Raw genomic sequence first — 144,179 nt, forward strand, 5'->3', positions numbered from 1 at the left:
CCAAGAACTGTCCGTAACTTGAAGTTTCCGTAAGTCGGAAATGCTGCCTGCTGAGATTGTAAAAGTTGCACTTGTCAATTAATTAGCTACAGATTAGTACAGATCTTAGTTCATTTTATATCTTGGTTAGATCTTAGTTAGAATTAGTTAATTAGCACAGATCCATACTACAGATCCAAAACATGCTGGACTACAGGTGCTGCTGGACCAGCAAGTTTCAACCTGTACTCTGCAAAGGATTGTTTTCGAACTAATAGGTTGCCAGTTTGATCTTTCTGATTTTTTTGACTTATTTTTTTGAACTACATCTTTTACATACACTTAAATTTGAGGAGGTGATGTTTTGCATTAATGAACAATTCTTATGCTGCATTATTGCAGCAACAGAGCAAGGTGAACAGGATCAGATTATTGCAGTAATACCTAAACTAGGAGTGTTTGTTGATTGGACATGCTAAAAGTGAATTGTTTTTATGCTGGAGATTGGCCTGTATTTTTGTAAGCATAAAACTCACTCATTTGAAAATGTTATCATGTTCTGTTGATATCACACATGACCAACCAACTGGACACTGATGTACTTAAATCTTTTTTTAAAAAAAACAAATCCATCAAACAGTACAAAAGGATGATTACCTTTGCACTGAAATAGAACTGGGTTTCAGGATTCCTGTCCTACCTCAATTCCCCATTTTTTTTTTGTTGGTTCCAGCTTACTTTACTGGAAGGTCTAAACACCTGTTTTCTGTTAAATAAAATTTATAAAGACGTTACTCTTTTCTGTTCTGCCATCGGTTATAACAAATATTCAGAATTCTTGTAAAAAAGTTACTTTACTCATTTTTGAATCATTATTTGTTATTGCAGAAGTATTTTAATCAAATTTGAGATTAATTTAAACCTATTAATTGCATAAGATCCATTGCTTACAATTAGTTTGAAGCTTAAAACAAATATCACTCATTGTTTGAAAGGCTGACCTTCACAGGCAGATTTGGGCGAGTCTATGGTGTGTGGACGTTGTCATTGATTGACATAAGATGAACCACAGCTGCTGTATATTACCTATAAGTAAATCATCCCCCTGATGAGGGACCAGCAAAAGCTAATATATTGAATTTAATTTCTCTGTACTACTTATCCCAACATTTTAATGTAAAGGCAGATACAGTGCTGGAATTTTACTAACATCTAAGAGGTGGTAGTTAAAAATAATAGTTTTGGTATAGGTTAGAGGGACAGCTCTCCGCACTTCGAAGTGCCCTTTCTTATTGAAAGCAGAAGATTTTCCTGTAATTTCCATTTATCTACATGTGCCCTCTAGAATGCTGTGTATTTGAAGTTCAGTGACCAGGCTGCAGCATAACTGAAGATTGTTCATCATTTATATTTTTGGATATTGAGGAATATGGGGTTAGTTAAGAAAAGTAGCCCTGGGGCAAAAGACCAGCCATGATTTATTCAATGGTGGAGCAGGTGCAAGGGGCCCAATGGCCTACTTCTGATTCTATTTATGTTCGTATCAGTGAATAAGATTGAATTATTTTTTGTTTTTTCTTGAATTGCACCAACAACTGTTTTTGGCTGTCTGTAGGGTACAGCAGTCAGGATTTTATTGCTGTTTTCTCCTGTGTATTAATACAACATTTTATTTATCAGTCAGCCATGTCCATTGCACCTATTGAGAGCAGCGAACATTGTAATAACTTATTACCAAGGATGCTTGATTTAGCAAGAACAGGTTTCATCAGGCTTTTCTGAACGTCAAGGCAGAGTCACGTCAGCCGGTTCGTCTGTTGAAACTCCTGCATTTTTCTTTAAATTGTTTTCAGCAGCCAGCTTTGTTGCATGATCCTATTACTGAAGGAAAGGCCACTGCTCTAATGAGGATCTTGTGTATCTAATTAATGCAGATGTGTGCAAAGTTTTTACTGATTTAGAAAATTGTGAAACCTAACCATGTATTTACATAAAATATGTTTTAAAAGATTCAATAGAATGACTTACTAAAATTTCAGATACTAAAAGATGTAGCACTTCTCTGGCTTTTCACCTGTCCCTTTGTTTTTTTTGTATGTGCCTGTCTCAATGCAGTGATCTTTATTCAGTGGTGCTCATGTGCACAGAGGTGATTAATAGACATTTGATAATTATTGCTCCAAAATAAACTCATATTAATCAGTTTGAAAGTAACATATGTTTTGCCTGAGGCTGGAAACCCTCCGGCTTCCCCGCTGAGAGAGAGGCTGCAAGGCAGCAAGGGTATTGCTCCTCTCATCACAGACACAGGACCAGCCAGCAGCTTTCATTGAGAATTTCATGACATTCAGAATATGATGGGGATCACGTTTTTAAAACAATGAGATTATTATATAAAACCTTTCTTGAAAATATGCAGCTGGAAGATGCTTAAAATACAGTGACTCAAAAGTGTAGATGAAGAATTAGTTCTTGTGGGTAAGATCATGCACCACAAGGGAGCATGATCTTACAATTAGGCTATTCGGGGGTTAAATCTGGATGCCTCCCTTTCTTCAAACAAAGGGTTGTGGAAAGCTAGAACTGTTGTCCAAAAGGCTGTGGGTCAACTGAATTTTCAAGGCCTGGGGTTAAGTTTTTGTTAGATAACAGTATCAAAGTGTATTAAAGCAGCTACATAGAGCTGAGGGACAGACCATTCATGATGTAATTGAATGTTAGAACTGAGACAGCAAAGGTGTTGCTGATTGGCCTTGTACTCCAAACACCTGTGTAGACCTCAAAGCCAAGCTTCAGAGTTTAATATTGCTGCTATCGATATTCACTTAATTTGTTTTCTTTACAACCAAAATATTTTGATCAGTTCTCAAAAATTAAATGCAAAATGTTAAATATTGTAATTAAATATGGCTGAATGTGTTGGTGTTACTGGTTCAGTGGGAGAAATTGTATTGAACCAATAACTAATTTGTAACAGCCCTGCCACAATTGTTTATGAATTTTAAAATAAAAACAGAAAATGCTGGAAATATTCAGCAGGTAAGGCAGCATCTGTGGAGAGTTAATGTTTTGGCTCTATTACCCTTTATCAGAATTGGAAAAGCAAGAAAACCAAGAATGTTCTGAGTTGCAGAGCTGGGAGAACAAAGGAATGTCTGATGAGATGGAGAACAAGGTTGTGCAGATGATACAATTGCTTTTGATGCTGTCTGAGGGGGAGCTGATCAGTTTGAAGTGTAAATTGAAGCAGATAAATGATGGAGGCAGAGAAAACAAAACAACATGCAAGTACTCGGAAGCAGAAGACAGTAGTTGCTGGAAATCTGAAGTAAGAGTGCTGAAGTTGCGCAACACATCAGGTTAGCATTTGTGGAGAGAGAAAAACTAAAACTATTATTACAGGTTGATGACTTTGCTTCAGAATAGGGCAGATCTGACACAAGCAGGAAAGGGTAATTATCTAAAATTTTGATTCCCCGAGGACTATGACATGGAAGTTGAGATGCTGTTTCTTGAGTTGACATGATGCTTTGTAAGAACTGGGTAGGAGGTCAAAGAGTACGCTGGAAAAGTAACGTGATAATGACTGGGTTCAGCCTTGCACACTGGAGATGTTCAATACAGCACAGTCATCCAGTCTGCATTTGGTTCCTCTGCAGAGGGGAACCATCTAATGAGCGCAAGATTCAATCTACTAAATTAGAAGTGAAAAGCTGTTTCACCTGGAAGGACTGTTTAGGTCCCTGGATGGTGGGAAAGGGCAAACTAAATTGGTAATTGTTGCATTTCTTGTGATTGTAAGGGAAAGTGCTATGAGGAGGGGAGCAATTGGTGGAGATAGTGAAGCAGGGAGTCACAGAGTGAACAGTCCCTTCAGGAAAGCTAGGAGGAGGAGACTGGCTGTGAAATCCTGTTGAAGGTGGTGGAAATTAGAGGCTGTTCCATTGGATGTGGAGACTAATGGGGTGGAAGGTGAGGGCAAGGGGAACCCTAGCCTTGTTCTGGGTGTGAGGATAGGGATGAAAGTAGTGCAGGAAATATCTGAAATATTGTTGAGGGTGCTGTCAATTATGGTAGAGGGGTATTTGAGGATAAGGGGAAAAGAAAGATGACTCATTCACTGAGTCTTGTTATCAAAATGGGTAAGATGGAGAAACTGGGAGACTAGAATGGTCCTTACAGGAAGCAGGGTGAGACGCGATGCAGTCAAGATAGTTATGGGAGTCTGTGGGTTCAATCATTTAAAAGTCCACTAGGTTGATGTAATCCTGGTTCCGATACTGTAATATAGGATATGTTTCTGTACACCTACTTTACTTTTTGGCTGCGTGTAGACAATGTTACTATTAGAGTGAGAACCAAAACTCTTCTGTACCATGCATGACCTTTGAGTATGTTGCTTTTTTGATGTACAGGTCCAGTGCTACTGGTTACAACTCAAAAGCAGGGCTTACCAGACTCGCCTGCGTGAAGAACCCCACCCAGCTTATCAAACTTGGTGGAATTCGATGTTGTGTTGTAATGTGCCATACAAGTTGTGTAGCTGGAGTCTTGCAAGTAAAAATAGAATGAAAAATGTGAATTGGAAGTGAAGGCTGGTGTTGTGGAGACCGGCTGTTATTTGTACCTTGCAAGCCATGAGATGCATGTCCAAAAGGTCAGATTCTAAATTTTGTTCTTGATGTGAATGTTTGCTGGTCCATAGTGTGGGGGAAAAAGATGAAGCAATATTTGTAAAGTGTATATGGGGTCTCATGGACTATGGGGTACTTAAACATTCTTTATGTTGATATAGAATTAAAACTCGTGCATGTTAACTTCCTGGTGGGATATCGCATCACCCATCCTGAGCAGAAGAGGATTTGAACCCAACACGGCTCCAGAATTATCCTGACACTTTGGGTCATGCACGCACGACCAGTATTCTCAATACAAAAACTGCAGTAATAATTGTAAGCTGATGTACAAACCTTTTCCCATGCATGCCTCAACTTACAATCCCAATAGTCATGAATGGTTTTTAAATCGTATCAGTTTTTTTAATACTATCTTCACGTTATTCTATGTGCTAAACATTGTTATTCTCCATAATATGCAACGTACTCAGCAAAACTAGGATACTAAAGAATGGACTTGCACATTTCTGCTAGTGTGTTTTTGTTAACTCCAATCTATTTATTACAATGTTATCCTGACTGGTCTTTCATTCTCCAGGCCTTCCTTGCATTATCCCTGACTTTTCTAAACTTTCTTTTGAACCTGATTATCTATCATTCTCACCAGTCTCTATTTCTATAACCACCTCAGTTCTTCAATCAGTCCTCCAAATGGTGGCAGTAATGGAAGTTGTAACTTCAGCCATCTCATTCCCATGTTTTAAAATTTACTCTGAATGAACCCTCATCCTAAAACCACTTTATGATCAAGCTCTTGGTCAACCTTTTTCTCCCCCAGATGCGGAATGTGGGGGTTGTTGTAGATGCTTCCTGATTTTCTGATTACAGAATATATTCATCTCTAATTTTGTGCTATGTGGGTGTTCATAGTGAAGCACAGAATTAGTTTGAGTTCATGTTGGGTACTGTAAAGTATGATTGAGTACTGAAAGCTACTACAAACATCTACTAGATTTCAGGTGAATAAATTGTTTGTCCACAGCCTTATCCATCAATAGATTTGCCTTATATTATTGATATTTTGATAACTCTTCATATTAGTGCCTTTTCACCATTTAGCTGTGCCACAGCATATTAAAATAAAATGCATTTGAATAAAACTCAGCCTTAACATGTTCCGTTCTATTATAAGAAGAAAAGTTGCATTCACAGTCTCTCCCAAAGCATCTATAAACAAGGATTTCTATTTACCCAGTCTTTAGAAAGTTGCTAAAGCATTTAAAATATTAATTTGACGTTAAATATGGACCAATTGTATAAGATATGTAATGTCACAAGGTACTCGTTAGAATTTGAGTTAGTGATTTATAATCAAAGTTGAGATCATTCTATTTGATAAGCATATTACCATTAAAGGATTTTTTTTACTGAATTCTTTAAAGATACAAAAAGATAAATGAACCTGAAAATTCATAGCCATCATCTCACTGAAATTTCACAACAGAAAATCTCATTCACAGAATTTATGCTAACTTTGGTTGACATTAAATGATATATATAAAGTTGTAATTCAGTCAGTTCCAGTGTACTCAAACCTTGTGTAACAGATTAAAATTCATGGTGATTTAAATAAAAAAGCAAATCTACAATAGGTCAATCAACAAATAACAATGACAGGTTAGTACTGAAAATGGAACAACTATTTACAGTCAGTACTCAATGATGAAAATTGTTTTTTTTAAATATTAAAGTTATGGTTGATTCTTGCTTTCATGGCCCATGGCATGATTTGGCAGGGTGGAAAGAACATCCTTTAAAAGTATAAGCAGTACATCCCACCACATGTACTACCCAGGCAAGCTTGGCCTGTTTCAAGCAAATATATGATGTCTTTAGCCAATTCTACTGCTACCAAAAAGAAACATGGTTATTGCAATATGTGTACTAATATTCCTGAGCCCTACTAAGTTTTCTTTCTGTGAGGGGTGCAAAAGCATTTGTACATTAAAGAACTTAAACAATGTACCAAATAAATAAATAAGCAGCTAAAGCTTTTAATATTGTGCCAATAGGATTCATAGTTTTCATTTATTTTGTGATGGAAAAGAGAAATTTCAGAAATATGTTTGTTCCTCAAAGTGTTAACCTTTCAAGGGTATTAGTAGCAATTGTGATCATTCTTTTAAAAGGCAATCATTGTTTTCCTTAGGTGTGTTGTATTTCTATACTTGAACTTTCCTGATTATTATCATTGCCATTTGTTTAATTCAGTAATTATTGCTACAAATTTTTATCAGCTATTTTGAATTAAAGTAGTGAAAACATGATGGTTAATTTTACAATCTATTTGCATAAAGTTCGTGATAGCCCGATTAATTCATAATCACTTTCTTAATTTTCTGCCAAATTTAATCCCTCAAATCATGAATTTAACAGAATCTGACAAGATTTTAAACCCAGAAAATTCAATCATTTTTATGCATTAATTGATAACCTATGGACTTTAGGCTGGATTTATGCAGCAGCAATGCTAGTGGATAAGCATTTTCACACTAATTTTCTGCATGCTATTTCAACTAATGTTACTCTTGTTCTTTTATCTATCTTCCAATGTCTCCAGTATTATCATCTTCAATATTTAACAAATTTCACACAAGTAAAATGTCCTCTATCACCATAATATCTTTTGCTTATTTATAACCTTATTAGGCTAAATGTCTGATTGACTTAAGAAAGCTCGTTACAACACTGTCGTTAGTTGATTCAACTTTACCACTCATGAATTGTCATACAGACTACAGTTTCCTTTAAAATCATTGAAACTTATTCAAGCAAGATGATGGATGATGCAAATAAAGAGGAGCTTTCAGTGCTGAAACAGAGTTACAGAGATTAGGATGGTACTTGATTTGGTTTCCAGTTGTATTAAGTTAGTTGATCTAGGCTAACCATTGACTTTAGTGTTAATGCTAATTGGTTTGCCCATTCCCCATGCTGCAGTCTCCATCCTCAGTCACATGAAAATAATGGCACAAGTCTCAACCTTCAAAGAATGCACATCTTTAGTTCTCCAAATAAGACTGTTTGGAAATGAAACCACTGGAAGTGGAGGCATTCACGGAGTTAGCAAAAATGTATTTGTCAAAATGAATTTAAACAAAAACAGATAGCAAAGGTGGAAACATCAAACTATTTTAGACAAGTTCACTCAATTTAATTACCCTTTCTGAAGAATAAATATAATTTGTACCTCCATGTATGTGAGTGGACATATGAACTTCTCTTACTCCAAGTAGACCACCTCGAGTTACCTTTTCAGCAGAATGCAGCTGCATTACCTGTTTTATTCTGGCGTCCTTTCCCATTTAAAGATGTTATTTTTTGCTGGGGTGCAGCTCTGCAGTGGTTGGCAGTCCCCTATTACCTCAATGAATGGCTAAAGAAGCTGGTTCTGTATAATTTTGTGTTTATTAGAATGGGATGGTCTTATTGAAACATATAAGATACTACAGGGAGCTTCACAAGGTTGACATTAAGATATTTGCACCAGTGGGAGAGTCTCGAATGAGGAGACATAGATACAAGATAAAGGAGTAGTCATTTAAAACCAAGGTTCATGGAAATTTATTCTTGCAGAGGCTGGAAGGTGGTTCTTTGGGGGTAATTAAATTGGAGATGGATAGATTTTTGAAAGATTGGAGAATGGAGGGCTATGTGGATCTGGCACAGAAGAGGTGGTGAGGCCTGGAGCAAAAAAGTCATTATTATATTGAATAGTAGGGCAGGCCTGAGAGGCCAGGTGGCCTTCTATTTTCTTCTGTTGTATGTGGGAGTCCAGATAGTACATGATAGTGATATGTGAAGGGTGTTACACATGAACTCAGCTGTGTCCTTGCCAGATTTCCATACGGATATCACCTGTGTGCAATGAAGAATAAGAACACTGTGTAGTTTTATTCCCCTTCCCACTGATGATAATTTTAGAACCTAAATTAAAGTCCGTTGATATCAGTTGAGTGAATGTGGCATTTCAAAGTATAGATATTCATTTGCTGCTAGTCGTGGTTAATTCATAGCTGCCAAACTTCTCTTTATTCTCTATTACATCCCTACTGACTAATGCATCACAAGTTATGTAAACTAATTTTCAGCAAACTTTGATATGCTTATTCAGCTTTCAAATTGCTAACATCTCAGCTTCACTATTTGTAAAGATAGTAACAGTAATGCTTGGCCTTTGCTGCCTACATTTTTCTTGCAAAAGGCGCCATATGTTTGATTCACAATTGATGAGGAAATCCAAGGTCAGGTTATTGGAGACCATGACCTGGTTTAAGAGAGTGCCAGGCCAAATGATTCAATAGCCAAACTAAACGCTCGTGTGACTGTCTTCTAATTCTGTTATAGTCATGAAATTCATTGGAACTCAAAGCATTAACCTCTTTTTGCTAAAAGCTGAAGTTTTCTCTTGGTTAAATAGCATTGTTGATGACAGATTAGGACACGATAGAGTCTGTATCTGTACGTATGTCTGTGTTTGGAAACAGCTGCAGCTATCAGCTGCCTGTCCCCATTGTCGAGGTCAGAGGTACTCGGTCATTGACAATACATCTATTATTACCAATTTAATGAAGCACAGAGTGACAGGGTAATCCTGGCCTGCCACAGCTCACTATTCACTGCACACTCTTGGCCACCCTCTCACATGGCCCTCCACCCACTCCCCCTGCTCCCCCCCCCCCCAACACATACGCAGATATTTATTTCTAAATGAAGGCTCCAAGTGAGCATTAGCCTTCAGAGAGATTAATTGCTAATAATCCCATATAAATGAAATAGGAACTAAGTGATCCCTGCATTTTATCAGCAATTTTATCTATGTAATGTGTAATAGTAGTCAAGCAAAACCAAGGTTCAATATTTTTAAGATGTGGGAATATTTAAGAGTCCTAGATATGTGAATTTCTCTGATTCTGCTTAATAACTGATAGTTTAAGATTTATAGGGAATTTACTGGAGATGGGAATGGGCATCAATCTTGGGTGCAGCCAAATGTTTCTAACTTCTTGAGTAACCTGCAGCACAAACAGAGTTGGGTAAAAGTAGTCACAGCCTCAAATCACTTGAAAATAATCTGTCACCTCTGAAACTTCAATAATTTTCCTAACCTTGACTACTAGGAAACTTAGCCATTAAATAATGGAACTTCTCAATTCATTAGTGATTTTGGTACATGTATACCTGTTCCATTTGTCTCTTGTTGGGTACTGTTTTCTGAGTACATCTCATTCTGATACAGAAGTTCAAGCCTGATTCTTATCCTTGCATGACGTTTTTATTTATTTTCATTATATTAAGTGGCCTCAAATATTTGCAACAGCCACTCTCTCCTTTTTCTCAGTCAGCTCCATATACTTCTAATTTGTTATGTGGGAGAGCATCCAGCTCCATCTTTTAAATTTAAGAGAAGTTAACAATTCCCTTTAAAGTGTGAGTTTCAAAATCCATCAGCTCTGCAGAGCTTGGATCTTTAGTGCTGTGAATTCTGTGCATCTACAGACAGAGCATTCCATCAATAAAGCCACCGTTATACTGGTACTTCAGGACACTAATACTCAAGATGAAACCTGCAATTGTCACTCTCCTTGACAAAGTCACCTCTACAAGGATAAGTAGTAAATGTTCTCCTAAAACTTGCTTCCAGATTCATAAAGTGATTAGTTGCAGCTAACATAACAAGATGTATGTCCATTGTCAATTTTGCAACATAGTTATTCGTTTTCCCTTTATGCACTGAAGTTTATCATCATATTGAAGACCAACATAGAAACTGCCTGAAGTCCACAAGTGAAGCTTCTGTTGGGCTGATACAGAAAGCATTCTCCACACAGATTTTCCCATTTTAACTTCTTGTTTTGTTATTTCTAGTTAGAAAACCTTGGATCCTCAAGTATGCACAGGGATCGTGTTGAAAATTTAGTGGACTAAATCCATCTGTCTTACTAGTAAGTACTCATGGATCTTCAGTTAGGAGCTCTTCCATGTGCTGCTCTTTCTCTTTTTAAAAAAAAACAAAAAATAACATTGTTTCATCTAGACGTGAAAAATATGTAATAATCTGTACCCCAGGATATTGACACAAATTAGTTTATAGGAGCTTTGTATATTGCGGAATTTGACAATAGGTGCATACACATTAAAGACTAATATCCCCCTTATTTATTTCTCTAAAATTATGTATCATTCTTTGTGCAATTAAAATGGTAATTATCATTTAAGTATATCCTATATACAAGCAAAATGTAGATTTCATTGTATAACAGAGCAGTTTCACTTGTTCTTAATGAGATCTCACTTTCTTAATGCCAATATTATTCCAACATTGGACTTAGCTGTGGAAAAAAAATCCCATTAAAGCAATTACAATTGTGAACCAGAATTATTGGTACAGGCAACCCCTGGGTTACATAAGGTTTCCATTCCTGAGAACTGTCCGTGAGCGAATCTCTCCATAAGTTAGAAACGTCTGTTTTTGATATCAGCTATCCATATCATACCACTCTACATGCACTTGCTATAGTTCTTTCATTTCATCGAAAAACCACCTATAGTTAAACTAATGGAATATACACTGTATGCAGTCATTAATGAATACAATGCAACTTATTATTATTATTACTAGCTTAAAAAATGCTTTAAAAATTTTTGGGAGAATTTGTGTATAGTTGGATTTTCATAACTTGAGTCATTTCATAAGCCAGGGAGCCCCTGTGCCAGATCACTAACATGGAAATCTCAAACCAACAATTTAGGAAGAAATTAATTTTAAAAATAACAGTTAATATAAGAAGTGTAGTCAGAGTAATGATTCTGCAATACAACCAAAACACAGTTATGAATTCAGTTTGACTGAGAGAAGATTAATGATTTGAGTTCTCACCCATTTCACTGTTAGTCCAGGCTTGCAAATCGATCACTACCTGATTTGGAAGGAGAGATGCCAACCAGTTGTGCAATGTGCATGTTGCAGCCCTCAGGAGTAAATATTGAATTCAACATTTTCGGGTAACCAGCCTTTCCCGTTTGTGGCAGAACTGGTTAGTACTGATGTGTGATTATCCATGTACAATGCACTCAATTTTCCTCACTCCATAGATGCTGCCTTGTCTGCTAGGTAGTCCCAACACACTTTTCTCTAAGGTTTCCAACAGCTGCTGTATTCTGCATCTCATGGTCCCAGCAAGGTACTCAGTTTGCATTCTTTCCCTCCAACTGCCTTTGTTAACTAGATGGCATTGTGTCTCCTGGACAACCTTGGGTGCCCATCCTATTATAGACATTCCTTTTGTTTTTTTTCAGATCCTCCTCCCTTAAAACACTTCTGTGTTCTCACTTTTGCAGTTCTGATGAAGGATCATTGTCTCTCAACAGCTGCTGCCTGATCCACTGAGTATTTCCAGCATTTTCTTTTCTTGTCAGTAATAAATATTGTTTGATTACAAGGAAGTAAACATTATATGTTGAAGCAAAGGTTAACAGACAGGTTCATTGTTGTCACATGGCTTTGTGGGCACCATGTTCATCTGGATGAAGATTTCTTAGGCCATTGGCACCAACATTATGAGTTTCGTCCACACACCCTACTCTGTCCCCCCATAATTCCTTCCATCCACAGGAAACCACCATGGCCCATTTCAACAAACACATAGGCAAATGCATAATGATATAATGCTGTGAAACATTTGCATATGACATTAGTAATAAGACATCATAATGCAGCGTGCTACATTTCAATGGAACAGATCTAGTAGGAGTTATATAGAGCTTTATTTATGTTATGAAAAGTTTTATCAGGGGCTCCATATTTGAGTGAGGTCCTAGCCACTGGCCAGGAAACCCAAGGGATAACCTACTTCTTGGTGCATCACATTCAAATAAAGCAGTAGTTTCAAACAGGAGCTGAAGACTTGAGATAACAATTGTTGAAAAAGCCAAGATTGGATTACCTTGTAAAATGGATATCAGAGTTGCCAAAGTTGAATCTGGAGTGGGAGGGTACTGCATTTTGTAATTCACTTGTGTTTGAATCCTTGAAATATTTAATATAAGAAATGATTGTTAGAGTGCTAGCAATTTTCCCAATTGCATGCCCCTTTAAACACTTTTAAATGGTATTCTTAGTAGAGACAACATGAAACAGTATGACATCTAGCTCCTTTATATGAAATGCTCAGATACATTGACCATGACGGCACAAAGAGAAAATGTGTTTAGCGTTAGTCTTTTTTCTTCATGAATTGCAAAAAGGTCATAATAACGAGAAGCATTGTCCATTTCTCTGTCATCTCTTTGTTCCAGGCCATACCTCAGATATTCCACATAACATGAAGTTCAGAGTTTGTTACTGGGGCACATATGGTGGAAAGCAGGTCAGTTCACCCCCAGGACTGGTAGGAAATGATTGACAGCTGTTTGCTAAGTTGATTTTGGATAATGTATTCTACTGCCACTATAGCAATAAATTAAAACTTATCAGGGCAACATGTGGAAAGGATATGTAGCCATCCTGTTAATAGAATTGTTCCAGCTAAGCTAAAACATCTGGGTCCTAGTGCCCACCAGATATTGAGATTAATGATCCTGGTGCACAAAAGCAATTGTGTCAGTACAGAAGTAAATCATGAAGACATCACTTGAGATGCAACTTGTTGGATGGTCCTAGTTTTCCTGAATCTTTGTGCTTTATCTTCAGAACAATTAGTTGCCTCTTTCGTCTGTGATCTACCACTTCCAAGTCCCCACTATCAATATTTTAGGAATCATCTCTCATGTTATGTTATTGTTGTGTTCTCATATCTACTCTAATTCAATGAGAGTATTCCTTTCTTAAAAAAACTGTGCTTAGGTTGTGAGAAGAAGCAATAGATTGCAAGGCAATAAAGGAGGAGGATTTTACCAAGTAATAAATTGTGTGTTTAATCATTAATATGGGAACTAAATTGTCAGAGTTTACATCATCCATAATCAGACGTTTAGTTTACCTGGGTCAACAATACCAACAAAATGATTACAAGAGTAGATTACTGTGTGATCTGTTTTCTCCTTCAGCCTCTATTCATCTCCAAGATCCAAGGAGTGTAATAACATACTCAGTACTCAGTGGGATGACTGCAACTGCAGCAAGTTGCAACGGGCAGGATAGAACAGTTTTCTGAACTGGAACCTGGCCACTGGTTCACTAACCAGCCCTTCTTACACCAGCACAATGTGGCTACAGTATTTCTAATCTGCCAGATGCATATCAGCAAGTTACTAAGGATATCTTGATAGCGGCAGTTTCCCCTGGGAACCTCACCAATGAGAAAGACGAGCAGTTAAGTTCATTTCCGACTCGCATGTTATCCTGACAGACTGTTCCTTCGCCATCTTGGAGCTAATAAGAACCTAAGAAAAAAGGAGCAAGAATAAACTGCTTGGCCCCTCAGGCCTCAACTCAATATGATCCAAGTCTGTTCTGTCCCAGGCCTCATTGTCTCTTTTATGCCAGTTCCTCATAGTCCTCAGTTCCCTGATCTTCTAAAAATGTATCTTACTTCTTTAAATATCGCATGGATTTAGCCACCACAACCTTCGGGGGTAGAGAATGCCAGAGATTCACCATCCTCTGTGTTTCCTTTGTATCTCAGCTATTAATGACTGCCTCCTAATCTTGTCATTAACCAGAATCCATTACTAAACATGACAATTGCAAAGACAATCCCAGCATCAAGAGAATATAGATGCTGGAAAGATTACGTTTTACATTTTCACCAGGAGTAACAGCCAGCTTCAATATAAAAGATAGCTGGATGGATTGTAAACTGGATGCCAATTCACTGTGGCCAAAATCGGATATCATACCTGATATTCTGTAAAGCTGGGTTTAGTCACTAAGCTGCATAGCCCAGGACGCAGCCACTGCTCAGACTCACTGCTTGCAGACCCCATCTACCTGGACTTGCTTTATCTGGATGCAGAGGACAAAACAAGCTGATGTATTGCACCCGAGAGGCATCCCATGACGCAGATTGGGTTCCAAGCTTGCCGCTGCCAAAGGCCTTTGAACAGATTACATACGTCTTTGATGGCAGAGACATTTAAAAACTATGCAGGTGCATTGGCGGGTTAAATGGACACTATAAACGCTGATGGGAGAATTAGGAATGTTAATAGGTTTATGTAAGAGGATAACTGACGGGGAAATAAGTGAGGGAATGGGTTTGAAAGAATTGCTCCGAGACCATGGGCTCAATGGGCCAAATGGCCTCCTTCAAATGAAATATAAATCTGATTAAGCATGAATTAATAGAGATAATTTATACTAATTTAAAACAGTACTTTATGTGATGTGTGTAAGGAATTGTGGAAGTGCTAGCTGCAATATCAAAATTATGTGGCAACACAGACAATGCCAGAGGACTAGAGAGTGGCAAACATGTCAGCCCTCTTCAGAACGTGACAAGAGTTAGCCAGTCATTCTTACTTCCCATGTTTGTTAACTACCACACCATTTGATAAAGGATGATGATTAAAGAAATAACACCACAATAATAAGATGGCTAGAACTCAGAATGAGTTAAAAGCTATTTCCCAGACTGGTGTGACATGGAGACAATGTTACACAGGGTCACTCTTCTCTACGTTGTATAAGAATTCTTGGGAGTTGCACCATAATGGTGTGGTATGGAGATGGTGAAGGAATGCAGGAGAACATCAATAGCCTGGCAGGGCAGAGAAAGATGGTAGACACAAGTCACAGGGACAATGTGTGGATCCTTGATGATGGAAATGAGAATTGGGAAGGAAGTTATGTTTTAAAGAGTAAAGTTTTAACTGGACTAGTAAGGCAAAATAGACTTGTTGTATAATTTGTTTAATGCATTTGCCCAGTCAGGGGAGCCCACCTTTCCTTTTTTTTTGCACGTCCACTAAGGTCTGAACCTGCCCTCATTGTCCCTTCGTTTTTCAAGGTTGCCCTGTTCCTTAAATACACATTTGAGACCCAGAAACAGGTTCCATTTTCTGAGCCAAAATCAGTGAGAGCTGACAGCTCTCAAATTATGGCTTGTTGGTGGCACCCAACCAAGAGAGATAGCTGTAATTAAACATCTAATTAAAAGGTTTTGAAGTGTAAATAAAATCTGTAGTGCATGATAACCTTACCTTCTCATATGTGACACAAAGCAGAGCAAAGCTCCTGATTGGTTCCAATCCAATATCCAGGCGTTTGATGGCACACTGCAACTCAAGTAGGATCAATTATGTCAAAAAGATTTTGTGAGCCTTTAGGAGGTGCCCTGCTGTTTGTTCATCTCTCACTTCAGAATATGAGGAGACCTTCAGAGCCTGAGAGTGTGCAGCAAATGAAGTAGTTAGTAGTTGACTGCAGCAGCTGGTAATAATAATGGAACAAGTGGCAGCTCAATAAAACAAGCAAAGCTTTGACAAATCAACCCAACTCCAAACCAATTCTTTCTCATTTCTGCAGGTACCAGAAAGGGTTTAAGTTTGTATTATACATTTATTTACCTTTCTCTCTGAAACAGTATGTAATCTTAAACATAAATAATGGTAAAACTCTGGCTGAACATGTAACCACCTTGTTGCATTCCCTGTTACATGCATTTTTGGTTCTGGTTAGTTCAGGTGCTGATTTTTATTTTCCATTCTACCTTGTTTTCATAGGTTTTATGTATGTTTATTATTAGAATCTCAAAAAAATAACATTTAAGTTTTATATATCCGTAAGTGGCACACACTCATACTTCTAAGAGTTGTTGGTTCAAGTCCCATTCCAGAGGCTTGAACACATAAAACTAGCCCGTCACTCCAGTGCAGTACTGCGGAGGTGCTACACTATCAGAGTTGCTGCTTTTGTTGGATGAGGTATGAAACAGAGCTGGGTGAAAGTGAAGGGTCTCATTGTGCTCTTGCCAACAAAAGCAGGAGAATTATTCAGACTATCAGAGAGATTCCTTTTCTCCCACCTTATCTGCAGCTTAAAACAAACTTTTCTCACTTTTCTATTTGACCAAGGGTTCTTCAACCTGGATTCAGCTCTATTTCTCTTTCCATTGATGCTGCCTGACCTGTTGAGTGTTTCCAGCATTCTGTTTTTTTTTCATGAGTAATTCCCAGGCTACTATGTGTTTATCAATGAACTTTTTATATAAAGATGAACTGGCCATTATCGTACTGCTGTTAGAAGAAGTTTCTTCTGTGCAAATTGGCTGCTGCATTTCTTAAGGTTCAACAGTGACTATGCTTAAAAGATATTTAAATGACTGCAAAGCACTTAGCTACATACTAAAATGGGCATGAAAGGTGTTATATAAACACCACTTTTGTTAAGTATTTGTAAGTCTCTATGTTTAATCTCAAATGTAATTTATGAATTTACTGACTCCACAGTGCCTGATAGAGGAATGCATAGACTGGACTAATGCCAACAGCAGGACTTTGAGGAGAATAAGAAGAACCATGTAAGCTTCAGTCTTCATTGTTTAAAGGATCAGCTAAAAATTGTTTTGTATCTTTGTCATGTCTAGGGGTAGATGTGGAACGGGTAGACATGGAAAAACATTTTGCCATGTGTGTGATCCTATTGGAAGCCAAGTTCTGGTAACTTACTTATTCTTAGGTCTGGGAACAGAGGAGGAAGAATTATTTATTTATTATTTTTATAAAACATGTATGCTTTATGCACACACATGAATAAATACCATGAGATGCATTAATTGGCCGGAAAGGTTTATCATGGCTTAAATTATTTCCTCATGAATCATCCCTATTTTATAATCTGTAATTAGCTAAATCTCCATATCACATGAATGCAATGTTTTTTTTACAGCTTCAAGTGGACTCCATCTGAAACATCACTGTAATTCACAAAGTAAATCCTGGTAATAATCTTGTTGTCAAAAAGTTAAAAGGACTCACTTTTAAGGCCTTAATGCTGACTGTATTCGACTTTAAAAGGTGTAATTGATAAATATATATAATATTTTAAATAACATCTGTAGTTCTTGCTTGGGACAATATTGCCCCTGGCAGGAAAAGTTTCCAGGATCCAATATATCATCCCATAAAGAGAGGAAATGAGGAAAGAGAACCATTGCTTGGATTCTCCTGCAAACCTGTTGGAGGAAAGTGTGTATGTATATGTATGAGTGTGTGTGTGTGTGTGTGTGTGTGTGTGTGTGTGTGTGTGCGTGTGAGAGACAGAGAGAGAGAGAAAGAAAGCAAATGAGGACCAGAATGATAAACGTTGCCTTCCTATCTCATTAGAGAATATTTGTGCCATGTAGAGAAGGGTTAAGACACTAAAAGAAACATCACATCCAAACATCAATATTTTGTCTTCTGAGGTAATCATGTCTGCACTGCCACACTCACTGAAGCCAGCATTTGATGGGAGAAATGGGCCCATTCACTGCCCGGACACATTCACCTGTCCAGATAGAGAGGGCAGATCTCACTGGCCCTCTCAGACTCGGGGGTGAAGCAATGGGTCTCAGCACTAATGTGGTCTCAGACTGCTGGGCCCTGTCCCTGAGATATCCTGACAGGTTATCACAGAAGGCACAGCTCCACCTTATGTCAAAATCTGTGATTAATTATTTTCTAATATTAATTAAAACATAGTAAAATACATAGAAAAGCATTAAACTGAAAAAATTAAAAACATTATACTAAAATAATTCTTAAAAAAAATTACTTACTTTCCCATTTGCTTCCCAGCTTCCTAATCTGTTCAGCTAGAATCCCCACTGAAACTGGGGTTTTTGATTCTACTCCAAGCCTGATGTGACGTTAAATTAGAAATCCCAACAGCACTTGAGTGCAGGGATGGGTGTGATTTGTCATTTAGTACATCCCAGTCCTTCAAAGGTCCCCATAAGCCCAGGTCACAGTTTTATTGGAACAGCGAATGCCATTAGTTTCTGCCATTGAATCTAGAACTTCAGGAGTTGCTGCCAGCAATTCCCTACTCCTGCATGGTGTGCACTGCTTTGAAGCCTTCTCTGATTTACCCAGAGTCAGTGATCTGACCCAAATCAGATAATTGAAAACTATTCTCAGTGCATAGAAGCCCTGAAAATTTTAAGTTGTGTTGCATGAGATATGACTGAGTTTTCAATGGTGTATTAAACCTTAATTGCTACTCACTGGTCCTAAAAAAAACTCATTTCCTTTGTGAGTGATATCTTTTCTTCTAACAAATATGATTTTTTTTAGAAATAATCTTTATGCTTGTTATGTTATTTCTCTTTTAATCTCATGTTTATTCCCCCATTTATATTTTGCACTATAAACTACTAAAAATTGAGCTTTACACTTTCTAATGTGCTGGGATTGTAAAATATTCAGAAAATTTACTCTCAGAAATTGACATTTTTGATTAAAAGAGAAATATAATTCTTTAATGTGATTGGTTGCTCAGCTTCTGATGTGGTCTTTTGTTAAGAACATAAGAAATGGCAGTGGGTGTAGACATACAGCCACTCAGATCTGCTCTGCCACCCAGTAGGATGATGACTAATCCACCACCAAGTTAATTTTCCCATCCAATCCCTCTGCCTCTTGATTCTGTTAGTTTTCAAAACCACTGAACTCAGCTGCACATATTCTCAAAGCCTGAACATTCTCAACCATCTGTGGTAGGAGGCTCTAAAGATTCACAGCCCTCAGAATGAAGAAACCTTGCCCGATCTAGTGACCCTTGAGACCGTCTTCTAATTCCAGCATTTCCAACAACATTTTCACAAAATATGCCTTGTTATTCCTTTAAAATCTTTTACATTTAATTGCAATCTCCTAGTTTCCATAAGTTTCTACTCACTAGAAACAATTAATTACAATTATAAAAGCAATGTAACCATAAAACATGGGGCAAAATCTGAGTTCCGTCTATTAGTATTCCAAGTTTGGGGGAGTGAGTGGAAAAGTCAATGTTTTGTCAACTGCAATGCCCAGGTCTTGCAGGAATCCAGTCCTTCAACTTGACGTTACTGGAAATGCCAGCACTGTTGTGCATTTTGTTAAACCCCTATCAAACTTATATCTAGAGTGTTGAACTTCGGTTGTACACCACAAAATGACCTTCTGCTGTCACTGTAGTTAGTTTTCAAAGTAAGGCAACTTTAAATCTGATGCAAACTTATTGGAGAATTTGACGTTTAAGCTACATTGAAGCTGAAAATTACTCCATATGTTCCACAGTGACAGAAAGCTGCTGTTTACATGTTGTGGTTTTACAGTAAGAGAATGAAAGTTGCAACATCCTCCTTTGATTAGGAAATTTAACAAGTTTCTTGATAGATGAAGACAGATTATATGATGCAAACTCATTATTGTACAGCCAAGTATCTGAGCATTTTGAGTAGCATACATGGCAAGTCTTTGCAAATGATTCAAGAAGTGTACAACAGCCACTGGTGTTACATGAGTACTTATAACATTGATTTTAATGGAGCACCTGGTTGAGCTTTCTGGAAAATATCTGGTTCCATTCCTGCCTCAAACAAAGTGCAGGGAATATTCTACTCAATGGAAAAATCAGCCAGTAAAGTTAATGCCAACCACCCGGCATTCTTCTAGGTCCTCCCGGAGTTATTTGGGAAACATTTTGAAATTTCACACATGAATGAAAAAGAAAATCTGATGGAGAGTAAAACTGACAGATTCACAACCATCCTACTGTACAAGACAAGTTCCTGTTCGACCTCACAACATCACATAATCAAATAGAGAAAAATGAACTTCCTACTGTAAGGTCGTGTGAAATTCAACCTCTGCCAGACATGGATCTCATTCCCTCCCAAACATGGACCTCAACCCCTGCCAAACCTGGACCACAAATGCCACCAATCCTGGACGTCAATCCCTACCAGTAATTGTCCTCCACCCCTGATAACCATTAATCTCAATCCCTGACAAAAATGGATCTGAACCTCTGCTAATGAATTCTTGAAGTCAAAGCAGCTCAGATTTCTCTGAGCTGAATTTTTTTTATTCACTTGTTTGCCCTATTTGAACTTAAAGGGTTTGAAGGTCTAATGGTTTGGGATGAACTGTGTCCCATCCTGGTGGATGAACTGTAATAAAAAAAAACAAGACGACATGAATTTAAGCTGCACATGTGGCCTCTGAGACTCCCTGGAGTCAAGAGGAAGAATGCCCCTGCCGTGCCTTGTTATTTAACATTTTGTACAACTACTAATCTTCTGCTCAATTGGAAACTTTTGAACTGGCCAATAAGAAAGATTTTCATATCCTAATTGACATTGATTTGAACTCAGATTTGAGCAGCAAAAATGTTGCAGTATATCGCTAGACAAATTATTTAAGAATGTAGGTTAATATTCTGAGAAAACCACTGAAGTGGAATGTCGTATAATAGTGAGAGAATTATATACCAACAGAGGAGGACACTTGGCCCATCACACTTTGCTCACTCCCTGAAGGAGATTTCCACTTAGTATCATTTATCCCTGTATCTTTTTAACCTTTTAATATATTTATCTATATGTTTTACAGTATTATAGATTCTGTTTTCACTATACACTCTAACAACTGTCTATATAAAGCATTTCTTTTGATCCCTATTTTTGCCCTTTAACTTACATTTATCCATTCTATTTACCAACTCATCAGCCATTTACTTAAGCAAGGCCAAACCATTTGATCCTCTTAACCTTCCCTGCTTTAAAAGAAAAAGCGCAGTTTCCCAAATTGATTCAAGTAAACTAAAGCTTCACTAAGAACATGGTATCTACCTTCACATCGTTCTACACAGACTACAACAAGATGGTTTTGCACTTGTATGCAATCAAGGTGAAGTTGGTAAGGAGCATCTGAAATATTTTAGCCAAGACCTAATAAATACAAGCCCCTTTGTGGTGTCCTCAGGAGGTGCATCAGAAGTCTGGTGCTGATATCCAGGTACAGTTACTTATCACCCATTTTACCTTTTCTACCCATGACCCAATGTTTGCTGACTTACCATTTTGACCAACAACAGGTCTTTGTTGGACCTGATAGAAGTTTATAAAATTATGAGATGGTAGATAATCAGAGTCTTTTTCCCAGGATAGAAATATCAAATACCAGAGGGCATAGCTTTAAGATGAGAGGGGAAAGTTTTTTTTACAAAAAGACTAGTAGGTGCCTGGAACTGGCTGCCAGGGGTGGTGGTGGAAGCAGACACGATAGTGGTGTTTATGAGGCACTTAGACACATGAACTTGAAGGGAAATGGAGGGACATGGATCATGGATGGAATTAGTTTCATTGGGCATTATGGGTCGGCGCAGACATCATGGGCCGAAGACCCTGGTCCTGTGCTGTACTGTTCTATGTTCTGTGTTCTTTGATCTTCATCCTCCAAGCCATTGCCCAGATTCAGGTTTTGGGTAACACTTGCATGGCCAATATTTATTGCCCATCCTTAATCGCCGTGGAGAAGGTGGTAGTGAACCGCTGCCTTTAACCACTGTAGTCCTTCTGGTGAAGGTGCTTCCACAGTGCTGTTGGGTAGGGAGTTCCAGGATTTAGAACCGGAAATGATGAAGGGTCATCAAATTATTTCCAAGTCAGGATAGTGCACAACATGAGGGGAACCTGCAGGTGGTGGTGTTCCCATGCTACTCTTGTGCTTCTTGGTGGCAGAGTTTGTGGGTTTGAGAAATGTGGGCGGAGTAGCCTGGGTGAGTACCTACAGTGCATTTGGTAGATGGTGTGAACTGCAGCCACTGTGCATCAGTAGTGGAGGGAACACTTGAGTGGGTGCCAGGCTGGTTTGTTTTGGTTGCATTTGATCTTCTTGAGAATTATTCTCCTTTGGGTAAGGCCAGAGGAGAATGTTTCACTGATCCCTTGACTTAAACTGCAGTGAGACCAAACCTGAAGGCTGATTACAATCAGGTCAGAGTTCTTAAACCATAAACCATATTCAAAAAAATTAATAATTGAAAATAAGCTAATTTATAGTGTTTTCAGGTTAACTGCTTTTCTGCTTTGCCTATAGGAAAGAATTGCATGGATTATAACCTATTCATTTTTATATCAAATTTTATTAGAGGAAAAAAATCAGGTCTAAATGAGTACATGTGTGTTTGTAATCTGTGATTTTGTACCTAATCCAGCAAAGGTAAATAGAGATTATCTCTAAAAGAAGTATTTATTTCAGTATTAAAAATCAAATTGATCAAGATCCAGCTATAAACAATTTAGCTGGAAATAGGCTTGTTAGTATATCCATTCTCTTATTGCCAGCACTAGAAATTAATTGTTGCCTCCAGTGGACTGTTCATTAGCCCCTCTACTGCACACCAAAAACCATTTTGGTCTTGGCCTGCAACATGGTAAACTGGTAGTGCCTGAGGCAACAGGCAACACTGGATGGGTCTTACATTAGGGAAGACCTTTCCTTCACCGTTATGTCAGACCAGGTCAGGGACATCCAGTCTTTGGAGGGTTAAGGTGGGGGTGTCTGAGCTATTGGTTCTGAATATGAAATAAGGTGTTGTACTTCAATATTACTGTCGTCTTGTTGTTCATTCACTATATAGGGCGCTCTTTCAATTGTGACCAGGACTGTCTTCTCCCTGCAGCTTAGGGCTGTTCACCCAAGCCCCATCAGCACCCCAGTTAGCTCCTGCTGACTTGTATCATGTGTCATCTTGACCTGCAAGAGAGTGAGTCATGTGTCAGTGAATAGTGCCAATCACATTTGGATAATTGGTTGTATTTATTGAATAGTTAGCAGTGTTTGCAAATTGCGATGTAAGTATGAAGACTGCAATAGTGCCAAGTACAGGATGCTTATGAATGTTAGACATGAATCCTAATTGAAAAAGATTGCAGGTGAAGGATGGGTGTGCGGTGAAATGAGCAGTGGCTGAGATTAGTGGTTGCATTTGCTGATATGTGATAGTTGAAAGTGCATTCTCTGTGTTCCGTGTTTAAGTCCATTGAACTCTTTCTGGTTATGTATCTAAGTCCTTGGGAATGTACTACCTGCAAAGATCTCTGTGGTCATCTACTACCACTGCCTTCTCATAAAAGATACCAGGGCATCTCTTTTCCTTTCCATCCCTTCCACTTCCACCTCCAATTCCACACTTGAAAACCTGGGTGCCAGCTCTCTCCCACGTTCCACAATTTTGCTCTGTTTCCTAGGAAAGATTCAGCTACAAAGAACCATTTGCACCTGCTCCAGCCACAATCCCCCTACCATCTAAGCAGTGCAGGTTAGCCTGTCATACTGTTAGCAAAGCACTATTTTGGGACCCCTGCTGACTCGTGCAGCATATCAACAGCACAGTTAGCACTGCCAACAGCCAGCAACCAGGAAAATGGCAGTACAAAAATCACATGCTGCGTGAATTACATGGAACAGGTGTACAACTGTTTTTAATCCTAACTTATTTAGCTGGATGTCTTTGTTGTAGAGTGCAAGATTCAAGTACACACTGAAGGTGAAGGTTCACAGAAGAGTTTGTATGTTCATTCTGAAATATGTTTATAATGATTGAGACTATTCACCAATAGAGTAGGAGAAGAATTTCTAAGTTACAGCACCTGTTCAGATATCTGAAGCCGCCTTCACTTGAAGCACTCCCTGCCAATTGTGCAAAGTGTGAATGGATATGAAATGTGCAACTTCAGACTAATTGGTGTTTAAAAAAAACAAACCCAGGGTACATCTGCAAACTCAAGAAATGAGTTAAAGGTCCCAAAAGTTAGTGGAAAATTATTGAACATTTTGTAATTACTCTGCTACAGTTTCAGATTCTCAGTGAGATCCCAACACACATTCTTGTCTTGAATGTCATTCACTACTTGTCTCTGTGCGATACCATTCTTGGCTTGGTCACCTAGGGCAGCTGTGGAGAATGAGGAAAGAATAAGCCTGAAAATTTATTAAGCAACTTAAGTAACCAAAGTGTGGTGTTAGCAGACTGAGCAATGGCATTTTCAGGATGCACTTTGGCAGCCAAGAAAAGTGTGCTTGGGAAGTTAACATACTGGAGATTTGGACGGAGGAAGGGAAAATTGCTCAAATATTTTAATAAAAGCAAATGGAAAAGTCAATTCTTTCTTATGTAATGCAGGAACCTTGCAACTACAGCAGAACATTTTTTGGATCCATAGAGAATTTGCCCAGTAATGTGGGTGGGAGCATATGCTCCAAAACACACAGCAGAATCATGATATTGTGGTGACCCATCTTCCACACAGGCGAACCGGCTCCGAAAACGGCGCGCACATTGGCAGAGAGGCCAGCCATAAAATGGTGCTGCGCCGCCTTCTCCACCAGCGAAGGGAGAAAGCCCGCGCGCAGGAAGAGGTTCTGGTGGTGCACCTCTGACGTCATCGCCGCCCAGAGAGGGTGGGAACTTAACTGTTTAAAAGCCAGTGCAGTGAGGTTCGCAAAAAAAGTCTCGAGTGCAACCTACAGACTACGTGTCATTATTTCTAGCTGAGTGCATAGCCCATCGCTACATTGGTGACCTCGACGGTCCAAACGGGATTTGGACCGAAGATGATCGACTCTTCATCCGTTCACACAGTTTCGCTGAAACTGCCACCCTTCTGGACACTGCGACCACGCCTATGATTTGACCAAGCAGAGGCCCAGTTCCAGATTCGGCAGATATCTTCTGATTCCGTGCATTACTTTTACATGGTGAGCTCCCTTAACCAGGAGGCAGCCGCCCGGGTTGAGGATTTCATACAGTCGCCCCCAGAGGAAGGCAAATATGCAGCATTTAAAGCGCTGCTCATAAGGACCTTCAGCCTCTCACAGCGGGAGTGAGGTGCCCGCTTGCTGCACCTCGACAGTTTGGGAGACAGGACGCCGTCAGCATTAATGAATGAGATGCTGGCCCTGGCTGACAGACACAAGCCCTGCCTCATGTTCGAGCAGGCATTCCTAGAGCAACTGCACGAGGACATACATCTGCTACTGGCCGACGCAGATTTTAGTGACCCCCGGAAGGTGGCGGCTCAGGCAGACGTGCTGTGGAAAGCCAAGAAGGAAAGCAGGGTGTCCGTCGGACAGATTACTAAGCCACATGCCCAACGGCAGGACAGACCAGGCCCGGCAACGGAGCGCACACAACCCAGAGGCAGGAGTGAGAAGGCCAATGCACAGTGGTGTTTCTACCACCAGCGGTGGGGTGCAGAAGCCCGCCGGTGTCACCTGCCTTGCGAGTTCTCACGAAACGCCAAGGCCAGCCGCCGCTAATGGCTACGGCGGCTGTCCACTAGGACAGCCTCTTGTACGTCTGGGACAAACAGTCGGGACACTGTTTCTTGGTCGACACCGGAGCGGAAATCAGCGCCTTACCCCCGACGGGGTATGACACCCGCAACAGGGAGCCGGGACCCACTCTGAAGGCCACAAACGGTAGCACGATACAAACCTACGGCATCCGCACAGTGCAGTTGCAGTTCGGCGCCAGCCGGTTCACGTGGAACTTCACACTGGCCGCCGTGGCCCAACCACTCCTGGGGGCGGACTTCTTGCGAGCTCACAGCCTACTGGTCGACTTGCATGGGAAAAGTCTGGTCCATGCCAAGACCTACCAGACGTTCTCCTTGGGTGAAGCCAAGTTGCCGGCCTCACACCTGGACTCCACCACGCTGTCGGACAACAAATTCACCAGAATCCTGGCGGACTTCCCATCGGTTCTGGCACCACAGTTCACGGCAGGCATCCCCAGACACAGAGTACAGCACCACATTCCGACCAAGGGACCACCACTCCACGCCCACGCACGACGTCTTCCCCCTGTCAAGCTCCGCCTGGCGAAGGAGGAGTTCAAGAGGATGGAGGAATTGGGGATCGTACGGAGGTCAGACAGCCCATGGGCTTCCCCCCTACACTTGGTGCCCAAAGCAGCCGAGGGCTGGAGACCATGCGGCGACTACCGTCGACTGAACGAGGCTACAACCCCAGACAGCTACTCCGTGCCGCACATACACAACTTTGCAGCAAACCTGCACAGGGCAAGTGTCTTTTCCAAAGTGAACCTCATCCGGGGATACCAGCAAATCCCGGTACACACTGAAGACATCCCCAAGACAGCACTCGTTACCCCGTTCGGCCTGTTTGAGTTCCTCCAAATGCCGTTTGGCCTGAAGAATGCTGCACAGACGTTCCAGCGGCTAATGGATGCGGTGGGATGCGACTATGGACTTCGCGTTCATCTATTTGGACGACACCCTCATAGCCAGCAGAAATTGTCAGGAGCATCTGTCCCACCTCTGCCAGCTCTGTTCCCGCCTGAGTGATTTTGGCCTCACGATCAACCTGGCCAAATGCCAGTTCGGACTCAACACCATCGACTTCCTGGGCCACAGGATTACCAAAGACGGGGCAACGCCCCTGCCCGCCAAGGTAGACGTGATCCGCCACTTCGCCCAGCCCAACACAGTCAAAGACTTGCAGGAGTTCATGGGTATGGTCAACTTCTACCGCCGTTTCCTCCCCTCAGCAGCCCATATCATGTGCCCTTTTTTCACCCTGATGTCGGGTAAAGGCAAAGACATTACTTGGGATGAAGAGGCCGCGGCCGCCTTTGTTCAAGCCAAGGAAGCCTTGGCAGATGCCACGATGCTGGTGCACCCCCGAATGGACGTTCCAACCGCCCTCACAGTGGACGTATCAAACACGGCAGTCAGTGGGGTGCTGGAGCAACTCATCGAGGGGTGCTGGCAACCCCTGGCGTTCTTCAGCAGGCATCTGCGGCAACCCGAACTCAAGTACAGTGTCTTCAACTGGGAGCTGTTGGCGCTATATCTGGAATCCGACATTTCAGGTGGTACTTAGAGGGCAGGCCTTTCACCGCGTTCACAGACCACAAACTGTTGACCTTTGCATTCACGAAGGTGTCCGATCCCTGGTCGGCCCACCAGCAATGACATCTGTCCTACATCTCCAAGTACACAACAGACATCCAGCATGTCTCGCGAAAGGACAACGTCATGGCAGATGCACTCTCCAGGCCAGCTATCCAGGCCCTGTCCCGGGGGTGGACTATGTAGCACTGGCGGAGGCGCAACAGACAGATGACGGGTTGCCCAGCTTCAGGACCGCAGTCTCAGGTTTGCAGCTGTAAGACTTCCTGGTAGGCCCAGGTGGGAGGACCCTCCTGTGCGATGTGGCTACCAGCCAACCTTGCCCCATTGTCCCGGCAGCCTGGCGGCGGCGAGTTTTCAACTCCATACACGGCTTGGCGCACCCATCTATCAGGACAACCGTCTGGATGGTCTCCAGCAGGTTCGGGTGGCACGGCCTTCACAAACAGGTCAGCGAATGGGCCAAAACATGCGTGCAGTGTCAAGCGGCCAAGGTGCAGCAGCACACCAAAGCCCCACCGCAGCAGTTCGAACCCACCCGCCAGAGGTTCGACCACATCCATGTGGATATCGTGGGGCCCCTGCCAGTGTCGAGGGGAGCGCAGTACCTATGGTCTATGGTAGACCGGTTCACGAGATGGCCGGAGGCGGCCCCGGTCACTGACACCACTGTCGATTCCTGCGCCCAAGCGCTGATTGCAACCTGGGTAGCACGCTTTGGGGTACCGGCCCACATTACCTCCGACAGAGGCGCCCAGTTCACCTCCAGCCTGTGGTCGGCTGTGGCCAGCCTGTTGGGAGCACGGTTACACCACACAACTGCCTACCACCCACAGTCAAATGGACTAGTGGAACGTTTCCACCGTCACTTGAAGTCGGCTCTCATGGCCCACCTGAAAGGGCCTGACTGGGTGGACGAGCTTCCCTGGGTCCTGCTTGGAACCTGCACAGCACCCAGAGAGAATCTGCACACCTTGTCGGCCGAGCTGGTGTATGGCGCACCCCTGGTCGTCCCAGGGGAGTTCATACCAGCCCCAAGGGGGCAAGAGGAAGAACCCACAGCAGTCCTGGACAGACTACGCGAGAGGCTCGGCAACCTGGCCCCCATACTGACTTCACGGCATGGACAGATCCCGACCTGTGTACCCAAAAACCTGCAGAACTGTAAGTTTGTATTTGTATGGAGGGGCGCACACAGGACACCGCTACAGCGGCCATTCCAGGTGCTCAGGAACAACGGGTCCACGTTCGTTCTAGACATTAGGGGGAAAGAGAAGGTTTTCACAGTGGACCGGCTTAAACTGGCCCATGTGGACTTGGCGCAGCCGGTTGAGGTTCAGGCCCTGCAGCGCAGACGCAGACCGCCCAAACAGTGACTGATCCAGTCTGTGGACTTCAGAGGGTGTATCGCCAGTTCTGGGGGGGCGGTTATGGGGCGACCCACCTTCCACGCAGGCGAACCGGCGCGCGTGTCGGCTGAGAGGCCAGCCACAAAATAGCGCTGGGCCACCTTCTCCACCAGCAAGGAGAGAAAGCCTGCGCGCGGCAAGAGGTTCTGGTGGTGCACCTCTGACGTCATCACTGCCCGGAGAGGGCGGGAACTTAACTGTCAAAAGCCAGCATGGCAAGGTTCGCAAAAAACCAGCCTCGAGCGCAACCTACCGACTGCATGTCATTATTTCTAGCTCAGTGCGTAGCCCATCGCTACAATATTATATCTCTGGCTCTGTAATAAAAATTTAACTAAATGATTTGAGGAAGAGGAGAACTATTACACTGGTTTGATTGTACACACATCCTTGCAAAGATCTTTAAAGATATTTAGAAGGATCAAGTGGCAGGTAAATCACACTGACATCCAGAGAAATAACATGCTATAATCTAGTGCCACAGAATGTTTGTACAGAACATTTGATTTCGCAGAATGTATATGTAGAATATGTACTATCATTGACTGTCTAAGGGGTCTAAGGGCTGAACTATCTATAACAACAAGCCCCCTGTGGATGAATGTCTTTCTCATGATCCTCTTTTGACTATTAATTTATTCTGTTCCTTAATTTTCTCACATGATTACTTTTCCAAAACTATTAGCCATTTGAATGTAAGGAATAAGACAGAATGGTTTTAGAGTTTTTACTTTTAAGATTTTAATTTTCTAAAATGTTTGTAGGGAGGATACGTTTCTAAGTTTCCCTTTCTGCAACCTAGCTTACCATTCCCAGTATAAAACTGCGCATTTGAATGCAATTAGGGTTTTGGAATATCATTCCATGCACTAACCCAGGGCACCACTTAAAGCAGTCTGATTTCACAGGGAGAAAACCTGGGATTTGGAAGCAAATTATTTGCATCAGGGCGTTTCCAGGAATGTGCCCACGTGGCTCTGCTCGTGTTGCTGGATTCCTCTAATGTGACTTTATTTACTTCAATGTTGATACTTCTATCAACGTGCTCCCTCCCAGATCATAATGATTGTAAAATATGTTTTCTTTATGAGACTCCAAGTCTGTCTCTGTGAATTAACCTACAGAAGAAGATTTTTTGTATCTTTACAGTTCAAAACCATTCAGAAGTCAACCTCCTTGAAGCATTGTGCAATGCTTGCGATTGTTCTTTCTCGTCTTTTTTTTAAACTGCAGTTTAACTTTAACCCATTCACCACCATCCACGTTCAGTTAGGGTTGAATAAAATGTCATTTAGGTCTTGAATGCATCAAATTCCTCTGTCGGTTATTATGACCAAGATGTTAATCAGTTCAGAATAAATGAGGTAAAAACACTTCTGCACAGCAGAAAAAGCAATCTGATACAAAAAGTTATTGTACAATAATAAGTCATATGAAACTTCCAAACTAAATTGTTCATGTTTTTCATGAGACATTTTGTTCCTAACTCTGAAATCACAAAAATCTTAATCTCTTTGTTTTTTCCAGTTTGGATCACCCTACTGTATATGGCCAGCATTTTCCCTTCTTATTATAAATTTGCAGTCTTCACTGTTCTTCTTGGTCCAATGTGAATTTCTACATGGCTGCACCATTTTCATTAAATTTTGCTTCTTTCCGAGACCTTTACTGTACTTACTATAAATTAACTTGCAAACTTGTACAGTTATGAACAAAAAGGAGATGGTGGGTTAATTCCTTCCCCACCTCAGCCCAAGTTCATCCAGTACACAGACTGTTCTGGACTCATTCTGATTGTTTTCATTACTATTGCTACTCCAAGCACATATTTCTCTGTTCCTTGACATATTGGAAATTGTTTCAATTCCACGTTGAGACACAAGAGACTGCCTGGATCCACCTATCACTTACCAGTTCTTTGCCTACCCCTCCCCCTCATCTCCTGATACTGGCAATGTTCCCTCTACTCTTTCTGTCCACATTGAAGGGTCTCAACCCAAAACATCGACTGTCCATTTCCCTCTACAGATGCTGCCTGACCTGCTGAGTTCCTCCACCAGTTTCTGTTTTGCTCTAATTCCCTGTCACAATTTCTTTGGGGAATGTATTTACTTTATTTCATGACTCCAAAAGTTAGTGAATCATTCTGTAGTTTACATTTATCTAGAAATTTTTTACCTATGCTTGATTGTTGGGGGTCCCATCTTTCAGTAGAAACAATAAAACTAAATCTTCTGCCTATGTCAGTGGTTCCAAAACTCCATTCACCAAAGCAGGTTGGCTGGTCATTTATATCTTTGGCTGTATGTGAGAATTGCCATGCACAACTTGGCAGCTTCAATCACCTACAGAATGCTATATTACAACCATGATTTATTCATGTGGAATGTCCTGTAGATATGAAAGGTAGTATATATTCAGGGCATATTCTTTCTATTTGCTCGGTTGTTCAATGGCCATTTCACTTGCTACTGTCATTTTCAACAATTAGACCATATATTCACCTCTCTTGGATTCAAGTTGTTAACTATTTGATGAAAATGTTAAAGACTATTTATAATTTTAATGCATATAGTTGAGAATAGTTAACTAACTTTAAATCCTGCATTCAGAGTTTTGCCTTTAGGAGAGACTAAGTTAATATTACAGCTAATCTCTATTGTATCAGCATCATGCTGTTGAACTTAGCTACTTCAAACACAATGATGGAACTTCCATTCAATACTAATTCTTCAGTCTCACTTTCATCAGCATATCCAGTAGTGATCAAGTAGAATCATTTTCTACTTGCATTCACATTGGAGCTGATGAACCATTGCTTCTGGAGTCAGAATTGTCGAATGGGCAAGGAGGGGAAGAGCACAGAGAATTACTGGCTGAAAATGCCCATTTTACCTTTCTGGGCCACAAGTGTACCTTAAACACTAAGGTGCAGGATTGATTGTTACAAAAGTGGGTTGTTTCATCTTGCATACTACAAAAGTCTTGTTTCTGTGAATGTGCAGTTTCTCCAACCATATGTTCTAATTGCGTTATTGGAAGTAAAGGAACCAGCTGTAATTTTATTTGTGAGGCCTTGCCATGTGTAAGTTGGTTGCTGCAATTCCCTACCATACATCAGTGAGTGCACTTCAAGAGCATTTCAATGGCAGTAAAGTGATTTCTGATGGCCTGAGGTTCTGAAGGGCATTATATCAATCCAAGTTATTTCCTCATTCCTCCCTTCCTTTTAACCACTTCCCAACCATGCCTTTAAGCATTTTTTGGCATTTAGATCAGAGAGCCCTCAAACAATTGTTTAACTTTTCACGCCTAACAACCAGAAACAGCTGTAGAAAATTTCCCCTTTGTCTTCTTTATTTAATATTACAGGCTTCCCTTCTGCAAAACCATGACAAAAATACCAGAGCACAGATATGCCATTTTGGCAGATGCATCCAACCCACTTCTTCCCAGTACTTTATTTCTAGCCACAATCTTCAGAAGGTAAGAATGGAATGACACTTGCAGCAATTTTCTTAAATCTACTGCAGCCCAGAATTAGAAGTTTACAGTTTAAATATTCCTAAACGAGAATGAGAGATATGTGCAAATTTGTGATCTCCTCCCCAATGTCCCTTCTCCATTTTGAGGACCAAGGATTCCCATGCATTTTCAAGGAACTTTTGAGACCATCACAATATATTACCTGGTGTCAGACATATGAACAATGTTGCCTGCCCATAGGAGCCAGCTGAGTGTAACTAAGGATCTTGGTCTGAGCGAGGATCCTGAGATTAGTTTACTTATCCTGCCAGCGAATTTGGAGGATTTTGTGGAGATAGCTTTGGTATCAACACCAAAGCAGCATCAGTTTTCCAAAAGGAATATATTCATTATCAACTAGTCAATCTAATGAGCATCTTAAAGAGCAAATACTTCCAACTTCAATGGCTTTTGCAATTGTATTGGGGAAAGAGGGATAGTTTGTAATTATTTTGTCAATTTTTAAGCTTGGAGCAGACTTCCACTGACTCAGCATCACAAATACCTGAGTTGATCCTCATGCGGTTCTTTTGGATTATTTGATTTTTAAGAATCAAGGAAGTTTCAATAGTGCTGGGATACATAAGCCCAGAAATGGTGTGAATTCCACATTCTTGATTCCAATTCTACAATGGAATGGGAGCAAAGCAGAAGCAGTATTCTTTAATGTGTATTTTTGTTTGATGGACTAGATGGTGTTTTACTTTCAAGTCATTTGCTCAAACACACAGGTCAGCTTTTGTAGCATGTATTTGTACTTTAAGGCAGCCCTTGATTGATTGCACTGCACTTTCTCTGTAGCTGTGACACCTTACTCTGTACTGTTACTGTTTTTACCTGTGCTACATCAATGCACTTTGTACTAACTCAATGTGGCTGCACTGTGTAATGAATTGACCTGTACAATCAGTTTGTAAGACAAGCTTTTCACTGTACCTCAGTACAAGTGACAATAATAAACCAATACCTTAAGTCTAATGGACACCACTGGAATGTTACAATCAACCCAAATATGAAATACAAGGGCTGCACTTTCCCAGATGTTAGGCAGTGAAGCAATAGTAAGGTGTAATAGCACAGTCATTTTGTGGTATTTATCTGATCGGCATAATTAAGCAATCTGTTATATTAGGTTAAAAAGGAATATCATTGGAGGAATGGGATGGGAAGGCGTGTTCTGCCCAGAATTAAAGTAGAAATTGCATGGGGAAACAATGTAACAGGACTTTCACAAATGGAAGGTCTCATGCTCTGTCCATTTTACAGCCCAGTGTTTTTGTTTGGCAAAATCATTTGACCCATCATTTTTGCTATCTTTTGTTCTTTAGTTAAGGAAAATCAATTACAAGGTAGAGAACCATGTTACCCTTTCCTTGTTATTCCATAAGGAACAGTGGTATATGTCCATTAGCTGCAAAGGGAAACTCCTGCCTTAAAGCTGATGGATTGCTCCTATCATAAGATACTGTCACATCTTGTAACATTGTTTGTACCACGTTCACAGTTCAATTGAAGACAACTGACTACAACAATTAAATGTTGTGTTTACTCGAAGCTCCATGTCTAAATGATTGAACATGTGACAGTGATGGTCAACTGTAGAGACCACTTTAGGAGAACCTACAAAATACTAACTGGCAACAAGGGCAAGATCTCTGGGCGTGCCTTCCTGCAGAAAGTAATACTGGGTGAGTTTGACCGACAATGAAGAATTTCTGCTGTATTGCGCTGTGTTTAATTGATATGACCGCTGTTACTGTCAGACTCTTTCAAAAAAAAAATGCTGTAAGTCCCATCAACTGATGGAAAATCCATGTCCTTTCCTTTCCAAAAAGCAGTGTTATTCAATCAAAGTGAGCATTGTAATTTTAGCACTGTTTAAATTATTTTCCTTTATTAACAAGACAGATTGTGAGGAAATTTAAAACACAAAAATGGGTTCAATTTAAATCTTTTTTTTGCAGGGTGTTTGGGGTGGGAGAGAATAGGTTACAAAATCTTACAAAGTCCTGATAACCAATTACATGAAAGAAACATATAATAGAATTGTTCTGTATAGCAGCACAATTTATTCAACAATTTATGAAACACTCTAGACAAACAAATTAAGAGATTTATAACCTCGTACCTCACACGCCACCGTTTCAAAATATGGTTCAGGAACACATTCACAAATATTCCTCTGTGCATCACTTCCACAAGAAAATACAATGACCTTTACACAGATACTGCCAATCTGCCCTTATCCTGTCCCTGAAACCTCAAGTTTAAAAAAAATCTAAAAGCAAAGTCTTCATCTCCTATCACTCACAGCAGAAAAACCAGGTCAGCAGATAAATAGCTTGCACGGGTCTATTTAAAGTTCCCATTTAATTACACATAAATAAATATATACATGTGGAACACTATTTGCTTGCTCTGCTGAGGCTGTTGCTCCAAGCTTGTGCTTTATTAATGTCTTGCCATATTAATGTTCCCAAATTCTGGATCAATTGTCCCAAGATAATTCAATGTGCGTGCCATTGATTGAGACAAGCCTGGGTTTAGGCCTTATTCGATCCCGATAAGACCAGGCTAACTCTTTACTCCTTTCTTGCCTCAATTAGAAAGTTGTCACTGCGCAGCCACCTCAACACAATCCTCCTGATGATTATTTTATTTGTCCTTTGTTATTAATTGCACGTTGAATGACTGTTTAATCTCTTTGATAATTAGAACAGTTTGGTCCGTGCCATCTGTCCCCGGTTATTTCCGATGTTTGGCCTCTTTGTCTGTGCTTTTAGTCCCGGATTCCCCCGAGGGATGGCTGTTGGATGAGCTCAGGAACATCTTATCCAGCCCCTTTATAGCCTCCACCAGGTAATTCTGGAAGGCAGTTAATGCAGCGATGATGGCAGGACTCCCGAAGCCATGTGTAATCAGGCTGAAGTGAGTCAAGCAGCTCTGGACTCCAGCTTCAAGGATTGCTGTGGGGCGGCTGTTTCCTAATGGTGACCGGTCCTGAGCTAATAAATCTGTGAACTCTTTACAGATCTGCCTGGAAAAGGAAGGAAATGGGAACAGTAAATATTGGGTGTTGGTCATATTTGGTTTGAACAAATTCTGCAAATGTAAAAACTTTAGAGCGTTTCAAATAATTCCTTGACTATTTTAAATAAGTCATTAAAATAAATAAATAAACACACATATATATGTGTGTGTGTTTATTTATTAAAGCGTGACTATACAGTTACATATATGTGTGTGTGTGTATGTATGTGTATGTGTGTGTGTGTATGTATGTGTGTGTGTGTGTGTGTGTGTGTGTGTACCTATATAGTCATGCTTTTCTCTACAGCATTAACATACAGGGCTAGTATCCAGAAGCCTGGACTAATGACTCCAAGACGTGAATTCAAATCATACCACAGCAGCTAGGGAATTCAAATTCAAGTCATTAAATAAATTTAGTATGGAACTCTTGTATTAGTAATGGTGACCTTGAAATTACTGGATCGTCATTAAAAACCCATCTGATTTACTGATATTCCTCAAAGATGAAGACCTGCCAACCTTATCCAGTCTGGCCTCTGTGTGACTCCAGGCCCACCATTGAGGTTGACTCCAAACAACTCCAAGAGTCTACTAAGCTACTCAGTTCAGGAGTCAAGTTAGGAGTGGTCAATGAATGCTGACTTTGCCAGTAACATCCACATCTTTTGAATGGATAAAAGAAAACAGGTACAGTTTTGTTTATTATATTCATTAAATATTGTAGGCTCCTTAGAAATCCTACGCCTCTATTCACTTCACTTTTCATTGTAGAAAGCATGTCACCCTTTAATTGTTACAATGAACTGTGATTGAAATGCAAGTTTGAAAACTACTTGCATTGAAGGAGAAATGTCTAGCGTCATTGAGGGACCTGAATCGACAACAGCCAGTGAATCCATTGTCTGACAATATTAAATCAGCACCAGAGTGGACCTTTATCCTTTCACCAATGGACCCATTGAGGCCAATTTTCCTCTTCTCAAACTTCCATGGTGTGCCAATTCCTGGGGTACTAATCAGGAAAAATCAACTCGTATGACTGTCTCCAGCCTTTTAGCCTTTCTATCTGCTTCCTGAAGAAGCTCATGGCTCCCAGCATAGAAAATTGTTTGTAAATGTTGATAAAGCTGTAGCATGTTGCTCCCCTTGTCATTTTCTATGAATTCCTTGAAGCAGCTCTCTGGATCTCCACCAGATACCACACAATCAGCCAACAGCCATATAGGCCTCTCTTTATGTCTAGGGTTGTTCTGAAGGATTGGAGACTATTTGGTTGCTGTTCTTCAGAGCTGTCACCAGATCAATAAAAGACACAGCAAATTCAGGCTGCAGAGTGCCTGTAAGGCCTAGGACATAACTTTTTTTCCAGTTAGACCAGTAGTTCTAATCTCTCACACATCAGGCTATTTAAGGGAGTTGATCTCAGAAATCTTAACTATCACTGAAACACACATTTATAGAAAGCACAGCAGTTGACTTTTGGCCGTAATATATACATCAACTCAGTGACTCCTTAGTCATAGGCCAAAGTAATTACTTTGGTACTCATTTTTAAAAGCTTATAAAATTTAACAAAAATAAGGAAAATGATGTAAAACTGCAGATGGCATGAAAATTGGTGGTGGTGTTGATAGTGAGAAGAGTAATCGATCTGGTAATTTGGGCAGAGCTGGTCATTTGGGCTAAGAAATGGCAGATGGAATTTAATCCCGGATAAGTGAGAGGTGATATGTTTAAGGGATCTAATAAGGTGGAACATATACTGTGTATGGTGGCATCATAAGGGGTGATGAGGAACAAAGGGCTGTTGTACAAGTCCAAAGATCCCTGAAGGTGGCAGCACAGGTAGATAGGATAGTGAAGAAGCCGTACAGGATGCTTGCCTTGATTAGCTGGGGCACAGAATACAAGTGCGGGGAGGTCTTGGTAAGGCTATAGCTGGAATATTGTGTGCAGTTCTGCTCGCAACACCACAGGAAGGATGTGAGAGGGGAAAGGAAATTCACCAGGATTTTGCCTGGGATGAAATGTTTTGGTTATGAGAGATTGGATAGGATGGATTTGCTTTCCTTGGAGTGGAGGAGGCTGAGGAAGAACCTCATAGAGGTGTACAAAATGCGTAGATAGAGTACATAGTAAGAAACCTTTCCGCCTTAGCATGATGTTTATGACCAGAGGACATAAGTATAAAGTGACGAGTAAAAAGTTTACAGGGGATCTGAGGAAGAATTTCTTTCACTCAGAGGGTAAGTGAAGTCTGGACAGAATGCCCGAGCAGATGGTGAAGGAAGGTACTCTCACAACATTTAAAAAGCATCTGGACAAGCACTTGAATCTGCAAGGCATAGTAGACTATGGACCAAGTGCTGGTAAGTGGGATAGGTAGGCACTTGATAGTAGGCAGTAACGTGGTGGGTCAAAATGCCTGTTATTTGTGCTGTATGACTCTATGACTATATGACTGTTCTATGCCTCTTCAAAGTTCTTTTGCTTTTAGATTTTTAATGACATATGGGAAAATTGAAAGGAGCCATCAGTCTTATGAGGTCCCATTTTATTCTTTTTTTACCCTTTTTTTTGCAAGGTCTTTCTAAAATTCCAGTTATATTTCTTGCAATCTCATGCCCAGTTAGAAGTTATTAATATAAGAAGCATTCACTTGTAGTCTAAGTAAATTATCAGATTTGTCTATGTTTGCAGTTACTGCCCTGGCAATCAAGTACTGCCCAGTTGTACCCTGTAGTAAGTCTTTCTATTCAAATTAATTCCCTTGGAGCTGACCCTTCTATGGATGGACAGCTCTATCAACTGCTTTGTTCCTGTTTACAATAAAAGAAAGTGAAGTCTTTCATTCCAAGGATGTAAATCACAATTTAACTTGTAGTCCTCTACGTTGTGTTACAGCATCAGTCTATTTGGACAAGTAAGCCTAAGTCTAACACTGGCTGGGTACCCAAAACTAGACATGGGTCTAGATGGTGCACCAAGCAAACAATAGTAGCTACTGCTCATCAAGGGAACAGATCAGAGGGGGATGGGTTGGGCTGTTCGAGCAGACAGCTGAACAAGGCCCTAAGCCTGGAAACAGCTGCCAGTTTGATGCCCTGAAGGTACTGTGTGCACTTGTGTCACACAGAAAAATAATGAAAAATTTTGGGAAGCAAATCAAAACAACCAAAAGAAAATGGCCAGGATAAAATATGGGCAAGCTTAGGATGGATTAGAACAGAAACAGTGTTCCTCTTGTAAAGTGCAGGGATCATCTGAACAAGCTTCTCTTTAAATGAGTTTTACCTGCTCACAATACCCATAGGATATGGAAACAAAATGTGAAATAATTATAGGCTACGTACTATAACAGATACAAATGTCTGGCAGTGAGTTACTAGGCAGTGATTCAATTAAGTTCTGATGTCACCATAAACCACGAGAGTAACGTGTATCATGAACCTCAGAAGAATCACAAGATTCAAGGGCTTTGTGACATTTAACACCAAACAATTGAAATATAATCTACAATTATTTCAGATTTGACATCTTAAGACACTGCTGTGGTCTCACTAAGCACAGTAAATGCAGAGTGACATTGATTAGGAAGTGATGAAGGTGGGAAGGATTGAAGATTTGAAAGCATGCAGTGACATGTGATACTGCATTGTTTGACTTCACAGCAGCAGATTGTAGGGACTACAGACCACACTAAAATACATACTATGAGATATTAATGTATTATGATTTACAACAATGCATATTTACTCATTGACCTCACATGAGGGTCATGGGTAATATGAGATCCAAAGCAATACTCATCTGCAAAGGCAAATCTGCCCATAAATCAAAAATAAAGACAGGAAGCTGGAAATATACAGCAGGTCTGGCAGCATCAAGTCAATGAGTTTTCTGACAGAAAGTTATCAATCTGAAATATTTCTCTCCACAGATACCAACTGACCAGCTGCGTATTCCCAGCATTCTCTATCTTCACTTTAGATTTCCAGCATCTGCAGTTTATTTTTGCTTTTTGACTACAGCCTATTTCCTTCAGGTCCCTATTCATATTGGGAGGGACGTCCATAGGCATGCACTGGAGTCATTTGGAAGTTAAATACTGGAAAAAGTTCTCCAGTGTAACAGCCACTACTTATAAATTTGTGGCTTCAACTCTAGCAGAGTCTAGATTATCAGAATCTGATAACTCAGCAGGAAGTGCATCATCTTCTTATTATTCTTCATTTGCATACCTTGGTGCAGCAGGAGAACTAAAACAACCAATATACAATCTGCAAATAGACTTTAAGCATACAAGGTTTAATTGTTAAGTAAACAAAGCCTCAGGCCAGTCAGCGAGTTAATTAGTGTTTGGTCAGCAATTCAGAATACAAAACTGAAGTGTAGGACCTATAAATCACCACCCTTTATCTACCTCTCTCTCTGCTGATCTCTTTAAATCAGAACAAAAGGCTGAATTATAATTTTGATACAAACCTCAAAACAAAGTTCCTTAATTTTTTTCAGAAGTATAAAAGAATATAGTCTGAGAAACTATGCAATTTAATATTTACACCGCCAAAATAAATATTTCTTTGAACAATGATTCATGATTTCTTAGCAGAAACCAAATGAAGCTCAGGTGGTGCATTCACTACATTTCACACTCTGAATTAAAAATGAAGCTGTTAAAATTCATTCTCCAGCTTCTTTTCCCTCAACATTCAAATAAACAAAGAAAACCAATTGCAGGATGAGGAAAGGCACACTTCCACTTGCACTAAGAATATCATATTAATGTTAGGAAATTCTTCACACTGTGCTAGGATTGTAGCATCATGGGAATCACAGACACAGATGTAGTTGGTTAACTCTGTTTGACTAATAGAGTGAGAGCTTGGGGAAAAATATCAGCAGCAAAGCCCTGATATTTAAAAGAGGCTGAAGTCCCTGAATTAAATCTGGAACTCTAAAGCACAAAAGACAATTTTATAGCTAACCTCGAGTATAATATTGGGAAATACATAATTTTAAAGAAAGGTTTTTAAAACACCAGAAACTATGAGCCTTGTAGCCTAAACAAGTTAAGAAATAATGGTGTAAAGAGTTGCTGCTTCATATTCTGAGAGGTTTGTATTTTACTATTTTTAATTAGAATCTTCTGACTTACTATTTAAACCTGGTTGGTTTCATAAATTCTGTATCACTGCATACTACGTATTGCTTAATCCAGATTAGTTTAAGTTTTGCTTTACTATATGCCAGGTAGTGGAGAGTGTTTTGGTTATTCAGAATATTGTGCTCTGGATTGAAAGAAGAGGGTTCCATCATGATCTCCCCACTGCAAGAGCTTCAGAAATTAATCAAGTCACAATTAAGTTTCTTCCACACAGGAAGGTTGGGGATTTGGCAGGCGGGGAACTCATGTCAGTGCATTGTACTCTATCTTCTAAATTGAAATAAAGAGAATGAATTTCAGGGACAGAGTATAATGCAGAAACCTGATTATACAGAACATTTAGCAATACTGACTGGGGATGAATTTCTAGCAGCTTCCACTAGTCTCATTCATTGTTATTTTTCTTTCTGACATCTTTATAGTTTTCAGTAGATTCATCATTCACTTATCTGAAAATATCACTCAGGAAGTCATTCTTGATTCCCACTTCCAGTCAGTCTTTCTAAATCCAACTCAATCACATGGATAGATAACATGTCAGATGAAGCTTAAATGCTCTTGGCTCCATCGAAACCAGTAATGGATCCCTGGGCAAAATTGCAGTACTCGCCATTGCCTGGAGTGGCAACTTCCTTTTCAATGGTTATGTTAAACAACCTAGAAAGCTTCACAGGGGAAAACATCACACTCCAGTGAAACCCAAATACTGTCATTTCTTGCCTAGTGCCTCTTACTAGCAGAGCTGTCAAATTGATGGTGACAGTAACAGGGATTCAATGCAACACCAACTGTATGAAATATTACAAAGGTTATTCTTCCAAGAAAATTTAATGATATCACAGTTCTAAGCCCTGTGGGTTCAAGGTTGTTGGCAGGTGTGCAAATTCCAGTTTAAACAAAATATACCCTGATGGCAATACTTGAAAAACATTACATCATGACCTATTAATTAACACCAGACAGGGAAATTTGCCAGTTATTCCCCCATAAACACAAGCACATCAGATACTGCACTGACGTATCACCAGGACAAAACATCACTAACCTAGAGCCAATCCTGTAGGCAAATAAAAACACACCAGGGGCTAAATGCAATAGCCCCTGAAAATCCACAAGGGAATTCAAGATGTGTAATCTACCTTTGCTCATTTAGTGTAATGCTGGCAACATGCAACATTGTATTAAGTGCTGCCCCTCAGCAACATCTTCCAGAAGCACAGAATCAATTCCCACATGAGCATTGATGACATCTGCCTCATCACTACTTGAACCCCTCCTTTGTCTCTAAACCGCCTATCACACATGCTTAATAGAACATAGAACAGCACGGGCCCTTCGGCCCACAATGTTGTGCCGACCCATGTAAACCTACTCTCTGATCAATCTAAACACTCCCTCCTACACAGCCCATAACCCTCTATTTTTCTTACATCCATGTCCTGATCTAAGTCTTTTAAATGTCTCTATTGTATAACCCTCTATTTTTCTTACATCCATGTCCTGATCTAAGTCTTTTAAATGTCTCTATTGTATCAGTCTGTACCACCACCCCCACAGCAGTGCATTCCAGGCACCCACCACTCTGTGTAAAAAAAAATCTACATCTCCCCTAAACTTTCCTTCTCTGACCTTAAACTGATGTCCTCTGGTATTGGCCATTGCCGCCCTGGGGAAAAGGTGCAGGATGTCCACACTATCTATGCCTCTCATAATCTTATACACCTCTATCGTCACCTCTCATCCTGCATCACTCCAAAGAGAAAAGCTCTAACTTGCTCAACCATTCCTCACAAGACATGTTCTCTAATCTAGGCATCATCCTGATAAATCTCTTCTGGACCCTCTCTAAATTTTCCACATCCTTCCTGAAGTGACCAGAACTGAACATAATCCTCTAAGTGTGGTCTAACTAGAGTTTTATAGAGCTGCAACATTAGCTCGCAGCTCTTGAACTCAATGCCCCAACTAATGAAGGCCAGCACGTCACACGCCTTCTTAACCACCCTATCAACTTTGAGGGATCTATAGACTTGGCCCCAAAGATCCCTCTGTTCCTCTGCTAAGAATCCTGCCGTTAACCTTGTACTCTGCCTTCAAGTTCTATCTTCCAAAGTGTATCACTTCATACTCTTCCAGATTGAACTCCATCTGCCACTTCTCAGCCCAGCTCTGCATCCTGTCTATATCCTGTTGTAACCTACGACAACCTTCTACACTATCCACAACACCACCAACCTTCGAGTCATCTGCAAACTTACTAACCCACCCCTCCACTTTTTCATCCAAGTCATTTATAAAAATCATAAAGAGCAGGGGTCCCAGAACAGATCCCTGCAGAACACCACTGGTCACCAACCTCCAGGCAGAATACTCTCCATCTACTATCACCCTTTGCCTTCTGTGGGCAAGCCAATTCCAAATCAATGAACAAAACTTCCTCCGATCAAATACTGAGAGGCCTGAAACCATCACAGGCCCACTCCCAAACCAATCACTTCATCTTTCCTGATAACTTTCTGAATCTGAACCAAACTCTGCACAATCTTGGCATCATACTTGACCCCCTGATTACCTTCAGGGCACATATTTTCTGAGTCTCACAGACTCTGTTCATATCTTAAAACCTACTAAGTCTGATTCAATTATCACCCTGTATTTTCTAACCCACATCAGCTCCCAATTAAGCAACACTGCACTTTTACAATTTGTTTGGCTGTTTTCACAACTCCTGTCTCTATCTCTGTAATTTCCCAAGTCCTATAAACTTTCTCTAGTTTCTGCCTCTTGGTTATTCACAAGTGTAATCACTATGTTGCTGCTGGCCATAGTTACAGCTTCCAAGCCCTAAGCTCTGGAATTCCTTCCCTAAACCTCTCTGCCTTTCCACCAGTTTTTCCTCCTTTTATAACATTCCTGAAACTTAGTTCTTACACCAAACCTTTGGTATCAACTCTAATATCTCCACATGTGGTTGCGTTAAATTTTTGATTGACAATGTTCTGATAAAATGCCTTGGGACATTTTACTATGTTAAAAGCACAATGGATATGGAAGTTATTGTTAGAAGGTTTATAACATCCTTTAGTGTTTCAATAGGGAACTATAGTGTGAGTGGCTGCCTCCACGTAAAGCCAGCCTGCACTGATTAAAGCCCTGTGAGGGTATGGGCTTCACTGTGTGGGATTGAGCTTGTTCTAATAATTACAAATTTATTTTTGCAAATTAAAGTTCACAAACTCCACATCAATGTTGTTTTACAGCTGGTGGGGTGGGTGTGTGGCCAGGTTCCTGAAGCTGATGAACAGTGAGCAGGTCAGGCAGGAAAGTCGCTGCATGTATTGTGAGCGGCCTGGCATTGCAGAGCAGAGCAAAGCAGACAGGACACTCTGTCAAAGGGCCAGGCCAGCTCAGATGGAGCCAGGATGGATCCTGTGGCCTCTTTTCCATTGTTGATGCCTCTGTTTTCATGCTATGGTCTCTGTCCTCTCCTGCAGAACCACACACATCCTTGTAAAAGGTATAATTAATAGTAGATTTAATACAAGGACAGAGTTTCACTCCAATTATGGCATTCCACTACTGGGAGTAGAAATGGAGTGATACTCCCAGTAGATGCAATCTCATTTAATTCATTCGCTCCTAAAATATTACACTGAATGAGCCCTCCGCAAATGCCTCCAGCCCATCACTCTTACCACCACTGCCACAGCCCCTGGCTCTCTGACGCTATCTCTGGCCCACCGACTGCCTGGATCTCTGCCAACACGGCTGGGAAGCCATTGGAGTCCTTCCCAGCTCTGAGGATTGTTGGACAAATGCCAGCCTTTATCTCCGACCCTGAATTCATTCCGCCCAGAGTGGGGACTTGTAAGTCAGGACTATCCCAACTAAACAGTGACAGCAATTCACCTTAACCACAGCACTGTCCTCAGCCTCATCAATTTACCATTCCCCCCCCCCCCACTCACCTACCAACTCTCCTTATCCAGCATCAAAATGCTCCACCTCACTGTCACACACTTAAACCTGCTGTAGGCCTCGTACCCTGCTAGTTAACTGCTGCAGCCACTTCACACAAACGTATTGGACAACAGTCACTGTTACATCCCTCTTTCTTTCTGGACAAGGAGGGAGGAGGAAGAAACTGGAGAAGGGAAGTCATTCGTCCAAGTCCTAATCCCCACAGGAAGGGACAGTGCTGGCCATCATCAGAACAGTCAATGTTGTGGTCCTGACCTAATGAGTGTCAAGGACCATCCACAATAACTATCTTCATTCTGAATTCTTGTGCTCAAAACCCACAGAATCTTCTGATTAAAGATCTGCAGACAATATAAGCAGCTCCTCTTCTCCCCCCCCAAACATCTCCCATTTCCTACCCTCCCACCACCCCCCCTAACCAACCCTCTCAGCCTTCCACACACAATTTTCATTTCAAATAGCTAAGAAGTGCAATCTGGCATGATAATGTGGGAAGAATAAGAGACATAAACAGATGCCATCGCATCATTTCACACTCACGGCCATGAGTTCAAACACTGACACTGATTGCCATTCAGATTGCATAAAGTCAGGATTTGCAAGTGACATGGGACTTGGAGGCTGTCCTTTCTGGTACATTGGCCAGCACGTTGGAGTAGTTGTTCCAGTATGTTGGAAATGAACTCTTGATCTCTCAATCTACTCGTCATGGTCCTTCCACTTTATTTGTCTACCTGCACTGCACTTTCTCTGTAACTGAAACACTAGATCCTGTATTCTGTTATCTTTTTCCCTTTTGTACTACCTCAATGTACTTATGTATGGAATGATCTGTCTGGATGGCATGCAAGCCAAAGCTTTTCACTGTATCTCAGCACATGTGACAATAATAAACCAATTACCAGCTCTGTCTGTGCACACTATGAACCCAATCCTGAGGGAACGTCTGATAGTCACAACTTCAGTGACAGCACAAGGAACTCAATGGCCGAGTGCAATAGTGGAAGCTGAAACTGCTGCCATCATGGTTGTGGACTAGAGTAAGCAGAGGGGTTGTGGAGTGTCACAGTAGTCCAGCAAACTGTCCTCCAATAGAGTGCTACAATTACTAAGAATCACCACAGAGCAAAGGCAGTGGCTCCATAGAGTTCCAACCCATTATATTCTTTCAGGAAGTCACTGTTTAATTCTTACCCAACCCATATACTGGTGTCTTTGCCCCTTGGAAATGGCACTGATAGTCAACTCGCCCAGACTGCTGTAGCCCAAGTCAAGACAGGCTTTCAAGGCCCAGAACTGTTTGCTCCTTCCATCAGCTCATGTTACCCTGTTTATGAGCACTACAACAGGTAAAGACACTTGAAATGCAGACACAAAGACAATGCTCAGAGGTGACTGACTTTTGCACAAATATGGCATGACTTAATTTATCATTTTGGTTTATTTTGTGGCAGCTTTTATTTTTGTGGGTGGTCGCGTCATGAGATTGTGTCGCATAAAACTGACCGTTCAAACCATGCCACCCACCTCACTGAGTGCTGCAGAGATCCTTCGGAGATCCCACACAACAGAAGTGCCTGTGGTCTATTCTATCACATTTGGTCTGGCACCATTATTGGTTTTCATCACATGCAAGTTGCCTGCATGTACAAGTACAAGCCTCATGAGCGAAGACATCAGAAGAAGTGCCTTGTCACCCAATATCCAAACTTTGGTTTGCCATGGAGGTTCAAATGCAGCCAGTACTGCAGACTGGCACAAAATGAAGGCAACGTGACCACAGCTAGGAAGTCAGCGATTCACTGCCAATGGCCACAAGCCCAGATGAACATTGGAAGAAGTGGAAATCTTTCATTTCGAGTAATAGGGCAAGATGGTTCCTACAAACAATTATGTATGTAGTCAGTGGTGGGCTCTAAGGAAAGCTGCATAGGGTGGGTCCCATTCAAGGCAATGCTGAGGTGGGTTTCAGGAGTGATGTGGCCTGTGGATGGCTGGCAAGTATTGCACACAACTGGATGCCACTGCCTATATCCATGGTTCTTTGAGCATTAGTACATCAAAAGCACAGGGAACTTAAGATGAAAAAAAAACACAATGTTGCATCTCACAAAAGTAAGATAACTTAGGTTTCCTGCATTCCAATCTAAATATTATTTGGTGGGAATATTAATTCTAATCAAGAAGAAAATTTCCACATACTCTTTTCTAATCCTTTTTCATTTCATTAAATCAAGAGATTATGGGAGAGAGTGTTGACTTCTTTCAAGTCGCATATTTTAGCTCTGTGTTATTTGTTTATATAACTGTTACTTAGGCCCTTCAAAGAGAGCTTTCCAGATTTGAATTTTGGAACATTACAAATTATTCTGTTCCAAAGAAACTATATTTTATCTATTGAAACTGCATTTCCAGATTGCTGCGTACCTTACCAGCACTATGTTTGCTTTGAATGCCTCGTTAAAGTATGTACTGGAATAAGAGACCTGAAAACAAAGCTTTTCAATGCTTAGAGCAGTACACTGCATTGTGAAAATACTGGCAGATTCCACAAGATTATTGTTAATAAACATAAAAACCATAAGTTACCATAGTAACTTTTCTGACTGCAGAACTCTTGGATACAATTCTGACTTAAGTAATATTGCACATCCTGAATATAATATTTAACAAGACTCAGTTAACAAGCAGTGCAAGAACATGCGTTGAAATTCTTTGCTTTTCTATAAATTTGCCTTGACAAAAGTCAGCTTTAGATGTCCAGAGGATGTTAGTTTTGAAGGGAATCAAGAGATAGACTAGGAAAATGGATTATAGAAGATAAGCTATTATTTTATTGAATGGCAAGGCAAACGGATAACTGAACGGGCTACTCCAGCACCTATTCCTTATGTTCAATTATCCTTGCTGAATTTTTACAATTATATATGATATTTGTGTTCAAAATGGTTCTTTCTGAACATCTGGAGTCCAGTTTAAGTAGACTATACATTCTGCTTGAATGAAGAAATATGACTATTGATGTCTGGTACTCACTTGGTAGCAAGCAGCATATTTTTTCGGGCATGGAGCTCAGCTGGGTCTGAATGTTGTCGGGTCAAGAACTCTGCCGCTGCCTTCGCAGGGAACTCAGTCTCACAAACATATCCAAAATCCCTGGCCAAGTGCACAGCCTCACCTACAGAAAGCAAAATAGAAACTAGAGTGAGTGAAGTTGTTTAGCATCAGAGGAGAGCAACCAAACGTAATAAGCATGAAATCAAAGAAATACAGCAACTAATTGCCTTCCCCAATGATCCACGCAGACTAGTAGGATATTGATTTGCTTTTCAAAGCACTCACCCTGTCCAATACTAAGACAGTGTACCTCACCTCACCTCATTACCACTGCTGCAAAGATTCAAATCTTTGACATTTCCAGGCACAAGTTCTGCAGCATTTTCTTACCAAGTATCTAGACCTTCACTCATTACTTCAGCTCTTTCAGGTCTACGTTTTGCCATTCACCAGTTGCTCTGCCTTTATTAACCTTCTCTGCCTCCTCCTCTCCTAACATGTCAATTTCAAAGACCTGATGCTTGTTGTCATGTTCCTTTGCCTTTCCCAAAAATCCTTTTTCCACATCTGTTTATCCCAGCTCATCCTTTCCACACTTCAGTGGTATTGTTCAACTCTTCTCCCAGATCTCTTCCCAAACACCGAGTCAGCTAAGGTTAGGATGAATCATTTTGTTTATAAGAAGTGCAAATATAATTTAAGATAATATATCAAAACATTTCAAGAGGACCAAAGGGAAGGAGGAAATAGGACTGAGGTGAAGCATTAAGGAAGATTACTGAAGACAATATTTATGATATGGATTTTAAGAACCTCCTCAAAATCTGTAACACTATGTTGATGTTGATGCAATACTATGTTGCCACAGATAAGCATTAGTCACTTAGAATTGCCCTCAAGTATGTAAACAGCCAAAAGCAATTCTGGGATTGCAACAAGGCTGCAGAGACTTAAGTCACAGGAGACAAAAAACAAGCTGGTTTATATTAAGAAAGAGGCAATGATATTTCTTATTAGCATTGAGCCTGTATATCAGTTCAGATATGTCTTACACAACCTGAAGGGCACCTCACTGTGAGGTTTTCCTTTAATCAATGGGACTAAAACTCATATGGAAATTTTGGAATTTTGAAAAGTCTTATTTGGTATCTGAGTGTACCAAAACTAGGGAAACTAGGAATTTTACACTCAGAAGAAACCTTAATAGCTGGGCACCATTCAATGAGTATTCATTTGCCTCCATTGGACCTTAAGGAAGAAAGGTTATTGAATATTGGTTGCTTTTCATATAGCAAGAGCAATTTATTCTCAACAAATTCACAAAACAAAAAGGTCTTCACCAAACTGTCTTCTTGAAAAGTTCATATTTTGCCTAAAAGCCTCATTACTACAACATTTAGAAATAATTGTAAATTTAGTAATAAAAGAGGGATTTATACTTATACTATCATTACACGTTTTCTCATGCAGACTATATTGTATACTTGATGCATGGTGTAAAGGAACCCAGGTCCCAGGAAGTGATTATGAGCCCTTCTGGAGTTTTGACCTATTGTGGCATTTGTCATTTTGATCACTCGGTTAGATGTGGAACACCCTCAGTTTGGAGAAGGTGCATTAGCGACAATGAAACCAAAACTGAGGAAAATGGGAATTTACACTCAAGGAAGGAAGCCTTGAGGGTGCACTTAGCAAGGCTTCAGGATTCTGAGAGTTAATATAATTGGTACTAATAAACCATTTCATATCTCTGTCCATTACAGAGAGAGAGGGCAATCAGATTGCTCTGGTTAACTAAATTCACTCAAAACACAGTGAATGTGAAGAAATGGCACACACAGAGCCAATGAAGGCAAAACATGCTGGAAAATTTATATTTTTTGACAGACAGATTGAGGGTGTAAGGTATAAAATTACATTTTCTGAACTTCAGGATGGCAAACAAACTTTACATTTTGATTTAAAACTATGCATTTTGATTTAAGGCTTAGTTCACATCCCTTAGTCCTATCTTTGAAGATATGAATTAGAAGCAGGAGTAAGCACCTTGGACCCTCAAGCCTGTTCCACCATTCAATTAGATCAGGGCTGATAAAATGCCTAAAACCAACTTTACTCAGAAAAGTCATTCTCTGACTTACCTTCATATAATTTGTAAGGTTAATTTGTTTAAGACAGGTAGCTGAACAAGTGACCAAATCATTTATATCAAACATCAACATTTTTGTGTTTTTACTGATAGTCTTTTTTCAAAATAAATAAGCAAGTATTTAAGTCTGCTGTCTTGGTCACACTTGAAAAGGCACTATACAAGTTTTCTCTTCAAATCCATCCCTAACCTTTTTCAGAAAGACAAGAAGGCCTTACATTTGTTATGGTAATAAAATGAAAACAATGTAGAGAAAAAAACTTTTATGTTGTAATTTTACTCAGTGTATATAAACCATTCATTATTCCAGTTACTCTGGGCAATTGTAAAGTTTAACCACCGCTTTAAAAATATATCATGTATTACTGGCATTATCTACATTTTGCTTTATTTCTAAATCAACATGTTTTGCAGTTAAACTCTAAGTCAAAGTCTCATTGTCTTACTCTGCCATCTTCTCAAGACAAAATTGATTATGTTTGAACAAGTAATAAAGCTAATGCCTGAAATTAACTGTTTACGGTTCTCCGCTCATTCTTTGGACACCCTTCATATTTAGTTCAAGTCTGGACAAATGAAACCATTGATACATAAAACTCACCTACAACAACAGTTTGAAAAGCAGACATCTGGAGATACAAAGAATAAAAACTGGCTGTGTCTGCCTGGGAAATGCTTTCAGTCCACATGGAACTGCTAGCTCTTCTCTATGTAAGTGAATCAGGTACAGGATTCCTTCATGATCGTGGAAGTCCTGAACTAGCCGGCTACTCTTTAACAGCTTTTCCTGACTCCACCTTGACTTTGGACTCCTCAGGTTAGACCACATGCAGAAGCAGTGAGTCCATTCTTTTCAGGGGAGAGGAATAGCTATGAGATACCATTATTATTATTATTATTAGGTAACTTATTTTTTAATTAATCAAGTTTATTTGAATGCTTAAAGTGTTTTTTTAATGTTTTAGCTATTTCTGAATTCCTGGATATTCAAAGACATTAAGAAATGTTGACTCATTTGACAGCCAGATAAGCTGAAATCATTGCTTAGCCAGCTATCAAAGTGTTTTCAGCTCTTTTGTAGATGGATCCCCACCACTGAGGATTGGGCCTATGCCAAGCAGCATGTTGACAGCAATAATATTCAAAAGACTTACTTCATAGTCCAAAGCCAAGTGTAGGCAACTGGATAGTAACTTCTAGCTCATTATGTTCTTATATTACTATTTTGTTTTTCTATTTTTCATTCTCTCTCTCCCCCCGAAATTGTCTCTCTCGCTCCCTCATTTTCTCTCTCTCTCACTCCCTCATTTTCTTTCTCTCTCTCTCCATCTTTTGCCTATCACTAGTTTCAGTTTGTATCCTCTTGGAACTGTCTACCCTAGCCTTTGTGCTAAGGAAGCAACATGTACCTGCTACTGAATCGAAAATAAATGCCAAGAGCAAATACAAAAATTAGCTCAAACAAAAAAAACACAGATGCTGGAAGTCTGAAATAAAAAAAAAGAAAATTCTGGAAATACTAAGCAGGTCAGGCAGCATTTGTGAAAAGAGAACCAGTCAGTGTTTCATGTCCAGGACCCTTCATCAGAACCAAAAATAGATCATTGGCTGAAACTCATTCAGTTAATGGTTCAATTGCCACGAGGCCCAGCCTATTGATTTGCAAACATAAGTTCAAATCCCACCTCGGCTGCTGGCAAATTTAAATGTAAATGAAAATCTTGGCACAAAAAACTGGGATCAGCAATGTTGAGCACAGAACTACCAGACCTGTAAAATTCTATCTGATTCTCTCATTCAGGCACAGAAATCTCCTGTCCTTACCAGTTCTGGCCTATATATAATTCCAGAGCCACCAATGTGGTTGACATTTAACTGCACTCTGAAATGACCTGGCAAGTCATTCAGTTCAAGATGAATTAAGGATCAACAGTAAAGGTGATGACCATATCTTGTGCACAAATATAGAAGATACTTGTGCATTTCTGTTAAGGTCTGCCTGAGTAAGCAACATCACTGTTCTGCCAAAGCCATTGGTTAGCAAAAGAAATCACTCTTAAGGCTATTGTTTTATAATAATCTCCTTCAAATTATCCTCCTTTCTGGATCAGAACGTTTGCCATTTATGACAACTTAAAATGTCCAGTAACTGTCCCTTTGCAACAGTTTTCAATTGAGCTCTAGAAAATCAATTTTGGAAAATAGTCGCTGAAAAATACATTGTAATCTCCCATAAGGCCTCTGCAGATTATTACACAGATATATCACCTCTTAGTGATAAAATAGTTGGTTGCATTTCCTAATTTTCCTGATGTCTGTAATAAATAGTCAAAAATAAATATTCAGCAAGTGAAATTTGCTGTCCAGGAAAAGGATAAACTGAATTGAAAGCACTTAATATGATCAATGACCAACCAGGAGACAACACTATTTCTCGGCTATTCACACACAAAATGATCCAAATGAAAATATCTACTGAATAAAACTGCCAAAAGAAGGACCCGCTGAAGCTATTGATTTGCATACAGGCTAATTTAAGGTGGATCAAAACAAACAGGGTCTACAGAATATCATAGTTAAAGATACTCGAACTGAAAGGAGAATGATTATAAATAAGATTAAGTACAAAGATGGGAAAATAATTTCAAACAAATATACTAGAAAAATTCAATATTTAAGATGATCTCAATTCAAGATTTTGTTATTCCTGAAGGTAGGTTCAAAAGACAGAAACAAGAGAAATAAAAGACAGAGGGTGCAGCACAAAGAAACAGGAGGGGCACCCGGAAGAGGTTACAATGAGAGAAAATGATAATGGAGAGGACGTAATGAAAGGCAGATGCTGGCTAAAGAAAACAATGGCAGACAAAGAAACAGGGAAATTATGTCAAAAAAAACTGAGAAGACAAGAAGAAAATTAATAGTTTACATTTATATCATGATCTTAAGCAGCAGACAATTCCCTGTTCTTTGCAATCACTTGGCTTACAGTGAAGAATCTTCAATGCAATATAGAAAGGCCAGTAGACTAATTTTCTTAAATATCTGCCATATTGAAAAACAGATCATACACAGTTGTTTATTATTTGTCAAATATTAGCAATTTCCTTTTAGAAACAGCATTTCATTTCCTTGAACAAACTCTGACTAATCAGCCAGATAATTAGATTTAGCCACAATAATGACATGATTTTTTTCTACCAGAACTATCGCCACAGCTTTACTTCTCCATCACATGAGCCATAAGACTGCATATTATTGAAGTCTAATATTCCTCCAGTACATGCACAATGTCTTTGGGAATAAAATAAACACTTCAAATGTTGTTCTAGAATCAAAAACAACGGTGCACTTGAAAAAAAGGAAAAATTATCTCCACTTTCCAACATAAACCTGGCAGTAGACCACCAAATTTTGTGCCATGACCTGCTCCAGTACTTTGCCAGAGGTGCACCAAATACCAGATTATTAATCACTCAAAATGCCCAAGTGAAACTGGCATTAGACTCTATAAATATGCCAGTTTGGAATTTAGGCAGGTTGCAGGACATAAGATGCACAATTCAGGTGCAATCAGATGATATAATTGCTCAATCAGTTGTCAGCCACAAACTAGTAATTCTGGTGGCAACTTGAAAAAAAATCTAAGCATGTACTCCTGAAGCCCACAAAATTTCTAGTCTGCTGCTTGGCATGCTGGAGTTAGGCTCTCTTCTCAAATGTAATGGCATTCAAAGAAAATGCACAAGCAATTTTACGCCCAGTTTAAACTTAAATTAAGTTTCTCGTCCATGGAATTTGAACAAAGTTCCCAAATATTTATCAGTACATAATTTACAAATAACATTCAGAGTTGATGGAGCAACAGCCAGAACCTGGCCCCAAACTAAGGCCTAGTAAACATGCCAGGGGACAGAAAGAACATAATTCAGAGTAGTGAATCCAACCTAGTCTCTCAGTATCACACTGAGGGTATCAGCACAATTATGTTCAGAAAGAAATAGGTTTTATATCTTTCTGAATGAGGGCAGAATTCAACAACAACCTTGCACAACGTCAGCAAGACCAAGGAATTGATTATGGACTTCAGTCGTCAGGAAGGGGAAGTCGGGAGAACACACACCAGTCCTCATTGAGAGGTCAGCAGTGGAAAGGGTGAGCAACTTCAAGTTCCTGGGCATCAACGTCTCAGAGGATCTATCTTGGGCCCAAAACATTGATGCAATCATGAAGAAGGCATGCCAGCAGCTCTATTTCATTATGAGTTTGAGGAGACTTGGATGTCACCAAAAACTCTTGCAAATTTCTACAGATGTACTGTGGAGAGCATTCTGACTGGCTGCATCACCGCCTGGTATGGAGGCTCCAATGCGCAGGATTGAAAGAGGCTGCAGAGGGTTGTAGACTTAGCCAGCTCCATCATGGGCACAAACCCTCCCTGCCATCGAAGACATCTTCAAGAGGCGGTCCCTTAAGAAGGCAGCATCCATCTTTAAGGACCCTCACCCTCACCATACAGGACATGCCCTCTTCATGTTACTACCATCAGGGAGGATATACAGGAGCCTGAAGACCCATACTCAACGTTTCAGGAACAGCTTCTTCCCCTCCGCCATCAGATTTCTGAACAGTCCATGAACACTACCTCATTATTCCTCTTTTGTACGATTTGTTTATTTTTGTAACTTATAGTAATTTATGTCTTGCACTGTCCTGCTGCCTCAAAACAACAAATTTCACGACATATATCAGTGATAATAAACCTGATTCTGGTTCTGATTTCCATTCATCATCATTCAGAATCTATAACTCCATACCACTTAATGCCTAGTATTAGGAAAAGTCAATTTTTTCAGATCACACATATCATTGAAGTTTAGAATGAACCATATGAGAGAAGATAATAAAGGTGAGGCCCAGATGTCCTGGTTCCACACAAAATTAAAAGTTCTTTTTTTGCTGAGATTATGAAGGAGATTGCAGAAAGACTTTACTCCAGCACGCCACAGTGATCATAAAAAGTTATAAATTCAGAAGCAGAAGCAGAAGGCAAAGAGAGACCAAAAAGACCAAGAGAGGTGAGAGTAAAGGATTTGTTGTGGATGTAATTTGGCACCTTCTTGAATCAATACTGCAACTCATTCATGTGCACTTCAACAGACCAACAAATTCAATCTAAGTTATTGAATACACAACATTTGAGTGAGCATGTAAGACAGCCACAAAGTTTTGGCAGTGTTATAAAATGTGAGGTCATGTGTCAGCAAAAGTTGGGAACAACAACATTAAATCCAAGGTGTATGACGTGAATGAGTTTGTGAGAAAAAGTTAGACAGGTGGGACAAACTGGGACCGATGTAATGGAGATCGCCCATCACAGTTTACAGCAGCAAAATACCTTAAATATAAAAAGAAAGAGCACATAACCTCAGTATGTAATGAAATACATGGGATGAGAAGCCCACAATAATGTGAACCAAGGAGCCAATCAATTAACCAATGAGAAGAAGAGAAAGACTGATGACAAAAAGCCATAAAGGAAAGACTTATATAACACTAAAGCTGGTGAACAGTCCAAACAACGACTTAACAGTTCATATGCTGCTATTGTCAGTAATGGAAAATACAGTGATGTCAAAATTAAGTTCAAAGTTAATGACCAATATAATGAAATGAACATCAATAGCTGTTGATTGTTCAGTCTTAGACAGAAATATATACATAAAAAGGTACAACAAAGCACCATTTGAAAAAAGCTGAATCTGACGACATATCCAGAAGAGACACTGAAAATGTGAGGTCAGATATGATGTATATTTTCTTACAATAGTCAAGAGTGAAATTAACAATTATGATAACTCACTCCACAAACAGGCCAATTCGATTAGAAAAGGCTGGCTTAAAGATAGCTTGGAAGAATGCATGAAGGATGAGCATTTCACAATCATGGTTAGATAAGCTTCTACAGCATTATGCAAATATATCCTCCGTATACTGGCATTAAGGACCACAAAGCTCACATGTGCATCAAGCCAAATACCAAGTCAATCCACTGCAGGTCTACCCTGGACCAAACACATTAGAGGCTCAAGCAGAGGAAGAATTGTACAAACTTAAATGACATGGTGCTTCAGTTGAAACCACACAGAGTAACATGGAGCTTGGTAGACTATCACTGACAGAGCTCACAGTCCTACAAGATGTTCTGCCAGATTGGATCTGTGCAGGTAGTGTGCAACCAACACAAGGGATAAACCTACGTGACTTCATTCTCACTAACCTACCAGTTGAAGATTCATATACCCATGATAGCATTAGTAGGACTGACCATTACACAGTCCTCATAGAGACAAAGTCCAGTCTTTATGCCAAGATCACCCTCCATCATATAGCATGCCATTACCATGGTGTCAAATAGAACAATTCAGAACTGATCTGATAGAAGTGCTATGGACCACCAACAGCAGGACAAATACATACCAACACAAACTGCAGCCTTGTGGTCTGGCACCTCCCTCATCCCACTGACAATATCAAGCCAGGGGATCAGACTTTGTTCAATGGGGAATGCAGAAGGGCATGGGGAATGCAGGAGGGCATGCAAAGTGCAGGCTTACCTAAAAATGAAGTCCCATTCTGTTAAAGCTGCCACACAAGGTAACGTGCATTTTTAACATCAAAACAGCATGCAATAGAAAGAACCAAGCCATTCTACAGCATACAGATCAGGTCAATATTCTGCAATCTTGCCACATTTAGTAATGAATAGTGGTAAACAGATAACAGGAGGAGGATCCAAAAACATCTCCATACTCAGTGCTGCTGGGACCCAGTATGTGAGTGCTGAAGACAAGGCCTAAACATTTGCAATCACATTCAGCCAGAAGTGCCAAATGGATGATCCACCTCAGTTTCCTCCTGAACTCCCCACCATCACAGAAGCCAATCATCAGACAAGTCAATTCATATATTGACATCAAGGTGCAGCTGAAAATCTTAGATACAGCAAGGGCTACAGAACCAGACAACATCCTAGCAGTAGTACTGAAGACTTGCATCCAGAACTAGTTACAGCTCTAGCCAAGCTGTTCCAGTACAACTACAAAACTATCCATATATGTCCTGTCCACAAAGATCAGGACAAATGCAATTACTGCCCAATTAGTCTGCTCTGAATTGGTAGCAAAATGATGGAAGAGTTTACGACAGTGTTGTCAAGTGGCACTTTACTCACCAATAACCTACTCACCCAGTGCAAGTCTGAGTTTCACCAGTCCACTCAGTTCCAGATCTCATCACATCACTGGTGCAAACAGGGACAAAAGAGCTAAATTCCAGAGATGAGGAGAGAGTGACTGCTTGACATCAAAGCAGTGGCAAAGAGCCAGTGATTGCACAATGTTCAATTCCATTTGTGAATCCTTAGAAAATAAAGCAGTCCATTCCTACATGCAGAAAGACATGGACAACATGCAGGCATGAGCTGATAGGTGATAAGTAACATTCACAGCACTAAAGTACCAAGCAATCTCTAACCAGAGAAAGTCCAACCATCTATGCATGACTTCAGTGGTGTTACCATAACAATTTCTCCCGTCATCAACATTCTGGTAATCACCACTAACCAGAAACTCCATTGGACCAGCCACAAAATGTCAGTAGCTACAAGAGCAGATTAGAGGATGGGTATCCTATGGCAAGTGACTCATCTCTTGTCACCTCAAATCCTTTCCAGCATTTACAAGGCACAAACAGGAGTGCAATGAGTTACTCTCCACTTGCCTAAATGAGTTTAATTGCAATAAAGATCAAAAAGCTCAACACCACAGAGGACAACACAGTTCACTTGATTAGCACCCAGTCAACAAGCCTAAACATTCATTCCCTCCAGCACTGGTGGCAGTGTGTGCCAACTATAAAATGCAATGCAGTTCCTCCCCTAAGCTACTCCAACTCCACCTCCCTAATTGTGACCTCCACCCCAAAAAGAGGACAAGGGCAGCAGAAGCACAGGAACATACCAGTTACCTGTTCCCCTTCAAGTCACCCAAAATCCTAACTTGGAACTATATCACCATTCCTTCATCACTGCTGGGTCTAGATCCTGAAACTCCCTATCCAAGGGCACAGTGGAAGTACCTTCACCAGAGAAACCACAACATACGAAGAAGATAGCTAACTGCCACCTGCTTCTCAATGGCAATTATGGATGGGCAATAAATGTTGGTCTTGCCAGTAATACCTGCATCATGAACAAGTTGGCACAACCTGCAGACCTATGCAGTGTCACTTAAAATTAGGTTTCATGATAAATAGCTACACTTAAAGACAAGTAAGGTTAAATACAACCAGTGAACTGTTTCACTGAAGATGTCCATGGAAGTACAAGTTTTGTACTTACCAGGAGATCATGAATTTAGTAGAGTCAATATTTTTATTTCATAACACTGAGACTTAATGGTAATCTTACCACATTGGACACTTAAAGACCTGTGTTCTATGGTCTACTTTGATTAATGTCAGGTATGCTTAAAATAATGCAGTTACAGCAGCATAAGGAACCATCTTCAGCTTTTGAAATCTCCATCTTGAAGGACTCCTTATAAGCTTGTAACAAACACAATTGCACAGATAGTAGAGCTGGTGCCTCACAGCTCCAACAACCCCGGTTCGATCCTGACATCCGGTGCTGTCTATGTGGAGTTTGCACATAGAGCTCCTCGAGGAAAACCATACAGTCTCCCTGAAACTGTATGGGTTTCCTCGAGGTGCCCTGGTTTCCTTCCACATCCCAAAGATGTATTCATAGGTTATCTGGTCACTGTAAATTATCCCTGGTCTGTGGGTAGAATCTGGGGGGAGTTGATACGAACATGGGGGAGAGAAAAGAGATGAGTGTAAAATGGGAGTTTGATGGTTGGTACGAAATGGATGGGCCAAAGATCTGTTTCCATGCTGTGTGACTCTGTGACTCCATGATATAATTGAAAATAAACTCAAGTAGTGCTTGCAGATATATCAAAGCATGACAACAAGTGGAATATGTTTCCAAACTATGAAGGGTAAAATCAGGATATATTTAATAATTCTTCATGCTCAGGATTATCAACAGTTAACTGTCAAGACTTTCCCCTGCCAACCTGTCACCTACATCTTCATTTAAGCTTTAGGATATCTCACTTTTACTTTGTTTCTCTCACTCATCTGTGAAGTGCACTGGGATGAATCCATATGTCAAAGATACAAATATAGAAGCAAGTTTCTGGAGTGGTAATAATCACAGTAATAAGTTACTGGGAAAGATGGTTGATACAAAAAGTCATTTTGAAAACAAAAGCTAGCTATAAATCTACTAACTATATAATAGATTTACCATTCTTAGATAATTAAATCCAATTGCTGAAGAACCTTCTCCATTCAAGGTATCTTGAGCTTTAATTTATATATTCAATGGATTAACCTACAAACAGGTGGGGTTCTTTAATTCTAGACCTATTCTGGATTTAAATACTAAAAAAGGAATCTGCTTTAGAATAATTTGGCAAAATAACACACAGAACATGTTCCCAACTGGAGGGTCACTGTAATATATACTCTGACAGCTCATAAGCTAATTTATATGTTGCTTTTCCTAGTTTAGATAGATGGAGGTGCAGAGTAGAATGTAGGTAGGCAGAAATGTGAAACTGAGATTATAATCAGATCAGTCATGATCACATTGAATGGCAGAGCAGGTTTAATGTACCTTCTGCTGCTCCTAGTTCACATGATCATGCATTTGTATGTCCCACTCCCAAAGGTCCTACGGAATCATAGACATTTCAACACTCGAGGCTCTAATTCATTTGGCGTATAATACCGCAGCACTCTCTTGTCCAAGAAGCCATTGTTTGTGTGCAACCTTAGACATTAAATGTTTGTAAGCTATTTGATTGTAAATAGTATCACATTAAATTTATTTGTATCCTTAGTCAATCTCCAGATGAGTGTATTTTCCAACAGGATTTACTAGGCAACAAAGGAATGGAATGCTGCAATTCACTACTGCACCTCTATTGCTAGACTGACGGAACAGTCTAACTTAATCTGGGATAGACCCGGTATTCTTTCTCATTGGCATGGTGCATTTTCAGAACGGAATGTGCTCAGACCAACTGAGCCCTGGTTTACTGGTTTCATGGAAGGACGTTGGTGATGGATAAGTCCTGCCTGTCCTCCATTCTTTTCCTCACAGATCCATATTTGTTTTCAGTTTCCCAATGTATTTAAATTAAGATCATTATCTTATTCCTTTAATCCACCCATAATTGCTTCAGTCTGAGATTTCCCAATACATTGCTTAAATCTGATCTTTTACATATCCACTCCTCTTTCTCTTCATTCCACTTTGAAAGCAGATATTTTATCAATCTTACTTTGTGGAACTGTATAAACACCTCCATCTGTCCACTTCGTGCTCCATTTTAAAAGCCTTCTCAAAATCCATTTTTTGCATTCAAGCTTTTAGTCATCTGCCCAACTCCCAAGCAGGCTACACATCCACACCTTTATTCCTTTCATCTATTCAGATGGAACCATTGTTTACATTGACAGCAATCGCATCCTTTTCTAAATAAGAGCATTGCAGAGTATTATACATTTAACGTTTGTCTCTCAGATACTCAGTGATCATCACATTATCAGAAGAACAGAAAACAAAACACTGATGACTCTAATCACCACTGCACTCTAGGACCCTGCACATCCATACTCAGCAGTGTGACTAACTACTCACACTGCTGGGAACTGCAGCTCCTTGAGGCCAGTTCCCAGTAAAGTTTCATTGTCAACATTTACTGTTTAAGCAGGGCAGTGCTCCATCCTGTATGCTGATGGCTAAGTTCACTGTTTAAGTAAAACAAATCAAAAACGCTAAACCAGTCAGAGCAAAAGATGTTACAATAAATTTTTGGCAAAATTGTTTTTCAAAAGGTTGTGACGTTGACTTTATAAATATTCGAATCAAAAGGATGTTGGTTAAATCCATTTCCATTTTTAATGTATTGACACAGTATTTATTTGTTGAGATGGGGGAGAGGTAGCATGGGTAATCTGTTTCTGGCTCTGTTTCAATCTCTCAGACTTATAATACTACACATAGCAATGGGAGAAATTCATCAGCATTTTTCTCTGATCTCATTGATGAAGTTTTAAAAAAAAACAACAGCTGGAAAATTTCTAGCCATCTTGTTCCTTAACAATAAAATAAACTGTTGGAACATCTTAGGTAACATCTTAATGTATTGTGGCCTGGCATCTCTGTATGCTTGTAACTTGCACTGGTGATAAATCCACCTGATTAAATTACTATTTCTTGCACTCACTTTCCTTTAGCCCCATCCTTGGTGGATGTGCCTTCAGCATTAAATCCCCTGGCTCTATAATTTCTTCCTTAAGCTACTATGTCTATTCACTCTCCCTGTCTAAGACCCCCTTTGAAACCCAACTTTTCAATTGATATGGCTGCCACCAACCTCTCTCCACACATAACCTTCACTTCTTGGGCTCAGTCTCCATATTTCTTTCTATCTTGCAGATCTTCTTGGATACTTTTCTACATTAAATGTACTATATTAATGGAAGTGCTTACTGTGAATTCAGTTTTCGATTTCTAAACAATTTGCATTTTCGTCAGCAGTTCTACAGAGGAAAAAAAATCCAGAATAGCAATAACAACCACAACCCGCAGGGGCACAGACCTGGTGATGGAAGGGGAATTAGATTGGGCCACTCATTTTCCACCGACATAATGGGCCAAAAGTGCTAAATTCTCAGATTCTATGACTCCGTGACTTTAATTTCAGTTTATCTGTATTGTCAGATATTTGTTTTTTTGGCATTAAATTCCAAATTTTCTTCATGTTTCTATTACTTATTTTGAGTGATAGAACCACTTGAATCTTTTTACTGCAAAAAAAAAGTTTTCCACCACAAAGAATAGATTCCTTTGAAGGAAGCAATCAAAAAGTCATGGGCAGGCAATAGAACCAAGTTTGTCTCCTTCCCATTGACCTGTGCAATGAGTTCAGTCAACTTCTATGAATCCTCATTTGCTTTAATATTACCAACTTTTAATACAAAACAAATTGTGACAGACCATTCACTATTTGTTGCATACCTTGGAAATTGATGTTGGACTTTTCAGAATCAAGCTGTGGTTTGAATCTCAAAACTAATTAGTTGATTTCTTATGTAGAACACATGAAGTCACAAGGCCATTAATACTTTCTGTGCCTTATCTGTCTGCCTGGACATGCAGATCCAAAAGATATAAGCATGTTTTTTCCAATAGTGTTGCCTTCAAGTGGCTGTTGAAAATTGCCCTACCTTCGACGAGTGAGGTGAGTAAGGTGACATTGGCTGCTTTGCGCCTTCCCGCAGGCAAATTCAGTCCAATCTTTTCCAACTTTTCTCTCAAGGATCTACCACCATTTTTTGACTTTGCCCTAAGGAAGACATACATGTGTTTAAATCCAGTGTACAGATGGAAAAGTAACAATTCCATTAACTTTTCATCTTTTTGCTCGGTATATCCATCAGCTTAGTTATATTTTATTAGATGTAAAATAGTCAGTAAGCTCATTGTTGCTTAGAAAATCTCAATTTCTATGTTTCTTGTACCATCTTCCTTTCAATCTCCATGTTTTTTTCCAATTTTATCCCTTTATCACCTTTGTTATTTCTCTTCCTTTTCATCTTTTAAGCTCAATGTCTCTCATTGTTATTTTTATCTCTGATATAGTGCAATTTATTTATCATTGTCAACTCTGTTCATTGACTTCAACCCCAGCTGTTGACTTCTCCACTAACATTCCCTCCTTCACTCACCTCCTCAGCACTCCTCCGAGTAGTGATGCATTCAGACACTCCGGTGGTGATAGACGCCTCTGAACCTCTCCCACGGTCACTTTGTACTTGGAAGTGGAGCTGAGCAGTGACAGGCGGCCTGGGACTGAGCAGAACACTTCATTTGGGTTTGTCACTCCTCCAACTGAGCCATCCTTTTGCATGTTCAAAGAAAGTGAACTGCCATTGGCTTTAATCGGCATTGGAACTGCAATGAAGCAAAAAAATGTCACTATAAAATGTACAGCATAAAACTTTGAAAGTACTCTCAGAGAAACAGTAGTTATCATTGAATGGGTGAAGCAATATAAGAAATGTTTGTCAAAAATCAATCAAGGAGTAAAATAATGTGTGGCATTTCCCTGTAGATTTTGGTCAGATATGTGGGACAATGGTAGGTTAGGGATGTTACTGAAGATGGACATTGAGTTAGACTTCTGCTTCATTTGTAAAATCACAAACTCATATGACAAGTCCCAAACTCATATCCTCAAACTCCCCAGTTATTAGCCACAGGCCATCCATTATTGTGTATACCAACCATGGTGTGGCTAATAGAAGTCCTTGAATAAATGCTTTTAAGCAGACATAGCATTTTGATTTTGCTCAGTGTTTCTGGCTGAGTCAGGACAAATGGACACCAGGATTTATATTTCAGTGACAGTTCCAGGAACATACACAAATGATTGCAATTTTCACTAGTCCTGCACAACGTTTTAAGGTATAGAATATTTTTTTAAAAATTAAAACTTCCCAAAATGGATGTTGGTTTCCAAGGTCCTGACATCTGCTTTTCCTGAAAGTATTAACCCTTTTGTTGATCTAGGGCATAACCAGTGTAATGTTTAGCATCCACAGTAATAGCTCCAGCTCCTACTGGCTGGCCTGATGTCTGCTGAGCATGAGGAAGGCCAACATAACATTAAAGAGCATTGTATCAAAGGCTACAGATAATGCCAGTTTTACATTGTCCCTGTTTGACATATAAGACCTACTCATACACCAGCAATAGCTTAAGAATTTATTTTATATTTTCCTGATAATTTTCTTACAAATACTAAACCCCCACTATCCTCCTCCCATTCCAACCACATCACACCCCCTCCCCTGCATAAACACACATACACAAACTCATATTGTATTTGATGCTTAGACTATGACTAGAAATTCTCTTTGGTCAGGAATTCTCATTAACAGCATAGAATGAGAACATCAGTGGTGGGAAAATAAGTAGTTAGACAGAAAAATTGGAGCTCCAATTCCAGTGCGCTTTCAATGTATGTATTGCCTTTCCAATGTTATGGTGTTTTATTCAGGATCATTTAGGGGTTGCAAGCTTTTTGAACTGATGATCAGCCTTTGGTGATTTTCTAAGGAAAAATGTGAGCTGTTGTGGAAATTATGGTTAACTTTTTCTTCCTAATCCAGTGGCAAATGAGATCAAGTATGGTGTTCCACAACTGGCCCATTAACTCAGAACTACAGGAGATTGGACCTGGCACTTTCCTGGTCAATTTGATACATCTATTTACTGGAAAATTCACTGAACCAAAGATCGGTTCCTTTATGTTGGAGGTTTATAATTAGTTATAGATGCAGAACATGGTGGTCTTTTCCACTAGACAATTGTCACAGCTAAATTATCAATTTTCAGTCAAATAATTTAGCCACCAAACACACAAACAATCCAGTACTAAACCAAACTGTAAGTTATAGTCTATGTGGCAACTGGGCTATCAGCATGTTGTTGAGTAGGGTAAATTGTGCATATTGAGGCCAATTAACAATATTAGTTTTAAATTACAATCCTGTTCCACATTTATTGAAACTTAAAATTATGTAAACTTGGATTAATTTGTTTAATATAATATTTACTTATTTGTTTCCTTCTGCTCACTCACTAAATAGAAACCATTTTTTCTTGTACTGGTTAGGTGGAAAATTAAACTTGCATGTAAACAAATTGTCACTTGAAGCATGAACATTTGCTTCATGCACAAGCTCTCTACCATCCACTGTACAAACAAGGTAATATTGAGCACTAGTATCTGTATACAACTGCAGTTAAGTCTTACTTTGTATGTACTAATTTATTAACAAGGTTTTACTGTATAGCTAAATATCCAAGACACAGTAGCAATTCTAACAAAAGTACATAAGGTACACTTGGAAATGGCTGTGTTGGCAGTACAGTATGTGCCCTGTGAAGCTGTGATGTGATATCCATCCTTATTCCTCATGGAATCTCGGTTGTATCGTCAAAAGGAAAAATTATGGAGTCAAGCAAAGGAGAAGAGAATCTAACTGGTGTTTAACAGTCTTTCTCAAATAATGCATGATGATTAATATAAGAATACCATTGGTCTGAAAGGTGCACATGCCTTATATTCATATTATGTGGTAAATGGCCCACAAAACGAGATGAGGGAAAAGCAACAGGGGTAAAGTTAGATTGTATGATATTCTTTAGCAAAAGAAATGTGGAAGAAAGATACATTATCCATATCAATGTCTAAAATATCTAAGAAAAATCTCAAATGGAAGAACTGAATAGGTAGATAGGAAGTAGCGTATACATAGTGTACACAATGCTGAGATATGCTGTTCATTTTGGTTCAGTAATTTTAACTATTTATGGAAAAAATGTCATTTACATATATTACACAGAATTAGATCAAATTCAAGGTCGGAGAAATAGGTCATTCAGCCTAATAGTTCAATGCTAGTGTCTGCTCCACATCAGCCTTCTCCCACCCAAGTTCAACATATCCTTCTGTACATTCCTCACTCATAGATGAATACAGTTTCCTTTTAAATACAGCTATGCTTTTCATTTCAATGATTCCCTGTCACATCAAGTTCCACATTCCAATCACACTGAGAGAAAAGAAGCTTCTGCTAAATTCCCATAGTTTGTTGGGTAATACCTTTCACAACTTTAGGACATTCCAAAGCACTCAACCTTCACTAAAGTACTTTCTTGAAGTGTAGTCGCCACTGTGATGCAGGAACTTTCACAAGGCAAGTTCTTGCAATGAGATAATGATTAGATAATCTGCTTTTTTGTTCTGTCTTTTCAGTGATAGATATTGCTCAGTGTTAAATATATCCCTTCTTTATATAATATTCATTTCCAGTATACGGGCATCATGGGCAAGTCCAGCATTTATTGCCCATCCCCCACTGCCCTTAAGTGCCTCTTGAACCACTGCAGGTTTGACGGAGTTACTTAACGCTATTGGACAGGGAGATCCAGGATTTAAATTTTTTTTTTTAATTTTATTTACAGCGTGGTAACGGTAGCATAGTGGTTAGCACAAAGCTATTACAGCGCCAGAGATCGGGGTTCAATTCCCGTTGCTGTCTGTAAGGAGTTTGTACGTTCTCCTGTGTCTGCGTGGGTTTCCTCTGGGTGCTCCGGTTTTCTCCCACATTCTAAAGACATACGGGTAGGTTAATTTGGGGTTTAAAATGGGCGGCGCGGACTCGTTGGGCCAGAAGGGCCTATTACCACGCTGTAAATAAAATTTTTTTTAAAGTTTAGAACCAGCAACGATGAAGGTCTGCCAATTATATTTCCAAGTCAGGATGATGCAGGACTTGGAGGCCTACCTGCAGGTAGTAATGTTCCCATACACCTGTTGCCCTTCTCTTTCGAGGTAGTATTGGTTGTGGGTTGGGAGATACTGTCAATGTAGCCTGAGAAAGCAACTGCAGTGCATTTTACAGAAGGTACACACTGCAGCCACTGTGCACTGGTCGTTTAATGAACAAATGTTTAGGGTGGTGAAGGAGGAGCCCATCAAGCAGACTAATTTATCCTGGATAGTATCAAATTTTTTGAGAGTTGTGGAAAATCCTTGGGGTGTTAGGAGGTGAGATGCTTGCTGCAGGATATGTAGCCTCTGACCTGCTTTTGTAGCCACAGTATATCTGTGGCTGGTCCAGCTGAGTTTCTGGTCAATGGTGGCCCCCAGGTTGTTGATGTTGGGGGACTCGGCAACGGTAATGCCATTGAATGACAAAGGTAGGTGACTGGATTCTCTCTTGTTGGAAATGGTCATTGCCTGGAACTTTGTGGTGTGAATTTTTTGACCGTTACCCAGAAACATCAAATATCAAAAGATAAACATCAAACAAAATGTACTACACAGAGTTGTCACAAATGACGTGCATGGTATTCAGAGTCGAACATGGAAAATTTGGTAAGTGTGGCACCAAAATTGTTAATGCCCATTTTTGGGGAGGGGCAAAATGCCCATCAAGCTTCAGAATAGCATCTGTGAGCTTGTTGGATGAGTCAAGCCAGATGTCATATTGCTGAGGTGATCAGTAAAACACACATGAATGCCTGGTGGCAACAGACAGAAGTGACAGATTATATTGATCATCAGGACTCTCATTTTGGAGTTCAATACCGCACCTAACACCCTTAATCTTATATAGCTGAGCATGTTTAGCAGCAGAATGGTCCACCAACTATTGGGATATAAAGGAATTATCAACTATTTCAGCTAAGTTGTAGTTGATTTCTGCTGGTTGTTGTTACAAAATTACAAGTATTTGACACCTTGCATGGTAATATAAAGTTGCAAAAGTAAACAAGGAGTGATGAAGGAATATTTTGCTGTTGTCAATATCTCTGCACAAACCAGATGTTCCTGAACATTGCCCTTGCAATATAGTCTGATGAGGATAATAAACAGAAGGCATACAGAGCAATAAAAACTGCTGGAGGATGGTGGGGGAATAGCTCTCAGCAGGAGGCTACAACCTTTCAGAAAGCAAAGCTCTTACCCAAACCTCTGCAAGCAATATATGAAACATCTACACTTCAATATGGACATCTTCACTAAAATCTTCCATACACTGCAAACACAACTGAAACCTTAAGGAATGTAACGCCAGTGGCTGCCAAGGTGATCATATCAACTATGTGCCAGGCTCCTTCTAGGTTGGTGTGGTGGCACTTTCAACAACCTGTGTTGTGCAAGGAAGGTCACAAACATTGTCTATTCAAAGAGAGTTAATTGCATTTCATTTGGTATTGTCGGAGATCTGCTAACAGAGAGGGAATAGAATTAGCTTTGAGACAATTGTGGGACTTCCAATAATTCAGGATGTCATTTGTTACATGAATAAGGCTTTGTGGGTGATACATGTTAAATCTGATATGTACCAGAAGCAGAAAGTCTTAACATCCAGTTGCTGTGTAATATGCTCAAGTCAATGCCCAGGTCCACTGGCAGCACCCAGGTAACCTTCATTCTGCAGTAGTCCACTGTCCCAGCCACATACCAAATTAAGAGTCCTTACTGAGTGTCAAGGACCATTAGCTGATGATGTGGCTGGTGGTTCCAGTACTGTCTTGGCTTTATGCCTACAATTCCTACTGCATCACTCTCTGTTATCCATTAAATTAAACGCAATGTCAGTATTTGATCTGGTGTCTTTAAGTATCAATTGATGGTGTATCATCATCATTATCATTGCCTTGTTGATATTTCTCTACTGCCTGCCCAATTGCAAGTATTGGGTATCTGAAAGGAAAAAAGACCAAGGGTCAGATTGTTATACAAGAGAAGTAAAGTAAGAGGTGGACACTTACACCATGTGTAGCCTGAGAAGTTGAAGGAAAGTAGGGTGAGAGGGCAGTGAGATGTGAGAAGGAGGAATATGAGTAGGGATACAATCGACTCTGGCTACTGGCAACAGCCTTTCCAATAATGGCTGTATCCCTTTTTTCCCACGGGTGTTAGGACATGCATGTATTTCTGGCCTCTGCTTGGGCACATTGTCCTACTGCAGAAAGGTATGTCTGGCAGTGAGTACATACTAAGTAAATGAGGGAAGTGGCTGTCATGGTTGAACAACTGGCATTGTGTGCAAGCTGTTATTAGTGAGTGTGAATTTTGTAACAATGCTAAGAATATGAAAATGAAGTGAGTATACGAACAGTAGGTATAATTTGTCAATAATAGAGATTGTTTATGGGTAATGTGGATGAAGTGAATTGATTAGTGCCTAAGGTTAATGGTGCAGACAGTGGCAACTGGAAATGAATCCAAAGATTTGACCACATGTGAGATCAATGAACTTCTCATCCTCTCTAGACAGCGGTCCTGGCATTGATCTTCATAGCTACTTCTTCCACTGCATCCTAAGACTGGAGGGTCTGCTTCCTACATCTGGAGGGTCTTGTAGCCCCTGAAAATACAGGATATCTTTCCTACATTGCTTAATTTCAGCCTTAAATGGTTGACCCCTAATTTTTAAACTGCAAGCCCTCGTTCTAGATTCTCCCACAAAAGGAAACATCTTCTCCATATCCATCCTCTCAAGGCGTGTCAGAAACTTATAAGTCCCCCCTCACTCTTGTAAAGTTTAATGGATACAAGCCTATCCTGCTCGACCTTTCTTCACTATTCAAACCACCCATTCCCTGTATCAATCTAATAAACCTTCTTTGAACTGCTTTCAGTAATAATAACATCCTTTTGTGAATGAGAGCAATACTATATACAGTAATCCAGATATGGTTTCACCAATGCTCTGTATAATAACGTAACAGCATAATCTATTCACTTTTGCATTCAATTCCTCAGCAGGCAATGAGCAAAGTCACAGGGACATGAAATAAAATGGACAGCACCTACAAAGGCAAGACATGGGCAAAATGCGCTGAATGGCCTCCTTGATGCTCAGAAGGGCTTGTCTGTCATACTTCATTTGCAGGGCAAAATCCCTCCCGCCTTGGCTCATGGTGTTGCACTCTCACCATATGGATATACTTTAGGACTGCAGCTCCATAATCCAGGCCAAAACTCCTAGATGCACTGCACTGTTGCTGGATATGCATATACTTTAGGACTGGAGCTTCATAATCCAGGCCAATACTCCCCATCACCAGTAATAAGGGATTGCAGCACCATCAGAGGGATATATAATCTGGGCTAGTGCAGTCTGGTGCAGATACAAACAGAAGATGTGGCTGAACAGATACTGTGAGAAAGAGGAGTTCAATTTCATGAGGTACTGGCACCAGTTTCTGGGACAGAAAGAAAATGTGCCATCAAATAGATTTCACCTTAATTGGATTGGGAGTAGAGTCCTAGCAGAGAGAGAACAGAGAAGGATTTTAATGACTACGTTGGAGTCGTGAATCGTCTATGTGAAAGCTGCTTTCAAGAGTTGGAAGATGTGAATGCAGAGTTTAGAGAGCATGCAGCAAAGGCAATGCACTTTTATGTGTAGGATTTTAACTTTCATATAGATTAGAGTAAGCAAGCTGGCGTATGTCACAAAAATAATAAATTTCTTGCTTGTGTTCAGTTTTCTGCAACAGTATGTACTGGAGCCAACCAGGGAGTAGTCCACATTAGATATAGCAATGAGTCATGAGTAAGATTTGTTAATAGCCTCAGGGAGCATGAACTAATAGCAATCATAACATGACTTAGTTCAAAACAGAGCTTGAAAGCAAAAAACTCAAACAACTACTAATATTCGAGATTTGGGCAAGGTTGACTTCAACAGAATAAGACAGAAACAACAACCGAGGCAAGTCTGTTGATAGGTAAAGCAAAAAATATGCCGTTGATGCTCAAAAAGTATTTAAAGTGATACAGAACCTGCTTATACCCCTAAAGGGCAAAGCTGCAGTTGCCAAAACAAAATCAGCTGTGTGGAGAAATGTGAAATTGCATTTGGGGAGGTGCAACAAATCAAGGGAATACTCAGTAATTGGTAGGACACTGAGAGGTATAGGTGAACAGAGGTGACTATGTCCACAGATCCTGAACGCTGATAGGACAGGTGGATTTAAAAAGGGATACAGGATGCTTTCCATTATTCACCAAAGAATATGAGAGCAGAGAGGGCAAGCCTCCCCCCCCCCCCCACCTGCCCCCACCCCCTGGTGCTCCAGTTTTCTTCCACATTCCAAAGACGTGTTGGTTTGTAAGTTAATTGGGTATTAAAATTACTCCTACTTCAGATCATAGCAGGAGAATTTCAGTGGAGTTGATGAGCATCTGAGACAGAGTGGGGGAATGGAATTGATGAGGTTGGGCTGCTTATACTCGATGAGCCCAATGGCCTCCAGTTTTGCCATAAGAAAATATGCAAAACAAAATATAATATATAAATATGAGTGACTGAAGAGGTACAGGACAATATAAAACTGAAAGAAACACCACAGAAAAATCCAAAAACAGCATAGATTTTGTTGTTTGGAGAGATACAAAGAACAACCAAAGTTAACAAACTGGAAATAAGCTACAGAAAGGGTGAATGAAAGCAAGTTTTCAAGGAATATCAAAATCAATACAAAATGTTTTACAATTATATTAAGAAAAGGAGAATTGCCAGGAGCATTTAGGGTCCCTTGAAAACTGATGTTGTAAATAATGAAATGGCAGATATGTTGAATGAATATTAATTGCGCACAAATACCTGGAATAACACATTACCAACAAAGACCTGCCTCCACGATGTGTGCATCCTCCTTGTACCGTTTTACTGTCTCTCTAAGCAGGACACTGGGTGCTGGCAACCACTAGTATCTGGGGCAGACACAGTTGTTTCAGTGGGCACATCACCATTTCTGAGGTTTATCATCAAACAGCATGAGATAGTCAGGACCAGGAGGCTCTGGCTTTTGGCACACAATCTCTGGTTGAGTCCCTAATAATTCACACCTGAATTCTGGTGACTGCCAAGCCCAGACAAACCATGGTTTTTGCAGACAATTGAGTCTGAACTCAAAAATCACAGTCCTGGCCTGAACTCCATGTGCCAGCAAGTGCAGAAAATGGTCATCTGGTAGCATCCTTGGGGACCATTACGTCCCAGCTGAGGGCAGGCAAACTCTAATCATGATGATAAATACGTTGACTATTTTGTGTTAATATTTGTAGAGAAAGAGAATACCACTGCAAGAAGACTGTAATGAAACATGGGTCAAGATTTGCCAGCATTGATATTAACTACTGTTAGCAAATCAGTAGGGTTGATGGTTAAGAATATAGTGATTCAACACCTTGACAATTTACAGCTGATCAGAGAACCCGGTGTAGATGTTTGAATGGTTGGTCATCCCTGTTGGAAACTCGACTGAATTTCTCATGAAGAGATGACCAATTAGTTGGCAAGAGGCTGTCAATGGGTGTTATTTATATGAACTTCCAGAAACCATTTGAGAGATTGTTAGCTAAAACTGAAGCTCATGGAACTGAAGACAAATTATTGACCTGGATAGGAAATTGGCTGAGTGACTGGAACTAGAGAGAGAGGGCAATGGGCATGTAATCTAATTGGCAGATTGGGACCAGTATGTCTTGCATGAGTGTGTTGAGACCTCTACTATACATTGCATTTACTAATGACTTTAATGATGGGCCATAGAGTCAAATATCCAAGTTTTCCAATGACATGACAACTGACAGCACTACCAGCTATTTTTCTTTACGTTGGGTGAAAACCAAGAGGCTCTCTCTGAGGAACTTGGGGGGAGAAAAGGATAGTGGCAGCCAAATAGGACATTCCTGCTCCCATAGGATGAATCTATCCCAAGTATCCAGCAAAGTCCACAGGCCAGGGTCCACCACACAGCCACGGCTGCTGGCACCTGGCAGGCAGCCCAAGCTTCAGTGAGGATTACCTGGAAGCAAGCCTGGGCGATGGGTAGGGCCTGGGCTAGACCACAGACCTCGGACAGTGCAGATGCAGGGGCCAGTGCTCCAGCAGCAGCCTCAGTGTGGTAAAATGGTGGCTCTTGGGCAGAGTGGGGGGTAGGGGATGACTTCACTTCAAGAGACAGGGTATGGCCAGTGGCTGGAGAATAGTGAGACTTAGGGGAATGGTGGGAGAGAGGGAACGTGAGAGGGATTAGGGAGGCAGAACAGGTGATTGGAAGGTGGGAAAAAGTGGTGGGTCTGAGTGGGAGGGTGTAAGAGAGAGAATGGAACAAAGGGAAGCAAAAAGGGGGTTTGGGAAGAGGAATAGAGGGTGGGAAACTGTTAGGGAATTGGACAACTGTGAGAGGCTTTAAGTGAGAGAAGGGAGAAGAAGAGGGTGTAGGTAAGAGCAAGTGAGTGTATGCCAGTTAGTGCATGTGTGGCCAGATTGTACCTGCCTGAACAAGAGTGTGAGCATCAGTCATTATGTCTGTGCAGTCCAATCAGCAGAACCTGGTCTCCAGTCATCTTGAATCTCGTCATTGGACAAAGACCTCATTCCATCAGGAGCATGTGGCAATGTGGTGTGCAACAGCCACACACGTTAAAAGAATCAATGCACACTCATTGTCCATTCCTCCTAAAGTTTATCACAACCCTCATGGACAACCAGAACAGTGGCAGATTTGACATTGCTCCATTGTCATGGCCTGGGAATTCAGTCACTTCCGCATTGGTGTCGTCGCTCTGAGTGAGACAAAATGAGCCACAGAAGGCCATCTCAAGAAACTAAGAATTGGGCACATATTCTTCCAGAAGAGCAAAACAGAATAATAATAATAGATTTGGCTCTCAAGATTGAAATAGTCTGGCATCTCAGTGACACCTCTGTCTCATGACCCTCCAGTTTGCTCTAACACAAATCAGCATGCTAAGGTCATCAGAGTGTACAACCCAACTCTGGAAGCCATGGATGAAGCCAAAGAGGAATTCCTGAACAATCCCTAACTGAGGATTTTCCTTGGCTACTTCAGTGCTAGGGTCAGAAAGGACATAAAACTCTGGAAGGGTGTAAATGGCAAGGAAGAAGTTGGGGAAAGCCAACTCGTCCTAACTAAATGCTTGGATCATGATCTTGTTATAACTAACAGAACAAATACAAGGTCTGATCCAACAGCCTTGATCAAGCCTCGGTATTTAATAGATAATATCATCATCCAAGTGAGGGATGCACAATGCCTAATCTATCACTTCAAATAACTTAAACCCTTAAGCACAGAAAAATAAGTGTCGAAGGACTCAAGAACCTGACAATTCCCAAGCACAGTGTCCAATGTCTGGACAACCCTGAAGTCTAGGATAAATAACAGCTATGAAGAGTCTTTCATCTTCTCTACCCAAAACAATGAGGTGGATTTAATGAAAATGAACCAGGAGATCCAGGAGCTTCATCATAAACAAAAGGAAACACTGTTATGTCTCATGATAAAAAAAAACATAACCACAGGCATCTGAAGGCCTAGGTCCAAAAAAATTTCATGACCTCAGTAGAAAGAACACAGGAGATCAGACAACTAGTTAATAACCAAAATAAATGAGGACTTCTCGGTGTTGTCAAGCCCATCTATAACATAAACACCCAAGGACTCATCTCACTGAGAGCCAGGAATGGAGGAAAGATGATATCCCCGATGAGATACTCAAACACAGCAGAGAAGTACTTCTGGGGTGAATTCATGACCTCATATTCCTCATTTGGCACAAGAAGAGCATGGTAGAGGATCCCAGAGAAAGAAGACAAGATTGGCCCCATAAATTATGGTGTCTGCCAAAGGGCAAGTCATTGGAAGGACCTTTTCAATCACTTCCTCCCAGTGGCTAGATGCTCCTCCCAGAGTCATGTGACAAATCCAGGGAATATGTGGAGCAACCTGACCACTCTACCTGGCATTTTTAACCTCATAAATGCATACATCAAGCAAAATGGATTATGGACAATCCACCTCAAATTTGGCAATCCTCAGAAATTCATCACCATTCTATATTTGTTGTGGGCTCCCCAGTGGAATGGAGTTAATGATAAACAGGAAACTAGTGAATCTTCATGACTGTATATTCAGAAAATGAGCCCCATTTTTATTGGGTTCTCCACTGAAGTGTATGAGAAGATGAGCCTTACACTAGACACCAGTAAAACGAAGAGCCTCTTACAACCTGACGACATGAGCTCTGACAGTCAGGATTCACAATGAGACCCTCAGCTACATGGATCACTTTACTTTTCTTGGAAGAAACCTCTCAGGCATCAATGACAAAATTCACAATAGCACTCTACTGACAGTAGAAAAGTGTTTGAAGACCAAGACCTCAAGCTCGACAGTTAACTACTGGTTTACCAAGCAGCAGTGATTTTCACGTTCCTGTTAATAGACAAGCTAGAGAAGGTACCACAAAGTACTCTAAAACTACCAGCAATGTTGTCTCCTCAAAATCCTCCAACTGCATTGGCAAGATAGGAAAACAAATGGCAGCATACTCTCCCAGGCCAACATTCCCACACTGAAGGTCTGATCATCAAGCAAAGTATACACAACATTTTCTGCATGCTTTTACACCAACCTCTTAAACATGCACTCTATTTCAAGCTCCATCATGGCACGAGAATTCCAGGTGAACAGAGGAACTGCTTCAACAGCATTCTTGAAGTCTCCCTCAGAAACTATTGCATCCTAACAGACTCGTGGCCCATGACTGTTCAGTGATGAAGAAGGTACTAAGCACCTGGAGTATCCATGAGGGGAACAAACAGTGGACAAAGCACACAACATGACAAACAACCCACCCACCTACCCTATCAAGCACTAATTGCCCCACTTGGGGTAAACCCTGTGAGTCCTGCAAAGGCTCTTCAACCAACTCAGAACCCATAGAAGTGAAATGTCAGCAAATCATCCTTGACCACCTGAGAAGAAGGGAGTATTCTAAGCAGTGTTGATGAAAGGAGTAAATTACAAAGAAACATTGGCCCAAATTCTGTGGAGAAATCCCAGCAACTCCCTGCATTAATGGTAACATCCATAATTCCCACACATAAGATGAACACATGAAAATCCCAGACTTGCAAGCAGTTCCATGTCAGCATTTTTCTATCTGTGCTTCATGGAGTCCAGTGAGCAGAGCTCAAAGTTGCAATAATTCCTCAACATTTAAAGTATTTTGTGGAGTCAACTCGAATAACCAGCTTGCCAGCCTGTCTGCTGAGCCTATGCTGCATTAAACATGGAGCAAGCACAAAGACACACACAAACATTCAAGAGCTCTGAATACAAACTGTTTTGACCCTGAGTCTAGAGGACAGAGACTCACCATCTGTAAAAGTGGTCCTGTGAATGCAGCAGGCCCTACACTGTAGTCAGCCATGCTAAAGTGGTGGATGCTGGGCTGCCAATGTCGTGCCATGTTGAAATGGGGCAAGGCTACCAGCGATTTCAGAGAAATGGAAGTTTTGCCCCAAAGTAATTGACACAAAATGTGCTTGACCAAGTTATGCATGCCAGCATAACCCTGATGTTTGACTGTAGCTTTTATGTCCTCTGCAGTATCTCCTTCTATGTGGAATGCCATCTGGCTACCAACCATGACATTTCAATTTCCCTTCGGAACTTGGATTACATTACAAAATGCCAATTAGGACAAATCTTGAATTATCCAATATTCTGCATTGAACTTCAAGTAGAGCTGGGCTGTACTGCCACCTGTGTACTTGAGTATATTTCTCCCACTAAAACATGATTGGAAAGTAACATTTCTAGTGTCACTATAAAGTGAATGCTGCATCTTATCAAAGCAGAAGCAGCAATAAAATTGAATCCTAACAGCAGATGTCCACAGTTAATTATTACCTTGACAAACTATTTTACATGCATTACTACTTTTCACTAAGAAAAGCATGAATCTCAAACCTTCCTAGTTAATTTTTTATAGGTAGAATATCTCTGAACATATTCAATGAATAAAAAGTAATCTTAAGTAATTACTTTATACTGTTTGACATGCTTGTAGAGTGCACCTTCCCAGAAACTGCTCTGATTAAAATTTCTCCTCTAACATCTCAAGCCATTAATGGCTTGTTCAGTCTGTGCAGAGTGACCTGCTGGCACAGGAAACTTTCAGACAAAATATACCTTAAATGGAAAGATTTTTTAACAGAGGACTAATGATGGTTAATACAAATGTCACTAAAACTGTGAATGAAAATAGAAAAGGCCATTGTGTGTTTTCTATATTGGATTTTGAAAAAAATGTGAATTTTCATAATGTCAATTGGCTCAAAGATGGGGATCAAATTGAGATACAAATCAGCCATGAACAAACTCAAGGTGCTAAGCACCCTCCATCCTGGTATGCCTGTTCCCATGTCTCTGAAGAATCCAGCAGGAATTCATAAAGATGATACCACAGAGGAGGTAGAAAGGACATGCATTTAAGATGAGAGGGCGAAAGTTTAAAGAAGATGTGTAGGGCAAGTTTTTTTTTTACACAGAGGGTGGTAGGTACCTGGAATGGGCTGCTGAGGGAGTGGCGGAAGCAGATAAGAGAGTGGCATTTAAGAGGCTGTTAGATAGATACATGACTATGCAGGGAATGGAGAGATATGGATCATGTGTAGGCAGAAGAGAGTTAGTTTAATTCGGCATCATGTTCGGCGCAAACATTGTGGGCCGAAGGTCCTGTTCCTGTGCTGTACTGTTCTATGTTCTAAAGACTTTAAAACAAATCAGATCTTGCTCTTTATTTGTGTTTGGTAATCTGTTTATAGAAATGCATGTATGAATAGCAGGTGAGGTCAGGATAAGATGTGACAGTGATTTCCCCAGCTCCCAAATTACAGTAGTCTGCTGATACTCACAAAGTACTAAATCATTTTGAGCACAAGCAGATAGTGAGTGAGTTGTATCACCGCATATTTTTGTGCTACTAATATTCAGTTCTATTGCTGTCATTGGAAATGAAGATCAGCCAGAATATACAATGGCCAGTCACTGCATTCCAATCTGCATACCAAAAAAGACAAATTTTTACCCCTCACTAATGTGATTTACAATTAGCATTGCCACTTAGATGAGATTTTAGAACCCTCAGCAATTCTGCAACCACTCCCAACATGAATCCCCATCTTTGAGTAAGGTGAAAAATAAAGAGAGTAAATGGCCACAATAGATTATAGTAGTCTTCCTGTATTATTTACTTCTTTTCCCTTCCCAAATATAACCCTTCATTTAGTAAATTTAACTAAATAACAAATTTTCTTGGAATGTGCTAATTTCTACTTATGTGCAACTATAAAGGGCTTTGTAAAGTATCTCACATAAAGCATTCCCATCAAATTTAATTTGCTTTGTTGCATTCTTAGACTAGTCAGCTTCTTTTCTCACTATAATTTTCCTGAAATTATATTACAAAAATACAAACAGGTCTTCAGCAGCATCAGTTCCAACTGCTGTGGTTTAACAAGCATTATGTTGCAGCAGAAGAAAAAAAACACCTGGTGCTCACTCTGAGAGCACACACCTGAAAAGCCAGCATGGGTGCAGTTACAAAACACAGTGCACATACATTGCTGATTTTGTGCACTAATTAATGAATTTTGCTCATTTGCACATTGTAGCGGAATGAGTCCCTCGGCCTGCAAATGAATTACTGCAGGCGATTCCTATTCTCTTGATGTAACCGGAAGAACAACATCTCTGTTTTCCAGATCACATGTGGCTTAGCAGTTCAAACCCAGAACATGCTCAGCCCTTGATGATTCATTTTAACAAGCATGTACTTTGTAGACTGATACACTTATTTTGATATCTATGCAGTTGTAAATTCCTTATTCCTCATGTTACTTATACAACTTGAACATGTGATGCTTAAATGTAATAAAAGATTGCTGTGTGCTGCGATCATGGTTATTGGTATACAGAAATCATTTCAAGGTATTTTTATGAAACAAAATAGTGATAAAGCAGGTTCATCCATCATCCACCAGACCAGTTTAACAAGAGATTCATTGTATTGGTATTTGTGACTGTTGAACTATGCATAAATTGGTAGTCAAATTTAACAATCCATAGTGAATACACTTTAAGAGTACTTTTGTCATGAGAACATGAAAGGTACCATAAGGTCAAGATCTTACACATATAAATGCTTCCAATAAAGACCAATCTATTTTCAATTAAAAACAGTCCTGCTTTCTAAAAATATCTAGCAAAGTAGAAACCCTAGCATTTACATTAAGGTTGGGATACTCTAAAATTTATTTCCATTGACTGTAAAGGAACTGTGGGATGAACATTGCTGACTGGAGTCACTAGTTGCAATTGGAATTGTGAGCATTCAGCTGTTTAAATCCTGACAGGTCTTAGCCTCATGCATGCAAGGCACAATGTTGAACTCCAAGACATTCTGAGTGAAAGATACCAGTGCTTCTGTCACTGCCCTCTTTTGCAGGATTCCACACCCTCCTGGGAATATGCAGTATTATACTGGGGAATTTGGCTCTCTGATCCTATATTAAGTCAGACCTGGCATAAAATGAGTTTCCATTCATCTGAAGCTGGATTCTTGGCCTGGACATAGGGGAATAGAGGCAAGTTATTTATCCATTACTTATTGTATAGTTTTTAGTTTTGTAGCATTTTCATTTTTTGTGAAAGCTTTAAGAATTTTTAAAATATGAGAAATTTTAAAATGTTAAAATATTTATTTTATCCTTGTTAGGAAGTGAAGATCAGCGCCCAGTTTTGTCTCTTACCAAAGGCTGTCAGGGTGTTCCAGGCCATGACCTCAAGATTACACCACCCGAGGCCTGCTCACTGCCCAAGGCCTCACAATGCCTTGCTGCCCAACTCTCAAGTGCAGAGCATCAGAGATATCACAGACCAAGTGAATGCTAGCAAAGGGAGTCTGGGCGCAGCAACTTTGTGTAGTGAGTAACGTCCAGCAAGATCTAGCCCAGAAAAATGGGTTTACTGCTATTTTGTTATGAATATAATGCTACTAACAAAAGATGAACTTCAACCACTTTTTCTCAATTCTTTCTGTTCTCCCTTTTCATCACAAAAACACTGAATTTATCTTTAGATAAGGATGTAGAAAAAATTCTCAGCAACTTTATCCCTCAATAATTAAGTTTCATTGTAGCCTCCTATCATCTCCTTAGCTAAGATCAGTTATATCAGTGCCAGGATCAAACCCTTAATTTTACTGACCTACAGGACTCAACATAATACTAAACTGTGTCTTTACCCATTGAATTAAATGAATTTTTACATTTTGTAGTTACTGTACTGATAGGAGGATCTATCTATTTAATACTTGGCATGGTTTCCACGACCACAAGATTCTGCCAATTGATGTCCTGCTGCTCGTAGACATTAAGTTACTGGTATGAATACAGAGAAGGCAAATTAACACACAACTCAAAAAGCTTGGACTTCATCACTGAAAATCTGTTCGCTGTGCTCCCTCACCCTATGAACTGCCATTGTCTGGAGTTCTGCTATCCTGCAGATAATATTACACCTTTTTTCATGCAAAGCTGAGATATTTTCCTACTGGCTGTTCTAGAAATAAAGGCTATTACCAACATTTGCACTCAAAGAATCAGAAAAGGGGCAATAAGCATCAATTTCAGATTTACAGCATCTATAGTATTCCATGTTTGGGTTCACCACCTAATCCTAATTGCTGCGGTCCATTTGATGGAGCTGCTCCTTCAAGGCTTTTGGGAAAGGAGATCCAGAACCAGTGATGATGAAGGATTGTTATTATCACAGCAGCGTACAGCTGGGAAATAACGGTGTTCCAAAGAACAGCTTGCCTTGTCTTGTCTTGTCTTTCCAATGGATGGATTTAGAAAGTGGGGTCAGAAAATCTGACATCTTGATGATGTGCATTCTACAGGTAGTTTACATTGCTGCTCTAGTTTGCCAGTGAATGGAGTTAAAATATATTTAAGGAGGTTAATGAGATGCTGATCAAGTAGATGGATAGTCCAGGCTGGTGTCAAATTCTTGACTGTTGTGCACGCCTTTACACTCACTAGGATTATTGCATCACACCCGTGACTTGTGCCTTGTAGTACTAGAGATGCTTTGGAAAGTTGGAAGAATGCCAATAAATATGCACCACTTATCAAGTAGCCCTTCCATTAGTGTGGTTAGCACTATTGTGTGTCTAATGAGCTGTGATCCCTCCCTTCCTCCAGCCATGATAATACATAGTGGGGCAATTGAACTGAAATCATTGTTCTGCTAGGAGTTAGCACAGACTCAATGGGCTAAAAGTCCTCCAACTGTGCGGTAACAATTCTGTGATTCTATTCTATCATTCAAATATCAATTTCCATGGCTTTGATAGGAATTCATTATTGAACTTATTGACAGAGAATTCTCCTTTAAGGTCAGTACCCCAGTTCCTGCCAGTGTGAATCTTTAGCTCCCTACTTTTGCAAAAGAGCAGTGTTTATTAAGGTATTTTTCACCTTATTGGGAAATGCAATTATGCCATAAGAATCATAGAGGTACAGCATTGAAAATAGGCTCATCAGTGAGTCTAAAGGTTGCAGACATGAATACATGTAGCAAATTTGACTACTCAATCCACGTGGACTGTGCCAACTGAGTCTGCGCCAACCATCAGATTCCCCTAATATCACATTAATCCCATTTTTTTTTATTCTCCCCACATTCTCATCAACTCCCCCCAGATACCAGAGAACAAAACATTAACTGGATTTAACCCTAAAGGATAAATCATTGTGAATTGTGGCCTAAGCAATGAAGAGACAAAAACCACTGTTGGTGATCGACTTGCTGCATTGGAATATACAGGAGTGGAACCATGTAACAACATTCCTCTGAAGCTAAAAGATGGTGGGGAAAATGGCACAAGAATAAGAGCCATGGGGAGTTGAAGGTATCAAGGTGGAATAAAGCACCAGTGTCACAGTTATAGAGTGTGTTATTACTGACTTTGATAGAAGGCTGGAGATGTGCAGGGATGGTGTTGGTGCAGTAAACATAGCCAACAAGACTAAAAGGAAACAGACCAGGATTTACGGGATAGATGGCCTTTGAACTAGAAAGTAAAACTACAGTCAATCTCCTAAAAGGTGGTTGTGAGGTTGGCAATAGGAGGTTAATGGGAAAAGACAGACAGATCAAAGATTCTCTGACTTAAAGGTGGGTGATGCCTGCAGTCTTGACTAAGACAAATGCCATGGCAAAGGTATGCAAACAGAGAGTCCAATGGAGAAGGAGCAAGAGGCAGCTTGCATTGTAGGAATGAATTTGAGCAGGTAAAAGCATGTTGATAGATGCAGAGTGACAGAGTATAGTAGGTAGTGGTGTTCTGTGATCAGCTGCATGGGAGAAGTAGGCATGGGCAACTGATTATTGATCCTACTCTCATGGTTTTGGAGATTAGGGTGAATGAAGTAACAAGAGGTTACATGTGGCCCTTTAACCCAGCATGGTCTTGGAATATTTGTAGTAATTGAATGTAGAAACAAACAAGAAACAATGCCTAGCACAGTCCAAGTGAATCTTGGAAGTGAATCTTCAGGAACTAAAGAAGAAAATAAAGGGACTAAAAGAGAGCAGCAGTGATAAGAGATTGTAAATGGCTGTGGTGGATGAGAACATTGAAAGCTGAATAAAGAGAAGCATTCACCAGGCCAACATTATCCACAGTCTTGCGGAAAGTTCATGCCAAAAGGAACTTTAACATCCAGTAGGCAGAGAGTTGGGTGGAGATCTTTTCCTAGGGAAAAGAACTGGAGTTAATGGGGTTGTAGGAAAGCATGGAGACTTGGATGTTAAGAGAAACAAGAAAGTAGTGGGAGGTACCTAATCAGTTCTAGCTGGCTATGGCTTAACACACCCTGCGTTGTTTTGGAAAATAAGCAGCTGGTGCTCACTGTAACAGCACACACCAGAAAAGCCTGCACCAGTGTTGTTCCCAGATTAAAGTGCACACAATGTCATGAGTTTGTGCAGTAATTAACAAATTTTATTCATTTGTGCATTGTAGCAGAATGAATCTCCAGGATTAAAAAATGACTTACTGCAGGCAATTCCTACTCTCTTTATATAACCGGATAAGCAAATTTGCTGTTTTCAAGCAGAGTTCAGCAATGTAAACAACCCAAAGATTCAGTTCAGCACTTGATTCAATCTTAAGAATATGTATTAGAATAATGCAGGAAAATTTTTTTTGTGAATCACCATATCAGGGCACATCTTCTGCTTGTCACCAGAACTTTTAACATACCCAAGTTTCTTCATAAAAGTCCCAGAGTCCAGAACTGGCATTAGCTTAAGCCAGCAGGAACATTTCCCACTGTGCCACCTGTACAGCCAGCTGCCCTTGCATTGCACATGTGGGCGCACTGGAGTCCAACAAACCAGTACACACTTCTCTGCATCCAGATTGGGAAATCTGCTCACTGAACTGTGACCACGTTAAATCTAATGTAGGTTCAGAAGCCTCATAGAAATCAGTGGGAAGGAGGAGCTGCTGGGCAAATGGTAAATAGATATTTTTATTTGACTTAATCCAGTTAGCATAAATGGATTTAATTAATTTTATTTTTTGATCACAGAAGTGGGAGGATTAGAAGGCCAGTTAGCACTTTGAGCCTGCTCCTCCATTCAATAAGATCATGAAAACTTGGCCTCAACAGCACTTTCCTCATACCCCACAGTTCCTTTGTACTTTAAGTGTGTGTCGATCTCTGTCTCGAAAATATTCAATGACTCTGTGTCCACAACTTTCTGGGATGGAGAATTGCAAAGGTTGGCAGTCTTCTGCGAGAAGGAACTGGACAAAGTGCTGGTAATTGGGATTGGTACAGATGGGCACTTGATGGTCAGCATGGATATGGTGGGCCAAAAGGTCTATTTTTGTGCTATATGACTCTATGATTCTAAAGCTGCACACAGTACTCTAGGTGCATTCTGGAGTTGCATCAAAAATTCCTTACTCTTACACACCATATCCCTTGTAATAAAGGTCAATTTTCCATTCACCTTCCCAAATACTCGCTTTATTTGCATGATAACTTTTTGTGTTTCATGCACTAGGATTCCGCAATTCCTTTGCACTTCAACATTTTGTGGTCCCTCTCCACTTGAATAATATAGTTTTTTATTCTTCTTTTCATAACTTCACATTTTCCCACATTAATTCACTGCACAATCTATTTGTGTGTGTTTTTAATGATTTATTTTTTTATACTGCTAAGGTGATTTGAATATTTGTAAATGTAAAAGCCTGAGCAAAAGATCTCAGCAGCTGCCAAAGCCCTTTGGTTAACCACATACATTGGGAGAGGCCCTGCACTATGTTTCACTGTGCTGGGCCACACTGATATTCCAAAGGCTCATCCAAGAGCACACTGGAAAGTAACAGTATGTTTCAAAGACAAGCAACTGGTGATCTTGGGAAAAGCAAAAGATTTAACTTTTAATATACTTGTTTGAAACTTCACTTGTTGTTCAACATAAATCTTTCCTTTGGAAAAACTATGAACCAAGCAGCAGATATCTCTGACATTGTTTTATAATATCATCCACTGCCTGTCTCTGCTATGGAACTGACTAGGATTAACACTGGATTATTTGTGTAAATGGAAAGTCCACAAAATTATATTCTCCACATTGTGATTCTGCCTACAGGTCTTCCCTGATTACAGGGAAAATTTCTACTGATCACAAGGGTTAGATTCATAATGCTTGTTTGTACAGGAAGTTAAGTGTTCATCTGCCCACAAAAAATTGGCAACTCAATTCTAAGCCAACACAATAGCAGACAATTACTCCAGAGAGAACCATTTTTTTTTCCAGAGGGAACAGTGTGACATAACTGGGGGATCAAGTGGTAGGCAAACTCCTTTTCCCGGGAGTCAGATAATAAGGCAAATTCAAGCATAATAATTGCTATGTCTTACATTTTACAATTTACCCTTTTAACCAGAGAAGATTCTGATCCACCACATTACCCTTGAGATTGCTGCAGTGAAATTGAGAACATTATCCTTCTTCTAGAATATACATTTGACAAGAAGGATTGGAAAGAGATGCAGTGGTCTTTGTTGAAGTTCATCATATGTAAGCTGTTCCTTAGGATGCACACTGAGACAAACATCAAATGCTGGAAGATCATGAACATGGTGAGAGACACATTTTGGTCTGTCTGAAGCTCCAATGCAATGATCTGTCCACAAATTAATGCTGCAGACGGGTACTTTCCAAGGTGTAGTACTACATGCTGTGGCTTGCAACAACTCTTGGTGTATCTGCTGCAAAAACTCTATGGAGAAAGGTCTTTGTTCAAGGAACTACGCCATTGCACATTGGGGGACTGAAGCCTGTGTGAAAACCTTGTGTACATTGTTTATGGGATGTATTTGGGGAAAAAAAAAGGTGTCATGCTGATGTATTGTAAATCTTGCAAGAAAATGGAATGATATGTCCTGTAACTGCAATGATATTATATATTTGCATATTTTCTGAATAAAGTAAACCAGACTTTGGGAGGTCAAATTCTGGTAGGATATACAGAGTAAATGGCAGGGACTTTAGGAGTGTTGGTTAACAGAGACCTTGGGGTGCAAATCCATAGCTCCCTGAAGTGCCAACATTTATAAAGGGGGATTAGATAGGCTGGGGTTATTCTCACTAGAGCATAGAAGACTGAGGAGTGACCTTATAGAGGTTTATAAAATTATGAAGGGCATAGAATCTTTTTTTCCCCCAGAAGCAGAGGAGTCTAGAACTACAGAGTGCAAGTTGAAAATGAGATGGGAAAAATTTAAAGGAGTTCTAAGGGGTACTTTCTCCCACATAGAAAGTGGTAAATATCTGGAACGAGCTGTCACTGGAGGTTGATGCAATTACAACATTTAAAAGATATTTAGACAGGTACTTGGATAGAAGAGGCATAGAGGAATACAGGCCTAATACAGGCAAATGGGATTAGCATAGATAGGCATCAAGGTTGACATGGACAAGGTGGGCTGAAAGGGCCTGTTTCTGTGCTGTATGCTACAAATCATATGATTCTATGGTTTGGTGAAGAAAAATCTACAATTCATCTTCTGAGCTTCACTCATAATATCTCCTAGACTGGCTGAGATTATGAAGTCAGCACTTCACTGTCTCAGGGCAAGACCGACATCCTATTAACCTTCTGGAAGATTCTAACATATCTGGAGGTGCTTTAGCTCTAAGGTTTGTACCTAGTACATCACAAACCATCGAAAAAAGTGACTATTTGAGCTACTTTAAATTCATTTAACAGGTTTCCAAATAGCAGAAACATCAAAGAATTAAGCAAGCATAAACTGTAAGCTATACACTAACATTCATCGATAAGAAAAATGTGCACCATGAATAGCCATTAAGTATTGCAAAACCATAAAATGAAGATCAAAGGTTCAAACAACCGTCACTGCTGTAAGCCGGACAAAACTCTAAAAATCTAAACCCTTATGATACTTTCTACAATAAAGGTTGAAACTGTAATTTTTTTTATATTCATGTTCTAAAATTGCTTGAAGCATTTAACACTTTATCTCATTCCGTTCCTTTTTACCCCATACACCCCATATACAAAAACTTTATGCTGAATTGTGATGTGCCACTGGCTGTTGAGACTTTCATTTGTACCTACCCTGCAAAAGTAGACATAGACAAATATAAATAAATATAAAACCTATCTAATACTTTAGTGTCATCTCAAGCATTTTAAGATCTATTGCTTTTGCTTTAAAAGCAGATACCTTTCTTATGTCCTGGACATTTGTAAATATTCTTAAAAATACTTTATAAGCCAAAGGAAACTTACCAAGGCAAAATAAAATCTAATTTCCAATGTCTAGTCCCCCCCACTACAAAATATAAATGAACACAGGGGCTGAACAATGGCCAAAAGTGAGTCAGTCAAACATAAAGACTGATAATATAACGTGATAATAATTATGCAATAGTGCTAAAAACATTTGACACCATACATCAGTGACAGTCTTATAGTGTGATATACTTTCAAGTTCATTGTCATTGTCATCATTGTTGGTTGTTTTAACTCTCTTCATGTACTTTCTATGGCATTCATCCCTTTTCCCACATAAAGGCTTAAAATGCCAAAACTTATAATTATAAAATTATAGGTTTCATATTATAAAGAATAACAAACAGCTGGCAGTGAGTTTTAAGCATTAATTCAAGCTTGGCGTTCTGTTGATGTTTCCAAGTCTGCTTAAGCTTCAGTCGTACCATTAATGGCGTCATCAGAACCACTTTATTGAATTACTGCTTTTGTAAATCACTGCTGGCCATCTGTTATCCTATATGTATGTGTCATGAAGTAACACTAGACATTGATAGTACCTTTACTTTTATTCAAAAGTTAAAAGAAAATCTAATGGAAATGAAAATAATGGCTACTCCATAAATATTAAAAAGAAATCACTCCTTGTGTTTTCCCTGCAATACCTGGCATTGATCAAGGAGTGTCTATGTGGGGTTAATAGGCTAAAAGAGCCATCGATATTCAAGTCGATCAATTCAATATTGCAAATGAAGCACTTAATCATTAAATGATTAATTTATCAAATCTGAACTTTACTGGAAACTGGTAGACAAACTAAGGAATCCCTGTCCGCAAACAAGAATTCTCCCAGGTCCAGCCCAGGTACTGAAGCTATTCACAATATTTATTTTTTTTGTTTTTAAGAGATAGGATTGTGGGTTTTTAAAATAAGTATGACAATACCATGCAATGCTTAGTAACCAGTATTTCATTTTATATGAGTTGGGAGACTCACTCTGATTGCAATTGTGAGAAATTGCCTGTCAATAACAAAAGATCACTTTCTCATGGGAGCATCAGAAAGAAGTTCAATTCCAAATGTTCATATCTTTATTACAAAACTTTGACAATTATTTTAATGAAGTAACACCAAGGAATACTTGAGTATTACTGTCTTAAGTAGGACAAGCAGTCAAAGTACACTTAAATCCTGACAAGAGTAATTCAGTTATATTAAAGAAAAAGCCTACTCCCAAGGACAGTGATCTGATGGAGGGTGACACCTTTATGCTGTCCTATGTGAAATGTCAGACTGGTTTATATAGGCATCCACCTCCTGAGTCTAAAGCCTTGAATATCTTCAGTAAAATCTTATTAACATAAAACAAAATGTCTAAACAATTTGCTTTAAGATAAGAAATCATCTCTCTTATCTAAAATTACATCATAGCTGATAACATGGGACATCTATTAAAACTGGATTTAAAAGCAATGAGGTAATCAGCGTTGAAAGAACATTAAAAGTAATAAGTTGGGACATCTTTTGAAACAACCCAATATGAAGACATTCTCTAATAGGTTCAGAAAGATTGTTCTGGCAGTTTGTATGATTTGTCTGCTTCCGTTTATAAAGGGACTAAAAATGTATTATGACATATAGTCTAATAATAATAATTAACTTAGCATGTAGCATTTGAATAAGATTTTCTGTAATTATTTCAAAAGGTTAACTTGTACACTGTTTAGTGAAAGCCTAGGTGATTTCTAAGATGCAGAAATCTTATTATCATGATCACTTCAGAAGAGAATGAACAAAACATGCAACATAATCTAACATGCTTTCTTCCCTGGAAATCGGTCCTTCCTTGCTGCATATTCCCTGGCTGCAGTTGTAACGTGACAGCAAGTGGTTATTAAACAGGTTTGCAAGTGAATTGGATTGAAGTTTACTGGAGTCTGGGGTGTGTAATATGCACACAGGAACAGGAGGCCAAACTGAACAGCTACAATTACATATCCTTTCTGAAAGGAGCTTTGGCTCCCTCGGAGACACTAACACTACTATTTTATGTTACAGGTTGAAAGAAATGTTTCACTAATATCAAGGGGAATTAAAAAAACTAGCAAAATTCTTTATTTAATTTTCAAATGAAATTTTTGCCCAAACCAAGATGAATTTATGTATAATATTTATGCATGTGTTAATTTCACAGCAAAGCAAGTGTTTGAATAAATTCCAACAAAAAAATGTTGCTTGTTTTCTTAATGAGAATAAAAGCCATCTGCTGCTGTTTGCCACGAATCAGTAATTATTGCAAACTGTACAGATCCCCAATACACCAATACAACATCCACTTAGCACTGCAGGCACGACACTGATCAAAAGCAGAGACTTTCAACATTTTAAATCCATAAAATCAAACAAAAGTATTGATTTATAGGCACTAATCATTTCATTGGATAAATGAAAATTTCTTACAGCATGTCAAATATGAATGCTCTGGAAAATTAAATATTCAATCCAATAAGAAACTATATTTTTAAAAGGAAGCATTATGAGCAACATTACTGATAAGTGCAGGAAAACTGGATGCCAACCCCATTTGTTCAAATTTGAAATGGAAAATTCAAAGACATACCTAGTATTTTTTCCAGTTCACTGAATGTTTGTAGCTGTACATTCTTGTTAACTAAATGGGGATGAAACTAAACCTGAAGATTTATTATGGAATAAACATTTCCATATTGCAATGTAAATTCCCTGGTAACTATTGCTAACATCTGTATGATATTTATGATATTTGTGGCAAACGACTTATGCACTGAATAAAAACCAACTGGATAATGATTTCCATCATTTTACTGTTAGATGGATTCAGTGGAAGACATTCAGCCCCAAAGGTACATTACTATCTCAATATTTATTACAATTCTTTTGACTTTAGTTTGATCATACAACCATTCTTATTTAATTTCAAGAGCTTCAAAAGCTCTTGAACCTAAAATGTTCTGCTCACAATACAATGTAAATAATTATATGCAACTCATTCTTTCTCTTAAATTAAAACATTTTCTGGGAAATATGTTAACACTGCAGATTTTTAAAACAAGAGAATTCAGTGTGACTTGTCATTTCATCCTATTTGTGAATTGGATTTAAATATCTATCCATTTTGTATTATTTTCAGGTCCTCTGCCCAGCACTCACTCTTTTCCAGTATAAAGGCTACTCAGTCTGGGAGTATGGAAATATACTCTACAACCAGTTGCTGGGATGTGTCACTGAACATTTTGAGGAGTCAAGAAGAAGCCCCTTCTGCATCCCTCTTTCTATCGTCAGGAAGACAGCAAACCTCAATGTTCAGACGGCCCAATTGAGATTGAAATGCAACTGGAAGAAGAATCACAACCTAAGCTTGCAATTTGCCATTCCATAATGCATGAACATTTATTTTTTCAAATCATACTTAACTTTATTGGCATTTTTTATTTAACATAGTTACTAATGAACTTGGTTCCGCTAATATAACTACAAATGAACTCTCCTCTCTACTATCTTAAAAAGTAGTGTGCATTGATTTTAAATTCAGAAATTTAAACAAGCAGTTATTTCCTGTTTCTCTCTGATACAACTGCAGCTAAATCTTTAAAATGATGAAAACTACATATAATTTTGTTTGCTTAATTTAGTTTCTTTATTTTGTTGGTGGAGCTCATCTGCTATGAATATTTTTGTACTGGAATGATGTGTCACTCCAGCACACCACTACAATCACTGATCAAAAAAAAAAACATTATGGAAAAGGTCACCTATTTTGTGGAATGAATTGTTATTTTTAATATAGATTTATTAACATAACTTGATAATTAAATGAATCTTTGTACTAAACAAATGAGTTCAAAGTTAGTGGAAAGTCTTACAGCTTCTTCCTTACTACATTTTCTTCATTTCCCCTTATGGAAGCTATTACCCTGAGCTCAATGGTTTTGACAGTCCTCTGTGAAAGGGCATCTTTGACTTATCTTTGACTTATGCCAATAAAATAAATAATTAACTAATGCAATTCATTGCACAATGGAGAGTTTAAGGGAATTCATGTAAATGCAGTACTTTAATTAAACATATGACTGAATTAATAGTTTATGTCCATAAATGCTTAACAAAAGCATATTTAATGTGAGATTAATTATAATGATGAATGTCTCCTAAAATGTTTGACACAACAAATTAATAGATGTCAAACAGATGGGAAGCCCTGGATAATATTTGCCAATGATAAAACTTTTTGTGAGTTTGACATCTCATGAAAAAGATATAATACTTATGCCAATATGTATTGAATATGTGATCTGGCCCTTCCAGCTTGGCTGCAATTGGACTTTCTGGCAAAAATTATGCCAAAAATGAAAGTAATTTTGAAGTGTTCCTTCTCCCCAGAGTTTCTGCTCAAATTATTTCACTTATTATCCAACATAAAATCTGTCATAAACTAGTGCAATTAGGCAACATATAAAACCATATTTTTTTTAGGAATTTTCCTTTTAAAATATTCTTTTTTATAGTTTAAGAGTGCTAACTTGTTTAAAATCTGATCTGATTAATACAACTGAAGTGGATTTATCACAAGAAGTAAGCATTTTTAATCACAGTGTCAATCCAGCAATTGTGAGTAACCAGATCTTAAATTACTGTAAATTATCTTTCAAAATATAAAAAACTAGTTTTAATTGGATTGAAATACAATAGTCAGCTTCACGGTGAATTAAGAAAAAAATTACACTCAAACCATTTAAAACATACCTATTAGTGTGTCCTTGAGCCCAAAAGATCCAGCTTAATTTTTAGAGTTTTCTAAAGGGCCTGCAAAAAAATGCAATTAGCAGAAACTCTCAACGGCAATTAATTCACTCTGGTGGTGTGACCAGCTTTGAGGACAGAGCCTGCAGCAAGCTCAATGTTTTTTTTAAAAATAGCACAAAAGATCATGGAAACTTGAGCTGCACTGAGCATAATTCATGCTTAAAAGTCCACACACTTTTGGGGAATTGTACAGAGAAAACAAGCACAGTCAAGTGGCCATAAGGTTGCACTGATATCATAGCATCAAGCTGGTCAAATAAACTAAACTGGATTTGTCCTGTTTGAAAAGGACAAGCCAATAAATAAAAGTAGATATATCACAAATGTATGTTCTTACCAGAGTTATTTGTTTAACATGCATTTAGACTACAGTTTCCAAGTTCTGGACTTGTATCTTTATTTGCATTTTTGTAAGTATCCAATGTGTATCACTTTAATTTGAAAAAGATTTGCTGAAATGAGCAATGCAGTAACCACCTGGGATGTTGCTTTAGAGGTGATCGTGTCAGACAAGCTGTAAACATAACTGAAAACGTGTCATCCAGGTTTAGCAAATATAAGCTTTCAATTAAAGTTGCCAGGAATCAATGCAATGATTGTCAATGGGAAGCAAAAGGATATTTGTTCCTCAGTGACTTAACACAATATTGGATGGTCCCTTAAGTGGAGCTGACAAAACTGTGTGAGTGTAACAGATGAACATTGCTTTGAAATTATTATTCCAAGCAGTTAGAGAGTCTATTATTTATACGTAGAAGGAATTTACCACAAAAGGTTTGATCCTTCTGGTTGTTACTGTGACTATTCTTTATCAGAATAATATTTTAGAGTTCACAGCAGCTTTTCCAGACCTCAGGTCTCTCTCGTCTACATTGATGGAGTGGCTGCAATAATGACAGTTGCTCAGTAAGCACTTTATCACCTGGAGAAGAGGCCGCTGGGATCAGCCATGCACGCCTGGGTCCTGTGAAATAGGCTCCTCTAGTCAAAGTTACCATCATTCCAGTGGACCGGCACACAGTGACTGATGTAGGGACAAATTGCTGATGGTGTGACATTAATTTTATCGTACAGCTTAGGGTCTGAAGTTTTAGTCAGGCATATTCAAACAATAAAAAACAAGATAAATTAATTCTAGACTGAAAGTTAATATTATATCAGAAAGTTGACTACAAAAATGTTTAGCTCATTACAATGGGATCTAGATTCACTGATGTGATTAGCATAGAGTATTTTGAGCACCAAGTGCATTAATTCTGCATTGGGCTCTATTTGAGGTGCTGGGCTTTATGCAGACAAATTGACTTTTGACTGCTTGGACATAAAATTCACATTTGTAATCAAAGAGAATTTCAGTTAATTCAGATTAACAATTAACCTCTATCTTATTTCTCATTTATATTATCTACCATGAAGGGTGTTTGGAAATAAAATTTGAGATTTCCACTGTTGGCTGCTTATTGTTGTGGTATAAATCAGCCAGTTTTGCATCACAGCATAGCTTTTATGGATTGGCAATTAACACATATGAAACACTGGCTTCAAACTCATACACAGATCTTTGAAATGTTGACATGGATGTGGAGGTCTGATGCACAAAATTTCCCTAAGCTTTCCTGGGATGAGAGGGTCATACTATTATGAGCAGCTAAAGATATTGGACCTATATTCTTTGGAATTTAGAAGAATGAGGGATGATCTTATTGAAACATGTACAATCCTGAGGGGACATGACAGGGCAGAGGGTGACGTGTTTCTACTAGTGGGAGAATCTCAAACCAGAGACAAGGACAAGGGGGCAGTGGGTGGATGGGGGGAGGTGGGGGGTAACTATTTAAAGTGACCTGCTCCTGCTGCTATTTTCTTATGTCTGAGCAAATCATTTCCAAAAGGTGGCCTAGTTTAATAAGTGTCCAGTGTTGCTCAGATGTAGCTTTGTTAGTGGGTAAAAGCCTTGGATTGATTAAACCTGCAATATTTTGGTCATTTTTCATGGTTACAATTTTTGTTTTTGTTGTTGGAACGTTATAGCACGTTCAATTTTATTTTGCCCTTCCAGTTCCCAACAAGATGTAGCTATCAGATTTGGTTAAAAGTAAAGTACAGGAATGCAAGTAAGTCTCTTGCTCCATACCAGTTCCATTTGCTGGTATACATAGAAGCCTGCACTGCAGGCAGAAGGGAACAAATCTCATTTTGCCAGTGGTGAGTAAATGGAGAAATTCCTAGTTCCACAGTGTGCTGGGACAACAGGTACCATGGTGCTTTTAAGATATATGAATGTGCAGCTAACTACAATGTTAGGCACCTCTTCAGAAACAGGCCAATCACTATTTGTCATACTGTTAGAGGGTGCATAATACAAGACGTACTTGTGTGTATCAACAGCCAGCAATACCTGGTTTGCCACATCCACCAAGATGCTGCAAAATTATTTGAAAACAGCATTGTAACTGTCTGGTAATGATGGCTACAAATCTAACTTCACAGATTCCAAGTCAGTACATACGTAGATGCAGTGCTATGCCTTTGCAGTGAATATGCAGGATACAGCTTGCTCAGTAACGTTCAGATGTGGTTTGAATGTCAGCTCTATCTCCTTGTGGACTAAGGAATGGCACAGGCGTTACCCTTCTAACAGCATTCTAACAGCACAAATAGCAGTGATGCTTCACTCCCCGATGAGCTCAATGCCCTTTATGCACTCCTTGAAAGGGAGAATAACACTACACCTGTGCAAATCCCCACAGTTTCTGGTGACCCTGTGATCTCTGGCTCAGAGGCCGACATCAGAACATCCTTCAAGAGAGTTAACCCTCGCAAGGTATCAGGCCCCCATGGTGTACCTGGCAGGGTACTGAAAATCTGTGCTGACCAACTGGCTGGAGTGTTCAAGGACATCTTCCACTTCTCACTGCTACAACTGGAGGTTCCCACCTGCTTCAAAAAGGCGTGAATCATACCAGTGCCCAAGAAGAGCAGGGTGAGCTGCCTCAACAACTATCGCCCAGTAACACTCACATCTACTGTGATGAAGTGCTTTGAGAGGTTGGTCGTGGCTAGAATTAACTCCTGCCTGAGCAAGGACCTAGACCCGCTGCAATTTGCCTGCTGCCACAACAGGTCTACAGTGGATGCAATCTCACTGCCTCTCCACTTGGCTTTGGAGCACCTAGACAACAGCAATACATACGTCAGGCTGCTGTTCATCCATACAGCTCAGCGTTCAATACCATCATCCCATCAGTATTAACCAACAAGCTTCAAAATCTGCGCCTCTGTACCTCCCTCTGCAATTGGATCCTTGACTTCCTTATGGAGAGACCACAGTCAGTGCGGATCGGTAATAATATCTCCTCCTTGCTGACTATCAACACAGGTGCACCCAAGCGTGCTTAGCCCACTGCTCTACTCTCTCTACACTCATGACTGTGTGGCTAGGCACACCTCAAACACCATCTATAAATTCACCAATGACACCACTGTTGTTGGCAGAATCTCAGATGATGACGAGGAGGTGTACAGGAATGAGATAGATCGGCTGGTTGCATGGTGTCACAACAACCACCTCGCACTTAACGTCAGCAAGATCAAGGAATTGATTGTGGACTTCAGGAAGAAGTCTGGAGAACACACACAAGTCCTCATTAAGGTGTCAGTGGTGGAAAGTGTGAGCAGCTTCAAGTTGCTGAGTGTCAACATCTCAGAGGATCTATCCTGGGCCCAACACATTGATGCAATCATGAAGAAGGCATGCCAGCAGCTCTACTTCATTAGGAGTTTGAGGAGATTTGGTATGTCACCAGAGACTCTTGCAAATTTCTATAGATGTACGGCGGAGAGCATTCTGAATGGTTGCATCACCGCCTGGTATGGAGGCTCCAATGTGCAGGATCAAAAGAGGCTGCAGAGGGTTGTAGATTCAGCCAGCTCCATCATGGACACAACCCTCCCCACCATTGAGGACATCTTCAAGAGGCGGTGCTTCAAGAAGGCAGCATCCATCATTAAGGACCCTCACCATCCAGGACATGCCCTCTTCTCACTATTACCATCGGGGAGGAGGTACAGGAGCCTGAAGACCCTCACTCAACGTTTCAGGAACAGCTTCTTCCCCTCCACCATCAGATTTCTAAATGGTCCATGAACCCATAAACTCTACCTCATTATTCCTCTTTTGCACTATTTTATTTATTTTTTGGTAACTTATAGTAATTTTTATGTCTTGCACTGTACTGCCGCTGCAAATTTCATTATATATGTCAGTGAAAATAAACCTGATTCTTCTGACAAACACCCATTAAAGAACAACATCTATTACGTGGCTTTCAAACAGTAGATCAAGTCTTCTCTCACCTTCCCATAAACTTGTGCCAACACCTTAGATCACAATTGCCTTCCTTTTTGAATGCAACTTTTCAGACACCTGTCCCTTCCAACATGGGGGTTAAGTGACTTTGAGGTTTACTAAAAATTATCAGAATGTTGTGACTTTAATACTCCTCTTTAATTGTCCACATTTCCTTTTTAAATGTCTCTTTAATGTGGTTTTACATTCCCATGAATCATGTTTCATCTGCATCTGTCCATATCTGCCACAGAAAATTAGGCCTGCATATAACATTGGAAAACCAGAGCTAGAGTGCTATAACTGACATATGGGCAACTTACCACTAAACCATTTACTTTTCCTTTGCCACTCTTTTCCACAAAGATGGACCAAACAACTTATTTCTCAATGTTCATTTATTGTTTTGATAAAAGATCATTAACCTGACCATTAAATCTCTTTTACTCACTATAGTGGCTGCCTGACCTATTGAGTATTTCCAGCATTTTCTGCTTTGTTTATACTCACCTCATTTTCATCAGGCCATTATTGCCATTCCCTTCCCTCCCACTGCTTGGTAGTTGAAGGACATGATACAGTTCACAGTGGATCCACAGTGAAGGCATTAAACTGTGGAGGGTGACAATCTTGAGTAAGAATCTTGATATCCCTTTATTGGGTTAGGATTTTGTAACTTTCTCTCATCAGTTGGCACCAAATATTTTCCTGGAAGGGCTTTGGTCTTGGCTCAGCCTTGTCAAAACTCTGAGTGACATTCGGGGCACTCTCTAATGCTTATATTTTTGTGCCCCTACACTAATGTACAGTCAGAATAAATCCCAGCTCCTGGAAATAGAGTGAGATCTTAAGGGGAGGAATCCTTAAACCATCATCAGGCTTCTCCAGTCACCTACTCCTTCCCACATGCCTGTCCTGAGCTTCCTCCACAATGTGTTTGACATTGGCAGAGTGTTCCATCCATTGTTCAGGCTGGTGATTGCTTTGTTTCAAATAATCCAAAGGTTTTCTGTCATACGTTATTTCCAACCCAATACTGTCCCATTTCTGTCTTGTTCTGCTGTCATGGCGCATATTGGGACAAAGAGTTTGAGTTAATTTGATCCAGCTCTGGTGGATCAGGTTCAGTAGCAGGTTGCTGAAGGCTCAAGTGAGAGTGGAGAGCTGGGAGCATCACTCATGACCTGCTGATTTAAGAGTTTTGAATGGCTATTATTTGCTGTGTCTGCTTTTGACTGCTACCATGCATATACCCACCAACCACAGCCCACCCACTCCGTTGCCTGTTACAGCTCAAGCCAGAGAACCCCCTTGTTTCCCAGCATCTCTCTGAGCCAGAGGCTTTCCAACATTCAGCAATCCACTGGCTCTCTCAAAAGTAGGTGGTAGCTAGCCATTGGTACAAAACCCAGGAGATACCAAGCTCCGTATCTGTGGAAATAGGAAAGTTGGCAATTCAGCAAACACTACCAACTCCTCAAGGCCAACCACCTTGCAACCTTAAATGCGATTAAGTTCCAGCTATCAAGGTCATATTGCAGGTCAACAGATCAGATCCAGCCCTGAGCTATACTGACCTGTCAAAAAGTATCCAAAAATATGAAAACTTTCCTAAATTTCATACTTGAAATATAAGATGTTAGATCAAAAATTCTGAAATTCTTAAAGGCCAAGTGATTTAAGATTTATTATAAATACTGAACATTTTCTCAGATAACTAGGACGTTGTTCTGCAGAAATTGCCTTTAATGAGAAATGGGACAAGCTTAGATGGGCATCTTGGCCAGCATGGACAAATTGAAGGGCCTGCTTCTGTGCCATATGACCCTCTGATTCTAAGCGTGTATGAGTATGCGTGCATGTTTCTCTATGTGTTCCTTGTTGAAACAAAACTTAAAAGCAATTTTTCACTTCCCATTGCCATATGTGGTGTTGATATCAACATGCAATTTATCAGATTAATATAGGAACATGCTTCACTTTGGTTCTTTTTTCTTTTCTTGGCAGTGTGCTTTGAGTGGCGTCCATGTGGTATTTGCATCACACACTACATTCCAAAGTGTATAAAACAATTCCAGTAACACAAGTGCTATCATTGAAGGTAAAGGAACACATTTCAATAGTCAGCTGGCATCAAAGCACAAGAAAAAAAATATTAGATCACAGATCTCAAAGCCAGATGAACCAAAGCTTACTGACTTCCATTTTGCTTGAATAAATTGTTTTTGGAATGCACTGCATTTAATTAAATGGTATGCTTACAAATATGGTAATATCTGGACAACTATTTGATTCTCTGATTGAGCTACAGTGCTTTCATTACAAATGAAGTTCCTGTCAGTCAATTTTCATTCATTCATAATGGAACAAAAATCTTCTCTGCATTTTACTATAGCCTCAGTTTTACTTAATTGAATCGTAGGAATTCTTGCCCCCCCCCCCCCCCCCGCCATATTTGGATAGGTGGTGGAAGCCAGATCATTAGATCTATTTGAGGAGGAGTTGGATAAATATTTGAAAGATCAACTCCATCAAACACCATGGGGAACTTGCACAGGAGTTGAGGCCAGTATTGATCAGCCATGTTCATAGTGAATGGTGAGGCTGCCTTGGTGGCCAAACCCAGCTCTTATTTTCTTGTGCATTTCAAAAAAGAATTGCTCCAATGATATAACCACGTAAATACAGAAACTTGATGTATTTTCCACTGAGATTTCAGTTAAACTTTTATTCCTGCCATCAAAGCAGATTAGCAGACACTGGATAGTTTTATAAATGGATATAAAATTGAAAAGAATGGAAACCATTTTCCAGGTCCAGCTTTATCACTAGATTTGCTTTTCTTGCATCACATTTCTTGGAGGAGCAGGTACTAAGACTATTTAACATTTATAGGGTATAAAAATAGAGATGAAGCTAAAGTTTCCATCCTGAGTGGTAGTTTGTTATGAGGCTACACCCTTTCTACTCTCTGCTTATGTCAATGGGCCGAGTCGGTGTGGCTACCGCCTGGAGTTAACTGCCTCCTGGATTTATGCGGCCCCCATGGAACATGATGAATGACAGATGTCGACACTACTCTCACTCTGCCTTACTGCTGGGCTCCACGTGGAGAAGCCTAAACGTACGGGGATTGTGGAAATGCTCGCATCCGTCATCCAGCGTGTTCCGGATTTATGGCGGGGCCTCATGACTCCAGGAGGGACTGGTTGGGTGGGCCCCAACGTTGTTGAATAGGGACTCCAATCCTGGAGGTTCGGACAGAAAAGATATGTTGATTTCCTTTTACGTTGTTATATTTTGGATTATTTATTATCACTTTGAAGTATTTTACAGGATTTTTAAAAATTATTCAAAGTTTAATGGCTTTTGAACATATCTTATAAAACTAAAAAAAAATCACTTACAAAGTCTCACAGGCGTTGACGGGAGGCGCACCTCCGCTCCCAGCCTTGCCTCTGACCAGGCCGTCCTGAGAGCGGGGACTCAGCTGCTTGCTGGCTGAGGCCGTGTCATTACTGAAGCCTCGCAGTGTCTTGGCGCCTGACTCCTGGATTGGGAGGGCCAGGACGATTGGGCTCAGATATCTGTGCAAGGTTATTAGAAGGGTGGGGAGCCGTGTCCGGGCGGTGGCTCAGTCAAACACCATTCGCCTAATATATCTAATGAGCAAAACATCCTTTGACAGTTTTATTTTCTTTTAAAGTTCCATTTATTTTGTTAGATGTTATAGGTTTTTTTAATTTCCCCCCTCCCAAATGAATGGAAGGAGATTAATAATGTAAAAACTAATTTCATAAAAGCTGTTTAAAGTTTTATTTTATAAAGGCCTCTTAGGTGAACCATGTGCAGAAACGTCATGTAAATGAAAAGTGAATCCTGGACTCCCTTTAAGGCATGAAGTTAATTAAAGGAAACAATTACATGGTTACAAATGTTTGTTAAATCTTAATCCAAATGACTTGGTATGTCTCAAAATACATTCACAAATTCAGATATACTTTATGAAAATGGTATATAATTTATGAAGTATTCAATGCAGTTCTATCTGATCATTGTAATTTATAATTTGTTTGAAGGTATATTTGTATCTATGGTAATGATGTATAAAACCTGATTTAAAGAACATAGTAGAGTAGTAGTTAAGTTGCTGTACCAGCATACAAAGAGTAGACTATCGATCAAGAAACGTGATTTCAAGTCCTATCATAACAGCTGGGCAATTTAAATTTTAATAATAAATAAAACTGTCATAAAAAGCTGCTTACAGTATTGGTGACCAGGAAACTGGCCTATGCAAAACCATTTGTCTCCATGTTGTCCTTCAGGAAAGGATACATCCCATTGCCATCCTTGCACAGTCTGGCTTGTACGTGACTCCAGACCGACAATGTGGTTAAATCTTAAAATTGCCAATTCACAGGTCACGTGGAGGTGGACAATAAACATTGCTTTGTCAATAATCTTAATATTATGGATGAGGAATAAAAATAAGAATTAACAATTGGTGCACTAAATGTGCTAGAATTGCTAAATGTTTTTAAACTGCTGTTTCTCAATCTTTTACAGTTGTACTAATGTGAAGTATTTGTCTAACACAGATTTAAAAGTCTTTGGAGGGAAATATGAATTCAAAATAATAACTTAATGTTAAAATGTATGTTTCTCCTTCTGCACTTGCAGCATTTAAAATTTTGTAGACTGTCTATACTTCAGGACTGTATGGAAAATTGGAATCTTCTTATTCAATTAATCTCGTCTTGACTGGCACCATATGCTTTATACATAATTGCATTCCTTGGTTCTCCATGTTCTTGTTCCAGATATTTTGTATTTCCCATTGTATGTCAGGCAGATGACTGGTTAAAAGGTCTATTCCAGTTTTTGAAATGCATTAAGTCTATGAATTATTTTGTATATGTGTTTTTGGTTTTGCAAGTATCACTATATTGAATGCTATAAAATCTACCTCTTTAAAAATTAATTAATAACTATTTTTCAATTGCACACCTCATGAATTTGTATAAATGTATAATGGCTTCTAATTATAAATTAATTCTGTTCAATTGAATGTAATTGTCTACAGTCTGTCCTTAGCCCCAAACTAAAGCTACCTGAGAATGTTTGCAAAGAAACTCCTGCAAGACTGCAACTGTTTTAAATGTGGGAACTATATATTTCAGTTCATCTGTTCAAGAAGGAGATCGGCAGCAATAATAAAAATAGAAAATTCTGAAAATACTGAGGAGGTTGGCCAGCATGTGTGGAGATAGACTTCAATTCTATGTTTCAGTTCTGAATAAAGGTCATTAAATCTGAAGTGTTAACCCTGCTTCTCTCTTCACAGATGCTGCCTGACCTGAGTATTTTTAACATTTTCTATTTTAATTTAAGATTTATAGCATCTGCAGTTTTGTTTTGATATTTTAATAGTCACAGCAGATCCAATCCATTGTTTGCTTAGTACTATGATTATGCTAGATTACTGCTAGATAACCTGTACAGAACCTGCATTTACTTAAACAATGATGATCAGTTGGTTTAGCAAAATGACTTGTTTTATTCTTGCTTATTGATGGTTTGTTACATTCCAGTATTTTTTGTGGAGTATCTTTATAATTCATTCAGATTTCTCTTTTCATTTCAAGATTGTTTTTTAATGTTATGTACTGGAATGCAATGTGCACATAGCTGTCTTCAACATCACTTTCTATATGCAACAAGTGACTTGGAGCTGCAGACCGTATGAATGTTCCTTTCCAACACAACCAGATCTTCCATTGCATAAATTTGCAGGTACTTCAGAGAATTGGCAGCAATGGTCATTTGAACAATAAATTGATTCCCTCCTTTCTCTTGTCTGACATGTTCTTCCTTTTCTGGTGCAGATAAACACAGAGCAAGACAAGCTTGTGTGAGATCCACAGCACCTCAATGAAAGCTGTGTAGAGTTTGTTAAATTGGTTGTGTAATTGCTTGTTTCTGGTGGGAATTCATGCTAAAAATGCACGAACCATTTTAGCGTCCTAAGTTTTGTTTTACTAGAAGTGGCTATTTGTGATCAAGCCGGACACGACGTGAAATAAAGGTATCCAGTTGCGCAGGACGATTATGTAAAAGTCTTGTGCACAGCTCGGGTGGACTGTTGAATTTATAGCCTTTTCAACCTCAAGTGGTAATCAGCATGCTTGGAAAGTGTGAAATAAACGTTGTAGCATCCTTACAGCGGGGGGACTTCCTGGTATACGCCACAATACATTTGTTTTCAGTAAATTGCACTCTGGCACCACTCAGCTTCGGCAGGAATTTGATCTTAGTTGTGAAATACTAAAATTAGAAACCTCCATTGTCCTATTTTGGGAGTTTGGTGTCACCCTCACTAATACAACACAGAAGGATCTCAGAATGACGAACGCACTAAGCATGGGGACCTCGGTCTCTGACAATACAACTACAAATCCAGGGCTGTTAACTCTTTCAGTGGAAGTGCTGGGGAAGTTCTGCCCTCCGTGCATGAAAGAAACTCATTCAGTTCTGTCTGAGAACCACCCCAGCCTGCACATCGGCCCTGAAATCAACCATTCGTTCAGAACATCTACTCCCCGTGTAACTATGAACTGTGGTTTAGTTATTGTGCTGAAATGTATGAAAATACACGGCTCTATTTTCGTTAATATAATTTGCATGTTGAAACATTCCACCGATAGTATTTAAAGAAGTGATTCAAATGATAAACAAAGATGCGGGTTCCCGGTGACGTACGACTTGCTGGCATTAGTAAGAGCTACTCTAAAAATGACCCATGTTCGTAACAGTCTGCCTTTGCTTCAGAACACTAATCGAAATGAACATAATTAATATTTAGTCGAGATTCGCTGCGTAATTGAATCAGAAACATTTTAAAATAAACAAGTCTTGAAAACAAATAATGCCTCGGTTAAGAACTGTCCTTGCAGTTGTTGTACTGGTAAAGTCTCCTTCCTCCCTCTATAGTGGATTCAGTACCTTCCATGCCCTTTTATAAACGGGAAATGGTGGCATGTAACAACATTTTGGCAATAATCTGTCGTAAAGGGAACGTTGATATAGCACTCAAACAATAACTCAACTATTAGGCTGGGTAAAAATCGAATCTGTTTTTATAATTATGTAATGATTGAACCTGTCCGGTTAGAAACGAGTATTTTCTAAAGTACAGGGGTAAAGGTAATCAAGCGCTCGGCCGGCCTGAGGGGAAAGCTCACCGGCGGGTTGATGTGTAAACGATAGAAACAGACGAACGCAGGGGATGAACCAGAACATACTCTGAGAGTGAGCACAGCACAGTATTTAAAAGGTTGTAATGTCCCAGGCGAGCTGAGATTCCTCGGTCCCGTGCGGCGGACGGCTGTCTAAGGCTGTAATAGCTCAGCAGGGGCTAATAGCAGAAATGAGAGCTAAACGAGCCCAGGAGAGGGTTAATGAACACCCATCTATCACCCGCCACCACTCTCCCCCCATTCATTACTGGTTTGCTGGCTTTTCACACTTATTTGTATTTTCATTTTGATGTGATTTTGTTTGCTCATTCCGTCCATTTCTGTGGCCGCTTGTTCTACGGATGACTGCGTTTAGCTTTTATTTGAATTACTTCATTTTTAATTTTCAGCTCCCTCTTCCCACCATCCCCTTCTCTGTCCGTCTCTCTCTATGCCTCTCTCTGACTGTGTGTGTGTGTGTGTGTGTGTGTGTGTGTGTGTGTCTGTCTGTCTGTCTGTCTCTGGCTCTGTGTGTGTGTGTGTGTGTGTGTGTGTGTGTGTGTGTGTGTGTGGTGTGTCTCTGTCTCGCTCTCTGGCTCTGTGTGTGTGTGTGTGTGTCTGTCTGTCTCTGGCTCAGTGTGTGTGTCTGTCTGTCCGTCTCTGTCTCGCTCTCTGTTGCTCTGTGTGTGTGTGTGTCGTTCTCTGTATGTGTGTCTCCCTCTCTCTATGTCTGTTTCTGACTTTGTCTGTCTCTGTCTCGCTCTCTGTTGCTCTCTGACTCTGTGTGTGTGTGTGTGTGTGTGTTTCTCACTCTCTCTGTCATTTTTACTAAGAGCATGTGTTGGGGCGCGTTATAGCTGGTCGTAACCGAAAGCCATACAAACCCCAGGGGAATTTAAGAGGTAGGTGGGCGGAGATGAGCCAACTATTCTGCCAAGGTGGCTTTCAGAGTGGAAAAAAAAGAGACCCCAGCGGCATCTGCTGGAAACCTGACTGGCAGACTAGTAATATTCGTTTAATATTTATTTACACGACTTTGCTAATCATATGCAAAGATTCTGCCGATATTTTTTAAAACGTTCTAAATGTATTTTTTAGAATCATATGACACGAGGCAAAGCGCGGATACTGAACCAACGAGAACTCCGTGAGGAAAGCCTGCTCCGAAACCGTCACGAAATTTTATTTTGGGATTAAAAGATCTGTTCGGAAAAGAAAAGGAACGAATCATACGTCGATATGAAATCGATTAAGCTCCGTTGCGTTTAAAAGTCAGCCAAAACTTTGACCGGCCAGTGTTGGACTTCAGACTGCCTTACTGTCTCTAGTTTAACTTCGTTTCAGTTGCGGGCACTTTAAGTAAAATAGTAACCTCCAGACACCCATGCTATTCTCTCCTCCAGCTAACTTCAGCTGGTTCCGTCGGTACTGAAGACGTTAACCACGCAGTTATGTGCTTGGGATTTAAGCGGAATCTATACCACTGACTCCTTCTGCAACATGGTCAGAAATGAAAGTCATTTCTTCTGGTGCAGACTCGATACTTCGAATATGGACTGGGCTGCGCTGATTTTAAAAGAAAACATTAATCACGTGCATTGAAACTCCACTCATTTCCACATCTATGAGGAGAAATTAATTTGAATAACACCTTTTCTTCGCTGTCTGGTGTCCATTAAACCTCCTCAGCATCTTTGGAAACAAATTTATAAGACTGGCTGAAGTTGTACACTTTTAAACAAAACTGAAGAAAGAAATTGATTATATCGAAGTTGCCAAACCTAACGAGTTTATCTCCTTTTCAAAAATAATTTCTAGTTGAGAAGGCATATTACTGAGCCCCTCGCTACATTTCTCTTTAAACTTGACCTGTGAAGTATAAGTTTTGAAGTGGGGAGCTTCTTAGATAATCAGCTATTCCAATTTCACTCATAATGACTTGGTCACAGGTCAATCTCTAATTCGCTCTCGCCATTTCCAGGAAAACACTGGTTGTATCAAAGTTCTCACTCTTCCTCATAACGGCCTATTTCCTTACACAGTTTTATTCCTGAATTCCCGATTGTTTCGAATAAATGTATTCAGATTGTGGGGACAATTTTGGTTTTCGACTGTGTGGATCAGTTGTCGCCTACGCCAAACGTTCCAATTTCCAAATAAAAAGGAAAATATTGGCAAAAAATGATGTAGAAAGCGCGACGATGAAGAATATATTTGGCGCCAAAAAACACGAACACAATAAACACGAATGAAGCACTATCGGTTAAGAGACACCAAAAACGTGGAAGGCCGGGGGGCGGGGGTATGGCGGAGAGAATACAAAGACATTGGGGGGAAGAGAAACAATTAGGAAGGCAGTAATCAACTATGAAACTCAATTATCAAGGGAATAAAATAATAGGTAAAAACAGGGGGAGACGGGCTTTGGATATGGGCAGCAAGTATGGGCATGACAAATTCAGGCAGCAAGAGGGAAATGGAAGAAATGTGAAGTAATTACTTTGTGTCAGATTTACCAGGGAGACAAATCAACTGAGATTAGAAATGCCACATGTAACCGCATTTTAAAGAGAGGTTTGTAAAATAATGAAACTCAGAGGATAAAATCTCTTTTCCGGATTTCACCAGCATATTTTGAAAGAACTTAGGGAAGTGATCCCAAAGGCACTCTAATAATTTGTTACAGAGTTTTAATGCAAGGGAAGTAGTGAAAAGGTAGCATAACGCCGATGTTTAAATTGGAAGATAAAAAATATCCAAGGAACTATTAAAGTCACGTAATATTAGAGGCAGAAAATGGAAGCTCCACTGAAAGAGAAAATAGGAAAAAAATCAAATCAAAAATGTTTTAAAAATACATAGAATAGAATCCAGAAGAAAAAGATTTGCTTGACCATTCTCATTGATCTAATTGACAGAACGACAGAGAGAGTCAACTAGGGGAATGTAGTAGATATAATTTATCTAGATTTCTAAATGACCGTTGATAAGACGCCACATAATAGATTCACCAATGAAGGCAAAATCAGGGAACAAATAACGGTTAGCTCACGAGTGAAGAGGTGGGAGAAAGCTAAAAGCGTGATTCTACAAGAGGTCACTACTGTTCACGGTGTCCATTAAATATTTAGACTTTGAAATCAAGACCAAGTTTTAAATTTGCAAATAAACCAAAGTTGGGTGCAGGGAACAGTCAATACGATGGAGGACTGAAGCAAAGTGAGACACCAATGAACTGCCACAATGGATAAATAATCGGGAAATCTGTAGGCAGATAGGTGCGAAGCATTCCAATTTGTTGAGAAGAATAAATAGAACAAGTATTGCTTCGAAAATAAGAATCTAAATGCATTAGAGGAACAAGGAATCTCAAGTGCAAATATACAAATTGCTTTAAATATCAACTTAGGTTATGTCATAAAACAGAACCAGTGCTAGGGTTTATTTCCAGACCGGCGGGATTGAAAAGTAAACTGGTTGCAGTGTTCTGTTAGACCATAATTGCGGGCTGTATACCGTTCTGGGCAGATTATGGTAAATGAATATAGAAGCAAAAGATAGGGTGCAAAAAAAATCACAAACATAGTACCACAAGAGAGAAGTTTTACTTTTTAGGAAACCTTAGGTATGGCTTTCCTTGAATAAGGCCCAGAAATGACCGATTAGAAATCGATAACATATAAAATGTTTTTTATAGACTATGTACAAGGGAAGTGTAAAACTAAAAGCCGTCAGTACAAATTTGACGTGAAGAGTGGAGAATTTGGTAGATAGCTTTGGAAGATTCGGAAACTGAGAAGAAGGAGAAATTTACCACCTCACGGAGAATGTTGCGTTTAAGGAGGAGCTAGGTAAGTAAAGCAGGGCGAAAAGTTACGATCAACAGGCGGAAAAAGGTTCGAATATAGATTAAGGACCAGTTTAGCCTGATTAGGACAAGTAGTCTGTTTCTGCCATGCATGTTCTATGTAATTCTGTGTAAATCCCCTTCTTGTATTATTCGAACCACAGACATAATCCAAGTCTCGCTCACAAACATTGGAGACTACTTTTAAAAACGCGCTTCTTTATTATGAAAGTTTCTCTGGCAGGTTTAGTTAGGATATAAGTCAATATTTTATATAAATAAATAGAATACCAATCCAAGCCTGTTGTTGGCAAGTAATTGCCAGTATTGGAAATAATTTCTGATCAGTCTTCAGGATTGTATAAAATATAAAATAATTGGTGCTTGTGGAATGTGACTCATTGTCCGCATATTCCCACGTACAAAACATTGAAAAACATCGATATGTTTATCCTTCACCTTTCACGAACTTCCAGCAAGGAAAATAGAAACATGATTCCATTGATTCTTGTTTACTGAATATGCTTAGGTGCAAATCTCTTTCAAATATATTGAACCAGATTCATCTCAAATATTTTCATACTCTGTCATAGCGTGGTCGAGTTACGATAAAATAACCAATGCAGCTAACACTGACAAAAAGCAGCATTAAGTGAGTGTAAATCGATTTCTGATCATGCATATTTTTTGGCAGACGATGTGTCCATGAGTGTAAATTCTCACTCAGTAATATGGTGAAAAACTTAATATATTTCCAATGTAACAGATTTCCATTTGTAAGAATATTTAATAATCCCATAAGGCAGGTTTCGTACATGAACAATCAGTTCCACTTATTTTAGTTTAAACAGAACAGGCGAAGTCGTTTACCTTTTTTGATTACAGACTGGTCCAATAAATTCATCCCAGGGCTTCCGTTATCATCCACAGCCTGAAGGGGAAAAGAGCGAATTGTTTATTTAACTTCCTTAATGCAGTAACTAACTATCTATCTATCTATCTATCTATCTATCTATCTATCTATCTATCTATCTATCTATCTATCTATCTATCTATCTATCTATCTATCTATCTATCTATCTATCTATCTATCTATCTATCTATCTATCTATCTATCTATCTATCTATCTATCTATCTATCTATCTATCTCTCCCTCTGTATGTGTGTCTCTTTCCCCCTCTCTCTCCCTACTGATAATACTGCAAAATGCTATAGAATTCAGTTGCTACCCCTGCTTCTGAATTAATGAAAAACTAACCCCCGTGCGAATTCATTCTAAATTCAGAAGGATAGCACTGAAAGTAGTGGATGCACCGGCTCCTTGATGTATTGCCTTATTTCCCCGCTTATCATCCGATGTTACAGTTCCCTCTAGAGATTATCCATGTAATTCAGGCGTGTCCCTTTATTTCCACGTTGTTAACTTTTCTTCAAGAACTTTTGCGTGTTTCACTGTGCCTGGACCCACCAAATTCAACTAAACTTCACGTGCGTTTCCGCCAGAGGCTTGTCAATGCCACCTCTCGCTGACCTCGCACCACCCCGTGAAATAATCACAGTCAGTGCAACTCTCCGCAAAACTGTGAGTTCAGTGGAAACGCGAATCGAAAGGCAAGTTGGGATACAATCTGCGAGGAAAGTTCCGACTAACCTACAGGCATCTCCCCGATACTGTTTATTGTTCCTCTGTCCATTGTTCTTACTTTCTTGTTGTGCGGCCAGGGAAACCGATTAAAGTATTTTGACAGTCGCATACTTTGACTCTGGGCAAAGGATCAGTTTGCAAACATATTTTGGCTGTTTTCTTCTAAATTAGAGCACGCCAAAATTGATACGTGTTAGGACAAGAATTCATAATGAATGGGAAAAGACGACGCCAATTTAGTTTTCAGGCTGCGATTTAGATATATTCCCGAATGCCGATACTAATGGAGGACTCGTCATTTTATCCCAATGCTAACATATAACTGTTTAAAAGTAGGGGGTGCGTACATTTGTATATATGGCATCAAAATATTTAAAATATACAGTCACGGGTTAGTCAATGCTAAAAAAATGTAATGGCATATGGGGATCTTGACTAATTTTTATGCATCCTGTCTTAAATAATTTAATGGATCACACTGATGACTGGTGCAGTGGAGACCATGGCACCGAAATTTACACTTTGCTCTTTATTGTTGTGCCTCTATCCCTAATCCACGTGGTGTTTGCTTCTCGGTTTCTTCTGCATATTTACTTCTCATTTTCTAAAAAAAATCAGCAAGGTATGTAACCGTTTGTAAATAGAAGAGGGTAGGCCTTTAGGGTCAGATTCAAATGAATTATTACAGACTTGGTTCCAACAATATTTCAGGAATGGAAGAAAAGATGACTGGATACTTTTAATTTGTACGCAACAAATGATCGTTAAATGAGCTGAAAAGTGAAGCCCAACTGAAATATAATTGCTGTGACTGAACAATTCATTTTGCAGATTTAACTACATGGATCTCGGATTTGCGTTTAAAGTGGAATTTAGGCTAACCTCAAACCTGATCAACTCAGTCCTAACAAGAAAGTTGGATTGAAATATGTACGACCCAGATCCTGAATCCGAACTAATTGCCATGTTTCAAACTACTCATTCTAATTAGATAAGAGTACATTTGATTCCCAGAGTCACGTGCACTTGATTTAATTATTATTTAGTTTGTACATGCTCCCGCAATATTCTTTTTATTTCCAAATCCTAATGTTAAATTCTGACCGACAATCACTACAATGGCAGAAAAAGATGTACGATAAAACTGTCAGCACGCAGCTCTAAACAATGAACGGTAAGGGTATGGAATTAAAATGTGGATCTATGTCGCGTTCTCGAGATTTCAACCTTCTATTCCCACATAGGAACAAACAGAGCCATACGTGGTTATCTTATCTGATGTATCAATGAATGTAATGTTCTGCCCGGTATAATTTAGAATCCTGGTTTGGCCGAATCAGGTGTAAATATTCCTCCCCTTCGCCCTCTCCCCTTCCATCCCCGCCCCCCCCCCCCCCCCCACCATCCCAGGGTTTACTATGATATTTTTAAAAACGGACTGGGTATCTTAAAGGGTTAAATTATCTGTTCCGCATAGTACCCATCATGCAGACAGATCTGCGTTATAAAGCACCAGAATTAGCTCCATATGTCCTGGTTGTTTATGGTCACTTTGGGATTTAAGCCATAGCATCTGTGATACAACATAATCATCATCAACAGGAAATCCTATTTACATCTAAACATGTTGACAGAAGTGGTCTGTCTGATTGCAGTTTGCTGCGCTAGTTCTGGTGAAGTATCTGGACAGGCACCGTTTGGGGCTCTCAAGCGCTCTTTTACAAGAGTAGGAGTAAGCCTGTATACACCAACGCACGACTTTACAGCGTCGTGTAAATTGGTCGTCATTGTGAATGTCCTGCCAGTCTTCAGTACTAATTTTGATTATGTTGGTTTGTCACGCGGCACAGAGCTTACTGTACACGAATTGCAGACCTCTTGAATATTGATTGCTTCAGGCGTGAACTTAAGTTTGAAATGAAAGTTGGTATTCCATGGGTGATGATCAGTGCCGTAAACACGAAATATCCAAGCTATCACTTTAATGTAAACCCACTGCAGCATTCATCTGTTCTGGGAGATCTCGGTGAAGCTCTCGGGTAACATTACTGGTGCAGTTTATACATTACTTCAAAACACCTTTGATGCAACTGAGCCCTCAGTGCGTCCACTTTGCTATTTACACGTACAGTTCTTAATGGGTTTCATAGTACAAGACAGAAATTGGGACTGGGACCGGATTAACAGGTACACCGAAAGCAGGAAAGCGCCTCACAAAATTTCATCAGTATCCTGCTCAGATCAAATGTTTTTAGTACATCGAGCAGAAGGGTCGAGTCGAATACAAATGTGTCAAATCCTCAAAGGACAGGGGACAAAATAGAAATGAATTTACAACATTAGGGGGAAAGTTAGTCGAAGAAATTTTGTCAATACCGTTGATTTCTTGCTGCACGCTATTCACGCAGGAAAAGTAAAATTCAAACAAAAGTCCAACTTTAAAATATATATTAACAATTTGTTAGATTAACTTTTTCATCCCAGAGCTGCAAAATAAATTGTATTGTTTCGTGTCTTTTGAGAACTTAAAGGTGTTTGAATTAATCTCAATTTAAATTTTAAAAATAACTACAGAGGAAATATATCTCTTCCAAGCCGCGTTCAAGTACAATTACGGAAGCTAATAAGAATAAATTATGCTGTGTGGATCATGTCCTTATTACATTATAGCTTTAAATTAGGGAGAGTTACGATTTATGCTAAATTGAAATTACTGAAATCCTCAAGGAATTGTGTCCCGTTGCTAGCAATGAATACTCCTCTGTGATTACTTCGTCGTTTTATATCACAATAATTCGTAGTGAGTAGCGATAAGAGTGGTTACCTTCGGACTCGGAGAGAAGTTTTACTCAGATCGCTTTTCCCATTCAAAACCTATAATAACCGAAGACCCCGATTATGTCAGCCCTGGTAAATCCTATTTGCTCTCCCAGTTTTACATACTGTAATAATTTTAAAGCAAACAAGAACACTCTGCACAGTCCTAAAAACACAACAGTGCAGGTCAGGTTGGTAGTTGATTAAATATCTCCGTTTAGCAAATCGCTACTATTGGGCAAGTCCTTCGCGGTTTCTTCGCTTTCTGACTTTACACTTTAAAAAAAACAGACTCTCTTATACGCACAATAATTGTAATATTTAAAAACAGTGTTGAAATAAATACGCTACGAATATCAGTTTTCAACCATCATCTGTGAAGGGTAAAACCACAGTTCTGTTCTTCCCCTGGATTTTCAAAGAATGCCGCTTTTTTGTCAGTACACATTAGGGTTAATATGACTTTGAGGGACTGTGAGATTATGCGATATGAGATATTTAGGGGATATGATATTAAGTCTAATGTGATATTGAATGCATCATGATATTGAACCTGGGTTATTCGGGAGAATGTGACATTATAGTAGGAAATTTGAGGTCGAAGTTTAGTATTAGGATTAAATGTGACATGGGAGAAATATAACGTTATGGAAAATCTGAGATTTGAGGGACATGTGATATTGGTGGAGTGTGACATTGGGAGGAAAGTGGCAATGGGGGCGGGGATAGGGTGGGGTGACAATAAATTAAAGTTCAGCAAAGTGAACATTTCGCCCCTTGCCTTCTGCAAATATATCACCTGAATCTCAGTTTGCACTATCTGCACCTTCCAATAAAAGCTAGTAAAAGCAAGGTCGAACATTCCGCAGATTCTTTGCAATTAGCTTCACTTCCAGGTGGTTGTAGGTTGAGCTGTATCTGTTCTGAGAATTTACAATGTGTCCCGGGTTCTCATGTCCTTTAAGAGTTTGTGTTCTGAAGGCAGTAAGTCATTAAACTTCCCTCATTATCTAACCAGATTACACGGTATTTTCACTTCGTTCTACTTGGCTTTACTTTGTCCGCTAGGAAAGTAAAATGGTAGCTGATGTTACGCTGGGAAATTATTTGAAATTTATTGAGGAACTTATTTTAACACAGACTATATAATATTTAAAGATTATGATCAGCAATTTATGTTAAAATGCATGTAAATTCTTACTAAAGCATCATTAATCCGTCAGTACACATTATGTCGCGTTCAGCGCAATGGTTAAATGAGAAACGGCAGCTGGTAATTTTATGATTAAAACACATTCTTTTCGTGGGAATTTCAGTATTTGAAAATGAAATAAGTGTTATTCTGGAAATAATTATTTACCAGGGGCAGAAACTACGCGAGTGACAGCCCGTTTCTCATTAAACTGACACCTGGAATTGAAGTACTGTGCTAAAACCTCCTTTCACGTCAAGACCATGCACCTGGTTCCTAACTTACATCGAAACTCGTGCAATATGAATTACACACCAAAACACCCTGCGGAGGCAGCACTAATACTCCCGGTAGCAAACACCCTCAAACTAGGTTAGCGGTGAAACTCACTTCTATAAAAGACCGATTGTTATTATATAGCTATCAGGTTACCTTGTCGACAGAATTACTCCTTTCAATGAAAAAGTTTTGGGAACATAATAATATCTTCATTGGCCATTTTGCCAACGTTCGATCAAACGACCAATCGTTTTGCCAACGATACGAATTTAAAACCTGGAAACGTCCTCATTTGAATCCAGATACAATTTAATTGCATTAGTTCAATTAAACAGATTATTCCTTTTTTCATGGCACAAAACCTGAATTCATTTCAAACTAGCATCTGCAACAAATGTGCTCAATCATGCAAAACATCATGTTGTTTTGTAAGATTATTAATCTTATGCCTTCCCGCATTAAGTAGAAATCGAGCAGTAGGATAGCTGGCCCATGGCGTGGTATCTGTAATATAATCATTTTAAATGTCCCAGGACTTTGGTGGAAACGGTGGATTGAGTGGGTTTGCAGGCGATAGGGGCGGAAAATAATTCTCAAAAATTTTTTTGCAAAATACCATCAACAAGTAAAAAGTAAAGGCGAGATTAGTTTTCGAGATCATAATAATGCCAATTCTGATACTTTAAAAAAAATCTCATTTATGCTTGCTCGCACTTCTCTAAATATCTACGATCCGCTTCACTTGATTTATATTTTTTAAAAAACAGAATTTTGGCACTGACATAAAAAATGTAAAGATCGCTTTACAAAAACAATGTAACTTTTTAATGAGGAAATGTATTACTTCGGCGCACTATTTGCAACTGGGGACGGAGACTAAACAGATTCAGCCAAAGAAAAAAATATATAGTTTTCCACCTGGTTATAAAATGATTATAGAAAAGCAGTGTTAATAACAGGGAAAAGTTGCCTTAACAGGGCATATTTTTCAACATAGTCGCAATCCACACAATGCGGCCACTTTCAGACCGATACTCTTTCTTTTCACTGAATAACTAAGTCGAGTCTTTCTACGGCAGACGTTTCCTCCTGATATTTTGTTTGCCATTCTAAATTTATTTTTTCGTTAAACACTACACACACGTCCAACGCACAGAGTTAATAAAGCGAGTTGTGTTTACAAAGCCTATAATTAGAAAAAGCTTTCAGTGGAACAATCCACCGAGACCAAACTGAACAGATCTCGTCAGTACTGGAGCCCAGGGAGCGACCGTACAGGACTCAGTGATATGTTCAGCTTAAATCGTTCTTGATTTTATTTGAGACAACTCATCCGCGCAGAACGAATTCAAACCGAGAGCTCTGCCTTAAAACCTTTTATGTATTGTATTAGTAAAATATTGTCGTGGTTATGGTTAACTTGAGTAAAGGCGGAAACAGAATTATACCACTCAACGTTGCACTTGGATTTATTTTTAATTGCCTTTTATCAACGAAATTGAAATTGGGAAAAAAAAGACATCCATAATGTTGTAATTACTAGGAGCGCACTATTGTCTACCTTACTCTGTGTCTAAAACATATATGATGCGCCACTGGGGTTGTCACTTTCGTTTTCAACACCCTGGCATCCCCGGATTTATCGAAAAAGGCAGCAACCATAATAAATAACTGGATCTGAAACTCTGCAGCAAGGATTTGCCATTCAATCGACCAGATTAATATAAGTGCCCTGTAAATATGGAGAGTATTAAATCCTGGAGCTGCTGGAGGTTAGTCCGAATATGGCATCCAAACCCAACGCTATTTAGTGAAACTTATCACCTTGTGCTATGATCGTTCCAGCCATAGTTAAAATACAAAACCAATAACCCATACAAATCCTTCACACAGTCGAGAACAAAGGGGTGGGGGTGGTGAGAGAGACAACCAAACTACACACCCCAAAGTGTGACATTCATGAATAGACTCTATTAATAAAACGGTTTCTTCGTTTAAGTTAACTCATTTCTAAGTTTCCTTTTCTCTCCAAAGCAGATTGTTGTTGTCAGCAGTACTGTACACGGGACAGGACGACTCCCTCACCGCGCATTACACCACCCTAGCCTTGTCCTTCAAATAGTTTGTCGGTTATGAAGATTTAATTTGAAAATATTTATGATAAAATAATGAGACATTTATTTGCTTTCCGCCTAAACTGTTGATTTGGAAATCAATTTACAAAATGAAACAAAACGTTCAGATTCGAGCAGATTCAGGATAAAACGCAAATTCGAAAAAAATACAAACGAATGCACTGTTTTCCAATGCAGTCATGCAATAATGACTGAGAGGATTCGATGTGTTAGATCAGGACATCTTTTCGGATTGGCGAGTTGGTATAAATACCGTGTCAGCGTTTGCAAACAATGCTGCCGTCTCCTCCCTTGTCCAATGTGATGTTACCACAGGGAGACCGGGAAACGAGAACTAAACTAGTCAGTTCATTGAAAACTTCTCACATGCGTGCGCTGCCATTATTTATTTTAATTTCTATGTAAAATGAAATACCCCGAGAAATGTCGGAGATAACGTTACATTTATCTCTGCAATCCTTAAAGCCGCTTTCTTTAATTCAGAAAAAAACTATTAAATGTTCCTGGAATAACTCTGACCCGTCGCGCACGCCTGTATGTATTAGATAGGAGCCCGTACCTGTACGTCGTCCAGTCCGTGGTGATTGAGAGCGTGGAGAGCGAGCGTGTCAACCAGCCCATGGTTTGAGTCAAGGCCGTGGCCGGAGTGGAGAAGTACATCAGGCCGCCGGATCCCATGGTAATCCCGACGGTGGTCAAGGCTTGACAACTGAGACAGACCCCGGGGTTGGTGCAGGATACCCTGCTCGGCCGCCACCTCCTGGCGTTGCCTCTGTTGCCACGGGTGCTGCTGGGGCTGGTGCAGGGGGCTGGCCAGGGAGTAAGGATCGTTGACGTGAGCGTAGGGCTCCTGGCTCTGAGGGTAGGGTAGGGGCTGGTAGGGCGGCGGGAAGTAAGGCGGCTGGAAATCCGAAGAAGGGGTGTGCGAGAGCGGCGGAGCCGTGGAGTAGGGAGCCTGGCTCATGGAGCCGAGCTGGGCGAGCCGGGCACTGTGACTGCTGTTCATTCCATCATGCCGATCCTGAGAAAGCAAACAGAACAGCTATTACAGGAGCAAAACTCATTGCATGCGCGCAGCACCGAGTGAGGCAAAACCACACCACTCTCCCCGCTCCGTTCACTTCCCTTCTTCGATTTAACTCGCAGATCCTTGGAGGTTTTTTTCCCCTCTGTTTTACATTTCCAGCTCTCTGCAGCACTATGTTAAATTCAATTCTCCGCCGAACTTCTGCCTATATGTAAAATCGGACCTTTTCTCTGACAAATTACTGTGAGGAAATATATCGGCTGCAAATCCGGAAATAAAGTCAACCACCCCCACCACTAGCCCCGAGGAGAAAAGACCCCCCTCCCTCCCCACCACCACCACTCCCCACACACCCCTCATCCCCACAGTTCTCCCGATTTGCTTTTCCGCTTGTGTGTAAAGTTGTCCTTTGTGGGAGTTGCAATTTTGACTCGTTTATCTCTCCGTTGTGAGAAGCAAAAAGTTAGCCAAAATAACGAAAAAGGCGGATAAAAACAACGCACGCCGTCTAAACCATCTGTTGTTATTTTACTCGATGCGAAAATAAACGTAGCTCCCAGAACGTTTTCAGCTTCGATTCGTTATAAACAGCGCCGTTTTTTTTTTGCCCTTTCTGCTGTACTCACCATTGCAGCATATGTGTGCACCAACATCTGTGCGATCTGAGGACACCAAATCCCAAACAATCCCAGTCTTTTTGTGTGTGTCTGTGTTTTGTTTCAATCGGAACAACTCCAAAGAATTAGGAGAAAATGAGCCCACAATCCATATAAAGATCCGTGTGCTGGGGATTTATTTGGAAGAGAAAACCAAGAGGACAGGGTCGGATCCGAGTTTCTCTCTCTCTCTCTCTCTCTCTCTCTCTCTCGCTGTGTGTCTCTCCCACTGAGTCTGGGCTTTCTCTTCTATTAAATATCAGCAAATCTTTAATCAGCCAGGCGTGAACGAGCGCCGCGCGTTCCCGACGCTCGGCTCCGGGGACGCGCACTTCCTGTATCAAATTGAACAACTCCTGGTCCGGGAGGGAAAGGGAAATAGTAGTGGAACCGAAAGGGACATTTCAAAGAAAAGCAAGAGACAATATAATGCAATATGGACGTTTTATTAAGAATTGTCTATGTGTGCGCTTTGCACACAACTGCCGTGCAGGTCCCCGCAAGTCGAACGCAAAGTGAACAAATAATCCAGAGCCCAAGAATAGTGTGCGAAGCAACCCTTTGATGAAGCAGATTAATCGTTGACGTTTAACAGAAAATGAACACACTTTTAAAAATTGCATTTGGGATTAAAATAAAACACCAAAAGACATAAACGTAATTTGTGGCATCTGTTCAAACCCGGAATGGAGACAACTCGTTTAAAGTTTGAGAGTGGCCTGGATGATGGAAGTAGGCAAACGCGCCGGCAGTGGGCTTTATCTACCTTTTTCTACCGATCGGGGACGTTGCCGGAGGGCCTGTTTTAAATCTGAATGCACTGAGCAGTTGGCGTCGCTTGCGGCTCCTCTGCCTCAGAACTATTCGAAAAAGCTGCCCAGCTTTATGCTGAATGCTTGCCCGAGTTTCCAGGTCTGCCAAAGCCTCGGAGACTCGCCGACTCCCCCAAAGAAACAAAATATTGCAGTTAATCGTTGTTGGCTACTTTTGTTAAGATTACATATAGAAATGAATGAAATTAAAAATATTCAGAGGCGCTGCTTCTGGAGAGTGTGTGATGATACAGGTAACTGTAAACTTCAGATTCTGCGTTATAGTTGACGTGTCATTATTGTTATACTTAATGGTTAACTGTTTTAATAAAGAAGAGACATTTAACAAATTATTTTCAGCAGTGAAGAGGACATTTGCTTTCTATTGGCGTACTTATTTAAATATGCGCCGGTACTCTTTAACGGCTCTGTAAGAGGCCAATGTCCTTTTTGGAATTCTCTCCTTTGTATTTTGTCCTGTCCTTCCGTCTCACTCAACTGCAGGTACAAAGGCTCTCCAAACCAAGACCAACCCATGGTGATCTGCAAAAAAAAGTTTCAGTTCCAATAGCATCCTTAAATCTGCAAATCCCAACTGTAACGTTAAATGCGCAATTACAAAATGTTACTTACATTTCCGAATACATGATATTAAAATGAAGTTGTTAATTAGCAGGTGGAACTAATAAGATACTGGATTAGTTTTCAGCTCCGGAACTGCTTGATTTTTTTTCTTGCTAGATAGTTAGTTAGACATTGTAGAAATATTCATTTGTGACATTTGCTGCGAATTTTGCCCCGGTTATTTTACATTTTAGTCGGATAAATGATTGGAACGTTTATACATAGTTTAAACAATGCGGATGAGACGGGCGCTGAGGTGGGTGTGGGGAGCTGATACCGTCTCCGATTTAATTAACAGGAATGTGGTTCGTTACAATAACCAAATCTCAGAACAGTAATTAAACATCAACATTACCTGTATTCTAGGCGGTGTTCAAAAATATCCCGTCTTCACCCTAACGTATGGTTAACCGCAATGTTAGTAATAAAGTTTGGGTCAGTTATAATGACCATTTCGTAACGGCATTGCCACAGGGGATAGCTAATTTACATTTTAAATCCCCAATGTGCAGGCTGTATGGTTGGTATGGTTCTAGGATATTTTTAAATTGAAATATTAAAACTCAAAATCAAAATAATATTGGAAAACTTTCTGAAACAAACTACCTGAAAGTTTAGAATTGTACATGATAAGTAATAATGGGACAAAAAAACAGTTCCATTAAAATGACCCTTATGGCAGTAAGAATATGAATCAGCTGCAGGGCGATACACATTTTAGATACTAGAAACAGGGCACGGTTTGGCAAGCTGATTTGAGAAAGTCGTCAATTTAAACGGCATAGTATTTTTACTCTTGACAAGAGATTTCTCCTTAATTCACATTACAATTAATTGTCCCTTTTAACATCTGTATCAAAAATGGTTGTGTGGGGAGAAGGGGTTGAATAAGACACTGTGATAATATACTTGCAAGTGTATAGACGTAAGAAGGTGTGTGTTGGTTTATGAGAAAATAATATTTGTGAGTCCCGATTTTAAAAACAATATATATCTTTAAGATACATTGTGTGAAAGTGGAGTGTGAGAAAGCGGTGGGGGTGGGGAGGTGGTCCACTATACTTAGCTGTACTGATATTAGCGCATCTCACTGCAGTAAGAATATGGATCATATTCTGGAGGACACACGTGTTAGATACAAGAAAAAAAAAGCGCGACTTTGCAATTGAGATTGCGAAAATCACCCATTGTAACCATATGGTAAATAATGATGAAGCATACTGCAGGCTTTTTTCCGTCCATTCTTCTGGCACAGCGACGTCCTTTGTAGCCATCTCTTAGTCAAGGGCTGCACTTTAAAAATCAAAACTTTCTGATCTTTAGCAGAATAACTTCCCCGATGGCAGGCAGGTGATCCGAGTGTTGAAAATAAATTGTATTAAGAATATCCTCAGTTCTTCAAAACACTTAACATGTGTTGGGTTAAAGCAATATATGCTCATGAAGAACTGGCACTAAGGAACATTAGACACACTTTCTTAAATGCTATTGCTGCCTATATACTTCTCAATTTCTCACTTGCAGCGAAAAAATTTTATCTTATGATTGGGATTTATTTCATTCAAGGGGTTTATTTCTTGATTTTTTTAAAGCTATTAGTATAAAATAAGTAAAAGAAAAAACGCATTTCCGCAATCACTGTTCGAAGAACATTTCAGCGGATAACCGAACTTGGATAAAAACATACATTTTAGGACACGGTGGCCTTCCCAAACAGCATCCATTTCCCCTCTCCTAACTAAGGATAAATAAAATCCTGGAAAAAGTCCTGAGGAAATCTATTATCCGCAATTTAACTGAAATGTGATATCAAAATAATGTTACACTTAAAATGTTCACATTCAGGTAAATGCGTACAAGAGATGTCAAAGAGTGTAAATGCACAACCATGTGAACATGTACTTCGATTTAGGAAGGCTATTTACAGCCTCATTGCAATCTTACTCATACATAACCTAATTCCTCATATTCCTTCCAAATAAAAGTAATAGAGTTTGACAACAGACAGAAAACTAGAGTAACAGGTGAGGGGAAAGGGAAAAGGGGAAGAATGATTAGATGGCTTTATAATAATTACTTCTATGTAAATACTATGTGTGGACTCAAAGAGAGAACAGAAATGTTGTCTCCACGATAAAAGCCAATGATCTACAAAGGTACGTCGTAGTTATTTATAAAGCGGAATATAACAGGGAGTTAGTCAGACCCAAGGAAACTCCAATAGTTAGAAAATATAGACAAATTTCCCACTTCCTCTACTCGCAGCCTTAATATTTCTCATTTTTTTGGGTGGGGGAAGGAGGTGCGGGCTGGTGGGAGGGTGAAGAATGCATTGCTTATACAACTAAAGCAAGTGGTCTTACTTTTTTAATCCATAAACTTTTTAGAAGTTCTTTTTAGGAGCAGCGACATTAGTCATGCACAAAATGATTTAATTGGGAGGTACTCGGTTGTGTTTTTATGAGATTTAACACAATTCATCAACTGACCCAGACTTCGGAGATGCCTCACTTTCCAGGTAATTAGTCCGCTGAATACTTATGACTCTTCCAGTCTGCAAAACTACATAAGTTACTCAAAAGTGTAACATCTGCACGGTTTCCTAGAGATGAACCCCAGGGAGTGATACAACAAAAATCAGAAGCAAGAAGTGTTTAATTCTCAGTATTTTCCGAATTCCTCGGATAAACAGTGCTCTCTTTATTTGGGGGGTTCTGTAGTTTTGTTATCATTATATCCTTACAAATGGTTTTAATTCTTTTTCGATTACATTATATGCAAATGTAATATTCTTATATATTAAAATGTCATCTGTACAGATCCGCGTATCTTTTGTGAACAGTTCTCCTCTGAATTCAATTTTTGACCATTGCTATCAAATATTTCAGTATTTGCTATCTTTGCGTTTCCATGTTTCGTTGCTGTTAACGTCAGTCACCGTATGCCACTGCTCTCTTCTGTTTACAGTGTTACTGGCTTCCTTCAGAAACTTTCATCGCCGATTGCTGCTTGTGTTTTCTGTTGTAGATGTGTATGAGATTTGATTCTCTCCCTGCCTGTCTTTGCATAATACGTATGTTGTTAATTTGAGCCCTCGGTTCCCAGTGTCAACTTTGAGGGACATTCACAGATTGAAGATCTCACATTAAAATCAATTGAATTCTCCCTCCGTCGCCCGCAGCAATCCCCGGCTTTTTGTTTTGTTGTTGGACAGAAGAAGGGGAGAAGCGATTGTGGGTGAATCTTATCGCCTTTGGAAAGACCAGAATTCATTCTTTTAACAGTTTTAATTAAATCAACTATTAACTTATTTTGGTTATCAAATGTCATTTTTATTGTCACACATTTACTGACATATATGGATTATTCCTGCGCTAAGGCACAAGACTGACTATCGAATTGGTGCTGGTGCATTCTCTCATTCGACTCTTACCTAACATGAATTATTTTCCACTGAAGTATGTCACCGATAACTAAATTTAATGGCTAATCCTCACCCCATCAACCCCCAACACGCGCGCACATGCAGAGACACATCCGGGTTGCAAATGATAAGAGGCAATATCTAAATGTGTGTAAAAAAAATCAACACTCGGTGAAGTAACCCAGGCATTCGAAATGTATTGAAAATAATCTGTAAAATTAGAAGTTCGAAAATGAAGCTGAAATTGAGGGACTTATAAAACTCATCTTCCGTTCGAAAATCATACCGGTTCGCCCTTCAGTTCGCATTTGTGAAAAAGATAAACGTAGTAATATTAAACTGCGCGTGCTTTTTTTTAAGGGTCGAGTCTCTTTCCTGCATGAAGTTCCCTCTTTTATAGGTGTGCATTGGGTACAGCGCTGTTTAACATTTCCCCGCCCCAGCCCAGAAGCTCTGTGAATCAGTGTCACAGCGACACCCAGCGGAACACACCACAGTTCAATTGGTTGAAATCTTACAAATACTGTCCTTTGCACCCACAGTTTAATAATCCTAAATAAGTCTCCGCACCAGGTTCCGAACTCTATCATTCAGCACTGGGAACGATCAGAATTTAAAATGTTCTTGAAAGCATTTCATGTTAACAGAGAAAATAGGCAAGAGAAATTGCTCCTTGCCCCCCACCCCCACCCCCATACTGAAGTCAGATTTAGCTTGTGTTCAGTGTAAACTTACTCTGAATAGTTATCATTATTTATGGATGAGTTTACAATTGCAGAACAGTTTTAAATTATGTGTCCCGGTGTAAAACAAAAGCTATTCGGATGCATGGCTATCGGAGGGAGAATGAATTTTTTTTGGTTCAAGTTCTGGTCATTGTTTTGTTGCAAAAGCTGGGATTTCAGACAAAATAATAAATCCGACCGTGAATTATTTAAGGCTACACGCTATTGGGAAAAGCCACTGGAGTCTTCAATGCGAATCAAAACGACCAGCAAGATCCATTTGAGAAACTGAAATGAGCATTAAAACTTCTGAGGCAGTGTAACAATCACCTGAAGAAGGCAATTTGACGGCCCTGGTTACAAGTTAACTGCAGCCTGGTGAGAATTCACATTCTAAAAATCCCTGGATAATATACTGACTCTGCTGGGAACTTTATAAAGATTTCCTTTCCCAAGAGAAGGCCTGAAATTTGCCTGCAGGCTCTTAGCATTAAAAATTAACCACCCAAGTTTAGAGTTCTGTTTGTGCATTCAAGCACAGCTCCTTTGTCACTAACCTCTATGTAACTCATAGAGAAGTCGTGGTACAAGCCAGTCTGCTTCACCGAGGGTCACACCTTCAAGCAGCTCGGACTTTTGCTGCTTCCGCTTTTGCATAGGTTACAGAACTTTCAAATATTGTAGGCAATTTACTCAACCCCATTAAAGTTTATTATCGGCCAAGTTTTGTTGTTAAAGCAACGATGAGTATAACGTCGCTCATAGTTATTTAAGGTTACATGATAGAGTAACTTCGGACATGGACCGATATGCAATTGAATGTTAATATCCAAAGTTGTTGTCGCAGTGTTGCTGCTCCAACACGCTGTCCTTTTTACGAGTGAACTGCGATGAAATGTCTGTGACTTTGGTGTCCTTGCACAGTGAAATTTGTAATAGAAGAACAAGTCACACCATTTCAAGCGTACACAGTTTTAAAATTGTGATAAAGGTAATTAGAATGTCGTCTCTTTGATAATGCTCATTAAAAACACTGAGTCTCTTGTATGTTAAGTATTAAGTTAAAGGTATACAGATGTTGAAATTAAAGTTTTAAAACATTTTTACTTTTCTTTTGTCTATTTTACTCGTGTTGTAACTAAATTTTCCCCTCTCTGTGCACCTTACTGTAGTTGATTTGGCATTGAGCATATCCACTCCAATTTACACTTAATTCTTTATCATTCCCCTGTTTATTTTGAACTCTTGAAACAGATTATTTAAGATACAAAATCGTTTGTTATGCTTAAATCGGGTCGCAAAAGCCTAGTTCTCACCACTATATCCGTAACAGGTTGCAATTTCAGAAACTTGCCACAGCACAACATTTAAAAAAATCTAAATACGAAATGACAAATGTGATTAATCGTAGATGCCATTAGATGTCATCCCACGGCTATTATTTTCCTAAATTACAAAAAAGCTGTATTAATGGTCAAGAATAATTTCCATTTATTTGACACTAATACAGTAAAATGTTGCAAGGTGTGAGCGAATTATCAGACAAAAACTGACATCTTAAAATTATTGGCTGTTGAAGATGCTAGTTTCACTTTTAAGCATGCACTTAGATCAGCATCCACAGAGCTCATCTTTTAAATGAAGCAGAAAATTCACTTGCACTCTTCTAAAACTGGTGCCAGCTTCCACTGTAACTGTAAAATTAAATAACTAGAACGAAACTGAAAGGCAAAAGAAATTGTCTGACGTGTATGTACTGAGACAAACTAACTAACGTGCGCTGCAATCAGAAGACACCTTGAGGACTACTCAATTCAGATCACCATGACACAGGGTTTGTGCCAGCGTCAGTGCAGATAAGAACCGTGAGGGTGACCCCTAGTGTTAGAAGTCTGACTTATGAGGAAAGGTTGGTGGAACTTGGACTTCATGGTCTTAAAACCAGATGTTCCAGTGACGGCTTTATGAAAATACACAAAATAACTGGCACAGAAAAGATAAACCTGAATAATAAATGCAAATTAAACTATCAGAATAGAATTAGAGGCGACAGGTTCAAACTATTAAAACAAGAAACTTGGGACTAATATAACATATATTAGTACACCACTAGACAGGCCATTCACCCCACCACATGTTGTGATGATCTTGATGCCAATTTATACTAATCTCCTCTTCCTGCGTATCATCCATATCCCTCCATTCCTTTCGTATTCATGTGTTTATCTAAAAGCTTCTTAAACTCACCAAGCTGCCTGCTTCCAGTACTGCCCCTGGTAACCCAGTCCAGGCACTCTGTGTAACTCTCCCCTCACATCGCCTTTAAACTTCCCCCCTCTAACCTGGAAAGCATGTCCTCTGGTATTTGACATTTCTATCCTGGGGAAAAGATTCTGACTGTCTCTCAAAATTTGGCATAGATAGGGTAGACAGTCAGAATCTTTAGGGAAGACATGAAAATATCTCAATATTCTTCTTCATAGAAAGAGTGATGAACTCACACTGGTTAAATCTTTAGCGACAAGACAGAACCAACGATCTTCTGCAATGGGACGATGTTAGAGTTTCTTTGGATTAATTCAGAGTTATTCAACATGGACCCACAGATTATCTGCAGGTTATTTTAACTGCGCCACTCAACCTTGCTAGCCTACTGCCATCACCTTTTTAAAACAGCTATGAAGTACGACAAATGGAGCCCTACTGGTATTGATCACATCCTACAAACAAATTTCGGTGGGGGGCGGGTGTACTTCATATCTCTGTAGACAGGCTATTGGTCAGATTGCAGCTGGCACAGATTGCCATTTTACTCATTTGCATTGGGTTAAACATTTGATTTTGGATATATTTGAACATAAATTTAGACATAATGTTTTGTGTTAAATGAGGATACACCTTTTTCTTAAAAAAATGTGTGCATAGTTGAATAATTCAGGATCAATTCCTAGCCTCTATGCAATTATCTGATCTTAATTAAGGTTTGCAACCAAGCGTTTTATAACTAATCCCATTATCCATGGGCAGTTGGAGGATAAACAGGGTGATTACTCTTCATCATATTCTGGCGATTTCTATTGGTGAGCCGGCATGTGACATTCTCTTTAAATAATTCTGTCAATAGTCCTCATCCTGGATAACACGACGAATGCCTAATGACTGAAGGATTGTTGCCAGTTTCAGAACTATGTTGAACTTTCAGCAGAGGAAAGCATCTCAAAAAGCATATGCATTTCTAATCTATTATTAAGCTGCAGATTTGAGTTTAAGTGTTCCGATTGACAAAAACTGTGCATGTACTAAACTTGAAACAGAACTCATACCAAATACTCAATTCCATGGTATAACGATAAGAGTTTGGTGGGAAAGTGAAAAGCTCATACACTATAATGCTGAACAATGTGAGTAATATATTGCAGTTAATTTTCCACCTGAGTTCCATATCACAAAGTTAAGGGAACCTAGTGATTCTAGATGGCATATGCAGATACTAATTCAAAATTTGTTAGATTTTCTCTCTCTCCATTTGTCTTTTATTTCTCGCTGTAAACAGATGAATAGAACTGTAGATGGGTGTAATCGAACAGTAAGGGTATAATTTAATCAGGAGATTCAGATGATATCATAACCACAAGAGGAAAGCTACAATGCTTTATGGATGCCACTCCGAAATCAGGATTAAATTATATCCCTATTGCTCAATACAAACCATATATTATTTTTCGCCATTAGTATATTACAGAGTTTCAGCGAAACGAAAACAGGGCAATTGACATTTAAAAGTAGTGTCAGAACCGCAATGTTTGAAGATCATGAAAGGCTGCTGTGATGCCATCCCTACATATGATGCAATCGTACTGGATGCTAGTGTATAGGTGCAATTCCGCTGCCCTTCTCGGCGTTGAGGCATCGCGAAGCCCCAGCAATGAGTAGGCCTCAGGTGGGGACAGTTGAAGACCTTCTGCCGGGAAAGGCCTAGCGGCCTTTAACTGACGGCAATCCCGGAGGTGCAGCTTTGCCTTCGTTAAAGTCAGCAACGAATTTCACAGTTTAAAAAGAATGTTTCTGACATTTAGAATTATTAAACATAAATTAAACACAGGACACAAGAGACTGCAGATGCTGGAATATGGAGCAACAAACGACTTGCTGGAGGAACTCAGCGGGTCGAGCAGCGTCTGTGGGGGGAAATAAAATAAATTTTAAAAAAACTAAGTTTTTTAAAGTTTTAAAAATTGAAAAAAATAATTAAAACACATGAAAGCACTTAAAATGGGTCAAAACTTTAATTAATTTAAATGCAACTACCGACTTCGCCGCTGGACTTCGCGTGGGGTGGATCGACACAGTGGAGTGACCTACTGCGCGTCCATTTGGATCCTTAAATGACTTCGGCGAGAATGGCTGATGCTGCCAGTTCGTACCACCTGCTTAACCAGTACGAATCAGTCCATTATTTCACGTGGGGCATCAAGCACTTGTTACTGATGTTTTAGCGACTGAACCTAGAATCCCAAACACATTGCGCTGTGCATAGATATAATATTTGCTTTGTTTATTGGTCTAATATTTATTCTATCTTCCTCCCCCCCCTCTTAATTTCCCCTACTTAATTTTAAGATACTGAATTATAATTTTATGGATGCTAGGATTCCATTTATACTCGAACCTCGTCAACATTTCTCCAGTACGGATTAAGGCATTGTGCCTAAGTAAGATACTTCGGGCAAAGGCATCAGGACCAAGTTTGCTGCTGAGCCTGCTCAACACTGACATATATTTCAGAAGGGGTCACTGGATACTATTCAAGATTGAGGTATTGAAAACCCTAAGCAATTGGGACCATCATGCTGGACTGCGCTCACAGTTTGGAGTTGTTCTCTGTACCCGCACCCACCTGGACCGGATATGGAGGATCTTAGTCACCGGCTCTCTGCACCCTTGGGTGTGAATGGCGATTGGGCCGAAGGCAGCGAGGCGCAGAGGCCCTGGAATTGAAATTCCCTCAACCAGAAAGCAAACCTCTCACTGATCTTAACAGTTCTAAATGTCTCTGGCATTCAGAGACATTTAATATCTGTTAAAATTGAAGTGAATAATTTTTAAAAACATAAGATACTTAGAATAATTAAAACATCGAACTAAAACAAAATAATTTTTTTAAAAAGTATCTGCATATGTAGAATCACTGTTGAAATCAGTGAGATTATGGATCCTTGCGGCAGGTCAGATTCCCTGCTGGTGTTGGGTAACGATTCACCAGTGTTATGTTGGAGAAGCCCAGCAAGACCGAGCTGGGTTTCTGCAGCATAACACTGGTGACATCCAAGCGGAGTCCAGGGAAGGACCGTGGTAACCGGGTCCGCCCTGTCTCGCCCTCCAGCCCTGCTCCATCAATAAATTCCGAACTCATAGTTCGTGTGCTTATCCACGACTTCAGTTTGAAAGGCTAAATGCCGGAAATTCCAGACCAATACGATTCTGCTCGTTTTATTTTTTTATAACTCACTATTTGTGGTGTCCTTTCTATAAATAATTTTCGAGCAGCAAATAAGTCTGAGGACATTTCACGTCCCATTGTTTTTGTTTGTAGACTTTCAGCAATTGTGCTGACAATAATATTACTAAAAAGTAAAAGTTTGCCAAATACTACAAATGTCAGCCCTGGCTAATTGGTATTTGGAAAAAGGCGTGAGTAGCCTGGTCAAGTTTACTAATGAGACAAAGCTATGTGGAACGTGAGTTGTGAGTAAATGGAATATGATGGGAAAAGGTGGTTCTCCACTTTGGTAAAAAGAACGTAAAGGTGAGAAACAAGTGAATGTTTGTCTGGTGCATGAACTTAGAACATAAGAACTGTTTCACAATTCAATAAGGTCATCGTTGAGCTTTTATATCAGGGCCACTTAAGGGCGTCACAGTGGCGCGGCGAGTAGAGCTGCTGCCTGACAGCACCAGAGACTCGCGTTCTGTGGCGACCTCAGGACCTGTCTGCGTAAAGTTTGTACGTTCTCCCTGTGACTGCGTGGGTGCTCCAGTTTCCTCCCACATTCCAAAGACGCGTGGGTTGGCACGTTAATTAGACACTGCAAATTGCCCTAGTGTGCGGGTGAGTAGTAGAGTATGGGAGGAGTTGATGAGAATGTGGGGAGAATTTAAAATAAATAGGATTAATGTAAATCGGTGGTCGGCTTGGTCTCGGTCGGCCAAAGGGCCTGTTTCAGTGCTGCATCTCTCTATGACTCTATGTATTAATCTCATGTCCCTTGATCCCATTAATATCTAAAAACGTATCCATCTCTCTCGTTATATACTCAGTGTGAGCCTCCAGAGCCTTCTTGGGGACAGAATTCTAAACGTTCCCTACCAACTGCGTGAAGTAATTTCTTCTCATATCAGTCCTAAATAGCCTACTCCTAGCTGAAGACCCCCATCATGGGAAAACCAACTCCACATTGACCCTGTCATGCTCCATAAGAATTATGTGAATTTCAGTGAGATCACTTGTCATTCGTAAATGGAATAGAGACCCATTCTGCTTAATCTTTACTCATACACAAACCTGTCATCTCAGAAATTAAACAGGTGAACCTTTGATTTCCTCACTCTATTGCAGGTATCTCCTTCCTTAGGCAGGCAGACTAGACCTTACACAATATTCCAGTTCTCAGCAGGACCCCATATGATTGGAGCTAGACATCTCTACTTTATTATTCAAATCCTCCTACATAAAAGTCAATATGCCACCTGCCTTCCCAATTGCTTGCTGCCCCTGTATATTAACACCCATTTCCATCTGAACACCAACATCTTTTAGCCTCTCACAGAATGTCAAAAATTCCATGTCTAATCCTTATTATTTTTTAATTATTATTATTTAAGTGCCCTATAACCTTAATTAAAGGTTCCAGCATTTCCCCAGTATCGATGCTAGGTTAACTGATCCATATTTTCAGGTTCTATCTTATCCTTTCCTTGATCATGGGGATATATTAACAAACCTGTGGGAACCTTTCCAGAACCTACGGAAATTTGTTAATGGAGTCTCAGCCTTGTACTGAAGTAATGGAGTCTCAGCCATCAGGTCTGAAGTTCTTGCAGTCTTTATGGTTGAGAGCAGGGACTGCAGGATGGATGAGCAAACTGGCTATAGCACCCTTGGATAGGGGAGTCAATCAAGTTGGAGGAATGAAAAGGAATGTAGGAGAGATGATAGATAGGGGTATACAGTTCTCTAGAGGTGAGAGCATGAGCCCCAAAGGTCCATAGTCTTCCTGGAGCTAGATCTCCTCAGGGTTGGAGAGGAACTTCAAATAGAGAGGAAAGATGCTTAAAGTAAACATCAAGTACAGCAAGTAATAATGAACACATATAAAATGTTGACTTTTATAGCTAAAAGGTTGGAATACTAAATAAGGACATTGTGCAGGCTTTGGTGAGACCTCAATTGGAACAGTTTTGGTCTTCATACTCAAAAAAAGACTAAGGCAACTTGCAATATTGGCACAATTATTTACTATGTCTGCAATCTTACTTAAACCAGAAAACTTCCCAAGCTTCCATAATGCCACTTGGAATTAATTATGTTTAAATAGCTGTCTGTGGTTATGCTTCAAATATTCAAATCTAGCTTAATTTTTTTCATATGTACCATCAATTTGTTGATGACTGCCAATTGCCACAACAATGCAAAATATGCCAACTTTACAGATTAACAGTGGTTGAAATATTTCAGTTAGCATGTTAGAAACAATCTTTTTCTCAAGCATCAGCTTCAAGCAGTCCTACATCAGATGTAAATTTGACCAATAGATAGTTCAGCTTCATTCATACGGAATGGTCAGTAAAGAAACCATTTTGTAGCCCACAGAGAATTGAGCTGGAGCTACCAAAATTCTTATTTTACCAAGGGCCCTTACAGCCAACAGAATCTGGGCTGGATTTGAAACCATGTTCTATGGTTGATGAAAGATTATTCCAATCCTTTGAGCTCTGGTTGAAAATGTCAATTGGTAATGGGAAAATTACTGAGAATTCTGAAGATGGATTCTCCATGCAAGTAGAGGATTCTTTGTGCAAATGGAGAATTCTTTGAATTGACTGGGAATGTTGCACAGCATTTTGGTAACATATGGAATTATACAGTATATACAATTCAAAACAGACCATTCAGCCCAACCTGTTCCTACTGTATTTATGCTCTATTTGTCACTGCCCATTTTTCCTCATTTAACTCCATCATCATAATCTTCTGTTCCATTTTAGTCTCCCCATAAATGCAACCACACTATTCACTTCAACTTCTGCCTGTGGTAGTGAGTTCCACATACTTGCAATTTTCTTTCTGAATTATCCATTTCATTACTGGCACCTATTTTATATTGATGGCCTTTTGTTCTTACCTAGAAATAATAATGCTATCTCTGTGAGCCCAAACTAAAGCATTAAAGACATCTTTGAACTTTCCACTCAGCTTTTCTTTTTGAAGTATAAAGCTCTCCCGTTAATTCATCCTTTCTTAATAGATATATCCTCATATTTGTGTTGCCATCCCTGTAAATATTTTTGCACCCTTCCCATTGGATCTATATCCATTTTACCATATGCAAACAAATGGTTAGCTGCCTTACCAAGATTTGTTGCAAGTTTAGCATTAAGTTTAGCTGTGGTGAGTAGTACGAGCACGGGAGCAAGAAGTCTTGTTGCCGTGGTAAGTACCACGAGAACTAGAGCGAGAATGAGAGCGGGAAGCAGTTTGAAAAGGTAGGCCTGTTGTTCTCGTTGCTGTGGTGAGTTCATTGGCCTGTTGATTAGTTAATTGGATAATTATGCAGTAGCTACCAATAAAAAGAAGTTAGGGTCAATCGGAGCAGCCATTGTTGGAGTGGACAGTGTTTGGGGGGGGGGGGTGGGCACTGAGGATTCAGCATGAAGAGGCAAAGTAGGTGAGCAGAGGCTTCTGTTGGATTCTCTTTCTTTCTCTGTTATTTGTAATTTTCTTTGTACAGAACAGTGGGAATGGCAGTCAGGGCAGAAGTATGCTCCTCCTGTAGGATGTGGGAAATTAGGGAGACCTCCAGTGTCCCTGATGACTACACCTGCAGGAAGTGCATCCAGCTGCAGCTCCTCACAGACTGTGTTGAGCTGGTGCTGCAGCTGGATGAACTCTGGATCATTCGGGAACCTGAGATGATAGATAGGAGTTAGCAGGAGGTAGTTTCATCTAGGGTGCGGGATGTAAGTAGTTGGGTGACCATTAGGGGAGGGAAAAAGAATAGGCAGTTGGTACAGGATACCCCAGTGACCATTTCCCTTGATAACAAGTATATCGCTTTGGATGCTGTTGGGGGGGGACGAATCACCAGTGGAGAGCCACAGCAGCCGGGTCTCTGGAGCGGAGTCTGGCTCTGTGGCTCAGAGGGAAGGCGGGGGGCAGTGGAGTGCGATAGCGACAGGGGATTAGTTGGTTCGGGGGAGAGATGGGAGATTCTGTGGACAAGAACGAGATTCTGGTATGTTGCCTCCCAGGTGCCAGGGTCAAGGACATCTCAGATAGAGTGCACAGCATTCTTAAGGGGGAGGGGGAGGAGCCAGAAGTCATGGTGCACATTGGCACCAACGATATAGGTAAGATAAGAGATGAGGTCCTGAAGATCGAGTATTGGGAGTTAGGAAGGAAGCTAAAAAGCAGGACCTTGAGGGTAATAATTTCTGGATTGCTGCCTGTGCCATGCACCAGGGAGGGAAAGAATAGAAAGATATGGCAGACTAATGAGTGGCTAAAGAGTTGGTGCGGGGGGCAGGGATTCAGATTTGTGGATCATTGGGATCTCTTCTGGGGTAGGTATGACCCATACAAAAGGGACGGGTTACACCTGAACTAGAGAGGGACCAATGTCCTTGCAGGCAGGTTTGCTAGAGCTGTTGGGGAGGATTTAAACTAGGTTGGCAGGGGACTGGGAACTGGAGTGTTAGATTAGAAGATGGATCAGTTGGTGTAGAAGTGCATGCAATGCGTACAGAGAAGGTGAGGAAGAATGGGCAGGGGACAGGGCATAAATGCAATCAGTTAGATGGGTTGAAATGCATTTACCTTCATGCGAGAGGTGTTAAGAATAAGGGTGATGGACTTAGAGCATGGATCAGTACATGGAATTATGATAGTGGCCATTACAGAGACTTGGCTGTCGCAAGGGCAGGAGTGGCTGCTGGAGGTTCCAGGGTTTAGATGTTTCAAAAGGGATAGGGAAGTGGGGTAGAAGGGGTGCGGCGGTGGCATTGCTAATCAGGAAGGATTTCTGACACAGTATGTAGACAGGCTGACTAGAGGAGAGGCCATTGCTGGATCTGGTATTAGGCAATGAACCTGGTCAGGTGAAAGACCTTTCAGTGGGCGAGCATTTTGGGGATAGTGACCACAACTTCCTGACCTTTAGCATAGCCATGGTCAAAGAAAAGAGTAGACATTATGGGAAAATATTTAATTGGGGAGGGCAAATTATGATGGTATTAGGCAAGAACTTGGGAGTGTAAACTGGGAACAGATGTTCTCTGGTAAATGTACTGCAGAAAAGTGGAGCTTGTTTCGGGACCACTTACATGGGGTTCTAGATAGGTTTGTCCCGCTGAGACAAGGAAAGGATGGTAGGGTGAAGGAACCATGGTTAACAAGAGAGGTGGAAGGTTTAGTCAAGAGGAAGAAGGAAGCATATTTAAGGTTTAGGAAGCAAAAATCAGATAGGGATCTTGAGAGTTATAAGGTAGCCAGGAAGGAGTTCAATAAGGGACTCAGGAGAGCTAGAAGGGGACATGAGGCGGCCTTGGAAAGTAGGCTTAAAGAAAACCCTAAGACATTCTACACATATGTGAGGAATAAGAGGATGACTAGGGTGAGGCTAGGACTACTCAGGGATAAGGCGGGAAAATGTGTCTGCAGGTAAAGGAGGTAGGGGAGATCCTAAATGAATATTTTGCTTCAGTGTTCACCAGGGAGAGGGACTTAGACGAATGTAAGGTTAGTGGTGAACAGGCAAGTGTGTTGGAGCATGTTAAAGTTAAGAAAGAAGCAGTGTTGGAGCTACTAAAAAACATTAGGATAGGTAAGTCCCTGGGGTCGGACAAGATTGCTGGAGTGTTAACAATGATCCTTGAGTCCTCCCTGGCCACAGGAGTGGTACCAGAGGATTGGAGGATGGCAAGCATTGTTCCATTGTTGAAGAAAGGTAAAAGGGATAATCCCAGGAATTATAGACCAGTGAGTCTTACATCAGTGGTGGGCAAACTATTGGAGAGGATGCTTAGGGACAGGATTTATAAGCATTTGGAGAAGCATAGTCTTATTAGGGATAGTCAACATGGCTTTGTGAAGGGCAGGTCATCCCTCACGAGCTTCATAGTTTTTTTGAGGAAGTGACAAGACAAATTGATGAAGTAGTGCAGTGGATGTGGCATATAGTGGTATATAGATTTTAGCAAGGCGTTTGACAAGGATTCCCCGTGGTAGGCCCATTCAGAAAATAATGAGGTATGGGATCCATGGAAAATTGTCTGTGTGGATTTGAAATTGGCTTGCCCACAGAAGGCAGAGGGTGGTTGTAGAAGGGGAGTATTCGACCTGGGGGTCAGTGACTAGTGGTGTTCCACAGGGATTTGTTCTGGGACCCCTGCTCTTTATGATTTTTATAAATGATTTGGATGAGGAAGTGGAAGGATGGGTTGGTAAGTTTGCAGATGACATGAAGGCTGTTGATGTAGTAGATAGTGAAGAAGGTTGTTGTAGGTTGCAACAGGATTTAGATAGGATGCGGAGCTGGGTGGACAAGTGGCAGATGGAGATCAATCTGGAGAAGTGTGAAGTAATATACTTTGAACAATCTTGAAGGCAGAGTACATGGTTAATAGCAGGATTCTATTACCTCAAACAACTCAGGATAACATACAACTCAGCCTCTCCATCACCACTCCACTTTCCTGGAGCTGAGAGATCATTTTCTTGTAAGCCAGCCGGCCACAAACTCTGGAATCTTGTCACCAATTCCATCCACCTTCCCTGGCTACTGCCTTGGGCATCCTGATTAATTCCGACCTGAATTTCAAACCTCACATCCTCTCTCTTTCCCAAATCCCTCAAAGTTGCCACACAAGTGGATAGGGCAGTTAAGAAGGTGTATGGTGTGCTGGCCTTTATTAGATGGGGGATTGAGTTCAAGAGCCGAGAGGTAATGCTGCAGTTCTGTAAGACTCTGGTTACACCACACTTGGATTATTGTGTTCAGTTCTGGTCACCACATTATAGGAAGGATGTGGAAGCTTTGGAGAGGGTGCAGAGGAGATTTACAAGGATGCTACCTGGGTTGGAGTGCATGTCTTATGAGGAGAGGTTGAGCAAGTCAGGGCTTTTCTCTTTGGAGCGATGGAGGTTGAAAGGAGACTTGATAGAGGTATATAAGATTGTAAGAGGCATAGACAGAGTGGACAGCCAGCATCTTTTCCCCAGGGCAGCAATGGCCAATACTAGAGGTCACCCATTTAAGGTGCGTGGAGGGAAGTTCAGAGGAGACGTCAGAGGTAGGTTTTTTTCATACACAGAGCGTTGGGGCCTGGAATACACTGCTGGGGCTGGTGGTAGGGGCTGATATAATAAGGTCATTTAAGAGACTATTAGATAGGCACATGGATGAAAGAAAAGTAGAGGGTTATGGGAGGTGAAGTAGAGAGGGGGATAGATTGAATGGGGATAAGATTTATATAGGTCAGCATGACATTGTGGGGTGAAGGGCCCATACTGTGCTGTACTGTTCTATGTTCTATGTTAACTTCACTACTTTTCACTTTGAGAAATAAACCTTATTTTTAGTGATTTATATATTTGTACTACTAGATCATTTGACCCATTTCACCATTTAGATTCTTATTTTGATGACCAAAATATAATACTTCACACTTATTGACGTTGAGATTCATTCATCAATTGTACATCCTATCTACAATTTTATTGTTGCCTTCATCTAATTTGATGCTGTTGTCCTCACTATTTTGGCAACCTTCACCCTAATTTGGTGCCATTCACAAACTTAGAAATTATATTTGATTTCCAAGTCTTGTAGATTGCCATATTCCATCTTCTGCTACTCTGAGCATCTATCCATGATCTATTATTCAAAATAACAAAATGAACTGATTGCTAATTGAATCTGTATAAATTTTCTTGGTTATTAACTTGAACACGATTGCAATGAAATAACTGAATTGCTTAATTGCTTAATCTTTCATTATATCTTCAAATAATTTATTCTCCTTTTCCCTCATCAGTATGATTACATTATTTGCATATATGACCAACCTTCACATGTACAGTAACATACAACTCCATCACCACTCCACTGCCCTGGAGCTGTGAGATCATTTTCTTGTAAGCCAGCCCACCGCAAACTCTGGAATCTTGTCACTAATTCCATCCAACTTCCCTGGCTACTGCCTCGGGCATCCTGATTAACTCCAACCTGAATTTCAAACCTCACATCCTCTCTTTCCCAAATATTTCCATCTCCAGAACATTGCACCACGTCATCTCCCTGCCACATCATAGCTATTTGTAACTACACACCTTATTTATGCCTCTCTCAAAGTTAGACACAAATGTTAGCTCAATTAATAAGAGTTCCTTTTCATTATGAGAGACTTGAAATCTGCAGAAACCAAACACAAAATGGGTGTCTGCTTTGTGGAGCACCTTCATTCAGTCTACAGGGCAGCCCTGAGCTCCCAGTTGAGATACAAGAGACTGCAAATGCTGGAATATGGAGCAACAAACAACCTGCCACAGGAACTCAGTGGGTCAAGCAGCATCTGTGGGAGGAAACGAATTGTCAACTTTCAGGTCAAAACCCTGCATCACATCTTCCATCTGGGTATATTGCAACCTTCAGGACTCTCAATATCAAATTCAACAATTTCAGGTAAAGTGCATTCTCAGTTTGTACCAGAACCAGAATATCTGTAATATTAACTAAGCTGTTTCTCTCAACTGCCTGATTTGCTAGGAATTTCATATATCTCTGACTTACATTTCAAAGCCTTTACAAATCTTTGTTTGTTCTCTATCTCTTTAACTGCCCTCCTTAATCTAGCAACCAGATGGCTTCATTGACAGTTTATCAACACAAGAATTCTGGCGTCACTATTTCAGAGACGTTGTATTTGTCATATTCACCCCCCTCACTTTCTCTGCAACTTAAAATTAGCTTGTTTTCTTTCTTTTCCAATTCTGATGAAGGGACTTCAAACTGAAATACTAGCTCTGTTTCTCTTTCCACAGGTGCTATATGAACTGCTGAATGTTTCAGCATTTTCTGATTTTATTTCAGATTACCAGCATCAGCTGTTTTTTAAATTTTTCATTTATTGCAAAATGCTCAATCTAGTAGGTTCTGTGCATTCTGTCAGCTACATAAAAATGGCTGTGGTCTTAAATGCAATGTTTACACCACAGTCTTTCAGGTTGCTGATCAGCCTGTGAATTCAGCCGGTTATTGCGACTGAACATATGTTGATTGGAGACCTAAAACAGTACAGTGCCCTCTACAGGAGGTCTGTGATCCGTCTTAAAAGGGAAAGCAAGTCCAATCAGACTGAACAATTCTTAATGAGGCAAACTCTCCAATTCATTGTCCAATCATGTAAAGAAATTGAAGTTGAGATGGGATTAATAGGCAGAGATAAAGGCGTCAGAAATAAAAAGTTAAACATAAAGAGAAGTATTTTTTATTTTTGTTGACATCTGAAATAAAATCTGAAGAAATGAAACTTCATACTTTAGAAAGTAATTTCAGATTTTCATATTGTTGGGTACATACCAGTACAAATCATCTTGCATAAAGGTTAACCTGCTACTTTTCTTCCTAAATTGCTCACTATAGCAACAAGTAATTTTGTGAACAACAGTCAGTTCCCTCTAAAACTAATACTATGGACTCAGTGAATGTCCCTTTAAGATAGAACATTGTAGTGTGTGTGTGTGTGTGTGTGTGTGTGTGTGTGTGTGTGTGTGTGTGTGTGTGTGTGTGTGTAGCGTGCTTACGTCAACCAAAGATAAAGGACGTAATGACATTGTTGAAGAAGGCAGTCGAAGTCAAAGGGAGAGAGAAAAAAGTGGGAGAGAGACACCAGCCTGCTAGTTTCTCTATCGATGCATGAGAAACAATAACTGTGTCTGTCACTGCAATCCACGTATGGAAATCGGGAGTAATCCAGTGGAGTTCACTTTGTTGCTGACCTGTAGAAAGAAACAGGTATTTGTGTGGACGACCACGAGTCGGATGCTTTTTGGGGTGAGGAAGTCACTACCGAGTAAACACTGAGTTGTCGTTTGGGTTCCATCGTGGAACATTTGGATTTTGTGATTACTCTCTCTCTGTTCTCTACATCTACGTCTTATCTTCAGACAATGGTGGTTGTTGAAGAAGCCTTTGCTCATGTTTCACCTTATGGCTTGCTGAACTGAACTTTAAGAACCATTCCTGGACTTGGAGTTTGGGACTTTGCCACACACACACACACCCCCACGAAGAGTTTAGTTTTGGGGTTAATGTTCAAGGTTTAACATTTTTACTTCTAACATACTAACATTTTTACTTTTATTTTTCTTATTATCATAAGTAGTGATTAATAAAATAGTTTTTAACACTGAATCATGACTTAGTGTGTTTCTTTTGTTGCTGGTTCGTAACACTCCCAAGACTGAGATGGACAGAGTGTAGTTGGATAAGGATATATGTGAAGCAAAGACAGGTAGGTGGAGTAAACCCCAACACCACTCCTCATATTTCACCACTCTCACACACTTTCACTTTCATCCTCACACAGTCTCAGAGAGCAAGTCTAATAGAGCAAGTTTCCTTGCCTGCATTTGACATGATACCATGAGTCTTCATGAGGTCTGAAGTGAATGATGGGGACTTCAGGATATATATCACTACATCACTACTTCTGGTGGGTTTGTTCTACTAGTTGAATGGGAATACCCAGAGACAGTGATGGAAGAGTTTGTGACATTGGCTCAAAGTTATGATTCTGTGATTACAAGTATGGCAGGCCATTGCTTGGCAGCTTTTTGACAGCTGTCCCATTTTAAGCACCAAATATCCAGTACTTATGAGGAGTTTTAGGGTTCACTGGATTCTATACTTTTTTAACCATGTCAATGCCAGGTGATCCATGCAGTTTTACTCTTTTGCTTTCATTAAGCCATTTCATAGAACAATTAAGAGATAATTACATTGCTCTGAGTCTAAAGTCACATATAAGCTAGACTGCAGAAGGAAAGTGGATTTCCTTGAATTAAGAACTTTGATGAACAAAGTGGCTTTAATGATTCTCTGATTGTTTCATGGTCACCAATACTGATTCTAGCTTTATTATAGATCAATTAAATTAACTGAATTCAAATTTCTAGGTACCTTGATGAGATTTGAATTCTTGTCTTGATCATATCTTTCAGAACAAATTATCATCAATTAAATTATAATATTATTGAACACATTCTAAGATGATAGGTTTTGTACCTCACATTAAAAGTTGTTCTCTTGCAGTTGATCAGCTCCCTCTTTCTCTTACTGAACAATAAAATAAATCTCAATTTTGCATTGTAGCTGACAAGAATATTAAGGAAACAATATGTATCATTTTCATAAAAGAATGTAAACATTACATAGCACCATAGTGAAGCAGCACTTGGAATATTGTCTGGTCTCCCAACCTAAGGAAAGATATGTTTGTAATCAAGGAAGTGCAACTAAGGTTCAGTTTATCAATTCCTGTGATTAAATAGATTGTCCTATGAGGAGAGATAAAGCAGACTAGGCCTCTACTCTCTAGTATTTAGAAGAATGAAAAATGATCTCACTGAAACATACAAAGTTCTTTAAGGGTTTAACTGACTAGATGGAGGAATGATGTTTCCCATGGCTGAGCTGTCCAGAAACAGGATTTACAGTCTCAAAATTAGGGATATGCTATCCAGGACCGAGGGGAAAAAAAGAAATTTATTCACCAGAGTGTAGTGAAGCTTTGGCATTTTCTACTCAAGAGGGCTTTGGCACTCAATCATTGAGTATGTTCATGACAGAGAGGGACAGAGTATTGGATAAAGGAATATGGGATTATTATAGGAAAGTGATGCAGAAAGAAAATATCATTCATGATCATATTGATTTATGGAGCAAGTGTGAAGAACTTAACAGTATTTTCCTGTTTGTATTTCTTATGTCCTTTTGTTCCTATCCCCTCAATGAATGCACCAAACATAAGCATTAACTGTTTTGAGATCATTTGCTAAATACATATTGCACCCCTCTCATTTAATATTTGTTGTATACCAACAGAGGGAATGAAACAAAATACATAAAGTATGCTGTCCTAAATCTGTGGTATTACATGACAAATGGAAATAAGGAAACACTTTGAAAAAACTAAAATACTTTCACTGTCACTGTCACATTATTTTACCTGAATATTATAGCCGGGGGGGGGGGGGGGGGGGGCTCCTAATCCTATTAATTTTCGTCACATTTAACAGAATTAAGGAGTACTCTTGATCGGAAACACAATTTTCTTGCCTGTGTAAATGTGAGTGTAATAATTAGTTATTATTTTAAATGTTAGGAAAAATCAGTAATTATTCTAAACCAAGATAAAATTCTTTTAAGAAATTTACAAACCAAAATAAAGTAACATACAACTAAAAGCCTGTGACAAAAACGCAAACCTCCATATACAACTTTCAGAGAACATGATAAAGACTACTTGTATGATTGCAATAGTAAAACGAGTTAAGATTTCCATTGCTATAAGGTTGTTGGAGCTGATTTTACCCACATGTGAACACTAGGTGGCATCTAGTTTTGCTTTAAAATCAGCTGAGGAACAATATATTCTGAAAAATAATAATTTTGAAAATATTTGCTTCTGTTTTACTAATTACTTTGTGTTTACTTCGCTTGAGTGTGCAAATTGCTTCAGTAGAATAAATTCTCCTGCACCTTGGAGTTCCAAGCTATTGAGAGGCATGAGGATTTTAAATGAAAGTCATCTTCCAACCTCTGAACCAGAAATGTTGCAAGCAGTCACAGAAGAGAAGTAGTAAATTGAGACAGAAATGACTTTGTCACAGAGAAAATGGTGCATTCAGTCCGTTCACCTCTGGGACCTAGGCCTAAAGCCAACCTAGACCTATAGGTGAAAGTCTCCTCTGTCTGCCAGCTGAGTCTAATGTAAAATGATATTAGCTCCAGTTCTGATTCAACATAAAATTCCCTATTTGGTACTAAATCATTAATCTCATTGGTAAAGAGGCTGCAGTGGGAGTGCAAGAATAACTGGTTGAGAACTGAAAGAAAACAAAAATAACACCAATGTTGTATTAGAGATTGATGTTTTCAAAGTTTAAGATGGAGTACCACATTGACGTTGGTAGTTTTGTCCTATAACTGGTACTGTATATGACCCAGAAGTCATTCATGCTGATGTTGGATAACTGAAACTATCCAGCGATAATCTGGCCTAAGATAATCAAGAATAGAGTAAATTTAAATAAAGTTTGGCAATTTTAATGTAGCTATTTGAATTACATCTCCAAATGTACATGCATTGATGTGAGTAACTCTTTTAATATATTTTAAATAGCCTAAATGGTATTCTTCTCCACTATGAAACTGAATCCCAGAAAACATTTGAGCAAAAAAATGCTTCAGGAAAGGCTTATGATAGTTCTGAAATAACCTGGTTGGGAATGTTTTTTTTGTCAAGTGTTCTTTTAATGTTGTCCCAATGCACTAGGGAGATTTGAGTTGTACCAGATGAAGCGACGGTAAGAGATCTATATATCTGATGAAGACACTGAGACATCATCCCATTATTCGCCATACAAATTGGATCTAGAAATCAATCTGCACTTGTAAAGGTGTGCTAAAGGGTTGTTGCAAGGCACAGCACTACAGACCTGCTGCTGCAAAATTCAGTAGACTAAGGTATGAGGTGTTTGTCTTTGTTTTTTTTTACACACATTTTCCTTCATACATTAAGAATCATGTGAATGAAAATATAGCAACTCCAGAAACAGAACTGCACCTGAAGAGTCAAAATGGATGGGCTGTTGGAGGTAGACGAGAAAGGTCTGGCAGGTCAGGACCCGGTCATGGGTTACTGGCAGGGGAGTGTAGCCTTAGGGTAGGGTTGGGATGCCTGGCAATCAAAGCCTTTGTGAAACTAATGCAGAAATCACGTCAGGGAATTTCCTGAATTATGTAATTTGTGCTATAAATGCTAACAAACAGGTTCCACTTCAAGGTTAGCAATTTTCAGAAGCAAAGCCACCCTATCCAACTGATAATGAGCTCCACTAACCACAATCGCTTCATGTGATCACAATCTCTTTCCTTCTCTCCAAAAGCTCATCACCCCATTGTATCTCTCCCTCTTCCTTCTTTCCACAGCTCAGCTCCCCAGCTGAGGCAATACTCTCCAACAAGCAGCCAATCAATCAGATTGGCTCCCTGTCATTCAGATTGGTTGTCAGTGGGAAGTTTTGTAAAAATATTAGAAGGGAGTTTGCAGTCTATTTTAACAGAATTTGCAGGAAATCCACACATCTGCGTTTTCCGCCCAGAAACTCTACTTGCTCCTTGTAAATACCATAGCCTATATTGTTACAAACAAAAAAATTGTTCAGTCCATTAAATCAGGGCTTGTGTTCTTCTCCACTTGAGCAGTTTAATCTTATTCTACTTTTGCTTTGCTTCCACTCTCTGCACCTTTAATATCCATTTGTTCTGAACAATTTGTTATTGCTCTTTAAAAGTCTGATATAAAAATTGTATATTATGAAGAATTCCATTTCTTATTGTTCTCAAAGAAATGTTTGCTACCCACCCCTTTAATTTTTCATGATTAATTTAAACCTGTGTAATGCTTTAATAATGTTCTTGCTGACTCTCAGTAATTATCTTTAATTATTTAATTTTTAATCTTTCACAACCCTTCTTCAGTTTTTGTTCTAAATGTAATCTTTATCACCAACTTCTTCGATAATCCACGCTGAATTATCTTAAATCGTTCTTTTAATGGGGTGCACAACATGTAGATTCGAAATTGTGAACTAATTATGGTATTGCATAAGTAACATCTTGTGTTTGGATCCTGTGTTTCTTTGTAGATAATCTGGAGTGAAAGAATTAAATTAATTGGAGGGGAGGGCTAGATGGCCCAGTAATCATCATCTGCCTAATCATATTATCACTGTGTTATAAACTTCAGTATCAGAGAGTCATAGAAAGATACAGCATGAAAACAAGTCCTTTTGCCCACTGAGCCAACACTGACCATCAATCACCCATTTACACTAACCTACATTAAACCAATTTATTACTGTCCCCACATTCTCACAACTACACCCAGTTTCTATCACTTGTCTTCACACTAGGGGCAATTTACAATGCCCAGTTAACCTAACAACCCGCACGTCTTTGGGATGTAGGAGGAAACCGGAGCACCCAAGGGAAACCCACGTGGTTACAGGGAGAATGTGAAAGCTCCACACAGACAGCAACCAAGGTCAGGATTGATTCTGGGTCTCTGACACTCTATTATGTCTTCTTTCATGCCAAATAAGAGACATGAAAGACAATGAAATCAGTACATGTTAATATATGAGGATGAAATTACCAAACAAAATATAAAATTGATGAACACTGGAAGAATGGCTTTCCTGGCTAGAGACTGATAGCTCACAAATAGTGTAAAAGTCAGTGTGAAGCAGGCCTTTCAATATCCACAATGCTGTACTCATTCTAAGAATCAGTATTCTTTTCCCATTTGCTAGTCATTACATTAACAAGCTGCAGCAAAACAAATAATGCAGGTAGTATCCATGTGTGGCAGGGAAGGTGCATGAGAATAACCAGGTGCAAAGTGTGCAAAATTTATCTATTTAATAGTAAAATCAAGGGTAGGATGCCAACTTGTGTGGACAATGTTGCAATATTACTTGCATCTTTCTATAAACATATATATTCTATTCCTTTCATATTCATAAATCAATGTTTTTTCCTTAAAATGATAACTTCAGGGTGATTCATTGCTGAGTTCCTTCAGTGAAAATTTATACCAATTCCATAACTGTTACAATGAAAAAGGGCAAGAACTTCTATTTTTATAAAGCACTTTCAATAACATCCAGTGATTTTTAAAAAATCACCAAAAGGCATTTTTCAAATATAATCACCTATAAAGAAACAAAATGGCCAACTTCTCTATTTATTATCCTTTAAAATAAATCTTAACTCTAACATTTCCTTGAATGATGTATTTTGACTCTATCAGCCTTGCTATGAAAACTTCAATTCCTGGTGCCACTTTGGCAGCAAAATAAAGTCTTCATTTTGTGACTTAGCTGCAGTCATTTCTGTGAATGGGTGTCTTGGTTAAACAACAGTGTCAACTAATCAGATAGACAGCTTAACCTGAGATCAACAGTTGACCCAGATATTCCATTGGCACTATCCCAACATAGGCCCACATACTCCCTTGGGGCTAACTTGATTTTAGTCTGGGTGCTCCCTCAGGGTTGTCCTAACATCAGCCTATAAGTTTCCTTGGGGTTGTCTGAGGTTTGGGCTTAAACTCTCCCCTGCTGCCACCCCTACTGCCCTCTCAGCAGTGCCTGAACAGTCTCCCAGCGTTGGCCCAGGTTGTCCTATGAACTGTCATTTATTGGAGTATTGGCAGTTAGTGAACTATTGGATATCTGTATGTTGTTTTGGTAACGTGGTTATCCAATAACTCTAATTATCCAATAATATCTGCGCTTCCTTAATGTTTTCCAGCCACCCCTGAATCATTTGTTGGGAGGGCATCTGTTACCTTCCATTTTTAACAGTCTCTTCTCTGATTTTACTCAGTTTTGTTGGTGTCACATTTACTGGGCAGTGTATCTTAGGGGAAGACAATAGATGTATGTTCATGTTAACTGGTGCTCATTGAAACCTTCATGATGAGATCAGTGACACCATTAAGTGGCCATCTCCTGTATTAATACATTATTAAAGGCATATCCCTGCCACTTAATGTACAGTTCAGGATATGTCTGTTTTGTCACTTAATATTCTGTCTATTTGTATATTCAGGAAGTCACCCCTCAACACTGTAACAAAAGAGGTACATTTTGGGTATCTGGAGTTTGTGCTCAGAAGCTCTCAGACTAGCCACCAGCACTTCAATATAGTAGTGATATGCTACCAATATG

The 144,179-nt window shown here is 39.7% G+C and overlaps 1 protein-coding gene across 1 annotated transcript; it reads right to left on the reverse strand.

Annotated features, from left to right (window-relative positions):
* Positions 1-34,314: 34,314 nt before the first annotated feature.
* tfap2e (transcription factor AP-2 epsilon) lies at positions 34,315-116,502 on the reverse strand. Its single transcript, XM_052036262.1, has 7 exons — positions 116,268-116,502; positions 115,174-115,635; positions 107,416-107,476; positions 62,691-62,916; positions 62,190-62,308; positions 47,654-47,795; positions 34,315-35,473 (listed from the first exon to the last, which is right to left on the reverse strand). The coding sequence occupies exons 1-7, from the start codon at positions 116,292-116,294 to the stop codon at positions 35,182-35,184; spliced, it is 1,329 nt and encodes a 442-aa protein (XP_051892222.1). The 5' UTR covers positions 116,295-116,502; the 3' UTR covers positions 34,315-35,181.
* Positions 116,503-144,179: the final 27,677 nt, after the last annotated feature.

The sequence above is a fragment of the Pristis pectinata genome, chromosome 22 (assembly GCF_009764475.1).
Source record: "Pristis pectinata isolate sPriPec2 chromosome 22, sPriPec2.1.pri, whole genome shotgun sequence".
NCBI classification, from domain to species: domain Eukaryota; kingdom Metazoa; phylum Chordata; class Chondrichthyes; order Rhinopristiformes; family Pristidae; genus Pristis; species Pristis pectinata.

Coding starts and splice junctions, on each gene's coding strand:
- tfap2e (XM_052036262.1), bottom strand. CDS start 116,294: ATGTTGGTGCACACATATGCTGCAATG. Junction 62,917..107,415: donor CCAGTCTGTAATCAAAAAAG/GTAAACGACTTC, acceptor GCTTCATTGCAG/TTCCAATGCCGATTAAAGCC. Junction 47,796..62,189: donor ACTCACCTCACTCGTCGAAG/GTAGGGCAATTT, acceptor TGCTTTCTGTAG/GTGAGGCTGTGCACTTGGCC.